Source organism: Heteronotia binoei, chromosome 6 (assembly GCF_032191835.1).
Source record: "Heteronotia binoei isolate CCM8104 ecotype False Entrance Well chromosome 6, APGP_CSIRO_Hbin_v1, whole genome shotgun sequence".
In the NCBI taxonomy this organism is placed as follows: domain Eukaryota; kingdom Metazoa; phylum Chordata; class Lepidosauria; order Squamata; family Gekkonidae; genus Heteronotia; species Heteronotia binoei.
In genome coordinates this window covers 87,734,494-87,878,672 of record NC_083228.1, presented here as the reverse complement: position 1 = coordinate 87,878,672, position 144,179 = coordinate 87,734,494, and the positions used below count along the sequence as shown (strand labels likewise).

Sequence of the window (144,179 nt, the reverse complement as noted above, 5' to 3'; positions counted from 1 at the left end):
CATCTGCTGGAGGCAAAGGGCATTGCTGTGTGGCACAATCCCAGTGGCAAGCGTCCAGTATGCAGTTCATGTTTGTATGCTTGCTAGGGCTGTCAACCAATTAAAGAATCATTAGTTGAATAACCATCTGCCTTTTTTACTGGTTAATTAAGGAACCAATTACATTTAAAAGACATTGAACTCTATAGGTATCAAAAAATGGATACTGTTCTTGAGAAGCTGAAGGAACTTGCTCTTTCTGACCATCATGTTTTTGCAATCTCAAACAGAGATGAATCTCCAGGGCAGCCTTTTAAAGGGTCAATTTTCTTTTGAATGAAAGAGCACTGGAGACTTGGCCCGATTTCCCACTCACCCTACTACAATCTGACATTCCTCTTTTCAGCACAGTGTCCTGCCGATTTTCCACTATCTGCCCCGGGCCTTCAGCTTGCATCAGCATTTTTGCACGGCAAAGAGCAACTGGATTTTAGTGGTTTCTCTTTGCTGCGCAAAAACGCCGATGCAAATTGAAGCCCCCGGGGCAGACAGTGGGAAACGGAAGGACGCGTGCTGAAAAGATGAATGTCAGAGCAGAGAAGGGTGAGTGGGAAATCAGCTTTGTTGTGCTTTTTGTAAGAAAGATACACCCAGATACACACCATTTTACCAGTCAACCTACTTTGGCAGTGCACACACTGCATTTTGGGCACCATCTTCTTCCCCAAACTAAGCTTGAAAGAAACGAGTTCTTCTAGTTTGCAGCTGTAGGGGCAGGGCATAGTGCTGACTGACTGGCCCTGGCATCAGTCATGAAGCCACTTCCTCCTTCTTAGATCTACTTTCTAACTAGACTACAATCCATGTAATGCATAAGCAGGTGAATTGTCTAGTGGGTTTGGGGTAAGTAGCTCAAAGTCAATGAAGTGCTTGAAGCATGGGGGAGGGGAGTAAAGAGGAGAAAATAATCTGCCTTTGATTTGGAAACTGTATGTATGTTGCTTGTGGAACAACAGTGAAAGAAGACAAAGCTTGGCTCAAAGCAGATCCATTCACATCCACTACAGATTATGTATGCAGTCTAAATTGTTTATTTATAGGATGAGCAGGTAGCAATCAAGCAGACACCTGGGCTGACAGTGCTCACCAAAAAAAGCATGAATCCCCAAGCTCTGATTCTGCTAAGCAGCTTCCAAATAATATAGGTCTATCTCTTCATTTGGAATGACAGATTAGCATTGATCAAATCTTTCATAATCCCTGGTTACAAAATCAGACTTTCCCATCACATCCTCATGCCTTTTCTTTGAATTTCTTTGATGAAACTTGTAGCCCATGTTAATCCATCCAGCCCTTTGAATTCTTCCTTTTGTGAATGTCAGAGGCAATAATGAAAGTACTTCGTGGAAGAACTGGGATGAATCAACACAAAACCATGAAAGGGGGTTCAAATAGGTGTGGAGAAATTAAGGCACAAAAGCTAGACTTCTTTGACAGCACAAAAATAAGGCTGAAGAACAGGGGAGGGGGGCATAAGCACATTAAAGATTGGTAGAGCCTCTGCTTCTCTCGCCATCTAACTAGCGTATATCAGGCTTCAGATCTCTGTGCAAAACCCATATTACTAAAAAATTCTTGATGGAATTCCTCAGCTCCAAGAGCAACAAACATAGGCAACAATTGCGTTGGATCTTGGCTTCTGCTTCAGATTCAAAATTCTGCTAAATACAGTTTAAATGACAACATTGAAGCTGTATTATACAGAACCAAACTATCGAACCATCAAGGTCAATATTGTGTACTTAGACCAGCAGCAGTTCTCTAGGGTCACAGGAAGAGGCCTTCCATGTTATCTACTACCTGATTCTTTTAACTGTAGATGCTGTGGATTAAAACTGGCACCTGAATGCTCTACCACAGAGCTCTTCCCCTCACAGCTGGATTCTACAGCCAAAGCATGCACAGCTGCCTTTCCCATTGTGAAGAGTGGGTCCATCACTGATAAGGCTGGATAACTGTTAGAAAGGATAATCTTCAGGCCTGAAGCCATTCTTGCTGGTTCAGCCCTGAGGGAGGCAGTAGTGAGGGCAAACCAAAACAATGTTTTCCCAGTAAGGTAAGTAGACCCTCCAGAATAAGGTAAGTAGACCCTCCAGAAGGAGAGCCACATAAACAAACAGGATTTAAAAGGGGACTATTTTTGAAAAAAGCTATCATGAAGGTAGAATGCCAGCAGGGAGGTGGAAGCTTTCCAGTGTTTTGCACTGAGTGTCACATGTATGACTATCTGCCCACAGGACAGAAGTCTTGGGTGTGTGCTCAATGCAAGGAGCTTCTGGTCCTCAGGAAATGAGCTCGTACCCTTGAGGCCGAGGTGACTGACCTGGAGAAGCAGAGACAGTCAGTTAGGCTCTCGGAGAAGACTCTCGGGGACGTATTAGATGAGCCCCACTCTGAATGTGGCAGCCCCATAGCTGCCAGGGAGCATGAGGGTCGAGAGGGAACAGAGCACCGGGCTGAGGATAAGGGGAATGCGCCTTCAGAAGGGACCTCTTCTTCAGTTGGTGAGTGGGTATCCTTTTGCGCCAAGGAACCATCCCTGGGCAAGGAGAGAGGGGTGGTGGTCTTGGTAGTTGGTGATTCGATCCTTAGGCAACTAGACAGCTGGGTGGCAAAACCATGTACTGACCGTATGGTGACTTGCCTGCCTGGTGCGAAGGTAAAGGATATTACATGTGTTGTAGATAGGTTGATAGACAGTGCTGAGGAGGAGCCAGTGGTCGTGGTAAATGTTGGCACCAACGATGTGGGAAAATGCAGTCGTGAGGTCCTGGAGGAAAAATTTAGGCTGCTAGGCAGGAGACTTAAGGCTTCTCAGAATTCTCAGAAGTGCTGCCTGTTTCATTTGCAGGGCTGGAGAGACAGGCACAAATTAGAAATCTCAATGTGTGGATGAGACGATGGTGTAGGGAGGAAGGGTTTAAGTTTGTTAGGCACTGGGATGCTTTCTGGAACAAGCAGGAGCTGTACAAAAGAGACGGTCTCCACTTGTCCCCAGATGAAACCAAGCTGCTGGCACTTAAAATCAAAAAGGTGGCAGAGCAGTTTTTAAACTAAATCTTGGGGGAAAGCCAACAGGAGATGAAATGTCTCTGGTTCGGAAGGACTCATCTCAAAGAGTTGAAGGGTTAGCTGTTACTTTTCTACCGGGTAATGGATCAGAGTTGTCCACTGAGATGGTGACAAACAGTATGGGCTGCCTGTCAAAGTCTCGAGGCAGCAGGAGGAAGGTTGCGGGCCTAACTTGCCTGGGAAATTATAGATGTTTGTATACAAATGCTAACAGTGTTCGAAGTAAAATTGGTGAGCTGGAATGTTTAGTGTTGGAGGAAAACAGACATTGTGGGAATTTCAGAAACTTGGTAGAATGAGGAGATTCAGTGGGACACGGTGATTCCTGGATATAAGTTATATCGGAAGGATAGGGAGGGAAGGGTTGGAGGTGGGGTGGCTCTGTATGTCAGAGAGGGTATACGGTCCAGTAAGACTGAGGTCAAATAATTAGATTCCCTTCTAGAAATGCTTTGGGTTGAAATAGAGGGCCCAAAAGGAAATTTAACAATGGGAGTTTGTTATTGCCCACCAAATCAAAAGATAGAGGATGATTTTAACTAACTGCAGATTGATTGGGTCAATATGTGTTCAGGTCGAGAGAAAGAGATTGAGTTTCTAGATGCTCTCAAGGACTATGCTATGGAGCAGATGGTCACAGAACCTACCAGGGGTGGGGCAATCCTGGATTTGGTCCTAAGTAATTCCCAAGACTTGGTGAGAAATGTAAAAGTGATCGCACCGCTTGGGAGCAGTGACCATAATGTTATTGATTTCACCATTTGTATAAATAGGGAGTTGCCCCAAAAGACCAGCACAACCACGTATAATTTTAAAAGGGGTAAATTCTCTGAGATGAGGAGGCATGTGAAGAGGAAACTGAAAGGAAAGGTAAATACAATCCAAACCCTTGGGGAAGCTTGGAGGCTATTTAAAACTATAATCCTAGAAGCTCAGATAAAATATATACCACAAGTTAGGAAAGGCACAAACAGGTATAAGAGAAGGCCTGCATGGTTAACAAACAAAGTAATGGAAGTTGTAAAAGGTAAGAAGGACTCCTTTAAGCGGTGGAAAGCTAGTCCAAGTGAGATTAATAAAAGGGAACACAGACTGTGGCAAATGCAAGACTATGATCAGGCAGGCAAAAAGGGACTATGAGGAGCAGATTGCAAAAAACAAAAGACCAACAATAAAAATTTCTTCAAATATATTAGAAGCAGGAAACCAGCCAGGGAGGCAGTGGGGCCCTTGGATGACTAAGGGGTCAAAGGATTACTGAAGGAGGATAGGAAAATGGCTGAGAAGCTGAATGCATTTTTTGCCTCCGTCTTCACTGTGGAAGACGAGAAGAGTTTGCCTGCTCCAGAACCACTAATTTTGGAAGGGGTGTTTAAAGACCTGAGTCAAATTGAGGTGACAAGAGAGGAGGTCCTACAACTGACTGACGAATTAAAAACTAATAAGTCACCAGGTCCAGATGGCATACATCCAAGAGTTCTAAAAGAACTCAAAGTTGAACTTGTGGATCTCCTGACAAAAATATGTAATCTTTCATTGAAATCTGCCTCCGTTCCTGAGGACTGGAAGGTAGCAAGTGTCACCCCCATCTTTAAAAAGGGTTCCAGAGGAGATCCAGGAAATTACAGGCCAGTCAGTCTGACTTCAATACCGGGAAAGTTGGTAGAAAGCATTATCAAGGACAGAATGAGTAGGCACATTGATGAACACAAGTTATTGAGGAAGACTCAGCATGGGTTCTGTAAGGGAAGATCTTGCCTCACTAACCTGTTACAGTTCTTTGAGGGGGTGAACAAGCATGTGGACAAAGATGACCCAATAGATGTTGTTTACCTTGACTTCCAGAAAGCTTTTGATAAAGTTCCTCATCAAAGGCTCCTTAGTAAGCTCGAGAGTCATGGAGTAAAAGGACAGGTTCTCTTGTGGATCAAAAACTGGCTAATTAATAGGAAGCAGAGAGTGAGTATAAATGGGCAGTCTTTGCAGTGGAAGACGGTAAGCAGTGGGGTACTGCAGGGCTCAGTACTGGGTCCCATGCTCTTTAACTTGTTCATTAATGATCTGGAGTTTGGAGTAAGCAGTGAAGTGGCCAAGTTTGCAGATAACACTAAATTGTTCAGGGTGGTGAGAACCAGAGAGGATTGTGAGGCACTCCAAAGGGATCTGTTGAGGCTGGGTGAATGGGCATTAATGTGGCAGATGAGGTTCAATGTGGCCAACTGCAAAGTAATGCACATTGGGGCCAAGAATTCCAGCTACAAATACAAGTTGATGGGTTGTGAACTGGCAGAGATGACCAAGAGAGAGATCTTGGGGTCGTGGTAGATAACTCACTGAAAATGTCAAGACAGTGTGTGATTGCAATAAAAAAGACCAACGCCATGCTGGGAATTATTAGGAAGGGAATAGAAAACAAATCAGCCAGTATCATAATGCCCCTGTATAAATCAATGGTGTGGTCTCATTTGGAGTACTGTGTGCAATTCTGGTCACCGCACCTCAAAAAGGATATTATAGCATTGGAAAAAGTGCAGAAAAGGGCAACTTGAATGATTACAGATTTGGAACACTTTCCCTATGAAGAAAGGTTAAAACGCTTGGGGCTCTTTAGCTTGGAGAAACGTCGACTGCGGGGTGACATGATAGAAGTTTACAAGATCATGCATGGGATGGAGAAAGTAGAGAAAGAAGTACTTTTCTCCCTTTCTCACAATACAAGAACTTGTGGGCATTCAATGAAATTGCTGAGCAGTCAGGTTGGAACGAATACATTCTGTGTGATACAGAATGTTGGACTGGATGGGCCATTGGCCTGATCCAACATGGCTTCTCTTATGTTCTTAATGGAGAAAAAGCCAGCTCACAATGGGGAATCATATTGTGTGGTCTCATGGTTCAGGACAGGAGTATAGCTTTTGCAGCAAGGTCATTTTTCCCTTTTTTACACCCAGTTTTAGCTCAAACCATTAATACGCCTTACTCAGCTTTCTCATCACAAAGAGAGAGAGTCAATTAAAAAGAAAGATGAGCAAACTCCATCATTTCCAAGGGGAATTGACTAAAAAGATTTCTTCCCCCTCTGCATTAATTCTGAATCCTAGGACAGTTGCCTAGGAGGTCGAGAACACCTGGGAAAAGCATATAAAGTTACAGGAATAAATAAAACCTCATCCTCCTCTGACCTCATCCTCCTCTGACCTCATCAAGACATGGATGAGAGGAATGTCCACTGGAAGAGTATCTGCATTCATTCAGATTGGACTTTTTGGCATGACCGCTCCCTCACCTGGCTCATCCTTCCAACCAGATTTGTGATGAGCTGCTGTTTTGTTCTAATGCTCTTTCCCCATGTGTGGTTTTAGGAGAGGTTAGAGATGTCTTGTTCTACCCCCCCCCTGCCCGCTTTTTAAGGCTGTCTCAACTTAAGCCACAAATCCTTTCATAGTATAATTAAGATCTCCTTATGGCTTGCTGTGAAATAGATGGTTGGTGCTGCGTTTGAGAGGCCCAGAAGGCAGAACAAGTTTAGAAGGAGGGCTCAAGCCAAAAACATTTGAGAAACACTGCTTTAGAGCAACACTATATTTACGCATCTCACCCTTTCAATGCTTCTTATCTCCTCATTTCCCCTTTTCTCTTCTGTTCTTCCTTTGATCTCTTAACAGGGTCCTAAATTGTAGCCTTCCTCTGGTATTCCCTTTCTTGTATCCTGTTCTCAACGCCTCTGCCTTATTTCACAAAGATCAATCGCTTACAATTCATTGCTTCCTTCAGTGGTGCCCATACCTTACAAGCTCCCCTCTGCCAGGCATTTAGGGATAGAGAAGAAGGAAGAGGTTGCCTCTTTATGAGAAAGTAGTGTTAACTCTCCCCCCAACCCAGCACCATTTTCTCGGTCTAAGTTGATCCCACAAAAGGTTTTGCTTCAGAAGGAAAAACAGACAGACATAATACAGACATTTGTTTTGTCCTTCCTGTAATGCTAGTAGCTGTTTCAGGGGTGTGTGTTTTAGATGTTCTCAAAATCCAACCCTCTACATTTTTAGTTTCCATTGTAAGGCTTATGACTGTAGAACATACTATTTGGAGTTCTAGGAAACACAAAATGCTCATCTTACACCCTTATGCCCAGAGTCAGAAAATTAACATTCTGACATGATTTTGAAGGTCCCTCCTTCCATCATACACACTTGTTACATAAAATTTAAATAGATAATGAGATAATCTGTCTTTCATTTCCAGTAGGTGACATCTCTTCACATTTCTTTATCCCTAAGTAGAAGAAAAGATTCAAAATGCACAAATTTAAATTAAATGTGACATATCAGCAAAATCAAACCTGAGGAGATAACTATGGGTGTTTTCGCACTCACGTTTTACTGGCGCCACGACCCTCCTGACGCCGGCGAATCTGCATGGATTTCGCAACAGAAGCGCCGGCGCTCCCAGAAGCGCCGGCGCTTTCCGTCGCTAAGCCAGCGCAAACGTTTTCCTGCATCTTTGCGATTTCCGTTTGCGCTGGCTTAGCGACGGAAGTAGCCGGCGCTTCTGGGAGCGCCGGAGCTTCTGGTGCGAAATCCATGCAGATTCGCCGGCGTCAGGATGGTCGTGGCGCCAGTAAAACGTGAGTGCGAAAACGGCCTATGTTAATGTTCCACCAAGGTCAGCAAATAAGGACTCTCTGGCAGATGTTTCCTCTGTTTCTGAATGGACTTTTATGCACAGACAGCTTACTAAGAATCCAAGCAGTCAAGCCTTTAAGCTTGACTTTGGATTTGTATGCCTCCATATGCACCATTCTTTTCTCTCCTATGTACTGTATTTATTTCACAATTGTAATAAAAAACCACAGTTTTCTTAATTGAGGTGGGAACCTCACTTGTGATATGTGGGGGGATGGCATCCAAAGTTTTTTTTATTATGCAGTAGTTCTACTGCAGCTTGCAGTAGCATCCATACAATAACGAATCACACCATGCAAAATCTGAGTACATATATTGTAGAAAATGTTCAGAATAAATGTGAAAACTACTAGAATACATACAAAATATTACAAATAAAAAATTACAATCATTACATATTACACTATTATAACACCATCTAGATATTCCACTATGTGAAAAATAAATACATACTCTTGTTCAATATTAATAGACTTGAAACAGTAAAGTGCAATGTGCTGCATCTTAAGCACCTCACTCTTAAAGGGCAATCCACTTAGCTTAAAACAAATAAGTCCATTCACTTGGCTTTTCAGCACTTCATTCTTTAAAGGGAACTCCCATTCATGATTCCGATTCAACAGATAGGTTTTATGACAATTTTGAATAATACTTTTTCAAGAATCAACCTCACTTTACTGTTTCAAGTCTATTAATAATGAATGAGAGTATTTCTTGTTTACATGGTGGAATATCTTTGCGTTCCCAGTAATATTAGTGCAGTAGCATCCACCAAGCACCTTCCTTCAAATCCTTGTGGTTCAGGTTTTGTGCGTGCCTTTTAGCATAAGTTTGTTGAATGGAAGGAAACAGAAAGGAGAAAATCTACTCTTGAAACTGATCAGACTTTTGCTGAAACTTAAAAGCAGCTGTGAAACTGAGCACAAAGGGATTCTCTACTGTGTTATCAGCCAGTGTGAACAATCAGAAAGAATCACACAATCTCATAATCTGGGGAAACAGTCTTGAGTATACAGAAGGCATGGTGGAACTCACCAAGACTGGCATTGCAAGCTGTGATGGTTTACATATGTTTGAGTGTGCATGCACATGCCTGTGCAAAGTTTGCTGTAACTCCACCATGCTTTGCACAGAGCTGCACAGTCCTTGCCTTTGCCACTGCTCTTCTCAAATGGCCTTCCTTTTTTGTTCATGTAGATGTAGAACCCTGTCTCTTCTCCCCTGATTCTCACGTGGCTCCCAAATGTATCAGTGTTGTATGTGGGGGGCTGGATTCCTCCCCTTCCTTCTCTTTATTTATGCAGAATTCCTGAGTGTGTGTGGGGAGGTGCTGCCAGTGTCCACTTTCCCTGGTGCATCTCTGCTACTCTGTAGAGTGTGGCTTGTCCTGCAACTCCTAAAGGCAGCTCCTCAGATTTAGGGTGCTCTGCTGCCTGCCATGCCCTGGAGAGCCCCATAGCCAGTCTGAGGAGGCAATGACCCATTGAGGGTGGGAGAATGAGCGAGGCTGTCCACACCAGGGGAAGACAGTGTAGAAGTGGTGTGGCTTTCAGGAAGGCTCTGGGAGGAACTGTGGGAGAAAAAAGCCAACTTGACTGCCTGGATGGGGCTGAAATCTGGTGCTGGGGAGCAGAGTGGATTGTTGGAGAGCAAAGGGAGAGGGGCATCCAAGGCATTCCCCAGTGGGCTGGGCTGTGGAGTTTTTCCCTGCAGAGTGTGGGAAGGGAAGCTGTGGCCAGTGCAGCAGATGTGTGCGCCTCTGTTTGAGTGCCCAGGGATTGATCCCAGTTGCTCTTAACTAGAATATGAGAAGCACCTTGAAGTAGTAAACTGGAGAGCTAAGACCTTAGATTTTTGTTTCAGTACAACTGGTAATTTATGGTACAGACAACATAACCCCATACATTTTTTCCAGGAAGTTCCTTAACCCTTCCTTCCAGTTCTGTGAGAGTTACTCTCAAATAAAGAAGCATTACATACAAATTAATTTTGGATTGCTATGTCACAAGTCTGAACTGCAAACTGCATAGATATTGGGGTGTATATGTTATCTACCAGTCCATCAAGATATCTGATTTATTTAAATAGATCTATCCAGGGCTTTTTTGGTAGAAAAAGCCCAGCAGGAACTCATTTGCATATCAGGCCACACACCCTGATGTCACCATTGTTTCCTATAGGGCTTTTTGTAGAAAAAGCCCAGCAAGAACACATTTACTTATTAGGCCACACCCTCTGACATCAAGCCAGCCGGAACTGTGTTGCTGTGCGCTCCTGCTCAAAAAAAGCCTTGGATCTATCTAAAGTGATACGTCCCATGGTTTGCAGAAAGTCCATGTTGCTCAGCCACCATTTTAATGTTAGGCTTCCAGAGACTGCCAAATTGATGCCCTCCAAAAAACCCTTTGTTCACTAAAGCATTAAAGGGAAAATGTTTTCAAAGCTTTAGGCTTCCCATCTCTTTACATCTCATGCCAATTTCATTCTTTGCTGACAATCCTCTCCCTCTTTATTTTGTTTGCCTGCAGCACTAAAAGAAAGACTTTCTTTCTTGGGATGTTGCCATTTTTCTCTTCTCCGATCCCACTTTCAAGTCAATACCACCAGGGAACTAAACATTACACAGCTCCTTTTAAACTCCGCCCCCCCGTTGTTTTAATTTTTTTACATGGCATGAGACTAGCATAAGTCTCATTTTGCTAGACTCATTCCACATTTTGAAAAATTAAAAATTTTAAAATGAGGGGGTTAATGGAGCTTGTACAGCAGTGAAGGGGAAGATGACAGAAGGTGCAGAGTGGGCAGAATGGGTGTGGGCGGGGAGTGACTATTAAGGGGCAGGAAGAGGATGGGGAAATCTGAGAAATTCTATTTGCTTTTTAATTACCTTTGGTTTGGAAGTGAAGCAAGGGGAAAAGCCAGCACAAAACCACTCACAGAAAACGTGGGGAAATGGTGAATAGAAAGTGAAATGAGTGCTGAAGCGAGCAAAATCAATGCTGACTAAAAAAGAAAACCCAATGGACATGAACGGTGAAAGCAAGGGAAAGACCTATGCATACAATACTAATGTGAAGAACAATTGGAAAATGTTTCTGCAGCATGAACCGGAAATATTCATAAATGAGAAAGCATCAAATACATTTTATTGCTTTAATTTGATACTGTTTTAGTGAAATACTGCATTTTCTAGTGTTTGCTTATACAAGTTGAGTCTTTGTGGTTGAATGCAGCTGCATATGTCTGGTTTTCTCTGCTACACAAGCTGATGTTCTGTTTCAGAATAAATAACAGCCCATCTAGAATTGGCCTGCATGCTGGTAAAGAATACACTTAAGGCCTTAAAGTAGAGTTAAGCTGGAAAATCTCTCATCTGGTTATCCCTTCATGGAGGCAGTTGTGGAAACATATTCTAAAGTGATGGAGGAAGAATGAACTGGGCAGGGCTTTTTTGTGGAAGAAGCCCACCAGGGACTCATTTGCATATTAGGCCACACCCCTGATGCCAAGCCAGCTGGAACTGTGTTCTTGTGTGTTCCTGCTAAAAAAAAAGCCCTGGAACTGGGGAAAGAGACTACAAACATTTGAAAAGAGAGTTACAGAATTTGTGAGCTGTTCTGTGAAATGGTGACCCATCCAAACAAAATGGAATCACTAGCATTAGAGAAATGTAGCTTATGTCCTAGAAAAGACCAGGGTTCAAGGAAATACGGTTAATATGAAATGTTAGAGAGACAGAAATAATTCAGTATCATAAAACTGCCAGTACTTTCCCCACCTTCTCTCCCCTCTGACTTTAAATATCAGATGCTCACACAGAAATTAAGCAGGCAAAACCTTCTTCTTTATTTTCTTTCATGGCCAAAAAACATTATCTACTAAGTTCCACTTGGCAAGCTTTTGGACTGGTTGTTATATCTGCACATCAGTTCCCCCTTATATTCAGGCCCCCTGCTATGAGTATTACAGGCATCTTCCCAGAGCAAGTTTCATTCTGGTATGAGATTCAGTCCTTCATTCTTAATTGGCCCCTTACAAGAAAATTTTACTAGGTGAGTAGGAAGCTCTTGTTTTTACAGGCATGTGTAAAACACACACACACAGTAGGAAATGCAAACATTCCAAACATACCAAAGGAACCATGGGATTATCATTCTCCAAACAGCCCAGAGTAAAATATTTCCTGCATATAGAAGCACTGAAAAGTCAAGAATTTAACTGTCATATTAATGGTTGGCCATAAATGCTGGTAGAGTAAGCTTGAAGCAAATGTGAAAACTCACCGGGAAAGGACAAATGAGCCACATCCTTTCAACGGCCAAAGAATTTTAGTTTTGTATCAAGGTCCTACATTCTGCTACCTAATTTGATGGGACTTTATATTGTCTCAGCATCTTAGTGACTCAGTGGGTGGTCACTGTTGTGTGAATACTAAGGCTCTTCTGAGCCTACTGATATCAGCAAAACCAGTGGGCAACAGTGCTTGCTTTGCTAAAGACATCATTTCAGTGGTATAGCTGATTTGTCATTCTTTATTTACTTTAGAAATTTCTGGCCTCCCCTTCTATTAAATGGAACTCAGGGAGGCTTACAAAGCTAAAAACAATACAAAATTGCATTATAATCTTAAAGAGAAGTGCAGTCCTAAAACAAAGTTACACCCTTCTACGTCCATTAAAGTCAATGGGCTTAGAAGGGTGTGACTCTGCCTAGGACTGAACTGCAAACAGAACAGAGTGGAGCTGTTTCTGCTGTATTTAGTGTCACCTCCAATACAGAGAATGAAACCCTGGCAGGTGTTTGTGTGCATTTGTGTCTTTGGACAACAGAGTTCCACACAGCTCCTGCAGAGTTCGCATGGCATTAACTCATTGTTTTCAGTGATAAGGGCTGCTAACTTTTAAAAAAAGTGCTACAGTTTTTGCACCTTTATCAGCTGCCTGACACACACAAGTTAAACAGGCAAATATTTCCTCTTTTCTAAATTTGCACATCATGAAAAAGACTAATGCTATTATGTCAATTGTCAAAATTAACCCTGTCCATTACGGGTGACATTTAACCTATCTGATGAATGTGCCTTTATAGCAAGCATTTTCTACTCAAAAGGCTTTAAGAATGTTCTGGATTATATTAGAGAGGGAGAGCGCACACTAGTTAGAGGGAAAATATTGTTAAGGTTCTTGAAATGGCAAGCCATTTGTGTGGTAGAGTAGATAATCTTGCATTGTATATGGATGTGTGTGTTTTAAGAGGAATGCATGAATTCTGATGCAGCTATGGGACAGCCAACTAAGTGCAAAAAACAAGAACAAAACTCACACAATATCTTTTATTAGGACCAACCATTATGGCGCAAAACAATGTGCAAGCTTTAGAGTTCACCAAAATTCTTCATCAAGCTAGCTTCATGATACTTGGTGTATCATGCCAGAACCTTCACATTTTTATGGAGCAAAATACAGGTATGTTGTTATCTTACAATAAGTATCTATTTGTATTAATAAATGGTTATCAGTGCTGAATTTGTACCTTATAGCTACGTACTTCGTATTTTGTTTAAAGGTCTGCTTGTGGCTGATCTACTGTCTTTATTGCAAGAATTATTCATCACCAGATTGTCAAAAAGATAGATACAAGTGACATCCATACATGTTATTATTGCAAATGGGCTGGGAGCTTACTTTGGCTTTTCCCAGGTACTGCCTAAAGCAAATCAGTTCGACCTTAGCTAGAGACCATGGGGAAATGTTTAAAAAAGAAACACATGCATTGTGAGCAATAACAGTTGGTTCTATGATGTCATCTTGTACAATTCCCTGTCCTGATGGACCCAGGTCTAGCAGATGCTACCCTCTTCTGCCAGGCACATACTGTTTTTGTGTCCTGGAAGAATTCATGGATTAGGTGAGTGACACAGTTTGAGTTCTTGTAATTGTTTGGCAAAGTTAGGTCTCTACCATGATCCTCTCCCATGATTTCTCACTTTTCACATTCAAATGCTTGAGGTAAGGAATAGGTATGACAAGCAGAGGACCACAAGGAAGAATCCTCTGAGATTTTCTGATGGTCTTGAGCAGGCCTGGTTTCTTCTCCCCTTTTTTTCTTTTATCTGTGTTTCACATTCCATCTCTGCAGCTCTGGAGTATTTTTAATCTTCAGCCGTGGTCACATTCACCATTAAATCCATCCCTAACCTGTCGCTATTATACCCCGCAGCTTTTTTACAACGAATTTCCTGATCAGACATCCCTCCATCCTTCAGTTCTAAGCAGCGTCGGTCCCGTCGCTGGTTGATCAGAGGTCTCAACTGGACCTCATTTTTTGAGATGGCATTCCACTCTCACGAAAGCGCAGTACGTGGGATATTGTGCTTGGCTTTTTTTTTTAAAAAGGTGCCAGAAAAGGTGGGCAATCTGCCCCCCCCATTTACACCCAAAAAGGAAGGGGAAGCCCAGGAGCTCTCTTTGCTGTCTCTCCGCCTGGCGGGGAGACAGCAAAGGTGGGAGATCTTCCTCCCCCCCATTTAAACACCCCACCATGGTGTTTAAATGGGGGGAGGGGAGCACGGCAACTCTCTTTGCTGTCTCTCCGCCTGGCGGGGAGACAGCAAAGGTGGGTGATCTTCCTCCCCCCTCCATTTAAACACCCCAACGTGGTGTTTAAATGTGGGGGGGAGCACGACAACTCTCCTTGTTGTCTCTCCGCCTGGCGAGGAGACAGCAAAGGTGGGTGATCTTCCTCCCCCCCTTTTAAACACCCCACCATGGTGTTTAAATGGGGGGGGGGAGCATGGCAACTCTCTTTGCTGTCTCTCCGCCTGGCGGGGAGACAGCAAAGGTGGGTGATCTTCCTCCCCCTTCCATTTAAACACCCCGATGTGGTGTTTAAATGGGGGGGAGCACGGCAACTCTTTTTGCTGTCTCTCTGCCTGGCGGGAAGACAGCAAAGGTGGGTGATCTCCCCCCCCCATTTAAACACTCCCCCACCCTGGCGGGGAGACAGCAAAGGTGGGTTATCTTCCTCCCCTGGCAGGGAGACAGCAAAGGTGGGCAATCTGCCTCCCCCCCCCCATTTAGGAAAGGTCCCCTGTGCAAGCACCAGTTGTTTTCAACTCTGGGGTGACGCTGCTTTCACAAAGTTTTCATGGCAGACCTTTTACGGGCTGGTTTGCCATTGCCTTCCCCAGTCATCTATACTTTCCCCCCCAGCAAGCTGGGTATATATTTTATCGACCTCAGAAGGTTGGAAGGCTGAGTCAACAATTGCTGGCGCAATGATATCATTTGGAGTGGGCTCTTGCAGGGAAGCGGATGTGCGCTTGCGACGAGTCGGCTACAATGGAGTGTTCAAACATAGAAAGTACGCGCGGGAGTCATCGGAAGCATTCTTATGCTGGATTTAATGTACTATCAAAAAACTCCACGTCTCAGTCGTGGCAGTTCGGGACACGAACGAGCCAACTACCATTGCCAGATGCTGATGTTTGGACAACTGCATAAAATCCGACATGCATCCGGCTTTCATCCATGCCCATCTCGTCAGTTTATGTGCGTCTGACCTCGGTCTTCAACAAGCTTTTTTTTGTTTTTTAAAGAAGGGGATTTCTTTTTATTAATTCACAAAATCTTATTTTCTTACATACTTGAGGACTCTCTCAAGTATGTAAAGACCTCTACTTTTTCATTATCTTTACAGGGGCCTGCCAGTTTACTATTAGATATAGTGATCATTTCTCTGCCAACAGAGATTGGTCCTCCTATTTAGGTCCAAAGTTACAAAGGGCCTAGAAAGTAGCAATATCTTTGAGGAACATTAACCAAGAGAATTATGTGAACCTAGAGTATTATGTGAAACCACACTTTTACAGGCTCCATGAATCATGTGGTATGTCCTCAGTATGGACAGCAATATACAAACTGGGAGCTCCTTGTGAGGAAGAACAACAGCAAGAACTTTTTGTCCCATTTACAGTGCTTTACAGTCCCCAGCAGTAAGTGATTTTCCTAGTAGTGCTTCTGCCCTTATGTGTTCCTTGGACAAGGTTTTATTTTTCTTGATTTTTAAATGAGAACTTTTCTTGTTCCAGTGAGGCCTGGCTGGCAATGCTGAAATTCCTTTGCCTCTGTTTGTTGCTATCCTCGTGGCCAGTTTCCATGGCGACCCAGATTCCATGCGAGCTGGCAAAGGGCCTAGCAAAACCCCATACCTCAAGGTCTCCTTGGAAAAGAGCCTCCCCTTCAGCCAAGGAAAGTGTGGGGAGCGGAGAAGAGAATATAAGCATACCCTAATACCGTCCCCCATAACATATTCACATGCTGTATCATCTTTTGTGTGCTGGGAGAAAGATACTATGTTGTGATTTTTCTGGTGTTTTAGGGCAACAAGTACCAACATCCCACTTCCCCATTCCCTGGCGTACACTCCGAAATTACCACATCATGCTAATATTTCAACATTAACTAACAATCCAGATGGTCCACATTAAAATTCCAATACTGCCTTATTTGCTGACAACAGCTTGCTCCTTAAATTATTTCCCCAAATAATAATAAAAAAACCTTTAAGCATTAAGCAATGTTTGATTTGTATGTGCTTGTGTGTGATAGTACTGGAAACCAGTGGGAGAAGAGAGGGGAACGAGAAAATGGATCCTTTCCCACTTCCTTGCTTGAAATTCTTTTTTCTGTATTTGTGCAATGGATGATATTGAAAGGCTGCCTCTTGCTAGTAGCAACTTCAGTGGGTACAATCCAGAAAACATTAGGACATCCAAGTGCCATGAATGATCATGGGCTTTCTACATGACTAATTCTCTGGAATGTCTGGTTTCTTACTACGTTGAAATGTACATTATTGGCAAATATTAAACTCTTACCCAGCATTGGAGAACAAATAAATGCATGCCAATATGTGAAAAATTGTTCCCTGATTGCAGAGGGGTGTGTAGTTGGATATGAATGTAACAAAATTTCTTCGGTGGGGCATTTTTCAACTCCCTAAGGAACTATATTGCTCATTTTGAAGATTCATTCCATACAATGAATCCCTTTTCCACCTAATGTAAAACAGGTTACCTGTTTTCTCTACTAAATGTTGGAGGTGGAAGATATGTAATATATCTCTCCACAGTATATAATTAACAAAGAACTTATCTTAGTTTCTGTTCAAATTATAGGATTTGATTATTAGGACCCTACGTGATACAACTAATATAAAATACCTACATTTCTTATTAAGCCGGAAAGTCATTTTTTTTCTATAGCTAACTGGCCTTCTGTTTTGCTGGGTGTTCTGGCAGCTGTCAGTTACAATTCCTTTGTCTCTTTATGAAGTTTTGCTGTGATGAATGATTTGGTGAATCAAGGTGATACTGAGAGGTAGTTCCGTAGCAACTGCAAATTCAAAAATCAATTAAATTATTCTAGAGTTTGTAGCAAATGTTATTCCTACTCCATGATGGTATCTTTGCTTCTCCCTTCCATCCATAATTTGACTTTGGACCTTAAAGAAGGTGAGGCAGAATCTTAAGTAAGACTCTGAACAACAGCAAAAAATAGTCTCTGTTTCTGAATAGAGGTGGCGTGCACTAGTTCACACTTGGCTTTCTCAGCTGAGAAGAGAAGCCAGTTTAATAAAGCCTGCATTTTAATAGAGGCCAATAAACTATTATTTAATTATTTTTCACTTTTTTCTTACTGGAGTGTCATGATGCACAACTTGTTGCTTGCAACACAATGAACTAGAAGTGATGTTAAAAAACATGTGTGGTCATCTTGATGGTTTCCCAAAGGAGCTGAATTCCTGCTCTTGTAACATGTTACCTTGTCTTCTGTTTTTATAGACATGGTCAAGAGCAGCCTCAAGGCATTAGAAAGTTAGCCAATAGGGCTGGGACCATTTGCCCTGATTCAACAAAGAATTTACCTCTGAAAATCTGTTTAAATGATGAGACTTTATGGTCTTAATAATGAATTTCTACACTGCTTGTTTCATTACAATGGTTTTCAGACTATTTAAAGTGGGATTTTCTTCTTCTAAATTTACAGTACTTTCTGAGACCCATTTGCAAAGGAATTGCATGTTACTGTTCCCCTCCCCAAGACTAAGCGCAGGAATCTTACATTAATTAGCATGGAACAACTTCATATTGTATTTTTAATTTTTAGTATTTATAGCTTCATGGTCATTTTCATATAACTCAAGTTTGCAATCAAGCTTCCCAGAACCTCCTCTTCCATCCCACCCTGGTGAACCACCCTTGTCCATCTCCTCTCTCATGACCACTCTGTAAAAAAGTTATGAACTCTTTTGTGGTCTTCCTGACCCACACTTTTATGAAAAATGCTTTAAAGCAGTTTTCTCAGAGTTCCACAACAGTCCTGTCTTCCTGCCCCCTTCCTCCTTTAACCGGATACCAAGGGCTCTGACATTCTGTGCTTCCTGGAACATGTTCAGTCCTCATCTGGTTGTTTGGAAGATTTTCCTTTGGTTAATTTACCAAATATATATATATGTGTGTGTGTGTGTATGTATGTATGTATTTCTGCTCACCTGGGGAATTGCTTGAGTATGCAGAAGAAACCCTTGCCTTGTGAGTAGTAGCCAGATTTAGTTGTTTGAGTGACTGACACTGGCCATCCAGTTCACTATTACACCCAAATTCTATTCAGGTGTAGTAAGTTTTACAACTTTGTTACACTGTCCAAACTGGAAAAGAACAGTGGGATCAGAGAAACATCAGGAGCTCATTAATAATAATAATACATTTATTTTTATATCCCGCCCTCCCCCGCCAAGGCAGGCTCAGGGAGGCTCACAGGACATGGTGTATACCATGAGTGTTATCAAGTACTAGCTTGCTGCAAAGTTGTTGCTTGAAATCAATGGCTAGGAGTAGGGATTGAACTATGAAGAGTCTCTCACTGTAGCCACTACAGCCCCACTTCCAAACCTCCCCCCTTTTGATATAAGAACAGACAGCTTTCACTTTTGAAATCTAGTTATGAGAGAAAATGAATAGCCTGTAAAAGGACTTTTAAGAGCTGAAACTTAGTATATCAAACACAACACCATAAATTAAACTCTGCCATTTGCACAATCAATACAGCCATGCAGTTTTCATAATTAAACATAGCAATAATAGTGATGGTTTTAAAAAAAAAGGAAGTAAAGCAGCAAAGATTAATGTTTAATGTTCTGTTAATATACGATGATTAAGTTGATAATTATACGTTCTTTTGTAAACCTGCTTCCAATAATAATAATGAAAAATACAGCCATGCAGTAAACAAAGTATGGTCCCTCTCCTGACAATAGCCTCTACTGAGCTATGTATTTCACTTTAAGGGTCCCTTTAATACTACAGCAGAGAAACCAGTATTCATTCCCTTGTATGATAGTTGGAGTAATCAACAGGCATATAAAATCTCAGGGAGGGAAGGCTGCTTGGTATAGTCTGCTCTTGTCAGATCTTGGAAGTTAAGTGGGGTTGGTTCTTGGAGCTGAATGGTGTTACCTGCTACTGCTACACTCCTGGGCTTGGAAGATACACTCCTTGGGCTGAGGGGATACTGAGCAGGCAAGGAGGTTCTTTCTTTTCCTCTCCCTCCAGTGATTAGGGTTCAGTTCTTTTAGACAACCTCCTGTGTGTGGTAGTTTTTATAGCCATTCTGGACTGAGTAAGAAAATATATCAGAATCAATCTCTTCTTTGCCCTGGGCTCAGCATATTACCCACATCACTAGATAACCACTAGGTAGTGAAGGCAAGTCAAGTTTATTACGATCTGATAGGAGAATTCAGAATCAGTTATCAGTACACATTTACATTGGTTCCATATCTTAAATACACTAGATATGCTAAACATAAAATGCAATACTAGGTTAAAATATCAAAACTTGGGTCGTACACTTCTGCCTAAACATGTTTGAACACAAAATCTGGCTACTTTAAGGGTTGTTTTGTTACAACAATCTCCAAGAAGGAGAGAAATATAAAACTGATTGGCTCTACCGTGGAAATTGGATAAAATAGGAATACTATAAATATTTAAAATCTTCTGGTAAAATCAACAGTATAATAAAACATACTCAATTGTCTCTACCATATGTGAGTGGCATTGGCAGAGACATTTCTCATACAGAACTCCAGCAAATCTCCCTTCAAGAAGGGCAGCTGGAAGGACATTCAACTAGGAAAGGGTGAAGGCCTGCATCATTAGGGATCTTAGAAGTTTGGTCAATATAAGCAAAAAGGGCTGTGAGGTCTGGGGTCCAGAAATCAACATCTGATTTGATCAATTCTGGGCAGGAGGGGGGTCAAGTCTTTTCCGGGGGCCTTCCCCAGTCTTATCTGGCCTCCAGGCCTTTTAATCACTGTGGCTGACACAGGTGGCCAAGATGGAAGATTTTCCAAATTTGGTGGTGGACAGGGCTCTCGTGAAGGCTCTGAAGCATTCAATGAGAAAAAATAGGCTTCCCAAATTTTAGCAGGGATCTTACAGGAGGGTTTCAGTCCTTCAAGTTGAAGGCCTCCAGAAACAATGTTACAAGAGAGATGCATCTTTTAAGTTTAGCAGCCTGATTAAGTTGAAGCCTGGCAATTTTAACAGCACCCCCCCCTCCATTTTGGTGTAATAGTTAAGTGTGCGGACTCTTATCTGAGACAGTGGTCCCCAACCTTTTTGGCACCAGGGACTGGTTTTGTAGAAGACCATTTTTCCATGGACCTGGGGGCGAAGAGATGGTTTCAGGATGATAAAATTGTGCACTTTATTTCTATTAGTTTGGTGTGGTGGTTAAGTGTGCAGACTCTGATCTGGGAGAACCTGGTTTGATTCCCCACTCCTCCACTTGCAGCTGCTGCAATGGCCTTGGGTCAGTCATAGCTCTCACAGAGCCGTCCTTGAAAGGGCAGCTTCTGGGAGAACTCTCTCAGCCCCATTCACCTCACAGGGTTCTGTTGTGGGAGAGGGAGGTAAAGAAGATTGTGAGCCCCTCTGAGATTCAGGGTGGAGGGCAGAATATAAATCCAATGTTGTTGTCTTATTATTATTACTACATTGTAATATATAATGAAATAATTATACAACTCCCAGCCTAGTTGCTAACAGGCCATGGACTGGTACTGGTCCACGGACCGGGGGTTGGGGACCTCTGATCTGAGAGAACTGGGTTTGATTCCCCACTCCTCCACTTGCAGCTGCTGGGATGGCCTTGGGTTAGCCATGGCTTTTGCAAGAGTTGTCCTTGAAAGGGCAGCTTCTATAAGAGCTCTCTTAGTCCCACCCACCTCACAGGGTGTCTGTTGTGGTGGAGGAAGATATAGAAGATTGTAAGCCACTCTGCATCACTTATTCAGAAAGAAGGGTGGAATATAAATCTGCAGTCATCTTTTTTAAATATTTTTTTTTGTGTTGCTCTTTTAAAGCACATAGGTCAGGGGATACTAATGGCAAGTTATGAAGCACTTGGTAATTGAACCTCAACCACAAATAAACTGGTGCTTTCAAATTCAGTGTCTTATACCCTGAACTTTTAAAAGCTTAACTTTTTAACAGTGTCTTCATATTGTCATTGTTTGACTGTGATTTGAATAGAAGCAGATTTAAAAGCCTGCATCTACACAAAGGGTGGCCAAAGTTGCTTAACATAAGAGCCACATAGAATGTCAGATGTTTGAGAGCCGCAAGACTTGAACATCAAATTTTGAGAGCAGAGGAAGGAAGGAAAAGAAGACTGCAGATGTATACCCAGCCCTTCTCTCTGAAGCAGAGATTCAGCACGGCTTACAATCTCCTTTATCTTCTCCCCCCACAACAGACACCCAGTGAGGTGGGTACGGCTGAGAGGGCTCTCACAGCAGCTGCCCTTTCAAGGACAACCTGTGCAAGAGCTATGGCTAACCCAAGGCAGCTGTAAGTGGAGGAGTGGGAAATCAGACCTGGTTCTCCCAGATAAGAGTCTGTACATTTAACCACTACACTAAACTGGCTCTCACATGGAAGGTAGGTAAAGGGGAGGGAGAGGCAGAAAGGAAACAACTTTCAATGAATTCTCCAAGCATTTGGCTGGCTTGTCTTGGAGAAGTGATTAAAAGAGAGAAATACCTTCTCTAGGCTGGCCAACAGGACGGTGAGGGCTTCAAGAGCCACAAATTATGTGTGATGGAGCCACAGTTCGGCCACCCCTGATCTACACCAACTCCAAACAATTCTTATAAACGAAAAAGATAAAAGGTAACTGACAGTTGCAACCACTGATTATTGCACTGACACAGATGATTTCCATTTTGCAGTTATTGAAATATAGTTGTTAGGCAGAAAATGGTTTGGGCCATGGGATTTTTTGGAAAGAATTTATGTAGAGGGGATACATTAAGGCAAATGCAAGAAATGTTGTAAAAGCTGAAGCTTACCAGCATGTCTTTTCAAAAGACCCATGGTAAATATCACAAAATTTGCCAATAAATGTCAGGGCCATCCAATGCCCTCAATAAATGACCAATTATTACAATGTTCTATCATTTACTGGTAAAGGATAGCATTGAGAACGTTGCAAATGTTCGTAACAATGAATAGATACTTGTGGGAGAGGTGAGCCAGCTTGCTGTTTGAAATGCTAAATTGGGTTCTTACTGGCAAGAAAATGCCTTATGGATAGGCATTCTGGTATAGTGTGTGAAATACCAGATTCTGTGTGTGTGTTATCTACCAGATGTGTGCATGGGTATGTCAGCCTGCAGCTTAAAACATCAGGCTGAAGTGCTTAGTCCTTATTATTAGATAGCTGCATGAAACATCTACTCTGACTAGAACAGGACTTCAAGAAACAGCTTTACTTTTAGCCCTCCTTAGGTCACTAGGTGGGTTCTAGATCACATCAAGCCTGAATTTTCCCTAGAAGCTAAAATGACCAAACTGAGGCTACAGTACTTGGCTGAAATTATGAGAACTGCTGGAAAAGACAATGCTCAAAAAAGTGGAAGGCAGCAGGAAAAGTGGAAGATTCAACATGAGATGGCTTGATTCAATAAAGGAAGCTAGGGCCCTCAGTTTGCAAGACCCAAATGAAGTTGTTAAAATTTGGTGGGTTTTTTTTTGTAAACTAAAATTATTTTTATTTTAACCTCTCGTGTACCACCCTAAGCTCTTTGGGGAAGAGCAGTGTATAAATTTAATAATTATGATAGGATATTTTGGAGGTTATTAATTCACAGGGTCCTCATAAGCTGGATGTGACTTGATGGACTTACACAGAACACCTTACCTGTGGGTATCTGGCACTGGTCCTTACCTTACCTTTTAAAATGTATTTTTGGTGGAGGAGTTTGTGTGTGTGCATGCGTGGAAGTCATGGCAACTTCTGGTGACTCCGACTGGAGCTGGAGGATGTTCAGAGAAGTGGCATGATACATGCCTCCTGCACCTGGTATTCCAAAGAGGTCTCCCAAGTACTTCCCAGGCTCAGTCCTGCTTAGCATTCGAGATCTAACGAGATTGGGTTTGCCTGTGCTATCCAGGTCAGGGACTTTACCTTTTAAAAAATCCTTCATAGCAGTCCCCCTGAAGGAAAAGGGCTAAAGTGAAGGAGCTGCTTTTCTTCTGCTTTTCCTACATTGTACCATCCCTGTCATTACGTACAAAGGCCGAGTGGAGAGCTTCTGTATTTTCCTGTTCTCTTCCAGGTAAATCTAGTCTCTCCAAGAAGTAATGTTGCCATTGATTGCTTTGTAAAAGGGAAGGCTACACACTATATGAAGTTATGACATACCCGGAATTTTGTAAACTTAAGGTGTGGATTTATATCACTTAAAACAGGGGCAATTCTGTGAAGGCAGTGACTTATGAAGACTGTGCCCATATTTCAGTCCAACAAAGTACACATTAAAATTCTCCCATATTATATAACGAGGAAAATATGTTGCATATTTAAAACACATAAGCCACAAATCCAGTGAGACCCATTAGGCAAGTGGAAGGCTTGTGTATGCCCAGCAGAGCTTGCAACTTTTTTCCTCAACAATGACTCCCCAGTGGTGTATTTTAAAAGTTCCTCCGTCTTGGAAAAAAACTGTGTAATATAATGTTGAAAAGCTGCTATTAGGAAGAAATTTATATATAAATCCTCTTAGCTGTATAAAATGGGCTGTGCGTTTTTACAGATGCATCCATAACTGCCAGTGTTTAGCATACTACACTGGGGACTTCTGTGGAATTGCAGTCAAAAACATGACTGATTCTGCAACCACATTGCTTTCAAAAAGTTGAATTTATGCAGTTGATGAGAAAAACAGGCTACCTGTAGAGAACAATATGCTGACCCCTTGCAGACAACTAAATTCTCCAGGAAGCTTAATGCATGAAGGCTACAAATCTATTTAAACACTGCTGTCCTGTCCTTCCATCTGGCATAAGATTCCCAGAGTGACTTATAACAAAATAATAAAGAAATAATCCAGCAAGAATTGTGGCATAAAAAACAGCCATCAGCCAAATCCAGCAACATTCATTAGTCAACACAAAATAAAACCTCTTTAGGTTCTATAATCTCTCTTTAAAAAGGTTCGTTTCAGCAGCTGCCAAAACAGTGGTAAGGAGGACTACAGGCAGACTGCCTTTGGTAGGACACTCAAAAGTTGTAGCGCTGTTGTACACACTTTCAAAATGACCAGTGGCCAAATATTCCCACAGGATACGTAAAACTTGGTGGTTTGAAAGCAAATTTACACATTACATGTCAAGACTTGTGATAAAACTCCCAAAGCTGCTTTTAAGACATTGCTGTGTTCTAGAAGGTACAACTAGCAGCAGGAGAGAGGAGGAGGAATTTAACTGAGCTCCCAAACACCACTTTCCCTCTACAGCTGCATACTTCCAAACCCGTTTATATTCCACTTACATGGCGTTCCAGATTCATCTAGTAGCTCAACTGCAGAAAAGTGGAGAGGGAGGGTTCCAAACTGCCATGGAAAAACAGCCTAGAACAGGGACATTTTGAATCTGACTAACCCCTAATGGAAGACTGTTGATCTCTGAGGCTCCAACTGCAATTATCCACACAGCAATTGTAAAAGCTGGAGAGTGTCCTCAGCACAAATTTGAAGGAAATGCTGGGTATTCAATCATTGAATTCAAGACTTTTCCTAGTGTACTGCAGCTTGAAGAAATGGATAGTTACCTAGGCAATCCATTGCTGCTGTTGCTGTAACACTGATGCTGTTGCTGTAATATCAACCTTCTATTGCAATTCTGTCATCTAGTGCTTTTTGTTAATAATACTGAGTTCAAATTGTTTCAAAATATAGAATAAGACTTGTATTAACAATTGTCACTTCGATAGTTTTCCCTTTTGTTACAATCACTTTTCTGTATGGCCATATTGTTTTCTGTATGGAAAAACAGCAGGCAGAAAAAGGGTTAAACAATCCTTCCCTTTCTTCTCTGCTGCACAGATCCTCCTTCTGAAGCTGCATTTCTCTAGAAGTACCAGCCATTAGGACATCTTCTGAGGCACACTGGGTATTTTCTGACCCGAGGAACAAAATGTGAGAGGTTTTGATGTCTTACAAGCAGAGGGGGAAGCAGGAAAGTCTTGCTTCACAAAGGATGCAAGTATTTGGATATATTCCACTGGCGTGTAATACTCCAACTGCTTACTAAGGTCTTAGTCAGGATGTCCTTCGTTGGTGACCTGTAACAGAAGAGGATTATTACAAGACACACAACCTATTCAATGCAATACCCCCAGTGGCATTGAGTCTGATAAGTTTCCAGCAACAAATGAAGAATTTGTTCACCTAGGCTTTTTGTTAAAATATTCTTGTTTTTTGTTTAGATACTTTATCACATTTTATTTTCATTGTTCTACGGTCTTATATGGATTTACTTTTATTGTGGTTTAAACTGATTTTAGTGTGCTTTTTCAATGTTGCTTTAAGATTATTTCTACTGTGCCTTCTGGGGCGGCAGTTACACTAAGAACCTTTGGGCTAACAACCAAGCTAGAAATTTCAAAATAAGTAACTTCTACTTTTTATCAGTCTTCTCACAGGATTTTACTGAAGATGAACTTTCTGAAAAATTCACAGTGAATAAGAATGCATGTTAGCATGCCCCTGCCCCACATACTGAACAATGAAATTGCACAATATTACAGTACAAATAGGTTGATTCACAGCCAAATCAACTGTTGTACTTTTGTGACCTCTACTGGATAATCTAAGGAAGCACAGCATTACTCACATATTGTATAGCAGGGGTGGCCAATGGTAGCTCTCCTGATATTTTTTTGCCTACATGTCCCATCAGCCCCAGCCATTGGCCATGTTGTAGGCAAAAAACATCTGGAGAGCTACCGTTGGCCACCCCTGTCGTATAGGATAGTTACTGAGCACCCCCTACCTCATTATAAGGGCTTTATCTGATTGAAAACATTTATTCACTATTATTCATTGCTCACAGAATAACAGGCAAGCTAACAATAACATAATTTTTTTTAAGTCTGGTGCCTTCTTGGTCATGGCACCAAAGCTCTAGAACTCTCTCTCCAGGGAGACTCGATGTCCCCTTCTGACACCAGCTTCTACCAGGGGATGAGGCCTTTTTAATTTCCTTTGGCATTCCCTCAATGATCTCTCCTTATTTCCTTTGGCATTCCCTCAATGATCTCTCCTTAACTCTTCTTTTAAAACCACCTTAAACACTGTTTTAAAGATATATGTTTGGGAGGGGAGTTGATGTTAATGGTTTTATAATGTAATTTTAGTGCATGTTTTAAATTGTTGGCCAACTCGGCAGCCTTTGCAAGAACAGAAAGGTGGGATACAAATTTTGTAAATAAACAAAACTGGCAGCAGGCTAAAGAACTGCCAACTTCAACTAAAGAACTGCCAACTTCATTTGCATAGAAGATGGACCTGCAGATTATAGGGTTTAGCTGTTAGACTGGTCCTTCTTTTCCAGGATTTATAAGGCTTTGGGCACTGCATTGCCCCCTCCCACTTTACTCTAGCTTTGATCCACTGAACATTCCTGTGGACTGAAGGGCTTCCACCCATAAAGACAATTCTGTCTCCATTCAGAGGGGAAAGAAAATCATACTACATAGACAGAAAACCTTCAATCTAAGAGATGCTCTGGTAGCTCCAGTCAACCCTCCCTTTTCACTTCAGACACCAATTACAAAATTTAGGTGAAACTGGTTGCTAAGCAAATACAGTTTTGTTGCTGTGATATTGTTCAGCTTATTTGCTTCCAGAGGAAATCTCTGAATGATAACCAGCCTTTCCAAAGAAAAGACTTACATTTCAAATGGATGCAGGTCTGCCACTGTCAGTTTCCAGCTGCAGATAGTAGATGGACTCAGCAGTGGGGAAATCAAACCAGTCTCAGTGTAAGATGTTCATGAGCATGCCAGCATGGAATTCCCACCCCCTTGGCTTTTATTTGTCCCATCATCTTCTGTGCAACTTCCTTCTGTATAGAAACCAAGAAGGGAAAAGTGAGATGATTAAAGATCCCCCTTCCCACAGATAAGAGCCTGCCTTGGTGGGATGGAAATCCCAGTAATAAAATAAAATAAAGAATCGCAGGCCCAAAACCTTGCCTTACAATATAAAAGCACTCACAACCAAGTTCCAAATTGAGACAGGCATTTACCATCTACGTTTTGCTGATGTTTATTGCTACAGTGATAAAGATTTCGTATTAATGGATCCTGCTGCATCATTAAAAACACACAAACCCTGATACCTAGAAGTATATTTCTAGGAAATGTCAACAAACTAAAAGTTGTGTGAACATGTCAAGGCCAAAAGCTTGATCACTGACTCAGAAGCAGGAACTTTCTTTCCATCTTAAGAGTGACAAAAAGCTGCTAGAAATATTTTCTATAGAAACTACAATAGGAAGTATTACTGGTAGGCTAATTTCCTGTTGGAGGAATGTTCTCATGAAGATACTGCAGTGCCAAGTCAGTCCATTTCATTTCTTGTTCTTTCACAGATTCTGTGGTGCCACCATTGTCTTGCTCTGGCTCAGGAAGCTCATTCTGTGAATGGAATACAAACACTTTAAAATATAACACACAAAGAGAAATATTTAACACAGATGAATGTGGATACGTGCCCTGGAATAATTTGTTCTTAGATGCATGGTGATCTTTCATGTATGAAAGCAGGGACCAATAGAAGTGGCTTGAAGCAGAAAGCATACAAGACAGGCTTATTGCCCCAAGGTTCCTTCACTCAGCCACTGCTGGCCAGATGATGCATGGGGGCAGGGTGTCTCCAATGCTTTCCTCCCCATGCCACTTTTTTCATTCAATGGGCTATCCTGGCTTCAGCCATCAGCCAGATGACAAGCAGCCAAGGGTAGCTAGCTTTCGGTCCTTTGGGAAAGAAGTCTGCTTAACACTAGTTGTCCTGGAACTGCAGTTGGGAGAGAAGGGACATGGCAGCCATTTCCACACAGGTGATCTGCCTTGAGTTCAGTGCTTTTGGGAAGCAGTCCTCCCTCCCCTCACAGCATTGGGGTGCATTTGTGAACCTCCCAGGATTTTGCCAGCTCTTCTCCAATCTTTCTCAAACCAGCTTTGCTGTTAAGTTTCAGTAAAACTAGCAGTAAAGTCTGAATGGTTGCCTAGTGGTTGGAAAATTTCAGATTTTCCCAGCCACATAGTAGCTATTTCCCCCAACATTGTCCCTGCAATAGCCACTATCTCAAGGCGGCCTTTGGGTCTTCTTAAAATTGGCAACTGAATATTGTTATAGCAATATGTGTAACAGGCTTTCTGAATTCCCAGCTTTCATTTTAAAAAGTATGCATTTAGCTTCTCCTTTTGGGGAGACTTAAGGGGAAAGGTATATCTCTGCAATGGAGAAGGCTAGAGACTTCCTTTTGTAAAAAATGAAAGCTGAGAACCTGATTGTTATAATGGAATATCAATGTAACAATATTCATGTCACGCCATGCCGTGGCTGCTGCTCCCCTGGTGGCCTGGCTTGGGCCTGGGCCCGGGCCCGTTTAGGCTTCCCAGAGGTCTCAGAATGTGGGAGGACAGAGCTGGGTTACTTCACTCCTCTGTGCTCGTGTCCTCCCCGGTTGTGCTTGGGCTCCTCCCTCTCTCTCTCGTTCGGCTGCCCTTCTGTTGCAGCAGCCTGCTTCCTCCCTGACCTCTCAGCCTTTTGGCCTTTTATCCTTTCCCCGGCTCCCTCCCTTCCTCCCAGGTCCCACCCCTGGTTAGCTCCGCCCCCCGCTTATAAGCAGAGATGCCGTGGAAGGGCTTCCTGGAGCGTGTTTGCCAGGTGGCGGTCAAGTGGGTTGAGATGTTGTGGCTGTGTCTGTGCTCAAGGTTCCTGCCTCCTCCGCCCTCTCTGCAGGGCGTTGTTCCTGCCTTCTCTCCTCCGTGGCTGCCGCCGTGGCTCAACCACTCCTCCCTTGCCTGGGGTTGGGCACGCCGGTTCCCTGCTCTAGTGGGTGTGTCGGGCGGATGGGCCGCGTCGGGCGGCCCCAAGGTACGGTGGGGCCCTGGGGGATGCGGGGGGGCTCCCCGCAGAGTCCCGTCTCAGCCGGGTGGTGGGGGGGGGGGCTCCCGGCTGAATCCCGTCTCAGCTGGGACGGGACAATTCAATTGCCATTTTTAAAAACAGGTCTGGGGAAGGGAGATGGCTGCTGTGGAGGACTGGAGTGAAGAAACTGAGGGAAATTTGTCACATCATATGGAAGCTCTGCTGCCACTGCACTGTATTGGCAACTGCAGCAGCAACAGAGAAGCCCCAGAAGCCTGTCCCTGTGTGGAAACTACATAGCAGAACTAGTGAATGTAGGAATATGGTTTTGGGTTCCAGTCCTTTTGCCAACATTCCTTAAGCATCGGTGAACTCCTGATCTGGCCAACCTGAGTCTCACCTAAGGCCAGAAGTTTCTTGACTTGAACATACATAAGAAGAGTCATCTGGATCAGACCAAAGGCCCAACTAGTCCAGCATTCTGTCACACAGCGGCCAACCGACTATCTCTAGGAAGTTTTCCTTGCTTATAGAAAGGGCTGACTGCCTGGATGAGGTCAGTAGAAAGCTTGAACAATTATATTTGTATATAGTTTAGAAATACATTTCTTATATATTAAAGGTAAAGGTAATCCCCTGTGCAAGCACCAATCGTTTCCAACTATGGGGTGACATTGCTTTCACAATGGTTTCATGGCAGACATTTCAATTTTAGCAAGGGGACAGGGAAAATAAAAGTGTATAAGAGAGAAGCTAATTAACTAATCTGATGCCACATCATTTGCAGTCTGCCGTCATGATCCCATTCTGGAATAAACTGCTGTGTACATATTTTGCATATCTTCTTCAATAAATCTGGAACTTTTTATTGTGGATGAGTATCAGTTTTCCTTCATAAATTATTATGGTTGCAGAGTTTGGGCTGTGGGCAACACCTGCTGAATAAAACAGAGATCCAGCCTGCAGTTTCTCCTAGTGGTCAGCAAAATGACTGTGGGGCCTCACAAACAAGGCATGAAAACAATGTCATCTCTGGCTTATCCCCTTAGTACCAACAAGTATGCTGCCTCTGTACAGGGGGGTCCAATTTTGTTATAATGGCTATCAATTATGCATAAACTTGTCATACCAGAAAATTTGGTATATAAAAATTATAAAAAACACCCAAGTGATTCCAAAGAAGAATATTTAATTCTAATCACCATCTGAATGTCAGCATTCAGGTCCAAAGATAACAAAACACAGAACTACATCAAATATGACCCCAAACCAGTAACCCTTTCTTTTGACCTTCAAAATTTATCATAGTGAACAATGACCAAAGGGGAAAAAAGGATTTAAAGGTAGTATGCATCCATCCAAGCAGCAGATTAAAAAGTACATGAAAGAGCTGAGATAAGAGAGCTGTGTGCTACACCCACAAGCTATCCATATGATTAAATGTTTTCACTGCCACAAGTCTATTGCTGTGTTATGATTAATAAGTTGGTTTTGTTTGGTTTTCAGTAAATGCACTTTTTTTTACAATGGTGAGACTTATCAATTTTACTGGCAGGATGAACATTTTTAATAAGTAAGAGAGTAAGAAGATTGACACAGCAAAACCAATCCAGATTAATACTTCACATGCTCACTTACCAGTGGTATTGCCACATCTTCATATGGTAATTTATCTTCCCTCCATGCATCATCAATCAAATCCAGTATTCTCCCATCTCTCTGTACCTCACTGTCCATCTTTGTTCACTTTAGTAAGAGCTACATTTATGATATAAAGAAAAGAATTGTTTATCTTTTGGTCTCATGCCCAGTTCTCACACACACACACTTTTGAGAAAATCCCATGGATCTACCCAGAAACCCGGTTACCTCGTGGCTCACCTTTAACCCATTAATGTATAGATAAACTTATAAAGGCAGCAGCATTGATCCTTATGCAGATGCTCGAATTACTGTACTGCTAAATTCCCTGTATTGCTAGAATGATCAGTAGTGGATTTAGAAGAGTGCAACTAGGACTGAACTGTGGTATAAGAATGTCAGTATATCCAGTCTACAGGGCACAGCTAGGTCTAGATGATCTAAATGACAGCTGAACAAGCTGGCATTGCTCCAGGTTGCATCAGCCAAGATGATGTAATGGGGTAGTGCTTAGTGACTCAGCACTAAGCTGATTGGATACTGAATTGTATAAATGTACTATATGCCTGTGCTGAGTGTGGTGTGTTTATAGTGGACGTGTTGGTGGAGCACTTTGTCGGTCTGTGTAAATATTGTAAATAAACCTTGTATATAGTTAGCTTAACAGCAACTGTGTACAGTCTTCCTTTTGCAAGTCTCGAGAAGACCCCACACTAAGCGCAAACAGCGTGATGGGCCCAGCACGCTTCCGCTGCACCAACGCACGCTGAGAAGTGGTGGTCTTCGGACGGAGACGGAGGAAAGCTTCAGCAGTGAGGGAGAAAGCAGCTTGGAGGAAGATAACAGTGAGGCTGATAACCAGGTGCATAGCAGCATGGCTCAAACAATGGCTGCGTTGCTGGTTGAGAAGCTCACTCCCGTGAACTACAATGTGTGGGCTGTGCGGATGGAGCACTACCTAAAGAGAGAAGGGCTGTGGGAGAGTATATCAGATCCTTCTGCGGCACCCACACATGCAGAGGAGGTCAGTGACCAGAAAGCCTTAGCCACCATAATCCTCAGTGTCACAGGTGACCAGCTGGTACATGTAGCAGGGAAGACGCAGGCTAAGGAAGCCTGGGAAAGTCTGAAAGCTGTGTACGTCCAACAGACTGCTGGCTCTCTGATTGCACTGTATAACAGCACCCACCTCACGGTCCCACTGGATCACTTTTATGTGTTTATGGCTACCCCAGCCCCTCTTTCTCCTCAGTTCTTCCTTTTAAAACTTTTCCCTCAGGACTATAGAACTCAAGGGGTGGGTATGATATGGATTTCACTCTTCTAGTCTCTTCGGGGGTTTTTTGCTTTCTTACAGATGTATAATACAATTCGTAGGGGACCACAGCAGCTTTGTCAGTTTTCCCAAATTATAGGCACCAGAGAACTTTAACGTAAACCACAGATATTTATTTTAACACACAGTCTTAACTGGGGATATGGGAGATATTTACATGGGCTATAAAGTATATCACACAGTTAACAAGTTGCTCAGTTGTTTCAGGCTTTCTAATATCTTTCCTTTTTCTTAAGTCTCTCAGGTTCACAGTTCCTAAATAAACACTCTCCAACACTAACAAAGGCTGGCCCCTTGGGTGTAATGTGCCAAGTCTCTCAAGTCGACTGGAGCTACTCCTAGCCCTTCAGACATTAGACCCACATATATTCCCTCAACCACCTCTCTAGCTCTTAAGAGATGTATGTGTGTCTGTGACCGTTCAGGTCTTCACGGTGACTCTTCCTTTTAGTCACACACAGCCCCTTGCTGTTTTTATAGAGCTAGCAGTCAGCTTTTCTTCTCTCCTCAGCCACTGTCTCAGCTCTCTCAAAGACCACCTCTCACAGACTCTGACAGAGACCAACTCTCTCCAGCTCTGTCAGGCACTAACTCTCTTCAGTTCTGTCAGGCACTAACTCTCTTCAGCTCTGTCAGGCACTAACTGCTTCTCCTCAGCCATTAGCTGACAATCTCTCACTGAGAGTTCTGAGCACCCTGGCCCCCACCCTCAGGTCACCTGACGCAGGCTCTGTGCGTCCTTGGTTTTCCATTTAACCCATACCTTACTGTCACACACTGACACGGAAGATGTATCACAAATGGATGCAGCCGGAGGAGTCGGTGAGAGACCACCTCAATGCCTTGTCGGTGTGTTTCCAGGAGCTGGAGCAGAGAGGGAAGGTAATTCCTGAGGAGGATAAAGTTTATATTATCCTAAGCTCCCTTCATGAGCGTTTTTCTATGCTGCTCATGGCCTTTGAAGCACAAGACACAGATAAGCTCACCCTGAGTTATGTGACTGGAAAGCTCTTGGCAAAGGACCAGCGGCAAAAGGAATGCCGAGAGCAAGCTGCCCACACGAGTCCCAGCCAGAGGCCGGAGAAAGCGAAAGAATCAGCCAGAGAAGGATTTTCGTCCAGCTCAAAGCAACTGGAGGAGAGAGCTCTATGTGTGAAGAAATTTTTTCCTGTGGGTCGGAGAAACACCTAAAGAAAAACTGCCCAGAGGTGAAGAAAGACAGGAAGAAGTCATCTTATCAGAGACAACAGGTCACGTTGGTGCGAACAGACTTGCCCTTACAGCACGCTCCATGGATTGTAGACTCTGGAGTCACGCAGATATTTTGCCAGGAGAAGGAACTACTTCGGGACATTGTGCCAGCAAGCCTGAAAGTGTCAGCCTTGCAGATGGCAGAACAGTAGAAGTATTGTGCAAGAGGAATATCTATTTCCCTGAGTTGAATACACATTTGAAGGTGTTCTGTGTGTTTCTAGCTTGGAAATGAGTCTGCTGAGTGTGTCAGTCCTGGATGAAGCAGGTTTTTCTGTTTCCTTTGCTAATAAGAGATGTAAAATCTTTAGAGGGGGCAAGTTGTTAGCCAAAGGTAATTTTGTGGATAATGTCTATGTATTAGAGAAAGGTGCAATGGGAGCAAAATGGTATTGAACAAAAAGCCTCACCACAGGTGTATCCACCTGCTACATAGGCGTTTGGGGCATGCAAGCTTTAACACCATAAGCAAAACCTTGGCTATCTTAACAGGGGAGAAGGTCATGCCCTGTGATTCATATTTAGACTGTAACATATGTAAGCAAGCTAAATCAAAAGCGTATCCAGTGGCAAAGAAAAGTAACAGGATATCCACAAGGCCACTGCAATTAATTCATGCAGATGTAATCAGCCCTTTTCCCCCTAGTGTGTCAAAGAATCGGTTTGCCCTAATTCTGGTGGATGATAAAAGCTGTTTTGCCTGGGTCTATGCAATGAAAAACAAATCAGATGTATTTAGTACATTCAAGTATTGGGCAAACAGGGTGCAAAAGCAGCTAAGTTGTAATATTGGTGCATTACATACGGACATGGGGGTGGAATTTATTGGACATCAGTTTGAGTCCTGGTTGAGAGAACAAGGGATAGAGCATAGAATAGCCAACGCGTTAGCGCTGTCTGAAAATGGAATAGCTGAAAGAAAAGGCAGCGTCTTACAAACTATGCTACATGCTATGCTCAAAGATCTGAAAATCTGAAAATTTTCAGTGATCTGAAAATCTCATGTTGGTGTGAGGCATTAAAAACCTCCTGTTTTGTAGTGAACAGACTGTGGACACAGACCATAAATGATATTCCCTACAAAGCACTGTATGACAAAAATCCCAGTCTAGAGTTCCTAAGGATTTTTGGTACAAAAACCTAGGTAAACATACCTGTAAACAAAAGGAGAAAGGGTGGAGCCAGAGCTAAAAAGTTATTGTTTCTTTGTTACCAAAATGGAGTGAAGGCTTATAGGTTTGCAGATGACCATAACATGTTACGCTTCAGTCATTCTGCAGCGCTCTGTGAGGATCAGAATTGGCAGAGAATTCATGCAAATGAAGTGCCTTCTACTGCAATGTTGCCTCTGTCTCAACAAGCAGAGGAGGGGGGTGTAACTATAAAAAGAAGAAGTGTCTTCACCAAAGGCAATTTAGAGGTCACAGACCTCTGAGGATGCACAGAGTGCAGAACAGAAAATAAGGGTGTCTGACAGATCTAATAAAGGAGTGCCTCCGGTAAGGTATGGTTTTAGTGCTGCTATAAATCATGTGTACTCAAAAGAGTTGCAGAGCTATGAAGATGTACTAACCTTGGACCGGGAGAAACGGGAGGGAGGGATGGATGCTTGCAATGCAAAAGGAATTCAACTCCCTAAAAGAAAATAGTGTTCACACCTGCAGCTCTACCAGCAGGTAAATCAGTTATTGGATGTAAATGGTTGTTCAAACTAAAACGCCTGACAGATGGGTCTTTACAGAAAAAGGCTAGGCTGGTTGCCAGGGGTTTTACACAGCTGGCGGGCAGGGACTTTGATGAGAGTTTTGCCCCCATTGTACGAATAGAAACCCTAAAAGCAACATTGTGCAAAGCAGGGGTGAGTGGCATGGCAGTCCATCACTTTGATGTCACCACTGCCTATCTAAATGCCACAAAGAGGAATTGTATTTGCAACAAATCCCTGGGTTTCCTAATGAAATTGATCTACCTGTCCTAAGGATCAACAGAGCACTGTATGGTCTTAAACAGTCAGCAAACGAATGGAATAAGTGTTTGAACAATGCACTGGAAAGTCTGGGTTTTACTCAAAGTGTGGCTGATCCTTGCTTATTGTGTCATAATGAACAGGAATGTTATATTCTGTTTCATGTTGATGATTTGTGTTTACTATGCAAAAGTACTGAGCAACTTGAGTGGTTTATTAGAGAAGCTCAAGCCCTGTTCAAAATAAAACACCTGGGAGAGATACAACACTATCTCGGTATGGAGGTCACTGAAAGTGCTGAAGGTCATTTCCAATTATGCCAGGAGGAAAAAATCCAGAATCTCTTAAAGGTATATGGGATGGCTGAGGCTAAGGTTGTACAGAGTCCTATAATAAACTGGTTTCATTAAAGAAGAGGATGTTGGTTAAGGAATCTATCTTAACCCAGCTTTGACAGCTCTGTAATGACAGCTGGTGATCTAGCCGGCATGCTAGGTCACAGTGACCTTATCAACAGGCTGGTTTGAGCCGGCTGAAGACAAGAGAAGGAACCTGCTGAGTCAGCATGATGATGCACGGCCAGGATTGGCTGACTGGACTATAAATGAACTGTGTGTGTAATGCACAGGTCTCTTTCTGAGAATTGACTTGCTGGCGGAGCATTCTGTTCCTGTGATCAATATATTGGACTGCACTAGTGAGCAAGTATTGTATATTCTGTAAATACACTACTTTGGCACTAGCTGCAGGTGTCTGGCTGATTTCTTTCCTGGAGCTCTGTGTCGGGCTCATCACATCGCTCCCTCTGCTAGCGTCCACACCGACAGAGGATGACACTGTACTAGAGAATAAAAGTATGTATCAATCCTTGGTGGGATCTCTGTTATATTTGGCATGCTGGACCAGGCCTGATATTTGCATGGCTGTACATCTACTGTGTCAAAAGTGTGCAGAGCCACAACAAAGGGACTGGGTTGCAGCCAAAGGTGTACTTAGGTACCTCAAAGGCACATCAGGGCACAAACCGGTAATGAGCACTAACAGTGAGCAGATTTTGATGGCTTACTGTGATGCTAGTTGGGGGGAAAGACAGGATGGCAGGTCTACCTCAGGGAGTGCAATATTTATGTTTGGTGCTCTGATCATCTGGAAATCTCTAAAACAAACGCACATAACTATGAGCAGTTGTGAGGCAGAATATTCCGCGATAAGCGATACTGTTATACAGATTGAATGGTTGAAACAGTTATTGAGTGATCTGGGAATAAAAAATTCAACACCTGTAAATGTGTACTGTGACAGTACGGCTGCCCAACATCTCGCCAATGACAGAGGAATAAAGAGAAGGAGCAAACATATTAACATCCGATACCAGAATGTAAGGGAAGCTGTTAATAAAGGTTTGGTAATTCTAAAGCATTGTACATCTTCTGAAAATGTTGCTGATGTATTTACAAAAAATGTAACCGTTGACAAGTTACTGATGTTAAGGGAAATGTTAATGCTGATGGTCTGAGACCTGAGGAGGGGTGTCAGTATATCCAGTCTACAGGGCACAGCTAGGTCTAGATGATCTAAATGACAGCTGAACAAGCTGGCATTGCTCCAGGTTGCATCAGCCAAGATGATGTAATGGGGTAGTGCTTAGTGACTCAGCACTAAGCTGATTGGATACTGAATTGTATAAATGTACTATATGCCTGTGCTGAGTGTGGTGTGTTTATAGTGGAGGTGTTGGTGGAGCACTTTGTCGGTCTGTATAAATATTGTAAATAAACCTTGTATATAGTTAGCTTAACAGCAACTGTGTACAGTCTTCCTTCTGCAAGTCTGGAGAAGACCCCACACTAAACGCAAACAAAGAACACCTGTTCTCTTATCCCATGGCTGCTAAACTTGCTGTGGAGCTTCAATTTTTTAAATGTTATTTATACTCCACCTTTCTCACGGGGACTCAAAGTAGATTATACAGAGTGAATCAATAAAACCAACGCAATGGGACTTTCAATAAACAATGAAATAAGATGGGTTATACATCCAACCAGAAATTTAGAAACCAGAAGTGTTAACATGACACATTAAATGATGCAAAATTACACAACAGGAGCAAATCCACAGCAAGTTATACACAATAGTCAGATCACAGTCCCCAGTAATTTATCCAAGTAACTTTGTGAAGTTTTTTGGTACAGTGCTACTGTGGAGAAAAACCCTCTTGAATAATTCAGTTTTGCATACCTTTGCAGATTAATAGTGGGATTTGTGACTAAAGCTTTGGGAAATACATAATATCTACACACCATTCATGGGAATGCTTTGGATTGTCTAGGGGTCCAGCTAAAAAATTGGGACAAGGTGCCACAGCTTCTGGACCCTCCTTTTTATTATGAATATTTTACTGGAAGTTTAAAGAATGTTTTTAAAAAGAAGAAATTATTAATAGCCACATAAATTTGTTAATATCAAGGGTGACCTTCCAAAAACTTACATTTAAATTACATTTGCTAATCTTTAACTTTTCACTTTTAGGGTAGCCAGCTTCCAAGTAGCATCTAGAGACCTCCCAAAATTACAACTGATCTCCATGCTACAGAGATTAGTTTTCCTAGAAAAATGGCTGCTTTGGAGGATTGACTCTATGGTATTATACCCTCCCTGTGCTCAGGTCCCTCCCCTCCCCAGGCCCTACCCTCCAAATCTCTAAGTATTTCATATACTTCAGCTGGCAACCCTTCTTGTATTAAGAACAGACTGTAACAGGTACCACTGTTTAACGATTTTTTTTTAATTTCTAAAACTGATGAAGACCACAAGTTTAGTTTGTTTTTTTTAAACTGAACAACATCAGATTCTTGAATTTGATTAAGGATTAATAACGTTATTACCTCCACTCTGGCCAAAAGAGGTTGGAAACGAACAGCAGATGCTAAAACACGCTTGCGCTTCACTCTTGTTTTATCAAAACCGATTTTTCTTTCATCGCCTGACTTCGCGATTGTAGTAACCAAGGTGGGACGCCTTTCTCTTTCACGCCACGTGACTGACAGCCTGCTCAAGCGCCCACTTTTCACACTCCGCCGCATCCGGCCATCAGCCGTTAGTCTTCTCCCTTCTAGCTCCTCCGGTGGCAGCCAGGGAACAGCTATTCCGCCCTCCCCACCCCCGCGCCGCCAGCGCCTCTAGTAAGCGCAGGATCTGACGTCATAATTGGCTCCGTTAAGCGACGTAAACCATAGAGATGACCCTGAAGCAGAAAAGGCGGATGTTTCAAGTCGTCTGAAAACCTTTCGGGTCCGAGGCTGTGAGCCGAGGTAATAATTTAAGTCCCGGTGAGCGCTCTGCCCCTAATCGTAGCGTTTCCGAAGGAGTCCTCAGTGGGAGTGAAAAAGAATCAGACCCTCACTTAGTCGCATTTTCCCGGCAGTGTTTCTGCGCCCCACCCGGTTAGCGCGACGGTTGTGGATTCAATTAGCTGCTGTCTGGAAGCGTCTCTCGACACGAACGTGGACGGCCCGGCGTCTTTTGTGAGAGCTCTTGCCATATAATGCCCTTGTTGCTCTCCATTCCCGCTGATCCTTCTCACGCTTTTTATTCTTTAGTTCTTGGCGCACTTGTATCGTCTTGCTAGGACTGCCAGCTCTTCAGCCGGACCCCTGCAGCTGTGCCTTTAGTTGCAGTAGGGTTGCTGATCTCCAGTTGGTGGCTGGAGGTCACCAAGCAATATCTCCAAGCAATAGAGATCAATTTACCTGGAGAAAACGGCTCCGTTGGAAGATGGACTCATTGGCATTATACCCTATTATACCTCCCCAAGCCTTGTCCTTTTCAAGCTCCACCCGCAAAATCTCCTGGCATTTCCCAACCTGGAGTTGGCAACCCTAAACTGTAGCTGGATTGAATAAAAACCAGGGGTGGCCAAACTGTGGCTCTCACACATATTGTGTGGCTCTTAAAGCCCCCACCATCCCATTGGCCAGCTTGGAGAAGGCATTTGTCTCTTTAAATCACTTCTCCAGTGGCTTGGAGAATACATTTAAAGTTGCTTCCTTCCCACTTCTCCCCCATCTATTTGCCTTCCTTTCTTCCTATCCTGTTGCTCTCAAACATCTGACATTCATGTATTGTGGCTCTATAACATCTGGCATTAATTCTATGTGGCTCTTACATTAAGCAAGTTTGGCCACCCCTGGTCAAACCATGGGTGGTGTGAATGGTTTTGCTTTCTGATCCTTGCATTTCAAGCCTATGATGAAAGCAACTGTGAGGGAAGGCTGAAAAGTTGGCGGCCATGGTCCTCCTTGCTGCAGTGTTGTGACCAACTACTGTGTTGGTTGGAAGACTTGCATGTGTATTCAAAATCTGCGTATTCAGAAGTCATTGGGTTTTATTTCTCAGTAAAGACCTTGGTGTCCCAGGACCTGCTCCAGTTCCACAAGGCCTGTAAAACAGAGTTCTTCAGCTGAGGCAGTGAGTGTCACCTGCTATTAGGCTTCCCCCCTCCTACCAGTGAGCCAGCATCTGATGGACCTGTTGAGGCAGGGTTTGTAAATTGGTTTTAAGACTAATCCATAATTTTAGCTGTATATATGGTAATTTTGTTTTAATTGTTTGACTGTATGAATTTTTTATGTAACCTGTTCTGAGCCTGTTCTGTAGGAAGGGCGGAATATAAATGGAATAAAATAGCTAACTAAATAAGTGTACTTAGGACCACAGTATTATATACTTCCTATTTGTGTTGTTTACTCTGTATGTATTTGTCAGTTAATTAAAAATAAAACAAAGACACCCCTTAATGAGGTAAAAGTGTAGCTGTGGCCAAAGGATATACTTGAAATATTTCTTTTCTTACCATCAGTGTTTCCTCTAACTGAGTTAGCGTGAGCTAGCTCACAGATTTTTAGCCTCCAGTTCACACATTTTTGTCTTTGCTCTGGAAGGATGACCCCAGAGCACACTAATTTATACAGTAGTTCACAACTTTAATGCCAATAGCTCACAAAGTAGAATTTTTGCTCACAAAAGTCTGCAGCTTAGAGGGAACATTGATTACCATAGTAAGTTTTTAATCAGAATGAGTCGGTGGTTGATATAATGAATAAGACAGCATTCTCCTGTTTTTTTGTGTTATGAGCATTTATTTAGCTATTATAACTTAATAGAAAATGCTAATAAACTGAGGTTTTTAAAAGTAGATGTAGACATAGTAGTATGCACGCCTTAGGAGGAGGAAGTGTGCCTTATTTTAAGATAAACATATTTATCATTGAGCTACAAGGTAGCAGACCTGAGTATATTTGAGAAAAAGGAAAGGTGCCCTGTGCAAGCTCCAGTCGTTTTCGACTCTGGGGTGACGTTGCTTTCACAAAGTTTTCACAGCAGACTTTTTATGGGGTGGTTTGCCATTGCCTTCCTCAGTCTTTTACACTTTCCTCCCAGCAAGCTGGGTACTCATTTTACCGACCTCGGAAGAATGGAAAGCTGAGTCAACCTCGGGCCGGCTACCTGAATCCAGCTTCCGCCAGACAGCAGTGCTGCAAAATCTCTATCCAGACAACAGTACTACAAAATAATCTACCTAGACAGCAGTACTGCAAAATGGAAGGAGTTACTATATCTTTGGAGACCCAACAGAATGAATTTGCATGGGCTGCAGTCTATGCCCAGATCTAGTCAGAGGTCTAGTATGGTCTGCTGAATGTCCTTTCTGTCAGAGTAATGACAACATATATTTGAGCATGTGATGCAATAAAAGCAACTTAGCAGGAAAGACTGACTTAGGTTGGGTGGGTAGCAAATCTTAATAAAATAGTTTTTGCTAGTAAGCGGGGTTTTGTTGGAAGCATGGGAGAAATAGCATGAACAGTAGATAAATAAAAACATTGCAATAGCTATTGAACTTTTGAAAGAAAGAGAACTTCTACCTGCTGTTTTATGCTGCTGCTGTTTTTCTACCTTATCAGAAATGAAGATCCTAGTAGCTAGTGTACCAAGACAAAATAACTGAAATGATGCATCTTTTTGGGCCATCTAAGTTTGAAAATGCTAGAAGGCTGCTTTCATTCAGCTCTTCTGTAACTGGGTTAGGGCTTTTTTTTTTTGAGTAATAACACACAGGAATGCAGTTCCTGCTGGCTAAGTTTCAGGTGTTGTGTCTTAACATGCAAATGAGTTCCTGCAGGACTTTTTCTACAAAAAAGTCATGTGTGAAACAATGGTGACATCAGGGTGTGTGGTCTAATATGCAAATGAGTTCTTGTTGGGCTTTTTCTATTAAAAAAGGCCCTGTGGGTTAGTAATCAAGAAGTAAATGTTCAGGTTTGAAAATAACTGATTATGTTCTAGTCCAAGATAGATTTGTATGCTCAGATTTAAGGCACTGAGTGAGCTGAGCAATCTTCATGTAGGCCTGGACTCAGGTGGGCTTGATTGCTCAGTTCCCCATTTACTGTGGGGTTATATGAGTTGGTTATCCATTCTTGTAGGCTTTTGTGTGGAGAAACTGGATCAAATGTTACTTTATACTTTGAGGAATGGTATGCCTTGTCCCTATAACATAAATGCCAATGCTTAACTGGATGAATGTCGAAACTGACCCCTAGACTTGTCAGTCCTACCTGTCATGCAGCAAAAATTGTTCTATCCAACTAAAGTTATGATTCTGCAAAAAGATATTTCATTAGGATGGATGCTTTTAATTAATCAAGCTATTAAGACATACACATAAAATATAAACACATATCAGAATCTCTTGTAGTAACTAGATTTATCTCTAAAATGTTTCAGAAGAGGCTGGAAGGTCACCTACAGTAGTTCTGTCTCTGAAGGTAAGCACATTTGTGTTTGGATGAGCAGCGGCTCATAACTCCGTATCTTTTGCCCTGACAAAAAGCAGGGCACAAATTCAAAATAAATGAAACAGTTCGCTTGCAACCTGTTCTATGTATTTAAACCACTGATACTGATCATCTAAAATGTTTCAGTAAAAGATTATGTCACACTGCTATTCTGTCTTTTTGGTCAGAAACCATGAAAACACTGAACTAAAAATCTTATCAGAATCTTGTGTTAAAGTGAGTGGTAACTCTGGCTTCTTTTCCTGAATTTTATTTATTATCGGTCCAGCATGTGGCCTGTAAATTTATTGAAGTGACAACTATTCCCTTCATTCTTATTGTAAATTGTGTAAATTGGTTTACACCTTTTCTTTACCTTTCCTAGTTGTCAGACACACATCAGATGTTTTGCAGTCACCTGGAGAAGGATTAGACATGGTGATGAATTGCTGTAACGTAACCTTAGCTTTATTTAATTTCTCAGCTGCCGAAAAGGATATGATGTCAGAATGGAGGCTTTGCTAGAAAGAATGCAAAGGCGAAGACAAGGCGGGTATGTGTATACTGCTTCTTGTTTTAGTACATGGATTTCATGCACCAGCTGCTTTTTTGGTGTGTTCTGATAAGTGTGTTCTTCATAAGGCATGTTGGGAAGAGGATGTGTCTCAGTGGTAGAGCAACTGTTTGGCTTGCAAATGGTCCCAGGTTCAATCCCCAGCATCTCTAAAGGGCAGGGTAGTAGTGATTTGAAAGCCCTCAACCTGAAACCATGGAGAGCTGCTACCAATCAGAGAAGGCAATACTGTCCTTGGTGGACCAGGACCAATGGACTGATTCAGTATAAAGCAGCCTCATATCTGCCTATATATGTAGAAGTGCGATGCGCTGTTTCCACATTTATTGTGTCTATAGCATCGTTTTATGCTAGCATAATGTAGATGTGTTTTCTTCATGTGAGCATCCTCTCTGATGGACATTGCCAGTCAGATGGAAAAATAAGTACTGCGATTTCCAGAGAGTGCATAGGAAGCTATTTTTACTTGAATGAAATCTGTCAGAGTTTAGATTCTTCCCTTTAATAAGGTGCTGCCAAACCACTGATTCTTTTGGTTAGGTAAGGCATAAAACTGTATGTGCCGAGTTTTTTTGGAAATCTTGCTTGCCAAGTTCTTCTAATTCTTGCATATGAAGCGTTTGTTAAAAACAATTTACAGGTGTAGTTGTCTTATTGAGTAACTGTGAAGAACTGTTTAAGATGGATTATGGATTACTTGGAATTAAATATTGTGTTCAGTGGTGCTTACCTCCAACTGTACATTTTATAAACCAGATAACTTCAATCTAAGTAAGAATGAAAAACAAAGTTATTGTTCTACAGACTTCATGAGGTTGTTTTGTCTAAGATGCATATTTGATATATTCTACTATTGTGAGAAGGAAATGGGTTATCAAACATGTCCAGTACATCCTAGAAAATATTTTGGAGCCTTGTCTATATGTTTACACCTTCTGTTCAAAAGATCAGATTGCTGAGAAGGCAAGTGATACTTTTTGTCAGCTTGAGCTAATATGCCAGTTGCAGCTTTGAGGTATCTGCCCACAGTTTCACTTAACTTAAATCAAGTTTGAACTACTATAGTACATTCTGTTTGGAGTACCCTCTGAAAAGTGTCCAGAAAATAGAGTTGGTTCAAAATATGACTCCAAGATGGGGACAGTAAGAACATACAAAGAGCCCTGCTGGATTAGACTAGTGGTCCATCTGATTTCACACAGAGTTAGTTATACAGTGGTCCATCTGTTTCACACAGAGACCATCCAGTTGCTTTGGAGGGCGGACAGACAGAGCATAGAGGCCAGGGCCTTCCCCTGATGTTGCGTCTGTTGCAGGGAATATATAAAGTCAGTGCTGTGTCGGCCTCATTGTCAGTTTGTTTCTGGCTACAATTCAAAGTAATGATGAAGATTTTTAAAACCCTAAACAGCCTATGAGTAAGGTACATGACTCTGCCCTTCAGATCTGCCTCTAGATCTCTTGTGGGACTGTGTCCATTGTGCTCCTGATGATGGAAACAAGACTGGGTAAGCAGGATAGGATTTTCTCAGACTTTCTTGGAATCCCGTTCCTAAAATTAATCTATCTAAACCAGTCAGGTATACCTGATATGACACCAAGCCTCTTGTCTTTCTCCCATTCTGTAATTTTCTAGATAAAATGAGGGAAAAAGTAGTAACTGATGCTAAGGATTGCTTCTTCATGGCCCCTGCTCTTTCTTCCTGGTTTCCAGCAGCAATAAGACAGCTATAGTTTGTTTCAGAGTTGTGCCTGGTTCCTCTGTGTTGCTCAGGAATGTGTTCCTCTACCTTGGGAGTCATTGTGTATCCCACTATCTTCCATGGTTCCCTGAGCTCTGAGCTTGTGGCATTTAAATGTCCACACACCTCACCCTTGCTCTGCTCCTGCATCAGCACAGGTGTTCATCCCAACTGGTCACACATTGCTTCTGAGGAAGCGAGCTCTGATTCACAAAAGGTCATGTTTGAATAAATATTGTCAGCCTTTAAGGTGCTATTGGACTTCCATTTTATTTAGCCGTCAACTTGAGATTTGAAGGTGAAATGTTTCTACTTTGAAAGGTATTTAAAGGAAAATTAGTTGTTGTTGAATTAGATTCTGCTATAATGCTGCTATTCCCTTGTGTGAAGAAATTCATTTTTTCCTTGGAGGTTTGAAATGGGCAAAATTTATGCACTGTATTTTAAAAGTTTTTTTTCCCTCTAGGCAGGGAACAAGCAGGAGGGGGAACTCAGTGCAATTGCTTTCCAGACATACCTCAGCCTACCTTCATACAAATGCTGATAGATCTAGCAGGAGAGATAATGGGTGGGTCAAGATCTCCCCCTTCTTTAAGTAGGGAACAGAGATTTGGAGGTGTAAAATACCAGAGAGACTTCAGGAAGAAACTCCAGGAAGAATCTTCAGGAAGAGCTTCCTCCATCTGGCCTGACAGGGTCAGTGGGAAGAGAAACCAATATGATAAAACTCCGTGGAGCAAGGAGGAAGTTCTTTTTCTTTGGATGCTGAGTCTATAAGAGCAGACAGCACTCTTAACTGAGGCTTGCAGGGGGATGGCCACTGGTCATGCGGTGGCCTGAAGAACTGGAGAGTTCTGTACAGAGCTAGAATTTCAAAGCTAAAGAGCCTGTCCTATATTTTATCATTTGATAGGGCATGTATAGAGAAAAGGACAGAGGATTTGCATTTTGCTTATTTCTTTTGGAATCCCTTGTTCAATCTGTTGCTGTGCTAAAACTATGCTTGTGAAAATTTTCTTTTTAATACTTTGTAACTTTTGATGCTGGTGGTGCTTCTCTGTACACATAGACCTCCATCATCTTGGATGCACTATTCTAAAAGGACTGCTGTGGAAAGGCAGGCGGTTGGCAAGTGGCTATTCCTCCATGGGCACACAAGGTAGTGAACTGTCCCTGTAGTGACCAGGCGCTGGGCAGCAGGAGACACAGAGGCAAGGCCCTGAGAACTTGGAAGGGAAGCTGGGAGTTCTGACCCTCCGAGTGAGCAATTCATTACAAAGGTCAGGTGGTGGTAGCAAACTACCTGAGAGAGGGGAGTAAAGCTTCTCCAGGTATGAGAAAAACCCAGGACGGGAGGGTGGAATAGAGCCTGCAGGTCAGAACAGGCCCGTTCTGCCACATCTTGTTTTATTTTTTCAATTGATTAGTGATGTTGTTGGTTTTTTAAAAATTCTTTGTTTGCTTCTTTTGGGCACCATTTATTTAGTGCAGGGGTCACCATTATGGTGCCTGCCAAAATATTTTCTGGCACCCACCAAGTGTTTTTAGGGAGTGGGTGGGGCCAGGTAGGGCTTTTGCCCAGCAAGGCTTCTTCTTGACTACTGGAGATTAGATTGGCAGTACAGATTTTTAAATATCACTTTGCCAGTACGAGGATCTACAGTGTGCTACTGAAGTTAAGCTGTGGCAATCATTTTGTGGCTGGCTCTGCCTCTTGTAGCAGCCATGTCAAAATTCCAAATGTGCCACAGGCCCAAAATGTTGCAGATCCCTGATTTAGTGTAATGGCAAGAGGACACATGCTCTAAATAAATATATGAATTTTTCTTCAACAAAATTTGTCACTCAGTTTGCATTATTGTGTGTGACCCATTCTTTTCTCATTATATGTTGGCTGTGTCTTCTGGAATACTTAGAAACAAAGCAAATCTAACAGTGTTTTTCAGAAGAACAGAACACTGCTTACCTTATTCCAGTCACTGACAATGCAAGTTCTAGAAGTATCCGCTGCTACAATCCTTGTTTTAGCCATAAACATTTGGTCCTTAATCCAAATCTTAGAATCAGATTAAAGTATCTGAAGCAGAGATGTTCAAATGACCAAGATGCCTCTTAAAATTTCACTTTATTATTTTATTGAATAATTTAAAGAAAATCAGTGAGATATGTTTCCCAGAAAAAAATAGAACTGGAAAATTTTCCAGACAGTTGCTCAATAGAGCATGATCTGATTTAGCATGTTTGTTTTGATGTATATTAGTAACAGATCTCCAAAGTCCCCTTGTGAAATATATGTTCCAGAAGCAACAAATAACATGAACAGAAATGTTTTATCAGGAAAAAAAAACAATCTAATTCGGTTTAAATGTGAAATTCAAATAAATTCAAGTTGTTTTTATTAGAATATAGTTGTAAAAGATAAACAAATATAGTTTGGGGGGTATGTGTATATATACAGACAGATAAACACATAATGCAGTATGTTGTTTAAATGTAAGAAAAAGCCCAAGGCAATAAAAACTGCTGACATGCTTTTTTTAACACAGCCAAAGAACTATGTATGATTTGTTGCGGAAGTGATCCACTCATCTGTTGTAACACAATTTAACAGTGTTCCATAGAAGTCATTGGGGAACCTCATTTCTTGCGTTACTTCATAATTCCATGTCATTTTGGTGATTACAATATCCCTTTTGTCATGTGAGAGGAGATGTAGAAATAAGAATTTTGGGTTTAGTCAATCAGATGAATTTGTAACAATTTTTTATTTGACCATGTATTTGCGTTCCATTTTCCTCCCTTCCCTTTTTATTCCTTAAAGCTCTGGAAATTTTTTCCTTCTCCCTATCTGGTGAAAGTCATTAGCATTCAGTGGAAAGTCTTTCTTAGTGAGGATAAATGCAGTTGTTCTTCCAGTGTGATCTGCAACACACGCAAAAATGCTACTCATTGTCAACTAGCTTGTTACATTTGAGATAAAAGAGTAAATCTACAGCTTTGCATTGTATGTCTACAATATATGAAAATGATAGTCGTAGTATTGGTGATCTCTGAACTTGAATGTTAATTAGGTAATCCTACTTAAGAGAATGTTGTGCTGCTCAGTGGAGCATTCTTTCTGCACCCGAGACACTTCATCTTCCCTGTTAGATTTCTCAAGCTCATCCAGTTCAAGGCTATGTAATAGCATGGCTGAGATATGCCTCTGCATGTACTTAGGAGAGTTGCTGTCAATCATGGTTGACAAACCTTGGCTAAACAGGTTTGATTAAATATAAGAATGTTAAAAGGTAATTTCCTGTATCTTAAATGGGAAAAAATGTTCTTTTTGAATATAGGCTTTATTTCAGGTCATCTGGCACAATAGAGTGAACTTTCAAACTGTGAGGTTGAGTTTTTTTTAAGAAGTATTTTTCCCCAATAGAAAAGCTGTCAAGTTGCAAAACTGTGGAGACTCGGGGAAATGAAGAATTTCAATCTCTTAACCTATTGATTTCCATTTCTTTTCAGTCTCGTATTTGACAGGCAAATTAAAAGGGTAAAAATCAGTGAGAACTTCTCTCCTGGGCTCCATCTTGAAATTCATAGTATTGTTTCTGGTCTAGCAATTTAGAGAATCCCAAAGAAGTTAGTTGAGCAAGTTTAACTGATTACTGTACAGGAATGAAATCCCAGAATCCCTAGGGAGCTGATCCTTTCTAGTAGATTGCAAATGACTTTTATCTCATTACTGTGTTGTCATCGCTACTGCTGTACTTAAGGACTTGTCAGCGTCTGCAGCATAAACCCATATTTGTAGTGCTATAATTGGGCTTTACATTATCTCTGGTGTATGGAACTTGACATAAAAACTCTTTGCTAGAGAGAGAAACTTAAATGTGAGCATAACCTGCTCTGTTCAGCATGAAAACACTCAAATAGTATTTATGGATGCATTCAAAATAAATGCTAATAGTATCTTCATTTTATAAATCAAGGTTCTCCCCTCCCCATTTTTCCCAAGGATTTTTCCCAATTTTTCTGATGAAAAAATTGAAAATTTGAGGGAGTACTGAAAAAACACCAATGAAATAACCTCCCCAAAATTTCTGTTTCTTTTTTTAATGAAAAAAAAAAACCTGTGTGTGTGTGTGCCCCCTCCCAAAATGGCTTCAAAATTTCTGGAAATTTTACAACTCTACACCCATATTTCATGGCTAGGCGAAGTTAGTTTTTTTTCTACTATCTGATCAATGTTCCCATATCACAAGCCTAGTTGCAAAGTACCTTTTGGCTGCCATAACAATCAGGGAGCAAAAGACTAGCTCCCCTTCTTGATGTTTGGTTTTTATAGCTGAAACTCCAAGTAAATTTGCTATGCTGTACTTTTTATTTCTATGCCAATAAAGGGATTTGGATTTGGCATGGCTAGGCTTTGAGGTAGGAAGGTAGGCCCCAGAAGTGCAGTCTACCAGGAATGCCACTTTTCTGGTCCAGGGGAGGGTGCTTGGTCCTTTCTGACCTCAAAGCCTCAGGCCTTGCCAGGTGTCAGGCTTCCTGACCTTCTTTCTTGCCTTTCTGTTCCCTCCCTTCTTCCTACTCTGGATTTTTATTCCCCTTTCTTCTGCCATGCCTGATTCCTGGCTGCCTTGGCCTACCTTTGAGTAGGCTTATATTCCTAAGGAGGTCTAGGCATCTAAGGAGACTAATACTGGCAGTCTTTGGCAGTGGTGACCGTTTTGATGCCCTAGTGGTCCAGTCATGCTTTCCTTCCTCCTGGTAGCTAAAATTCACCCGCTCTTGGGGCTGTACCTGGGTTTCCCTTCCACACATCCCAATCCAAGATTCTGCAGGGTGTGACAGCAGGATATTGAAAGCATGCAACTTGGGCTGTTAAGTCAACAAAAAATCTTTTGTCCACCGTGGCAATGTGTGACTTAGGTCAGTATTGTGTATGGAATTATAGTGACTTGGGGGTGTTCATTTAAATGTCAAATCCTGTATATGCATTAGTGATCCAGTGCTATTTCTAACTATATTGACTATAGCAATCATTTGTAACTGAATAGTTCCTTCTGCATAGGACAATCCAGTCATAATTATTACTGCAGAGCACAAATACAATATCCAATGATGTGGGGGTGCAGTTCTGGATGTGAAAAAGATTATGATGGACCATTGGGAACTTACTAGTAGGACATTGCATTCTGCCCTGGCATTCCTCATTCTCAAATATTTTCATTTATCTTTTTGTGGAGCAAGAGAGAATAAATACTGTTTTATTTTAAGCTTCAGTATATTTTTTACTTCTCCAGAGTAGAGACCTTATAAAGGGACCCTTAATGGTCCTTGGGGCTGTACCTGGGTTTCCCTGCCCTCAGCCTGCATGGGTTACCTTTCTTGCTTTTGCCAAGTAAACTCTCCTTCCTGTACATCTTTGTTTTAATGTTACTATATTCTTTAGAATCTTCAGTAAGTTTTCTTTAACTATGGAGAGGCTTGCATCATGACGCAATTTATCATGGAATCACTGGAATTTACTTCCATCTGATTGTGTTTAGAATTGCTGCTATTATGCTAGAGATGTTTAAGGGATCACCAGATCTTCTGATCAAAGTCTGTCAAACTAATTGGATGGAACCTTCTAGCTCATTATATATGCCTTGACCCTGGCTTCTGATCAAGTTCTCTCTGTTCTCATCTTGTGTGTTGTGAGCAATCTGCTATATACTCAAATTATGTCACACTGGTCGTTACATACAGTCTTTGAATGCCCGTATAGCTTTTGCTGAAAATTTATCTTTTGCCATTGAAATCCTGCAAACTGCAGGCTATTGGAAGCATTGGCCTTGCTGGGTATAATCATGGCATGTATCACTGGCAAATAAAGCTTTGAGTACCCTATATGGCCGAGCACCTGTCTACCTTACATGTCTCCTCACATGTGCCCCAGAGAGTACTTAGATCTGGATCGCAGAATTTATTATCAATCCCCGGGGCGAGGAAGGCGAGGCTGAAGGCTACCAGAGATAGAGCCTTCTCAATTGCTGCCCTCCACTGGTGGAACCAACGCCCAGAAGATGTAAGGGCCTTGCAGGACCTTGCCCAGTTCCGCAAGGCCTGTAAAACAGTTTTATTTTGACTTGCCTTTAGTTAACTACAATATAAGTAGATGCCAACATTGCTGAATGTAATGGTACCAACACTAGCACCAAAAATAGTTTTAAAAATTGTTTTAAATTGTCTTAAACTGTTAATTGATAATGACTGTTAATTTTAATTGTTTGCTTATTGTTCTGTTCTTTGGGTTTGATTGTTGTTAGCCACCCTGAGCCTGCTTCGGTGGGGAGGACTGGATATAAATGTGAGGAATAAATAAATAAATAAATACCTGATCTCTATTCTATCTTCTACTGTTTGGTCATCATAACAAGCTATTTTCTTGTTGGCAGTGGCTTCCTGACGTCATGTGAGGCTGAACTGCAAGAACTGATGAAGCAGATAGACATTATGGTGGCTCATAAGAGATCTGAATGGGAAAGCAAAACGCAGGCACTTGAGTCTTGCCTGGACATTCGAGAGCAAGAGCTGTCCTCTCTTCGGAATCTGGTGGACATGAAGCACAAAGAGGTATTTTCTATGGCTGTACTTTTATTCACTTGCTTCAACTATACCTTTCTCTCTAAAATGCCATGTAAAAAGTTGTATCCTAAACGGCTGTATCGGTATATTACAAGAGCTGAATCAGAGTTCCTGAATAAATATATTATAAACTAAATCCAACATTCTCACTAGTAGTTTTGCTAGTGATTCATAAATAATATAGTTAAAAAGGGAATGCAGCTTCTCTAGGATCTGTTTGAGGGCCTGAAAGGTAAGAATCAGTACTTGTGCCAGGAAACAGTTTGGCAGCTATTTATTTTCTTGAATTTATATTGTTGAACCATCAATTGAGAAGAGGAAAGGTACCTGTATCCAGCCCAGACAATTACATGAATGCCATGTAGTGAACTATTTGAAGCTTCCAGATACTCTTAAAAGGCAGCCCACTCTAAAGTGTTAGATCCAGGTGGGTAGTTGTGTTGGTTTGAAGTAGTAGAATAAAGTTAGTCCAGTGGCATCATTAACACCAGCAAAGTTTTATTTAAGGTATGAGCTTTTGTGTGCAAGCATGCTTATTCAAATAAAATGCAATGGAAGAAAACCATTCAGACTTATAGATAGGGCTGAAAAACAAATTAGGGCGAAGACATTTTGAGACAAAACAGGAACAACAAGCCAAGTGTACAGGGTCAACAGCTGTATCGATCCAATTAAGGGGAAACTGGTTGAAATAACAAATATGTCAAAATAGGAGATAAGTGTGTAAGATAATCTTTTCTAATAGCGGGAAGTTAACTGAGATTCTCTTAGACATACCCACTTATCTCCTATTTATTGCGTCAACCATTGTTCCCCCTTAATTGGATCCATTCAGCTGTTGTTCCTGTACACAACAAGCCAAGTGTACATAGTTTTGTCCCCACCTTTGTGCTAATGTGATCTGATGGATGTGATCTGATCACCTTTTAGATTGAGAGATTGCGCCAGAAACTGGAAGAGATGGAACAGCTTAGTCAGGATGTGACTATGAAATATGAACAACAGTTAAAGCTGGTTCAGGAAGAGGTGAGTCTCCAAAAATAAAACTTTGTGATATTGAGTCCTGCATGGGCTGTCATGCAATCATAGATAATAATTCGCCTGTGGTGGTGGCCAGATGGAGTGCTTCCATTGGCTGACGGGTGCACTCAACAGTCTATTGGCCCATCATGTGTAAGCCACCACTTCTGGGTTCCCACTGACTGACTCCCCTGTTCCCTGCCTACTGCAGCCCGGGAACACTGAACAAACTGCCAAAACAGTCTTACCTCAGAGACAGACATATCTCTGATGCTTCTCTGTGTCCTCTCCATCAGCCAACCTCAGGAAGGGCTACCTCTCTACTGTGGCCTCACAAAGTGTCTCCGCAGAGGCTATGGTGGCCACCTCTTTCCTGTCCTTCCCTCCCTCCTCCCCTCAACCTCGCCTCAGGACAGAAGAGGATTAGCCTACTAGGGGAAGCTTTTAGTCAGAGGCTGTTGCTAGACAGTAAAGGGAGAGCCCACAGCTGAACAGAATGCCAGAGTCCACCCTCCAAAGCAGTTATTTTCTCCGGGGGCGAGAGATCTGTTATCTGGAGTTCAGTTGTGATCCCAGGAGATCGTCAGGCTCCACCTGGAGATTGGCTGCCCTAGGCTTGGCAGCACTCTCTGGGTGACTTGATGCCACCTGACTGACATGACTTAATTAAGGCCTGGCTGCTTGCTCGTGTTCAGCAGCAGCTCCACTATGATAGCCAGTGTGTCCTAGCAGTTGCCAACTTCAGGTTGTGAAATTCCAGGATATTTGAAGGGTGGAGTTTGGAGAGGGTGGGTTTGAGGAGGGGGTGGGACCTCAAACAGGTACAATGTCTTAGACTCCACCCTCCAAAACAGCCATTTCCTCCTGGGGAGCTATTGTTGCAAATCTCCAGGTGAGGGCTAGATATCACTCAGAATTACAGTTACTCTCCAGATGGGAGAGATCAGCTTCCCTTGAGGTGTGGGGGTGGGGGTGCGAAGTGGGGGGGGCACTCACCCTGAGTCTCTTTCTAGATCTAGTTATATTTTTCTACATGACTGGCCTTATTCCTAGTTGTTTAATATTTTCACATCTATAACATGTCTTTTTTATAACACCCCACAATAATGGCAGCAATAACCTTTAGGAGACAAAACAATTCACATTTGTAACATTCATGAGTTTTCCTTAAAAATGTTTTAACTTTTCCCCAAGGTATTATAGAACTTCATGTTTAATGTTAAATAAATGTATTTGCATATTTAAGACTAGCTATTTTTGTATTTATAGCTTTCAACTAACATTTCCACTAACATCTGATGGAGTAGGTAATAGCCTATAGAAGCTCAAATCTGGTAAAAAAAATTAGTCATCGGGTGCAATTGAATTTTTATGATATTTTCTATAAAAATTAACACAGCAACATTTGAATTGAATTGCTGAGACTGCAGCCATCTTGGCAAGGGGCATGGGGGTGTGTTTTTTCCAAAAGGCAAGTGTGATAGTTAGTAAATGGTTGATGACCTGTAGCCCTTTCCTATCAAGTCTGAGGGAAATAGCTCCTAGAAGATGGGGTGATTCCTGGCCCGGTAATAAAGATGGAAACTGAAGTTGTGTGAATGTTTCTGCCTTCACCATCTTTAGTGTCTGTGAGACCAAGAAGCTTATGCTTGTTTATGTAAGCAGAGATTGCCAAGAAATCTCTCTCCTCAATTTTCATTTTATTTATTTATTTATTTTTCATCTTTATATCCTGCTCTCCCTGCCGAGGTAGGCTCAGACTTGCATGAATAACAAAAACTTGCCTGAATAACAAAACAGTTACTTGTTTGTGACAAATTATCTCATGTTTATTTTTATACAAAATTACTTCATTTCTATCGCCTGTTCATCTCATAGGTCCTAAACCTGTTTTCTATCTGACCATTTCCCTTCAGAGCAAAATAAAAGTTCATTAGTTTTGTTTAATCATCAACCTCTCATGTGCCATTATAAAACAAGGACAAAAAAAGTATTTTAGTCTCTTCACTCATTTCTTAGGCTTTGTCAGCATTCATCAATATACATTAAACGAATGGGTGGGACAGCCAGAGAAAAACAAAGAATGAAAAAGGGGCTGCTCAGCTTAGAGCAGTATAAACAAAAATCTTGTGAGAAAGAGTGAAATTGTCATAGTTGGCTTGACATATTTAATAAAGAATGCTTCTGAAACAAAATTCTGCTGAACTTGAAGTTATCAGACTTGCATGACTTGATGTATGCAATAGGAATGTTACATTAGAGCCAAGATTAGAGCCTATGGAAGTCTTCAGCTGATGAACAGCTTGAGGTATTTCTGATGCAGGTAGTCAAAATGAATAGTTCATTCTATATAGGTTGTGTATTGTTTCTCTGAACAGGATGGATGTACCTTGATTTGTTCCTTCTTTTATTGTGTTAGTGGAACAAAGGTATCACAGCATAGAACAGTTGGTTGGTTCAGCTCTGACAGAATGTCAAGTATCCAATTTAGCTCTAAAAGATAGATTGAGATTGTTCCTGTATTAGGAATTAATGAAAAAGAAACGTTCTCTGAACACTTTAATAATTTGCTTATGACCCAAACTACATACAGAACAAGAGATCTGTGATTAGATCTCCCAGTATTTCTTTCATTTAAAAACAGCCATGAGGAGTTCTGAATTGAATACAGGAAGCAATACTGTTTGAAGGTCTGGTTAACCTTTTCTCAGTTGAATCCCCCCAAGAAGTAGTATTCTTCTTAAAACAATAGAAGTTGATCCTGTGTATGTTTACTTAGAAGTAAGTCAATATGTGTCTAATAGAGCTTATTTCCAAGAAAATGTGCATATTACAGCCTAAATCTGTTTTTAAAAACTTTTGTCAGGAATTTTTTTTTTAAACTTGCTAGTCTAGTGTTGCTGTTTACTATAAGAATTTGGGTGCTGAGATTTTCTTTAGGTGGTATGACAGCAATTCATGTTCAGCCTTCACTTTTTGTCATCTTCTATCCTCACTTGTCAACTGCTTGGAGCTAACTGCCATAAGAGAATGGTATGCATTAACCTTTTCTCTCTGGAGAATTGGTTCAAGTCCTGCTTACTCTAGGACATAAATAAAATTAATTTTATGGTCTCACCTTTGCAAGGAGAAGACATCTGTCCACAATTTTAAAAATCTCTTCATTCCTAAAATAATTGCTCTTGTTTTAGGAGGAGCCCCCATGGGGATAGTAAGGATACTGTCAAGTACTGCTGAGGTGCCATGGCAGATATTTGCAAAAACTGAAGTTGAGAATGGCAGCATTATGGGGCCGAAGAATGTTAGCAATTGAAAAACATTGTAGCAGAGCGTGCTTTCCTAGTAATTTCATTAAGAAGAGCTACTTAGAGTGCAGTTCTAAGCAGACTTCAATGGGTGTAGAATAACTCTGTTTGGGATTGCACTGCTTGGATTTTCCTGCTCTATTAGGAGTCCCTTGAACAGTTTGACAGTGTTTGAAATACCTACTCTAGAGTAGCTGGTATTTATAACAAAATTTGATCACAGGTAAACATATCTATCATGGCTTTGTGTTCCTCTCTTGTGTCTCCTTCAAAGCCTAGAGACAATGTGACATGATGGATGTTGGATCTGAGTCTACCAACCTCACAATAAAAATTGTATGCTAGGGCTTATTAAGAAAGGAATTGAAAATGGAAAGGCCAGTGCTATAATTTCTTTACATATGTCTGTGGTAGAGGTGCAGTTGAAATTCTGTGTGATGTTCTTGCCATCCCATCTCAGAAAGGACCAAGAGGATGACAAAAGGTGCACAAAAGGGTGCCTGAACTCCCTAAAACTCTTGGGAACTTTTTAGTTAAAGGAAAAATGTAGTAACATAACAGAGCCCTTTAAAAGTATGCATGGTCACCCAAAATAAATTGATTGGAGGCAGATTCAAGAGAGAGAGTAGAAGAATTACTTTAATTACTTCAAACATTAATGTATAGTTATGTTTGAAATCTGCTGCTATAGTATATGGCAATGCGTGTAAAAGGGAAGTTGACAAATTCGTGGAGGTAAAGTCTCTTAAGGGCAATTACCCATTATAGCTAAATAGAACTTACATGTTCTGAAGCAGTATTTTAGTTTGCATTATTGTTATGCAAATACTTTCTACAGTAATAGCTGCAAATCCTATAAGATGATTTGTGAAATGAGAGTTCCTAAGTGAAGCTAAAAAGGGTATATGTTAAGAAATGTTATTGCTGTTACTTAGTAGAGATTTTGTTCACAACCTTAGTAAGCTAGTTTTATGTTGCTGGTCCATTAAATCTGAATCATTTACAGAATGTGAACAATTCTATGAACAATGACTTGCAAGATTTTTTTTGGATATATTTAGATTATTTAAAATATTTCTTTCCTGCCTTCTCCTCAGTCTTTCTGGTTTTTGGTACTCTGTAAATTAATGTCACTCCAGTACTGTATCAAAATTGCTTATTTTCCATGCAGCTCACGAGACTGAAAAGAAGTTATGAGAAACTGCAGAAGAAACAATTGAAAGAAGCTAGACAAGCTTCCAAAAGTCATTGTGAGGATTTCGAGAAGTCTGAAATAGCCATCCTGACCAGGAAACTAGAGGTGGGAGGATAAAATGCAACTGTGCGCAGGATAATATAAACTTAACTACTTAGTTTGGTGTCATGGTTTGGAGCACAGGTTCTAATCTGGGAGAACCATGTTTGTTTTCCCATTCCTCCACATGCAGCTACTGGTGTGATCTTGGGTTAGTCACAAGTTCTCTCAGAGCTGTTCTCTCAAGAGCAGTTCTCTCAAGAGCTCTCTCACCGCACCTACCTCACAGGGTGTTTGTTGTGGGGAGGGGAAGGGAAAGGAGGTTGTAAGCTGCTCTGAGAGGCGAAGGTGGTACTGAGTAGCATTGGTAATGGGACAGGAAGGTGGTACTGAGAAATCTGTGCATTTAGGAATCTAAAACATTTTACTAGTACTAATAGTAGGCTAGTTTCAGACATTTTCCTTACAGCTTACTAAAGCAGCTGCAAGACAACAGGTTCCCACTTCCATTTTTTTAAATTAATTGCTTCCTGAACAAAGGTGTGGAGCAACCCATTCCTAAGGCCCAAGATGGCAACACATCACCAGCAAGAACTAGTTGGTATCCTGTGCTGTCTTAGAAGAGAAATGGCAAAAAGACATCCTCAAGGAGCTGAGAGCATATTTTGTGTTGACTGCTACTGCTGGTCCAGGCAGAGCTGTGTGAGTAGCATGGGACTCATACTGGGAGGGAGATGTGGAGGCCCTCCAGTTCAGAGGTGTTGAACTCATTTGTTACTTTGGAGTCCATAGTGATGCCACCACCACTAAACAACCATGGAGCATCCTGCTGAGAATGTCCCCATGTGAGCCATATATGAAAGGAAGCAACCAACAAACGGAATACTGGTATGCCTCCATGATGTCATCCCACCTATCCATAGAATAAGTGAAGTCAAAAAGCAGCACTGCACACTCTACTGTGTAGAAGACTGTGGTATGCAAAGTAGGAATCCTTGGGTCAGTCACAGTTCTCTCAGGGCTGTTCTCTTAAGAGCAATTCTCTTAGAACTCTCTCAACACCACCTTCCTCATAGGGTGTCTACTGTGGGAAGAGGAAGGGAAGATGATAGTAAGCCACTCTGAGTGTGTGGTATAAATCCAACTCCTCCTCCTCTCTGCTGCTGCTGCCACTGCAACTGAATGTCCTGTAAGGTTAAAATGTTCCACCACTGGTTTTTGAATGTTGTGGTTTCTAATGTCAGATGTATGCGCGTATATTATTTGCATCTTCCTGGACCAAATTGAGACCTAGGTTTCCTGTCCTATTACCAATGCTACTTTCTCCACGCTGACTATCCCTCTGCATTTTACACCTAATCCAATCAAGTCTGCTATTGTTATTCACCTGCTATTGCCATTTGGCATCTGAAATCACCTATATAAAGTTTATATGTCTGGTACCTTGTGTTAAATTTCATGGCATCATGGTCTGGCCCAACAGTTCAGTTACCTTTATTGGCATTAAAAGAGAGATAAAAGAGAAAATATAAACACATATGCAAAAAAGTAAAGATAGTCACATATGCATACAAATAGATGAAACATGCCAGTAGAAGTCAAGATAAAAGAATATTCTAAAAGGGACTAAAATGCATACAAAAATAAGTCAAAATCAATCTGCCAAATACAAGTTTAAGTTACAATACATTACTGCATATAAGAAGAGCAGCTTGCAAAGACTTTGCTACAGCATTAGTTATGTTCCCATCAGAGTTGTTCAGTAGATGTAGCAGTTTATATAAATCAGGAAGCTCTAAGATACTATCAAGAATTAATCATAAAATTCTGTTGAGAACATTAGCATAATAACAGCATTCTAATAACATGAAACACTGTTTCAATGGACCCACTTGCACAAGGGCATAGCAAGAGAAAAAGTTCTACGTAGTAAGTAACAAATGAGTTCAATACTTATGAACTGGAGGACCCTGACATCTTCCTCCCAGTGTGTGTCCCATGCTACCCACACAGCTCTGCCTGGCCCAGTAGTGGCAGCCAACACAGAATTCAACCCAGTCTGCCCAGCCTGTCCTGGCCCATTGCTGGCTGCCATGCAGCCAGGTCAGATTTTTCCTGGGTAGAAGCTGTCAGGAACAGGGATGGCAAGAAAGCTGAGAACATGTAGGCAAGTAGGTTGGCTAGTGGGTGGGAAGGAAAGAAGTTAGCAGACTGGGCCCAGTGCTGGAGGCCCCTGCATCCCTGGGTGTGGCCTAGCTCTGGAGGCCACTGTGCACTTCAGCCAGACTTTTCCCAGGAAGAGGCTGTGAAGGTAGACAAGGGAAAGCTGAAGACGGAGGAAGATAAATGTAGGTTGGTTGGAGGTTGCGAAGGTGAAAAGAAAGCAGGGAAAGGGAAGGGGCTGTGATGGCTACACGGGAAGTGAAAGAGGAATGAGGGATTCAGGGGATAGTGAGATGCCCCCTGCAAGTCCTTGTGGGTTTTCCATTTGTGTTGTTTTATTAGCAAGGAGTTTTTACATGGGGGAGCATTAAAAATGTGATCCCCCTGTTCTACCGCCTCATTCTGCTGCACTATCCTGGTAAGGTTAGTACTACTTCATCTGAAGTACTAAGATTAATGACAAGTAGCCAAAAGAGCAATAGAAACCAATGCATCACTTGAGGGGAAGTGCAGTATTGTATTTATTTTTATTTATTTTCTGGGATATTTTGCTTTGAACACTTGGAAAATATTATATGCTTACAACTCAGGCACTAGCCTGGATAATGATGTGTGACCTGTGTACAGCAATTGGAAAATAAATGAGTACACATTACACAAAAAGCTGATGGTATTGAAAGGCCTTAGCAGATTCTACTGAACCTGGTAAATGTTGAAAGTAAGCAGTATGTAGTTAGTAGCTAAAAACTCAAAGCTTTGGCAAGTGGTCATGGACTTTCCTCCCATTCTTGGTGGGAGGTCTTTGGATGAGTGTTGCCTTTCTACCATGACAAATTCAAATGTGTTTCTAAGTGTTTGGTAATATCAGTAGTGTGTAGTTTCTTGATCCATTATTATTACTTGATATTCTAATCTGCTTGCAAGCTATTTGAGTTTTGTGTAGCAGCCTCCTTAGAAAATGGAACTTTTTATTCCTTGGCAGCAAATCTATCAAGGCAGTCCTGAATCTTTTAAGTGTTCAGCATCCATACAAGCAACAATTGACATCAGAATTTTAACCCTGGGGGTTGGGAACTAATATAAAAGCACAGTGATTCTTCTGAATGGTTGCATCAGATAGCTGGCTAAATAGGATTCCTGCTGTGGGTAAAAGTGTGTAAGGTTATAAAGAAGGGGAGAGGATGAGGGAGAAAATAGCATATACTACCCCTACATGGATAGTAAATTGCAATTGTTTTTACAGGAGTTCCGCCAGAAATCTCTAGATTGGGAGAAACAGCGTTTGCATTACCAGCAGCAAGTGGCATCGTTGGAAACACAGAGGAAGGCATTGGCTGAGCAGTCTGAGCTCATTCAGGTAGAGTTAATGGATGAATTGTTTGCCTTGGAAGGCAGGAGAAAGGATTTATGGCAATCTACTGAGCCTCAGTTCAGGTTGCCACTCAAATGACCTTGCATCTCATGATGGAATAACCCTGTCTTGTCCAATAGGTACTCATAGCTGGGAAATAACCTGAAATCTGTTCAGCTGTTGGAAGTCAAATGCCCCCTTCCATTGTTAAGTTCCACCACAGCAAAGGCACAGAAAGACTTTGCAGGGGGCAATTACATAGAGTGAAATTTTACACAATGTTTATGTGGCAAGATAAGCAGAGGAGTGTAAATTACTTGTTCTGCTGATTATGTCTCATGGAACAAGACTACAAAGCCTCTGCTGTTTTTGAAAAAAGCAATCTGTTCATTGAGGTTAGCACCGCCATAGCTTAGTTTAGTTTAACCGATGCAGTGCCAGCTGTGAAGAAGCTTGCTGTGACACAATCACAGCAGACACTGATAAGAAGCTCTTGCTGGGAGCTCTGCACTTAATGGACTCCAGAGTTGCTATTGAATCGAAGTTCTGCCTGGCAGAAGCTGGCAGTGATGGGATTGAAGTTGACACTGATGGTAGGTTTGTGCTGGCAGATTTGTTTGGACAAAGTGTGAGACTCTGAGAGAAATGCCTCGTTGCAGCAGGGTGGGTATATGCTTGATAGCTCAGTCTTCTGAAAGCAGACTTCCTTGGAGCCTTGGTTGGCATGTAGTTTTGATGACAGGTCAGCAGAAAAATATGAAATAGTGTTTTAATTTTCACAGTAGTCTGAATGTGCCTTGGGCTGTCATATGCACAGTTAATTGAGAATAAGCCATATTGAAATCAAATGGGTTTTTGAAAGAATACGTGTTTGTAGCATTGTTTGTAAGACTTTACATAAGTGTCTGCAGTTAAAGACAGTGTTCACTTACATTAGCCTGCAAGTCTCAGCCAGAAAAAAAGGGAAGAAGAGCCATCTGGCACAAAAGATCACATGTCTGCTTTTAATTTTCTTGTGATAGCTGATGGGGGCAAGGTCTGCAGATTCCATATATGCTTTTTTCCTATCCTATGTGTCGGTTATGGTGACCATCCCGACAGAGAAAGAGTGCCAGATTCCTTTGATAACCTTTGCTGCAATTGGAGAAGCCCTTGACACGCCTTTCCTCCAGAAGTAGTGTCATGCTCAACACGTACAAGTCAAGCAGACAAAAATAGAACTAAATACATTTCATTTATGCTCATTCATGTGCCTTCAAGAACATTTTCTTCCCTTGTTCCATCCCATAAGGTTTTCCTACACATTATTGCCAAATAGTGGAGGTTACCTTGTTGGCTGCCATAGCCACATCTGCTTTCTGCCCTGTGTCAGATTTTTGACTACTGTCTCCGAAGCACAGAAATGTTGGCAATTCAGCTTCCTTGTTAAGCTGATAGGTGAGCGGTGTGAGGAAAACTGTGAATTTAGGAGCTATGAGACAAATCAGGAACATACCATGTTCAAGTATTCAAGTATTGGTAGCTTCTCTAATAGCAGGATGTCCCTTGTGTCTATTAAATGGGTACCCTTCTATGAGAGTTATTAAAATCTGTAGCCTACAGTCAGGGGGCGCTTTATAGAAAAATAGGTGGTGGAGCTCATCCAGGGATTGTTATGCAACTGCACCTGCTATTCAATGGGCAAGGTGTGGAGGAGGAGGGGAACCCTCAGAAAGGTTCAGGAGCTGCCCCCCTATAAGCTCCTGTTGAATCCGAGGCCTGTCTACAGTATATTTGGGGACCACAGATTTTGGCTGGCCATGGTATTCATTGACATGGTATGACATTGCCTATGGTGTCATGCTGGGAGTGCCTCTGAAGCCCACCGTAACTGTGCAGTTGAGTTCTAGCTCTCTTCATGGCTTGGAGTTGGGAAGGAGGGTAAGGCCTCACCCCTGTTGCATTCATTATTGGAGGTTCTTGGAGCATCTCTAAAAATCCAGAGGGAGAAGGTGGGACTCTCCCCTTCAATTGTGATAGGCTTCAGAAGGATTCAGAACATGACTGCAGAGGCAAGATGCTGCTGCCTTGCCCTCATCCTCCAAAGTGCAGTGTTACGCCATCCCTGAACAGAAGAAGGTGGGTCTTTAGGAGGTGTGTATTTCTATCACACTCAGTTGTCATGTGGGCAGGGGGATTCTCATAATGGAAACTGTAGTGAATAAATTTTTCATCCTGTGTTTTTCTAAACCTGACACTCTCTGAAGGAGCCAAACTGTGGAGGAGAGAACATTGGAATCAGGAGTAGTAACGGTTGCCTGTCCCTCAGTAGTTAATTGTCTGTTTGGTCTATTGAAATGGGATTTAAGATTATGGATCTGAGTGTGAACAACCAAGGATTTAGCTCAACTGTAGTCATATATTAGGTGTGTTGGTAAAAGTATTATTATTATAAATTGTCACAGTGAGATATTTGACTGGTAAATGGTGTTCTACATTTTGAGATCTAGCCAAGTTCTGGGGAATTGCAAATGTATCTTCACAGGATTCTTGCTGTTCCAAGTAACACTGTCTTCTGGAGCTGAGCTGGTGTTATTTGTTCAGTGTCCAGAGTCTGGACACTGTTCTAGGGCTCCAGTGAAAACTGGCACAATGATAATCTTCTTCTTTGTAGGTCTTGCTATTTTGTGATCTTATCCTGTTCTTTTTCAATTCAGCTGTCCCTAGGGCACCACCTGGCCAACAGGGGCTCTGTTGGGTGCCCCCTGCTCTGCTGCTCCCAGCTTCCTGGGTCTGAGCAGACCTGGGAAGGCGAGAGTGGCCAGGCAGCGCATTGGCACATACTCCCCTCCAGGCAGTGCGTTGACATGTACTTGGAGGAGAGCGCGCCCTGTCTGACTGCTCTCACCTTGAAGACAGAAGTGGCCATGTGGGAAGGTGGATTTGGAGGACAGCATGCCCTGCCTTCAAGGTGAGAGCAGCTGGGCAGGGCATTGGCGTGTGTGCTCCTCTGAGCCCGCCTTCCCTTACAAGGGAAGGTGGGCTTGGAGGAGAGCATGTCCCACCTCTCTTGGCTTCAAAGCCAAGAGCAGTGAGGTAGCACAGCAGCTTGTGGGGTAGCACAACAGCCTCTGCGCTCCTTGGGCTCCAAGGCCTAGGGCATTAAGAAGTCTGGGGCCAGCCCTGGTGTCAGGGTTAAGGACAATAACAGCAGAGGGGGCAACCATAAAGCAGGAAGGTATAGGATTGTGGAAGCATGTAGAGGGGCTGGATCAGGTCAACAGGTTATTTGGTTCATTCAGTGAAGTGGAGAAAAGAGGGACGTATTGAAGGATATGCAGGAAGAAAGAGCTGAGTGAGAATTGATGAGAGGTCAGAATGAATAGTTGGGAGCAGGGTGGGTGGGTGAAACGGAGTGTTGAAATGACTGCCAACCGTTTAAACCTAACAGCAATATAAGTCCACCTGTCAGCTGTTAGGTTTAAATGACTATGAGTCATTACACCATCTGCTTTTTTCTCTCCACCCTGGGCTTTGAAGCAGGGGAAGCTAAACTGTCCAGTTCAGTTCAAGAATTTTTTTGCCTGGCTTGGTTTGGGTTCAGTTTGAAAGCCAACTGAACTCAAATTGGACTTTTTAGGTTTGTGCCCATCCCTAATACCTACTTGGTTGGAGAACTGGAGTTCCTTACTTGGCTGCTCATGTGCTGGGTTTCAACCATGACACTTCATCTCTACAGTGGGAATGAGAGGGAACCAAAAGTTACTGCTACATTGTGAAGTATACATGAATGGCTTCATATTTGAACAAAGTTTCATGTTTAATGTTTTAGTATGTTGCATAGATTTAACAACGTTCTCTGTGTTTACAGTCTCAACTCTGCAATCGGAAACAAACATTTGAATCTGAAGAGCTGGCAAGCCAGTCTGAAATCCATCATTTAATGAATAAACTGGAAAGAGCCAATGACACTATCTGTGCTAATGAATTGGAAATAGAGAGGATGAATATAAGAGTGGATGATTTGAATGATGTCAACCAGAAGATACTAGAGGAACAACAAAGACTTCAAGATGAGCTAAGACTTTCTCAGAACTCACTGGAGGTCAGTGTGTGGATTCCTTGGGAATGGTAATATACAGTCTGTAAGAAATGGTAGTATGTTGGCAAGTTGTTAACTGAATGAACTTCCTCCCATTCTTGTGTGGAAACCTTCTGTCACATTGAGAAATAGTGGTTGGTAGCAGAAGGCGAAAACAACCTAGGTCCAAAGGCAGGAGTTGGACTTGGTGCACGTACAGGCACAATACCTAGCTTAAATGTAGGCACCGTCGTCTGTCATCTTGGCCCTGTTCATTGTGTGTATGTATCAGTCATTTCCAACTTCTTTGAAGGTTTTACATGAGGAGAAGATGGAACTTAGGGCCACACTTCTGTCTCAGGAGGATTTTGTCAACACCTTAAAGATTCAGCTTGAACAGTTGCAGGAGGAGATATCCAGGCTGACTGAAACCTTGCACCACAAAGAAGCTGTTATCAGGTATGGTCCTTGACATCTAAACGTAATCAAATCGTTAGCTTTTTGCCTATAACCTGGAATAGGTTCTCTTCCCCATCTGGTTCTACACTTTTGATTCTGAATCTATTTTCTCATTCCATGTCCCAAAAAGACTGCCCATGCCTTTCTAAATGTGAAAAAACCTAGAATTAGACTTGGATCCAACAACATGCAAACAGAAACATAAGCAGACTTAGCACTGTTCTGCATATGCAGGATCTTGTGCTCCTGCTAGCACTTTCTGCTCATATATACTGTAGTGCCCAGAAACTTGTTGCACAAGATCTTCTACAAGAAGAAAGGTATGTGAGGATACAGCAAGTTTCACAGTACAGCCCTTTTTTGCCTTTCTGCTTGCTCAAGTTCTCTAGCACAGGCAGGAATTTTGTGTTGAATCCAACCCAGTAAGAAAAATAAGAGCAGAGTGTGGCCTTACAGCATAATTTAAGGTATCTGTGAAAATGCTTTTGGAATAGAATTTTTTTTTTACTTGTCCGCTGATGATCAACGTAACTGTTTCTGGTCTTATATTCAGTCCCTTTGAGAAGGTCTCAGCTTTGAACCTGACAACTTCTGTGGGAGGCCCATCTCACTCTTCTGAGATAACTGATATGCTTGCTGCATTTCATTGCACTCTATTACAGTGCTTAATGTTGGAACATGGTCTTGGCTGCAAGCCTGATTTTTGCTTGCCACTGATCTTGCCCTTCACCCCAAGCAGAAGGGGCAAAGTAATTCTGAGGTAATTCTGAGCTTCAGATTCCCAGGTTTGAAAGGAGGAAGATGAGGGATTGTTCCTATTGCTCTCAGCTTCATGCTTACCAAGATAATTACTGAGAAAATTTGCAGAGCCCTGCTTTACCATAAACACCAGCTTAATTTTTTGTAATAGTAGGCACAATAAGTAAATCCAGGTTTCTGTTCCAAGTAATTTGTATTCATTTGTTGTGTTGTTTCATCTGTTGTAAAACGCTTGCAAAACTCAAAATGGCATTATTTGCTTTGATGCCTTAGAACTGGTCAGAACATTTTGCCAGGTTTAAGATGAGGATTTCTTGTTGGGCATGAGCTGAGCACTGCCCAGGTGCAGAAATTGCATGGGAATAACACTGGGATTGAACCTTCTTCCCTCCCTCCCTCCCGTTACTTCTGCCAGCCTAGAGTTCAAGATGGGAAATGAGGTGAGCGGTGTGTCTTTTGCCTTCCTCAGTTTGCAGGGCTGATGGTGAGAGTAGTAACTTGCAACTGTAGTTTCACTGACACGTTGGATATGCAAACTACATTGCAGCATTTTTTTTCCTGCGTAAGGGGTAGTCTGCCTTTGTACTAGAAATGGATGCCAGGAGACTAAGGCTTATAGGGGCTGACCTGTGTTCCTGTACAGGTCACTGGAAGAGTGCCTGCAGAACAGTGAGGGACCACAAGAAATCAACTATGATGGGCCAGAGTTGGAGCACGTACTCCTGCAGCTAGATCATGAACATAAGAACAAAGCCATTCTACAAGCTGAGGTGACTCACCTTGAGGGCAGGTAGATGATAAACCCTCAGATTTCTCATACATAAGAAATATGTCATCGTTGGGAAGTAGAATATAGAAAATGAAGTCTGCGTCCTCATTGTCCATAGATACTTTGATCATTTAGAAATGCTCATTTAAACACTTCTTGGGCTATGTCAGCTATGAACTGTGTCCTTAAGGAAAGCTGGCTGTTAAATTTATATTAAATATAACTTAATACCATAAGATAGAAGATCCAGGCTGACTCCAGCAGAATACTTTTTTTTCTTTTTCTTCTTTTTTTTTTAGAGCTGGTATAATAGAGCTAATTTATCTGCTAACATTGTATCTGCTGTAACTGAACAGGGATGCTCTTCCAGTTAGTTAAAAAATTGATTAAAAGTCCTTCTCAGGATCCCATGGGTATCATCAGTAATCTGCTATCACTTTTTTTTGCAAAACACTTTGTGGATAAAGTATTTGCATCCTATCTGGTTTGGATGTTACTTTGGTTGTGTCTGAAATCCTTGAGGCACCCATTGATTACCATTGTATGGGTATATTTCAGCCAGTTTCACCTGAGAATGTACACTAGGTGCTTGGGGAAGTTTGTCTGTTATTTGCCCCCTCAAGCCCTGTCCTTCACTGTAATGGATGAGTCAGTTGGTCAGCCAAGTAGTGGCCACTTCTTTTGTTAGAGGGCTTTCTGCTAGCTGCATTGAAATAACAGTTGTCAGATCCTGATTTCAGTACATTTCTGAATCCAACTGACATGAATATTTATAGTCTATGGTAAAATTTACAAATTTAGGACAAGATGGTCAAATAGGTTGGACATCTCCAGACAATTCCTGGATCCATTTCACCCAGGTTTGAGGATGGCAACAACCTTGGCTCATCTTGTATTGTGGGAGGGGTGGGGTATGTGACCTTGTATTGTAAGAAAGATGGGGAATTCTTGTTAATATCTTGATGTGATGCTGTTCACTGTGATACCCTTCTGAAACACCCTGCAGAGGTAGGGATTGAGAACACTGCTTCCTAGTAATTTCATTCCTTTGAGGTTATATTTCAGAAGGTAGTTTTAGGAGATTATTTCTGTTTCCCATCAGAATTGTCCTACAGAGTTCCTCAAAGATCAGTTTTATCTTCTACCTTGTTTAACATCTGTACGCTGCTACTGAACAAAGTCACTGGAGCTATGGAGTGCAGTGCCATTAGTACAGAGATAACAACTCTAGTCCACCTTTTCATCTTCCTTATAAGAGGTGATGTCTGTTCTGTTCTGAATCTGTGTTTGAGCTTTGTGATGGACTGGATAGGCGTGAATAATCTTAAATTCAATCCTGACCAAATGGAAGTAATGATTTTGGGGGGACTTCGTAGACCAACTAGAAGGGAGTGAGACCTATCTTTCTTTGCAAAATCAGATTGAGGTACTACTGGACAGTGCCTTATTCCTGGATGCTCTTATGTCAGATGTGGTGTGGAGCCACTTTTTTGCACTTGGGCTGGTTTTTCAGCTGCATCTGTTTCTGAAAGACCCTGGTCATTGCCGTCCATGCCTTCATGACCTCTTAATTAGATTACTATAATTCACTGTGTATGGGGCTGGCCATGAAGGTGGTTTGGAAATGAAGGCATTGTTTCAGCCACAGACAGATTAATCATGAGAGCTAACAGATACCATCAAATTGTGGCTGTAATGAAGCAGTTCCATTGGCTACCGAATAATTTCTGAGCTCAATTCAGATTCTTATTCTGGGCTATAAAATTCTGTATCTCAAGAATAATCTTTTCCCATATAAACTTTCCAAAAATTTGAGATCAGTAGGCAAGATCTATGAAGAAGAGCCCTGTGGCGCAGAGTGGTAAAGCTGCAGTACTGCAGTTCGAACTCTCTGCTCATGACCTGAGTTCAATCCTGGTGGAAGCTGGGTTCAGGTAGCTGGCTCCAGGTTGACTCATCCTTCCGAGGTTGGTAAAATGAGTACCCAACTTGCTGGGGGTGGGGGGAGTGTAGATGACTGGGGAAGGCAATGGCAAACCACCCCATAAAAAGTCTGCTGTGAAAATGTCGTGATGCCACATCACCCCAGAGTCGAAAACAACTGGTGCTTGCACAGGGGACTACCTTTACCTTTTTTTAGGCAAGACTATACTTCAAATACCATATTATATGCAGGCATTGTTGACAGTCCCTCTAAACTTTAGAATTTCCTGCCTTGAACAGTTCATCTGATAAATGCTGCTGATGTTCTGAAGAATGGTTAAAAGTGATCTACTTCAGTTGGCCTTTGGCAGGTCAGATTGGTTTGCATTGCTGTTCCTAATTGTTAGTGGTTTCACACCTGTCTATCTGTTGTTTGATTTTCTCTACTGATGGGTGATTTTATATTGATAGTTAAAACTGTATTTTAAATGTTTGGTAATTTGGATGCTTTATGGTGCCATCTTGAGCAGAGTTACACTCTTTCAATTCCATTACTATCAGAGGTCTTAGAAGGGTGCCACTCCATTCAGTATGGCACTGTTAGTCATTTATACTCGCTATACTGGCCAAGAATCATGTATTCTTGCTATACTGGTCAAAAATAGTAACTGGAATTTTCTTCAGTTAAAAAGTTTGAGGCAATCATGAACTGTCAAGGAAACTTCCTGTCATTTGGCTGTGTCCAGAAGCATTCAGAGTGGGATTTGCATCAATGATTTGGGTTCCAAGTGAGGTTTCAGGAAAGCAAAATGGCTGACAAATTCCTTGGGCCTGTGTTGTGCTTCTGCAGTCGCTTATGGATGGTTTCCCTTGGCCTGTCTTTCTTGACTCTAGTCTAGGATCTGCAAATGCAAAGTGCATCCAGTTGAGTGAAGAGTTGACTGAGAAGTGCCTTGAGCTGCAGTTGACGAAAGAGTGCCTGTCCCAGGCCAGGACTGAGATTAATAAGGTAAGTTGTATTAAAATAGTTTTGAGCATTACTGGAGTGTGTGAAAGTCAAATGTAGACTGTTGGAGTCAAATATAGGCTGTTGGGTACTAGAAGATGATGACATGGGAATAAAGTATAGTATATCAATTGATACATTCTGTACCATCTAACCTTCTTGTACTCTATAGCAGGGGTCCCCAACCATCAAGCCGTGGACTAGTACTGGTCCGTGGCCTGCTAGCAACCAAGCCACTGAATGAGGCAGAGACACCGTACCACCCCTGCCTGCCCGGGACCTGAGGGACAAAAGAGGCAGCTCAGCCTCACTCCAAGACATGGAGACAGCCTCGGAGTGAGGCAGTGCAGCCCCACAGCCCCTTCTGCCCGCCTGGGTCCCAGGCCAGCGGAAGGAGCAGCGCTACTGCAACCTTAGCCTATCCTTCATTTATAGGGGTAGGTTTTTAAATGGGAGGGGGAGGCAGACTGGCCTTCTGCCGCCTAGCCACCTAGCGGGGAGGCAGCAGAAACAACCCCAGTCTCCTCCCCATCTAAAGATTCCTATGGGGGCAGGGATGGGGCACAGGCAAGGGGGCAACCTGGGCAGCAAAAACCCCAGCGCCACCCCACCACCACCGGTCCATGGAAAAACTGCCTTCCATGAAACAGGTCCCTGGTGCCAAAAAGGTTGGGAGCCATTGCTCCATAGGCATGGCCTTTTTAAAAATTGGGAATATTTAAAATATTTGGGAGGCTATCCTGTTTTCTTCTTATACTAGTGTGGGATCAGTGCTGCAAACCACAGATCCAAGTACTTCCTACAGATGGATTGTACATTGTCTCACCATCTTATTGACAGTGTGTCCAGTGGAAGCCTAGTAGGTGCAGGGTGGGGGTGAGGCAGTGACTGTTTTACAATTACCAGAACGTGAATAACACAGTTTACTGATCTATTTGTGAATAATTTGCCAGTTTTTCATGAATGAATCCTTGATTTGGCTGAGTACAACTTCTTCAGAATGTAGGAGGTGATTGTGTACGGAAAAGGGAGACAGTAAAAAGCAACGAAGCTTGGTTCTGTCAGTAAAAGGCGGAGAGAGGAGGCCCTTTCCAGACCTATTTTGGCCTTTGAGGGGAAACTCATTGGGGCCAATCCTGACTAGGGTTTACAGCTCCAGGTTGGTTGGTAATTCCTAGGGATTTTATGGTGGAGTCTAAGGAAGCCAGAGGTTGGGGAAGGGAGAGGCCTCAGCTGAATATAAAGCCATAAAGTCCACCATTCAAAACAGTTATTTTCTGCAGGGAGAGATATATCTTTTGTCTGGAGTTCAGCTGTGATACCAGATCTTCAGGCTCCATTTTCTCATGGGGAATCAATTTTGCCAATCTCCAGGTAATATCACTCAGAATTACCGAATTCTCTCCAGAATTACAGAATTCTCTCCAGATGGCAGAGATCACTTCCCTGGAGAAAATGGTGGACTCTGTGTCATTATACCTTGCTGAGATTGCTTCCCTCCTGTTTTGATCCATACTATGGAGAAAGACTGTACTTTTCCTAGGCAGAGGCTGCATGGAGTGGGGAGGAGATGGAAAGCTAAAGTCAGATAAATTCCCCTACAGAAAAGGATTGCCTTGAGGTGCATATTCTATGGTATACCATAACATAACCATGCCAGGCCAAAATAAAACAGATCATGCTACAAGCTCACGCTGATGCTAAATGCCACAAGGCTATGACAAGAAAAAGTGGCAACAGTGTACTGCAAACGAAAGGAATGCTGAGCTTCAGTGTCCGTGTGACCGTCTTCGTGTTCCACTGCACCCTCCATAATTATTCTTCTTTATTTCCATTCTGGGCCTGTTTCAGGGCTTTGAGCCACCACAGACACAGGGACACACACATATTGAGGGAGGGAAACTGGCATCTGTTTCAGCTGCAGGGTGGGTGGGAAGATAGCAAGGGTTGGGAGGTGAGTGAATGTCAAGGGTGGGGGGAGTAGTGGAGTGCCAAGGGTGTGGGGGTAGTTGAGAGGAAGAGGTGGTTGGGGGGTGGGTGATAGTTGGAGGGTGGATTGGAAGTTGGGAAGATACCAAAGGTGGAGGGAAGTGAGTACCTTCACTTGGGTGGGTGGACGGGAGAACAGCAAAGGGGGGGAGCACCCTCCCAGAACCTTTTTCTAGAGCCCATTGTGTTTTTGTCCACAATGGGCCTTCTTCCTAGTTGCACAATAAAACTGCAGTTCAGGATTCAGAACAAACTGTGAGAGGATTTGGGAATGGTGAGCTTCCAGCAAACTTAATGTTGGTTCCAGATCCATTTGTTGATCATCCCTGCAGTACATAATTGAAAATTTGTATGCATTCCTGTTTAGTTGAAGGAGCAGTTGTCCCACATGGAACAAAGTCACAGTGGTGAATTGGAAGGAATGAAGCAGGAGGTCTCCCAGCTAACGCAGCAGCTACACCATCGTGACATCACAATTGCCTCAGCAAATGGTTCTTCCTTGAACCTGAGTCAGCAGCTAAGACTGGAGATTGAAAAAGCAGAACGAAAGGCAGTGGAACACAGGGTACAATGGCTTGTCTGCATACAGATTTTCTGATTTATAATGAGAGAAACCCTGGATGCATGCTTGTTTGTGTCCCTTTGGTGCTTTTGGCTATATTTGAAAATGTAAATGTACAAAGGACTAATTTTTTCCCCAAGACAGGAGTTGGGATTTATACATCCTAATAAGTTAATGGGTTAAACAACAATTAATTATCTTAGTGGGTGGCATGTACTGACAATTGGAAAAATCAAGTGCTAATTTTAAAATCTCTTCTGAAGGCTGTCCTGTCTCAGCTGGAAGCTCTCAGACAAGAAAATCACCATCTCTCAGAAATGCTGCAGAAGGTAGGGTATGAAGTGATGAAGATGTGCCATTTCCAGTGAAGTATACTTGTCACCTCTAGATAGCACTTAGTTATTGTGTTTGTTGTGCAGAGAAGAACATCTTTCATGTATTTACACAAAGCAGAATGGTGATCTGATATTTTTCTCCTGAAGTTGGGAGACAGAGGCACAGAGTGTGTACAAGGACTCAGTGGAGCTTAAGGAAAATCAGTGGGACTGACTTCTGAGTAAACATGGTAAGGACTCGGATAAAAAAGACACAGAACTCCTGGTACATGTATTTTATTTGTTGTGACCACTAGGGGTCAGTGTTAAGTAGCCTTAAGTGAAGATTTGTGAAGAAATCTATAGTGAGAGATAGCTGTAAAAGGTGGCATTTAAAGGCTGTCCACATGATGTTTTGGTTGAACTATCATTGTATAATAACTTATTTGAAACTAGCCATATTGCCATTGGTCATAGATGTATGATCACAGTGCCACGTGTACATCACTTATAGTCTCTTCTCAATAATAATGATGCTGTGCATGATTACCCTTGGTCATGTGTTGCTGGAATGGTAGGACTTGTTTCATCTATACAGCTGCAGCAGGTTAGAATTGTTCCATAGTAGTCACAGAATCAGGTTTGCCAATGCGAAATGACTTGTCTCCTTGGATGACCTCTGGAGAAGCCCATGAATGCTGAGAACGCCACAAAAATGTGATCTTTGTTTCAACCTAACTTTGTTCTAAATTCTCACTTCTAGCTTGTCATATGAAGGTGCCAGGAAGATTTTTGTTTGCCATTCAAAATGAGCAGTCTTGTGAAAAGAGCAGTATTTATTTATCTGTCTATTTATTTATCTATTTACATTTTTTGACCATCCTTCCTGACATCTGGACTCAGGGCAGTGCACAGCAAATCATAATTCAAAACAAGATAAAACTAAATTAAATAAACGGTAAAAAAACTCCACAGTTCCCTAAAAGCAAGATGGTGTCAAGTCCAGGTGATGCTGCTATCTCATGGTGGGAGTGGAAGTGGAAGTGCCAGATGAAAACCGTAGCTGTCCTCAGCCAAATACCTGGTGGAACATCTCTGCCTTGCAGGCCCTGAGGAACAGTAGTAATTCCCACAAGGTTCGAATGACATGGAAGCTTCCTGGGAAGCTGCTGCTCTGGCATGCTTTGCCCTGTGTCATCATGGGGTGTTTCCTGCACATTAGGTGGCATTCATTAGGCAGTGGCATCTTCCCTCCTCCTTTTCTTCTTTCTTTGGTGGGTAGATCCAGGACTCTTTCCTATCCTTGATTTTTTTTAAAAAAATGCTGAGGGGTGCACATCTCCATGGGTAAAAAACCTTGACCAGTTTTATTTCAAGGCCATAGATTTGGGACTCTACTCCTCCAAATTAATAACATTAAATGCTTACCCAGTGTATCAAAAATGAAAATGTCTTTCAATGGCTTGAAGAACCTTGGTCAATTTCATTTTCAGTGCAGTGGGAGAGCCCCTCAGTGTGGTGTGTAGGGATAGGTACTAACTGGCTCAGGTACAAGTTCCTGATGAATTTTAGCCAGTTCATGGTTCACGAACTGAGGTTCGAGGCAGGTCAACCAGCATGAATTTTCTACAAACTTTCAAGCAGTTTCTGCTGGTTCCTGGATGGATACATTTCCAGACACACTGTCTCTGCTCAAACAAATTGTTTACAGATTTCAAATGGGGGGAGGAGGGGGAGAATTCTCCAGCTTTGGAAACACTATTACCAGTTTCAGACTAGTTCAATAGGGTTCCCCTCCCCTTTGTCCAAGTTCCTTTGTGTTAACTTCCCACTTTCTTGCACAGAGCTTGTAAAAGTGACTCTGCATTTTGAGATCAAATGTTTTAAACTTGCAGTGCCAGTGGCAATGGGTTCTGTTGAGCACTCTGTAACTGCACTGTTACTGCTGGGCACTCTGTACATTGTACTGGTTCTTCTGGGTTTGCAAAAAATGCCCCTCCACCATCATTTAGATTGTGATTGAGCTGGGATTGCCATATTGGCACTGGATTCTGCTAAGCACTGCTGGGCTTCCAACTCCTCCCCTGCTTGGATTGTGATTCCATGCTTGACATCAGTCTGCTGAGCTGCCATTGCCACATTGGCCCTGGGTTCTGCTGGGCACTGCTGAGCACTAGTACATTGTGTTGGTTCTGCTGGGCTTGCAAAAATACCTTCAGTTTCTACTGCACATATTCTTGTTTCATTCAGTGAACAACCCTGTGAGGACTAAATATGTGTGACTGGCCTGAGGTCACCCAGTGAACTTCATGAATGAGCAACTATTTTAACATGCCTTGCAGGGGAAGGCTATATTAAACTAGCCCCTGACATGTCAGGAGACTGGAAATTTAGTACACTTTATCCAACATTATATATTTTCAGACAAGCTACTTGTGGGGTGAGGTGTCATTTCACTGCATGAATTTATCAGCGTCTTGTCCAGTTGACCCTAGGGGGTTGGAACAATACAAGGAAAACTATGAAGTTCTGTATTTCCACTTTAATTAAAGAAGGAAAATGTCACCTGAAAAATAGGGATGAGATTTCATTTTGTCCAGAAGCATTGAAGCTGTTGCAAGTTCTTTATCGTGCTGTGTGTGTGAACTGAATTACATCATTTTACTAATTCACTTGTTAAATCTTGAGATGAAAAAATGGAAGTGACATTGTAAAAATGGACAATTTTTTTACTCCAAGCTGTGGAGCTGGTATCCTTATGTTCTGATTTGTGTTTGCAAGTGTGGTTGGTTTTGTCTGTAATAGGATCTTGGACTCATTGCTCTAGAGGAGTAAGTCCCAGCTGGTTATTTAAGCTTTTCTTTCCAGGCAGCAAATACACTAATCACATAGGAGTTTGAAACGAATGGAATGTCAGGAGGTTCAGAATACACCCAGCTCCAAGCAGGCAGTCCCATTGGCTTTAGGTGTAAAATGGTGAGCTGTACAGCTGGAACACATTTAATGTGACTGACGTTTAAGTGAGCACAAATTGGTCTTGAAGTTCACACCCAATTGAGACGAATGAGGGAAGCTGGTACCTCTGCAGGTTTGATTAGTTCAGTCTGTCTAGATATAGACTCAGTCAGACGACCTGTGATTGATTTTACTCTGAAGCGATTTTTTCCCCTAGTAAAAGGCTTGGAATTTTTACTTCTTAAAATCACATTGCTAACTTTAGGGAGACTTGGGCTTGTGGGCACCACTCGGAATTATTTTTGTCTTTGTAAGGTGAAAGTCACATCTGTGACAGAACTCCAGGAAAGTTATGCCAAGGCCCTAAATAAAGTGGAGGCTGAGAACCAGCAACTACAGAAGGAACTAGCAGAAACTCGAAACAAACTGGAAGCTTCCTCTCAGTTCTCCCAGGAGAAATATGAGAGCATTTTGCAGCATTTGCAGCATCAAGTGACTGACATCAAGAATATAGAGGCCAGGTAAGAATCTGCACAGTCTTGGGGAATCTGCAATACTGCTGGTTTTAGCCATTAGTAACTGTTGAAGCCATTCTGAAATACATTTATAGAACCTAGGCTTGCCAGTCCCTAGGTCCAGGAGGGGATCCCTCAGTTTTTCAGGCTCCTCCCTACATTCACCCAGCTGGCTGGCAAGGGGAAGCCCCGCCCTCAAAGCCATCATGTTTCTTCAAACCTCAGCAGGTTTAGAAGAGGCTTGCAACTGTTTGTGTTTCTGAATGCGTGTATGTATTTAAATCTTGGCAGGAAAGCTTCAGGGGGTGGGGCGAGCAGACAGAGCCATGTTGTTGTCAGTCCCTCTGTTTGTTTGGAGGAAAACCCCACCCCCCCTAGACCGGGGTGGCCAACGGTAGCTCTCCAGATGTTTTTTGCCTACAACTCCCATCAACCCCAGCCATTGGCCATGCTGGCTGGGGCTGATGGGAGTTGTAGGCAAAAAACATCTGGAGAGCTACCGTTGGCCACCCCTGCCCTAGACTGTTCTTTGATTTTCCTATTAGCCTGGTTATATTCAGCAACGTGATGGTTATATTCAGCTATGTGAGTAAATTGCCCCAGTGAGATTACAAAACTTGTGCTTGCTAACTATGTTACAAAAATGTGCTTGTTAACTATGCTTATTTTGGCTGCTTTGTGAGAGTGTATGTGTTCACTTTAATTTTGTGCAAGTTTAGCTGCTGGGGATGAGGAAATGAAGACTGTATTCTGGGGAACTGTACTGAAGTATATTTATATTTTAGGGAAATGAGAGTCTCCTGGCTCCACCCCCAAAGTCTCCAGATATTTTCTGAGTTGGATTTAGCAACCCTATTAGAACCTCCAGCCTGCTGTTTTATTGTGGGAGAGCTCTGATTTATGCTTTTGTTTATTGCCAGTATTATCAAAGCAGGTTTGGACATTGAAAAAAGACATGCAGATTCAACCAGTCCCTTTCTGATCTTTTGATGGATCACTGATATGGAAAATGCAGCTCTAGTATTGATCTATACATTGAGTACCACTAAGAGTTACTGTACTGTTATACTTTGAATTGTAACAGTCACTGTACTGTTACACTTTGAATCAATCAATCGATCAATATATTTATTACGATCATAGATCAGAATAAAACAAAGAGATATCAATCAAGAGAGATAATACATTTTGAATTGTCTACATGTTTCCTCTGTATCTGGGATTTTTACCTGAAGCAGTGGAAATTTGTTACATAGGAACCCTAAGCATTTTTGTTTGATATTTGTAGGCAAAAGGAGCTGTCCTGTCATGATTTTAAATTATTATTGCCAATTTATGTCCAGGAGAGTGGAGGAGCTGCAACGCAAGCATGAAGAAGAACTTAAAGCTCTTTGGGTTAGGTTTGACACAACGGTTCAACGCTATAAAGAAGAAATCCAGAAAGCAGAGTGTTCATCATCTAGAATGGTTTCAGCTGAATTATCCCCTAAGGTCAGTAGGGGCACATCAACTGAAGCCTTGTCCTATGACCCTCACCTGGGACATGATTCATTGCATCTTGGAAACAAGAAACTTACTGCGGATGTGTCAGAAAAGTGTGACATATGTTGTGAAAGGGAACATCTGTCTTTGGTAAGTAGTAGTATTATGAATGCACAGTATGACAGCAAGGTGAGAGTGCTAGGATTTGTCTCTCAGATTACCTGTTTGAAAAATTTCATTCCTAAATGACACAAAAATGTCATTCAAGTGAAGCCTATCAGGGATTCTGATGGCAGTGAATTATTCCTAAAAGCAGCATGGAAATGGATGCTCCCAAGTTTGACTGAGGCGGGAAGTGGTGTGTTTCTTGCCTATATGTATGCAGGCATGTGATGCTGTCACCTTTGTGTGCAAGGCCCAAACTCTTGCTTAATCAAATCTTGAACTTTTCACTTCAAATGTGTGAAAATATGGGAGAGCAGGGAGGGCATGTTCATTGGTCTCTCTTCAGTTCTGCCCAAATACAAGGGCTTTCTTTTGTGAAGGTCCCTCATTCATGTGGTTCCCAGGTTCAGCACTAGGAGTTAATACATGTCCCTGGTGCTCTGCAGTCACTTCCAGTCAACTGCTGTTTGTTATCCTGACTTTTTCAGAGAGGAACCATATGGACACAGGAGAGCAGAAGAAATCTGAGGTGGCTCACGTCATCTAGTAGATTATGAGAACTATAACTTGTATAAGATGATCTCTGAACATGGAAGGGAGAGGCTTTTTAAAACCACTGGAAGCTGTTTGGAATTTGCATTCTTGATTGTTCAGCAGAAACCGTTCAACCAAATAGCAGGAGTCACTCTTTCACAGAAATTAAATATACATTGGCTAACTTTGCTTTGTTTACCTGGGCTTTCAGTTTATACTTGGGCAGTGCAAGTCTTATTTATTTAAAATATTCAGGTCTGGTTATATTAACAATGTTATTTATGATACATATTTTGTGTTCTATGTTCTTGGTTCCTAACCTTTTTGGTATGGTGATCCACAAATTCAAATCTACTTGGTATAGTGACCCATTAATTTATTGTAACTTGAATTTTTGGCTAAAGGTTTTTGACAGCAATTTTTAAAATGCATTTTAACTGCAAGTTTACCTATTTTATAACTGTTACTTAATTTACCCAAGCAAAAATTTACTTAAGGTAGAATTTGTTGACATATTTATTACACTTACAGAGTTATTCACAGGAGTTGTTTTTATACAACTGTAAGAACACAACTGTCTGATTACAGGTTATATAGCTTCATGAACTATAAAAAATAGACATAGCAAAAGGGTCTTATTGAACCTTGAAGGCTACTTGATCTATTTATTTTTTGGGTGCTTAAAATCTAATTAAAAAACACAAACAGTACTAAGAATTAATGTATCTCTTTCAAGCTTGTCAGAATGCACAATCTTATTTATGTCTACTCAGAAAAAACAAAAAAGTTTGAGTTCAGTGGCACCTTTAAGACCAAAAAAGTTTTATTTTGTGTGCATGCACCGTCTTGTGAATAACACTTCTTAGAGATGCCACTGGACTCAAACTTTATTCTGCAACAGACCAGATTCACTTGAATCTACAGAGAAGAAAGTAATTGTATCCAACAGAGCTTAATACCAGGTAAATGGGCATAGGATTGACTTCTAAATGAGACCCATTGAATTAAATAGGATTTATTTCAGAGAAAAAATACAGAAGCAGTTCCTCACCAGGAAATACAGAACCAGGTCCCAGTCCTTGCCACCCCCCATTCATTTCTTCTGTAAAACAGAGATTGAGAAAGCAATGCATGGAAAAGAGGTTTGGGTTCACTTGGGTTGTTTTCTGATTAGTTCAAAGCTTCAGTTTCTAAACCTGAAGCTCCTCTCTCTTACAATACTGTTTAAGAATTGAAGGATCTGTTCTCTGATATTGTTTTTTAACTAAATTGGAACATTTTTCCTTTTACATCTGTTTCTAAAAAGTAAGCACCTTCTGTTTCTTAAAAGTAAGCACCTTCTATTTTCTTCTGATCATCAGCTCTGACCATAACATCCTGTCCAGAGTCCCAGGCACATTCTGTCTCTGTCAGGGGCTAGTGTGAGGGAGGGAATGAAGATGGGATTTTAAGCCTGTGAGATATAGGTTTGGAGAACACATCCCAGAGATCAAAAAATAATATATAATGTGTGAGGAAGGTACAAGAAAATTATTCTGTACTTCGGTCAGTGCAACTATACTAATCACAAACCTCACCCAGTGAAATGGCAACTTTAAAAAGTTAGTGTTGCTAGTCAGTAGCTCATGAATAAACAGAGCAGACATATTCCAGTAGGCAGCCGTGTTGGTCTGAAGCAACAGAACAAAGCAGTAGACAAGTGCACCTTTAAGACCAACTAAATTTTATTTTATTTTATTTACATTCTGAATAAAACTTAGTTGGCCTTAAAGGTGCACTTGTCTACTGTTTTGTTCTAGAGCAAAATTAGTTATCTGTAAAAATGAGATAAAATGTTAGAATCATGCCCAAAGCTGCTCATAATCAATCAACAACATTGTGGCAAAGCAGTTTCCCTGTCGCATTGGATATAATGTGAGCCAGGAATGCCAATTGACTTTCCTGGGCTCTATTAAAATATATTGGAGCAAACAAAAGTTGCAACAAAAATGCTGAATAGATTGAGAGAGAGACCTGCCCTGGGCCTATAATGGCAGCCCTCAGGATGGAATGATAGCCCCTGGAATCAGATGAACTCTTATTGGCCTAGGATGATAGCCCTGAGTGAAATGACAGCCCCTGGGACTGGAATCATTATTCTGGTACTGGAATGGCCACCCCCAGAGTGGAATGACTGCCCCTAGGCATAGCAAAAATGTTCTGTCATTCCAGTCCCAAAACACTTCTGCTGTCCCAGGGACCATCATTCCACTCTGGGGATTGCCATTCTAGTCCTAGAGCACTCATGCTATCCCCAGGGGCAGTCATTCCACTCTGAGAGCTGTCATTACCATGTTAGAACACTTTTATTCTACTCCCAGGACCATCATTCCACTCTGGGAACATTCATTTTAAGCCCAAAGCAGTCTGTCTGGGCCCAGGGACTGTAATTTCACTATGGGGGCTGTGATTCCAGGCCTATGGATGGCTAGGTTCTTGAAAACCGTTCTACATTTTTGTTACAACTTTTGTGTGCTGTAGGTATTCTAATAGAGTCTGTGTAAGTCAACTGGAATTCCTGGCTTCCATTATATATGATGGGCTTTCAGATTTCTCCCATTGTTGCCAAAGGACATTCCTGTCATTTGTTTCAGTATTTCCTCAAGCAGCTCACTATTGCCCATTCCTTCCCTCCCCCATTGCAGCCTCTGTTCCCTCTCTTCCTCTTTCTATCAATTAGCAATTGAAGGGGGGAGGTAGCAAACAGTTTTGCTGTGGCAGAACTGATGCTTAATGTGTCTGCACTCACCCTGAAGTTCACCTCAACTACCTACTGAGAAAGAAAAGTAGGACTACAATGGAGCTAGCTGCTGCTGAATTGGGCAAGGAAGTAAGCATCCCGGCACACAGCTGCAGCCTCACTTGCTGGAGACAGCTGGTTGGCTGGCTGGCTCTGCCCCACCTTCTCCACTTCAGAGATTCAGTATGAGTTTAGCTGGGCTCTAGGCAAGGAGGGGAAAGACTGCCATAAGTTTACAGAAGTCTGTGACCCATTTCCACAGGCTGGGAAATACTGTTCTCTGTGATTGACAGTAACAGCCTTTGGTCGTATATGATCAATGCAATCTAAAATGTGTATACTATTAGTGACCTGTGAACCCCCCCCCCCGGCAGATACTTAAATCCGTGGATTGGAGCCACACAGATGCTTAACAGATGTTTCTGCAAACTCAGGAGACTCCCTAGGTTTGCAGAAAAATCTAACTTTTAAAAAATAAACAATGTGGAGTTTAAAATTTTCTCCAAACAATAATTAAGGCATGGCAGCCTGGGAACTGAGCTGGGCCTGGCAGCACAGGCATGGCAGCCTGGTTTTTGTGCTGGGCTCAGTGGCAGAGGCCTTGCAACCTGCAAGGGAAGACTCTGTTGGCCTCAAAGTTGTGCGAATACACACCCCTAGTCCCTAATCCCCACATATTTCTCTACTGCCTCCTGGTGGTTCTAGGGGCAGTTTACAGTGTAGTTAGAAGCAAAATTAACAATTTAAAAAGTAAGAACATAAGAATATTATAATCTTGAAATGTCTAGCAGTAAAGTTTGAAGAGAACAGTTCAGACATAGCCAACAAAACCCCTTTCTGATTGCAAAATGTCTAGGGAGAACAAGCACATCTTTACCTAGCATTTAACGCTCAAACAGTGGACACTTGGCAAATAGCAGTAGGGAGGGCATTCTGTGGGCAAGGTGCCAATACCAAATGACCTTGTCTCCTGTACACACCTACCTCACAGCTGAGAACAGGAGTTCATGTAGCAGAACCTGCAATAATATTTTCAACATTTGGGTAGATTCATTCTTGAGGAAGGAATGCGATCTTTAAAGTACCCTGATCCCAGCCTGCTTAGGACTTCAAGCACTCACAATTTGAATCATGCTTGGAGTGAAGAAGATAATACTGGATTTATATCCCGCCCTCCGCTCCGAAGAGTCTCAGAGCGGCTCACAATCTCCTTTATCTTCCTCCCCCACAACAGACACCCTGTGAGGTGGGTGGTGCTGGAGAGGGCTCACACAGCAGCTGCCCTTTCAAGGACAATCTCTTCCAGGGCTATGGCTGACCTAAGGCCATGCTAGCAGGTGCAAGTGGAGGAGTGGGGAATCAAACCCGGTTCTCCCAGATAAGAGTCCACACACTTAACCACTACACCAAACTGGCTTAAGTGGACCTTAAGTATCTTCTGAGGAGGCAGTGTTGGGTGCCAAATGACCCTTACACAACCCGTGCAAATTCCAACAGGGTACATGACTTTTCATAAGATTTTGAAATGTTTGGACTTGATTTTTAACAAGTGTACTTGCTAAACTACATGGCTGCTGAGGCAGGCTTTTAAATGGTGGTGGTAGTGTGAAGAAGCTGTATCCCAGTCCTTAGATGCTTACTCAGAAGTAAGTTCCTTTTAGTTCAATCGGGCTTGCAACCCTTGCAACACTGAAACAAACCTGAAACCGAATCAAATTGAAAACCAAACTGAAAACTAATACAATTAATCCCAAGATTTGCTTCCTGACTTCAAAGAAGATGAACTATGATTTTAGGTGTTTGAGGCGGTTGTTACTCTATTACTGGAAGACTTAGTTAGCTACAGAAATACATTCACTTTGGATTGGATTGTGTTTAAAGATGGACTTTCTTTGTAACATTAATCCCACCACCCCTTCTATCTGTTGGTTGTGTATTTAAACTGCCTAATGGGTGTACACCTCATACATCTGATGAAATGGATTCTGACTCATGAAAGCTTTTGTAGGAATCAACATTGTTAGTCTTTACAGTACCTTTCGCTTATACTTTCACCAACTCCATTCAAATTACTGTTGTGATTTGCAGATTGGTAGCCTAATGAAACATTTACAAAGTGATCCCTTTTGGACATGTCATCTGTCTCCAGGTCATAACTTGTGTAAAGCTAGATAGTATCACATAAAGCAAGAGTGCTGGCTCACTTCAGAAAAATAAAATATGTTAGACCAGCCCAGATATCATTAGTGAAAACTGAGGGCTTTGTGTCCCTTAGGAAATTTCAGATTCTTCAGCACTTTAAAGGCATCAGCTGTATGAAAAACAAAATTGAAATGTACTTTAAAGTCATTTACAAGCTGCAAATGTTGTTCTTAAAATGACTTGAGAGTGTTTTAATCAGTGCAGCTACATTTCTGGTTACCTTGGTAATAAGGATTTCATTTGTATTTAAGATGAAGGAATGAAGCTTGTGGATTTCTATCAATACATTGCAAACTGATGTTTGTAGTGCTGTGCTTTCTCCATCAGTTTCATGGCAAAACTTAGCATGTAGGTCAGAAGACAACTCCTTTTCCAAAGTTCAACACTTGCATTTTCTTTTTAGAGCCCTCTACCTACTGCAGACATTGGTGTGATTGCTACCAAGTTCCTAGAAGAAGAGGAAGGACGATCTCAGCATATCGTGGAATGCTTAGATGCACATATTGAGGAGTTGAAAAGGGACAGTGAAAAGACAGTGCAACAGTACACACACCAGCAGTGACATTGCTTCACGGGGTATGAGCCAACTTAATGTGAGACACATCCAGCAGTGGATAGAAGTGTCTGTGGTCCATGCATCTGTTATTGGGCTGTTCAGCTGTGAGTTCTATCTGAAGCAAAACTCCTTATCTGATCATAGTAGCTGAACTATTGCAAAAAACTTTCTAGCTGCCGTATTGTATCCTGTTGCCCTGCAGTACACAGTGACACAAAACCAATATATGGCTCCCTGAAGGAGGGAGTTGTGTAGCAAATTCTGTGGAAAGAACTTAACGTAATTGTATGTATATATGTGAAGAAATATCGGGGTGTTTCTCATTTTTTATTATAAAAATAAAGGCTATCACAATGGCTGCTTAGAGTGTCAGGTAACAATTTGTTTTCATGTTCATCCACTACATGTTATGAAACTGAGAAACTATGTAAAGGATCTGCAGTTTTGGTTCTTGTTCTCTAGTGGTATTAGTAATAATAATAATAATAATAATCTTTAATTTATATCCCGCCCTCCCCGCCGGAGCAGGTTCAAACATTTCCTGTGTCTGGTTGCTCTCATTCAAGCTTGCATACCAAATATTGAATTAATGATCAGCTGGTTCTGCTGAAATGTTCTTTAAAAAGGGAAGGTGTTATACTGCATAAGGTAAGTTAGTTCAGAACATGAAATTCTGTGTAAGCAATAAACTCCGATAAATGAGATCAATTTTACTTATACAACAGCTGCCTTATGGAGTGCAAAGCAGCTGTTCACAGCCATAAGAGCAAATTTAGAAGCCTGGTCAGTGTGCCAGACAGCTTTTAAGAAGTGGTTTAGTTTCCAGCAAGAAATGGAGCTTGTCCTTGAGAAAACAAATTACCCTTTCTTACCTCAAAATCATCTGTATGCCAGTTTCTCTGGGTAATTTTGGCTGAATTTCTAGTAAGATTTCAAGCCTCTGAATTACCAAACTCAAAATTTCATTTGCAGTAAAATTTCAAATTAAATTCAGACATTCCCTGTCCAAATCCTTGGAAAGTAAAAAAAAAAAACAAAAAGGGCCAAGGCTGATGGTACAAAATCAGGTTAAAATGTGTTTTTATTACTCAATTTTTAAAAAAGAATTCCCTATGCATTTTGCCAACAGGCTTTGTCAGGGGAATCTGTAATATATAATAACACTGAATATACATAGGTATAGTTGAAATTATATAAATAAGATATTTTATTAAAGGTTAAAATCCAGGTCCTAAAATATCAGTCACATACAAAACTACTTGAGCAGTGGTGACAAAGTCATTTGTTACAAGAGCTGGATATGACATAAATGTCATTTTTTTGTGCCATGAAATGTAATGCCAGTATGGGATATATAAACTTTATAAAGGCAAACCCAGTTAAATATTTTTTGCTCAAAATACAGACATGCTGAAAACATTAACACACTTATAGTATTTCCTTGATGCCCACCCTCCCACTTCCTCCACCATTATGCATTAGCATTGGGACAGTATACAGGGACATAATGCACAGCATCTGTCATTCTAGCAGTCAAGGTAATGACCAGCTGTTTGCTGGTCAGACAAGAGCCCTGGATGGACCAGTTCTAGCCCATGCACCATATGTTTGACAACCCTGCACTAGAGTTTATTCTGTGCTTGAGATTGCAGAAGAAGAGAAACTCCTTGTAAAAAGCAGAGAGAAGGCTATCTAGCACCCAACAGGTTTGGGCTTAAATTAAAGAAACCTTTTTTTCTGTGCCTAAATAAATGTCCCCATCACACCTTGGCAAATAAAAGGGGAAGACATGGAAGTCGTGACAGACTTCACATTTCTGGGATCCAAGATCACTGCAGATGGTGACTGTAGCCATGAAATTAAAAGACGTTTGCTCCTTGGGAGGACAGCTATGGCGAACCTGGGCAGTATAATAAAAAGTAGAGACATCACCCTGCCATACTTTTATCAACCCTTTTGATAAGAAAAAAGATATATACTAAAGTACTTTTAAAGTACTTCACAGTCAAAGCGATGGTATTCCCAGTAATGTATGGCTGTGAGAGTTGGACCATAAGGAAGGCTGATGCAGAAGAATAGATGCTTTTGGGCTGTGGTGCTGGAGAAGACTTGAGAGTCCCTTGGACTGCAAGAAGATCAAATCAGTCAGTTCTAAGGGAAATCAACCCTGACTGTTCCCTGGAAGGTCAGATGCTGAAGCTGAAGCTCAAATACTTTGGCCACCAAATGAGAAGGGAGCACTCACTGGAGAAGATCCTGATGCTGGGAAAGACAGAAGGCAAAAGAAGAAGGGGACAGCAAAAGATGAGATGGCTGGACAGCGTTACTGATGTAACTAACACAAATTTGAGCAGACTTCGGAGGATGTTAGAAGACAGGAGGGCCTGGAGTGACTTTGTCCATGGGGTCGCACAGAGTCGGACTCGACTGTGCGACTGAACAACAGCAAAATAAATGTTACTAACATGTTTATCTTTTAGTAGTTCTTCAGAAAGAGTAAAAAGAGTAGGTTATTGTCTCTGGAAAAAAATTACTATATTCTGGCATGCAGTTGAGGTAATCTCTTTTGCCCCCAGAAGCTGATGCAATTCTAAAGACACATTTAACCCTTTTAGGTGTCAGTATCTGGAGTTTTAACAATCCAGTCTGCTTCCCCCCCCCCCCCCAGTAGCAGCCTTTCATTTTTACAGGTTAATTTCTGCTCAGTCCAAAAAATCGAATCAGATGGACCATGATTATTTTCAATAAAGTATTTAGCTAATGGTCACTTTATTCTTTTCAATTATATATTACTTTTGTGTTCTGCTATTTGTGTTCTTAAATTTCTAGTTGCTTTTCCAACATAAAGGGTTTTTTTACAGGGGGATTATGTTTATAATCTGTGTAGAGTTACATGTTGTAAAGTACTTTAGTATATATATTTTTTCTTATCTAAAGGGTTGATAAAAGTATACCATATTCCATATTAATTTACAATAATTATAATTTCCAGAGGCGAAATGTCCCTGAGGAGGATTAGTGCCAGCTAGAACGGTTTGTTGACTAACACATTTATGGATGTTACTGTGAATTAGATGTTTCTTCAGATTCTTGGTTCTTCAAAAAGCAATCATAGCAGGGGGTTTTGATCACATAAAAAAAAATTCTCTAGCAAATACCAGTTTTACAGATAACTCTTTTTTTAGACCCACACGTATTATTATTATAGGAAAGTCTGCATATAATCTGATCACAAGCAGTTTTCTCCTTGTTCATGAGTAATTTCTTTCTATCTGATTCAGTGGCTTTTGATAAGTAAACTGGAGTGTGCGATTTGGATAACTACTACTAGCTAAATTATGTTTAAGAATGGAAGCTTCCCTTTTGAAGTCATATATGTGAGCAATTTCTTCTAATTCATAAGAACTGGTTGAATGGTAAACTATTTCTCATATATTTTGGGTGGTGATTATCATATCTCAAAAGGGAGTTTATCTGTTTTATAAAATATTTGCACCCTTCTTAAATCTTCGTTCGCGAAGCCAAGCCGAGAGAGAGAAAATATTTGTATAAATTGCATCTTTTTTCCTTATGACCATGATATCTAAAAAGTTGATTTTCTTGTCATCCACATGAAGATCAAATTTAATAATATTTTCATCCTGTGCATCCAGCCAAACATGAAATTCCAATAAACTTCTGTGGTCACCTTTCCATAATAAAAATACATCATTTAGATGTTGCCACCATTTAATGATACAACTGTGGAAAGGATTATGGTAAGGAAAATGTCCATCCATGAGGTCATTAGATCATAGCATGGAGCTGGAACATAGGACAAGCCTTTATGTAGTTCTTTATGTAGTTCTTGTTCCGTAAGTGTTTGGACAGATAAGCCCCCCCCCCCAATAGTTTTAGTAGTAAATTAACATCTGTCTGAATGTCAGTAATGTGTCTTCCTTTGATGCTGTTTTTCTTTTTGGTTGATAGTACATTTCGTATGGTCTGGGGTCGTGCATCCAAATCCTTGAAACAGTTTTCAGCTGAGCAATAAATCTCTTTAACCTTTTCCATTCAAAATTTTTGTTGGTTTTTTTATTTAACCTGCCTTTATTTCTACAAGTCAGAGAAGCCAATGAATGTGACAGAAGATTATTATTCCTTTTAATAAATTTTAGATAGTTATACCCTGCTGTTGTCCCTAATGGGGAGTCGGAAGCCACATATTGTGCAGCTCTCAGAGGTCAAGGAGAAACTTAATGCAGGTTTACTTTCGAGCATGTTTAGCATCAGGACCTCAGTCAGCCTCTGAGCACAGACCGATAGGCAGGCAACTATTTCTATCGTGTGAAGTGGCGAAGGAGAGGTAAATAGGCAGGCTTGTAAGCTCTTCTCCACCACAGAGGTTGCCCAATGACCTAGAGTGGGAAAGCAAGTGCAGGAGCCAAGGGACCAAATGAAAGTAGGAATGGAATTAAAGAGGATGGCGCAGGATTTCCCCTTAGTTCCATAGCTCTTGTAGGAGCTGTATTTACTAATTTAATTTAATTAACTTTGGTGTCAAGGCAAAGAGAGATGCATAATGATAGCCAGTGATTGATATGGTATATATGTGATTCCTTCTCCCACTGGTGCCCAAAAAATAATTCCCTAATCTTTCCCTATACTGGTCTTATAGGGACTGTTATTCCCCACTTTGTTTTTTAAAAAGTCTCCTTCGATCATTGTCGTGCTGTAAAGTACACATGTATGTATTTTATCTTTCTGTGCAAAGAAACTATTAAGAGTTTTATTAAAAATATGTGTGTAATATTTATTCATGTCTTGTGACTCTCAAAACATCTGACATTTATTCTATATGGCTTTTACTTTAAGGAAGTTTGGCCATCCCTGCCATATATGTATTTTGCCTGCAAGCGTAGTTGTCTTTCCAGCTTGCTAACATGGTATGCTTGCTGGGTTTTTCTTTTTATGGCTTTACACCACTCTTGCAGCACCTACACCCACAGTAGTTTGACACTGATGGATGACATAGAATCACACCCAACATGAAGACATGCCAAAACAATAACATGAGTTTTGATTTACTCAGTTCTGTAGGGTGGTAAATAATGCCTGTCAAAATGCACAAAAAGCATTTCCTGTAGTTGAAAACTGGTTATTCTGTTCCAACAAAATGAATGTGCTCTGTACTCGTGTATGAGCCCTGTTTTCCTTTAAAGGGGATGGAAACACAAGAAACATGCCTCTTCCCTCTAGCAGTTATCAGTGTAGATTTACTCTGGATGGCTGGATATTTATAAGGAACTCTACATCTTTTCTTGCACATGGAAATAAATTCCATGGGAATGGAGTTTCCCTAACATGTAAGTACTTATGGATTCTTCCCTACGCAATTTCAGATAAAATATATTAGGGCAGTGTGGTGATTTGTTATTCATTTAGTTAGATTCAATGTTAAAAATGGAGCAGAAAATGGAGAATGGTGATAAGTGAGAAATACAGAAGAAGCCCATGCTTTTCCTTCCTGGATCTGAGAAAACAGCTGTGACTTTTAAGCTAAACTTGTTTCTGCCTTAGGGCTAGAAAGGTGGGAGTGGGGAGGTAGCCTATCTTCCAGGATATCATTTCCACTCAAATTGTACAATATAGCAAGATAGAGTGAGTTTATTATTATTGATCTGAAGTGTGACTGAAATTTCCACTGTAGCCCTACCAACCTTTGGCTGCAAACTCTACAAACTGTGAAGTCTTTGAGGCTTTCAAGCAAGGCTATACCACTGGGGATGAATGGCAGGAAATGCATCACTGAATTTCCGGCACATTGCATAAGACAGTTGCATTGGTTGGAGCAGCAGGTAATAGCCTTGATGCCACAGCTATATATCTTCCCCCCAGGAGGGGCTCCATTTGATGCCTAACTATATAACTTTGCAAAGGTCCTGGAGTGTCATGTGTAAAATTCTTTTGATACCACTGGGTACTCTCATTGTGCAATGGCAACTGCTGTCATCTGCAGTGGATGGGGCAAGGAAAAATAATGAAGGATATTATTGTGGGGTTGGGGAAGTAAACAGGGCAACCACATGGACAAAAGCAGTGGGTGAAGTGCTTGTGAAAAGGGCTTGGTTTGCATGTGCAGGAGAATGGTGACCCAATGGGGTGCACCAATTCAGACTGTAGAAAAGGAGTCTCAGCTGTGCAGTGATGCTCTGTATTCTTGGTGCTTGGCAGGCAACAGTGGGAGATAGCGATGCTAGGAATTGGGATCCCCTGGAATTACAGCTCATCTGCAGATCACAGATCTGTTCCCCTGTAGAAAATGGATGTTTTGAAGGGTGGACTTTGTGGCATTTTACCCCACGGAAGCCCTATCCTTCCCAGGCTCCATCCCCAAATGTCCAGGAGTTTCCCAACCTGGATATGGCAACCCTACCCCAGCATCTCCCACCAGTGGCTGGGGGGACAAGGCAACCCTAGTGGGAGGATTTCTGGAATTCTGACTGCACTGGTGGATCTCTTGATGGTACCTGGGTGTGACACAGTGTTGGACTGGATGGGCCATTGGCCTGATCCAACATGGTTTCTCATGTTCTTATAAAGAGAGATTTGATTTGAAGTAGATTGAAATGTAAGCTTCAACTGTATGAGTGAATATATTTCAGGCATAAAAACACATGTGAACACAGTCTTAAATTTTCTCCTCCAATTAAATCTATAGAGAAAGCGATATATGCAACAGTATAGTTCCACAAAGCTTTCTGTGGGGTTTCATAGGTCAGATGGTAGTGCCTAACTTTCCCTCTTGCCAATTAATATTGAAAAGCGTCTTACAATTGGAAAATCCTAACTTAGTTTTAACCAGCTAAAGTGCATCTGAGGAAGTTTACTTTAGATCAGTCCATCTCCCCTGCCGTGAGCCGCCCAAATCTAGACTTTAATGTTCTGAGTTAATTTTTTAAAAAAACATACAAATTAGGTAATCTCTGACCCACAAAGGCTATGAACTATCAGAATTTCCTCCCATGCCTTATGCCGCTTAATATATTGTCCTACAGCAATAGAGGTAGGTTTGTTGGTTAATTCTAGGAAAACATAGATTTGTTCTTGGCAAGAGAACTAGAATAACACAGGTGCCAAGAACCTGAGACAGCTCTGAACTTTGGCAGAGCAATCTGTTAGTCCCAAAATGGACACGTAATTTGAGATGAGCCAATTGCACAAGGAGGTTAGCATTCCTGGTCCTTCCCTGCATATACAGGGTTAGAAAAATACTAGAGGGCGTGTGATAGTTCTGGATAAGTAAAAAAGTTGGGGTATATGTGTAGCTCATGAGCAGTATCAAAATGTCTCGAGTGGGCTTAATGTGTGTTGAGACTGTAAATATGCATGTTTTGGAGGAAGAGGAGGAAGTTTGTTTATCCTGGAGGGTGATGACAAAGCTACTGCAGACTTCTGAGGCGCTTTTATCCGTGGCTGCAGGGTTTCCATGCCTTCTGAATGTTGAACATCCCTTAAGAATAATCAGTTAGCTTTAACGGTTTTATAATTAATGAAGCTGGAGGGGAGTTTTGTCTTTGAACTGAGACTTTTAAGAACACCAAAGACTTTCCTTTTAGTTTGTGAGGCTGAGCCAGATGTGTGCCTTCTACTTTATGTATTTTAAAATCTTTTGGAAATCAACTTGTACAGTTGTGCATTTAATTAGTAATCTGTATTGTAGGAGTTCAAAGGGTATTTAAAGATTCTGCTTTGGCTAATATTTAGTATTTATTAGACACAGAAGATAGCAACCAACAGTTAGCTTGTCTGTCCATTAAGATCTTTAGAGGTGATCAGGAACAATCTTTGTGCACATGATTTATTTACTTTACTTCTTCCTTTCTTGCTGAGATTCATGGGGAATTAACACTTTTTAAAAAATACAATAAGAACAGCATTATAGACATAACAGTGCAAGGAAATGGAATTACAAAATTAGATAGCATTGCACTAAAACCAGTTTAGTGCATACAATAAATAGGGATTATGGTTTTTTTAAAGGATGGGGCAGGTAATCTACTGCCAGCACAGTGAACTAGGATTAAGGCCTGGTTTAGAATAATGGTTCATAGGAAGGAAAAACTCCAATCTGCCTGATTGCCTATGCTTGAGACAATGGAATTCACAAACCAAATGCTTTCAATCATGCTGTTTGCAAGCAGAAAAGCAGACTAAGTTTGTGCCTTTTGCAAAAACAGAAATAGGTTTATTGTGACATATGAATGCAGCCATATTACCATTATAGTATGATAGATGTCATATTTTGCCAACCTATATTGAAGAATGTTATAACAATAGTTTAAAATTGTCCCCATCCTGAGGATTTTTTCTCTCCATTTGAATTACTCAGAGGTGAGCAGGAGCCAAAACCTTACCTATCACTTTAGCTACTGGTTTTAGAAGGCTCCACAGGGAGCATAAATTGCTTTGTGTCTACTTCTATTCAGTCCATCTTGCCCAGTTTTCTTATGAAAATAACTCACACTAAGCTTAGAGGATCCCCCACCTTCTGACCTGTAGGTAATAAAAAAAAGGACTTGGAGCATCTTCAAATATTTATGAAGGGGGTATTGTTTGGCTCAGAATGGGATTAGTGTGGTTCCAAGTGTACTTCTCTACTGGTTGTTTATTGGGCTGTACTGCACATACCTAGGCATGTTTTCCAGGTAAACATTCCTTTAACTTCTGTGCCTTACCTGTGAGTTGAACTTTGAATCAGCTCATCTCCTTGTTTGCTGCCTGACTCAACCAATAAGTTTCACAGCTTTGTGCAGCAGCATTGGTTTAGATTTCATTTCTTTATACCTTGTGGCTGGGTCTACTCCTCCACGTTAGGGGAAATCAACCCCTCCCCGGTTATGATCTGGACAGGTCATTAAACTACACACATCACTCAGTTTGCCCCCTCTTTGTGCACAACAAACTGCTTTGCATCCAGACAGATCTGTAGCCATTCATGTAGGTATGACTACAGATGATGTTTCCCTTGTGCAAACTGGTTTATCTCTATGTGCACCATACATTTTCCCCAAATTTAATTAATTTATTCTATTAGATTTATAGCTCACCTTCCACTGCACAGCAGGGCTCAGGGTGGGCAACAACAATTTTTTAAAAAATAATTATAAATGAACCCTTTAAAACAATTTCTGTCACAATTATTGACATCAACCATGGCATGTAGAGCACAAGGTGGTACATCTTATCCAAGAGCAACTATCCCTCCTGTGTGTCTGTAGATAGTAAACTGATGTTAAAGCTGGTGTTAAAGACAAGGTAAGTAGCCAGAGGGAGATGAGAGGAAGCAGGTCCAAGTGCACCCATCATTGCTTCAGTCATAGGCCTATAAATTCTGAAAAAGCGCTGTAGTGTTGGAATATAAACAAAAAAATTAACTGATAATTACAAAGAACCTTGCTATTATTAATTGTTCTTAAAGGATGCAGTACAAGCATATATAACATTGAACCACAAAACTTAAACATGCAGCAGTAACCATGGCAATGGATGTCCCAGGTAAATCTCCATTTCGACCCTCCATCAGGCCGTAATTCTACAGTAAAGCAATAAAAATTATAAGCATTTTCTACACATATGATAAGTACACATAATCAGAATTGGAGTTATTTTCATGAAGATGAGACTGAATAAAATAGAGTGCATATGAATGCTTCACTCCAGTCCAACCAGCACCTTACCAACCTATGTTTTGGAGCTGCAACTGTTTGTTTGAACAAAAAGAATTATCTATATGCAACCCTAAAATAGATATATCAAAAGCAATTTATATTCTAACCTGGAAAGAATTGAGGAAATTGATGCCAGATAAGCATCAATACTTCACTTCTGTTCCCAACTCCAGTCCACTGTTCAGGTGTTGGAACAAATATAAAAAGGAACAAGTGCAATGATTGCTGGTGTATCTTTTACAAGGCTACACTACTTATATACAGGAAATAAGGATTCCCATAAGCCAAATATCTAATACATACTAGTCATAGGGCTGGCAAAATATACCAGTTTTACAGGCCTTGTGAAACTGCACGAAATCTCACAGAGCCCAGATCTCATTTGGAAGAGCATTCCACTTAGTTGGTGGATTCTGTGCCCTTATATCCTGCTCTTCCTCCAGGGATCTCAGGACAGTGTGCATGACAGCTTTCTGCTTCTCATATCAAAAGGAAAGAAGGAACATCTGCCAAAGACTCTACCCAAGAATGTAAAATGGGTGTCATACATCAAGATTGTTTCATCATCTTATGTGATTTGTGCCACCAGCATTCCACCTCTGACTTTTGGGTGCAGCCTGTTGTCCCACAGTAGCAACTGCAGACAAACACAGAGTACAGCTCCAATACTGAATCTTATGGGCAAGCAGCCTAATTCTATGCAGGATGCAGAACTTCCAGGGAATATGCTCATCAAATGTTAGTCTAGGAAAACTAGTAGAGTATGCTTGCAATCCTGTGCACAAAAGTGGAGACTACACCATTAGGGCAAATTGGGTAGTGCCCCACCAGTTCAGTGCTCGCCTGCCTATTGCCCTCACCAGACAGTTCAGGGTGTAGTTGCCTGCCAGCTAAGTCTGTCTTGTCTTTAACTCAGCACAGCAGTCAAGTTACTCTCTCCTCACAAATTCAGAGCCCATCCATACCTGTATGCTAGCTGGCAGTAGGGTTGTTAGCTGATGAGAGATGGAGGTGGGTGCGCCAGTGTCATGCATGGTGAGATGTCACTTCCAGGGAAATAGGAAGTAGTGTCACACTGTTCTAGAAATTGCTGGGAAATTTATAGTAAAACCATAGCATTTCCAATGATTCCTAGAATGATGTGATATCACTTCCTGGTTTTCCTTGGAAGTGATGTCACACTACATATGCAGCGTTGGGTACCTAATAATTTTTTCCCCACTACCAGAAGGAGTGGCAATGGGAAAAAAGGGTAGCCAGGATGATATCTCCTGCCATAGTAGGAGACCTGACAGTCTTTTATGGCAAGGAGCCATCCTTATGTCTTACTCTGAGTATCTGACTGGGCAATGGATCCATAAGAATTCATTGAGCAGAGATCCATCAGTGGTAGGGTTGCCAAGTCCCCAACGTTGCCTGGTGGGGGACTTTCGTGCATGCGCGATGCAATTACATCACCCGGAAGTGACATCATTGCACTGGCAATGTTGTTCGTGGCTGCTCTAGGCATTTCTGGGAAAACTCTATGGTTTTCCCGGATGCTCTAGCCATTTGGGAGGGGACAACTCTATCGTACCTATTTTTTTTGGGGGGGGGGACCATAGAGTTTTCCTGGAAACTCCTAGAGTGAACGCTGTGCACTGTTGCCGGTGTGGTGACGTCACTTCCAGATGACGCCATCATGTCAACGATGTTGGGGGAGGTTTTCCCCACTGGCCTAATGTGGGCTGGCAGGTTGGGAACCTCCCAGGCAGGAGAACCCCTGCCTGAACAGGGGGCTTGGCAGCCCTAATCAGTGGCTATTAGCCAAAGTGTATTGTTGGAACTCTCTGTCTGGGGCAGTGATGCTCTGTATTCTTGGTGCTTGGGGGGGGGGGCAACAGTGGTAGGGCTTCTAGTCTCCTGGCCCCACTGATGGCACCTGGTTTTTTTGGCCACTGTGTGACACAGAGTGTTGGACTGAATGGGCCATTGGCCTGATCGAACATGGCTTCTTATGTTCTTATTGTCCAGGCGCATCAGTCTTTCTTCTTTGGGGGGATAGAGGGAGGGGGAGAAAAATCCCATGTATGTCACCCTGAACACATTTGATTACTAGCCTTTTATTCTAAATTGAATTTCTCAACTGAAATCCCTGCAAGTTGTGTAAAAGATTTAAAGCACATTATTTTATTAATTTATTTATTTATACATTACCTTTCTCTCCAGTAGGGACCGAATACAGCTTACATTATTCTCCTCTCCTCTGTTTTATCCCTTCAACAGTCCTGTGTTGGTAGGTTAGGCTGAGAGTGTCTGACTATCTCAAAGTTGCCCAGCAAGCTTTCATGGCAGAATGGGGGTTTGAACTTGGGTCCAATACTCTTAACCACATTGGCTTTTCTTCTAATCTTCCAGTTTGGGTCATTGGCTATGATAAGGTAGTGCATAGCAGGTGTTGTCTATCTTTTTTTAAATCTCTCTTTTCCCCCTAAAGAGTTTGGAGAAGTGTACATAGTTCCTCTCTCCTATTTCATGTAATTTTTAATGTGTAACATGCAGGCATATAGAGTTCCAACAACAGAGAAGTCTCCCTCTTAGAAAAAGGGGTACAGCCTATGGGTAGAGTTTTCCCTTGGCCCCTCAGATGAGGAAAAAGCAGCCATGTTACCTTGGCTTTTAAAAACTGAGCAGGATTGCCCATAGTCCAGGGGTTCTTTTTTGTATTAAAGATTTGGGCATTTGTTCCCAACTTTGTATGCCATTCCTTTGAGAAGCATTAGTTGGGGTCAGAGGTGACCTGTGTAAATATTCACATGTCATAAAAATAATTGGAAAAAGTTGGTTATTTAGAATTTGAATGGTGAGAGCGATCTGACCATCAGAAATGGCATCCAGCCGCTATGCAGCTCCTGCCACCTTTGAATCTTTGTTATGTCAAAGACATCTGTGTTAATGATTTCTCTAGCCAATGTCAACATCTAACAAACAGCAGAGAGAGAAAAAACTGACCAGAGAACTTATATTGTGCCTGAGTGTTGCAGAATGAAAAGAGATGCTTCTCTATAGGGTGAGGGAAAAGATTTTTGTTCTTCAGCCTTTTCTCTGGCTGGGTACACATGGGCAGCTTGGTCCCAGCACAGGAAAAAAAGCTGGCACAATCTTGAGGTACCCTGGGGTGGTCAGAAAGTGTGCGTCCTGCTGCAGAAAGAGGGACAAAGCTGCACACTCTCTGGAGGAGCAGTCAGATTGCTTAAGCATATGGAAGGTGCTTCCCTGGTGCTCCTCAGCTGTTCGGCTGGCAAGGAAAGGCAACAGGGAAGCATTTGGGAGATTTGCTATCACTTAGTAGCTTTTTAAGGCAGCAGAGAGGCAGGACTCAGATGTGCACGTTTGACTGCACAATTTAAATCTGGCTGTGGGGAGTTTCTGTGTTCGCCCAAATAGGCTGTCTGAATTCAGCCCCTGGCCTGCAAAGTTGAAGAAGAAGGGTTATGGAACAACACTTCTATTTAGTTGTTGAATTTATGTACTTAAGGAAAAGGCTGGACCTTCCTCCCACCTTGCAACATAAGCTTCCTTACCCAACTCGCTTTCAGGCTGCAATTCTACACACGCTTGATGGGAATGAATTCTCTTGAATATAGAACAGTTTTACTTCTGACTAACCTTGCTTGCGGTGGCACCATTAGTGATCATTAAAAGGCACTGTCTGCACATGTTCTCCAATCACTTTGTTATCAGAGCTTCTAAAAAATGTTTTCTATGAAAAGAAAGTGTTGCCCACTGCACACATTTTTATTTAAGAAAACCTTCCTTCCCTGTTACTTACGCTTTAAAAAAATTTCTTTGCTGAATAAATGCCACCATGCTTTACAGCTCTGTCTACTCAGCTGTGGCATCTCTGCAGGACCAGGCAGATTAGTGCAGCAGTTGTTACTCAAGTTTCTTCCAGCAATATGCACCCAGCATTGCATTTTACAGGAAGGAAGGAAGGAGATTTGTGTGAATTGAGGCAAGAAAGTCTTGTGATGGGGGAAACAATTCCCCCCCTCCATGTCTACAACACAGAGCCTGCATATGTTGCTATTATTATAGCCAAGCAACTTGCTATGTGTTTGAGTTATGGGTCGCTTGATCCTCTGAATAAATTCTGAGCTGGTACCTGTTACTTTTATCCTAGCAATAGAGCAGAAATAATGGCCAGTTTGATAAGGACTTCTCACAAAGTATGTACATTGCCAAGAAATCAGATAAAACATACTATGTTAATGGCATTCAGGGAAATTAATTACTGGGGTTTTTTTTGGCTGATGCAATGTATCCATCCTATTCAATGAATGTATGAAGTGTGTAATCAAAAATTAATGTTGGAGCACTGGAAAACCTCCAGGGCCAGAAAGCGCTTGCATGCTTAATTAGATCTAAGAAGTTCTTTAAAAAAAAAGTCTGAATCAGTACATGAGTTTTTAAAAAAGAAATTCGCCCATTTTTAACTTATAAATTCAAATGTCTTTTTCTAATTGGAGTTATGTTTTGAGGTTGCATATTCCCTTCTGAACAAGGGTTGTCCTTGGTTACCCCACTGTGCTCTACAGAGAAGCCATGGTTTAGCAAAGTGATAGTAACCTGAAATTGTGTCTTGGATCCAATGGCTCTCTTCCACTGTGAGGAGTCCTATTTGGAGGAGGGACCTTTCCTCTAATGAAGGATTCTTCACTTAGTATAAAGGAACCACTGGACCCAACCCAGGAATTTTTTATGTGGATTCAGTGACAAAATGGGTAAATGAAAGCTCTACATGGGATTATCCTCCACTTTCTGGAGCTCCTCCTGCTTTGCCCCATTGTTTCTCAAACCTGCTTAACTATGACCTAGTCAAAGAAGGTTTTGTTGTTGTTATTGGGATGGGAAAGTTCAGATTTTTGAGTTTCCCTGCCCACATCAGAGACATTTCAAGGTCCCTGTCTCCTTATGGCTATCATTCACCTCCCCTCCATTACAAGGCTTGTTGTTGTTGTTGTTGTTTACAGTAAGGGTGCACAGAGCTGGATTGGAAGCCAAGCAAGGCTAGAAAAGGATCTTCTCTTTCCCTTCTCACTGCAGGCTATGATGTAATCAGCACCTGCAGGGTGAGAATTGTCTTTTTCTCTCCTCTCCCTGGAACTCCTGCTGAGAATGCTTCTCCATTAGGCTCCTGTCCTTCCTCTGCTTCTGCCCACCCACTTAACCACTTTCCCCTCCAGGCCCTAAGCAATGAGAACCCAAGGGAGAAATGCTCCCAAAAGTAGCTCCAAGGAGAAGGGAGAAAAGAGGGCATTCCTAGCCTACAAATCTCAGTGTATCTTGTGGGGAGGGGGAAGTATTGTCATGGAGAAGCAGCCATGATTACTCTTTCATTCAAGAACATTCCTTAGGCACTGGCTGATTAAAAAGCAACACAACCTAATGAGATCAAAACTAATGTTTTTAATTGCATTTAAGAAATGGTGTAAAAACATGTTTATTTCGCAGTGTCATTTATATTTGTAAGACAATGAAGTGCACCAGAAAACCTTCGCTTAGATGATGGATCATCTTGTAAGAGCATGTCTTGTTTGGACTCTATAGCCACTCACAGATGTCACAAAGTTTATGTTCCTCCTCTATCCTAAGCCTAAAATAAGTTGTAAAATTCCACCATCTTATTCACAATAATGTATCTGTTGTACAGTCCCATTCATAAACCAGTATTTATGTCTCGTGGTGGTGTAGGGGAGAACTGCCTCTGTAATACAGTATCATCATAGAACGCTGAACACTATATTGAAATTCTCTATCTGGAAAGCCTTTTCTGAGTTCTCAAGGATGAGAAATATACATTTCCTACAAACTTACCAACAGAAGATCAAAACTCTCTGGTGACCTATTATATTATTTTGCTGTTGCTTCACCAGCACTAGCAATGCCTCGCAATTTCTGAAGAAGGGTATGGATTCTTGGTAAGTCCGAAATCGCTGCTCAGTGGGCTGATCGGGATGGCCTCTTATTGGGGCACCACTTCATATTTCAAGATGTGAGAGTAAAACTTGTGGTTGGCATTTTCCAGCACCATCACAAATACCTCTGTGCACCCAGAAGTGCTGCATAATCCCTCCCAGTAACCTTCCTTACTTAGAGAGAGGGGGCAAGTTTTTTCACATTGAACAAAAGCCTTGGCAATGCTATGAAGCTTGAGTTTGAACTTGATACTGTGGTTGGCTGTCAGAAGTCCAGTTAGCGGCTCCACGAGTTCAAAGCCTTCTGCCCACTTGCTGTAAGTCTGGGGAAACACTGGCCATTTGACATCAGCATTTGGGCAGGAAATGAGGTAGTTGAAGATGTAGTTATAATTGCCGGGATCTGACTTTTTCTTTGCAAAAATTTTAAGAGCAAAATTCCCTGCATGGGGGAGATGAATCTTAAAATCAACCTTGTTTCCTTGGCAGACTTGCAAGATATGTCGTCTGTTTGTGTCCTCTGTGAGGCTTTTGTTGTCAGAATGCAATGAGGCTAAAACATTCAAGTCTTTACTAAGGATGAAGCTGAGGTCACAGCGCCCATCATTGGTGTTAATAGTTGGGCCTCGGTGTGAAGGCTTGAGGAACCCCTGCCTTTCGGTGAACCAACTGTATCCAACAGGTTGATGGAGTTCATTTGGAAAGCAAACATTCCTGTCTATGGAGTTGCATTCTACAATGTATTCTAGGACACAGCTGTAGAGTTCCTCCGAGCCTTTGGACGACTTGGCATAGATCTGTAATTTATGGCTCCCTATCTTCTGTGGATAGAGCTCCAGATTCATACCACTCTTCTTCAGAGTCATCAAGCTATATTCCTTTGCCCCTTTCAACTCGAACATAAACAGCATCGGTGAGCGGCTCTCCACTGCTATTGCTACTTTCCCATTTACTGTGACATGCAAATAAAAAAGCTGGTTAGGAAAGAGGCTGGCTAGGATGTTTCCTTCTATTTACTCAAAAAACACAAATCAATCAAAAGCACTGGGAGAAAATGACCTGGAGAATAGAATATCCCAAGTATTGTCAATCATTTTGGCAGTGAAAAGGGAGAATATTATGGTTGGCTGGTTAGAATTTGTCAAGCTTCTGTCAAATCCAAATTCAGAATAAATAACAAGAGGGTTGATTGGGAGGGAGTTTTGGTTTGGGGTACTTGTTTTCACTCTATTTTATTATAAATGCAACACAAATGCTCATCATTCTGGAAGAAAAAGATGAAAGGGTCTGTGGCTTTCAGTTACAGCTCAAGCTGCCTGCAGTTTTGACTGCAACTCTTCAGAAGCTGTCAGTGTTCAGAGAAAGCTGAGAGAGTTCAAAAGACAAGATTCCAAAATGAGGTTCTTCATCCTGCAGTTAGGTTCTGAATTACACAAAAGGGAACAGCTGAGCACTTGATGCTTTTGAAACTCAGTGCTCTTACACATACAACCTAATAAAATGCTAAACTTCAGATGCTCATTTTCCTGAAACTTTCCTCCTTAATTTTGAGCTAGAATACTGAAATAATGATTGGGACCTATGCAATCTGATCTGCAACATCATTTTGGGTTTTGTAGAGATTGTAATCCTAAAGTTGATGGTGATTATGGCCAAGAATGGCTGCAGAATGCCAGAGCCCCAGGGTTTAGCCCCATAGAGCTAATCTTACAAAGTAATAAAGTGCCAGCCTAGACCCTAATCTTTGCTACTTATCTTTTCCCCCCAGCTACAAGCTGGAACTGTTCAGCATGTGGCAAGAATTTGTGTGACTGTACCTGTTTGAATAATTGGTGTTTCTGGGTGGGCTGCCAACAATCCCATCTTGTAAAAGTCACTCTTGTATAACATGTTGCTCTCAAACTGTTTCAGTGTCACAGTTGGTTTGAGTAGCTGCCAGTTGCTGTTGTCTGGGAAATGATTATTAACAAATAGGGCAGGGTGGGTAAGGAAATAAAATTCATTGTATCTGGAAGAAGAGAGAGGAAAGTGCAGTATTGGCAAAATGGCAATGTGAACATTTTTTCTCTGCGTTTAGACTTACACAAAAATTAACCAAGGCTGCAATAATAAGCATATTTTTCTTAAAGTAACTCTAGCTGAAATCGGTGGGATTTACTTCTGAATACATGTGACAGGAGGACTGGACTAGAAAGAAAACAACAGAATTCTTGACTATGAAAGCAGAATTTGGCTCAATTGACTTGGCTTGGGGGTCAAAAGCAGAGTGCTGAGAGATTCAAGATCCAAGCCTCCCAAGGCTTGAAATGCTGATAGAAGCTCTGTGTGTGTGTGTGTGGGTGTGTGTGTGTGAGAGAGAGAGAGAATTTAAAATTCTTATTCTCATGTGGTTTCATCAAGGAAAAAAATACCCCCTGCTGGTGGTACTGGACCTCAATGGGAAAATTATGGCACCTTAGAAGTGCAGGTGCAGCCACTCTGAGGCTGCTTTCACATGGGTAGTTTGACCCAGACTCGATGTCTTTGGAAGTGTTTTCCCCCTGTTGCTTCCCCACAGCATCATTTGTGCACCTCCTGGTGTTTCCCCAAGTCTTTCCCAAAGCTGCTTTGCTGCAACGTTTAGGAAAAGATGGCTGTCATGGGGGTAGGAAAGTTCAGATTTTCCTGTACACAGATAGTGACATTTGTTTCAGAAGTCTGGGATTCAAGTCAGAAAGTCACTGCTCGTTGCTGGTGCATTCTCCTTACTGTTTCTGGGGAAAGCCCCAAATGTAAATGGCATGGTCTCTGAATTAGTTTCCAGTTGGATCAACAGAAGACAAGATTTTGAATCCTTTAATTGTTTCATTCTGAAAAGAGCTACTGGAAGCGTGTTAAATATCTGCCAACAGGAAAGAAATCTATATAGATCCATCTCTTCTCTGAAAAGAGATTGTTGCCTTTTTGTGTTGTAATCTTGAGGATGCAGTAGTGAGGTAAATGGAATGATGGGCTGGATCCAGCCAATTTTTAAATTCAATCTTGCCCAATTTCTTTCCTTATTGTAGTTCTGTCTCGTGTCACTGTTATACATGCCTGTCCCATAATTCCCAGCATAGATTTTTTTTGGTCAAAAGGGAAATTGTCTTTTCCCTTTTTAACCAGTGGAAAAGTTGGTTAGATCCAATCCACGAGGACTTCATTGCACCTTAGCAGCGCAATCCTTAACCACAATTACACCCTTCTAACTGGTTTAGAAGGAGGTAACATTATTTTTAAATCAGTATCTGTCATGAAGTAAAAACAGATATAAGTTTGTGAAACAATTGCATCAATATTGCATGTTGTAAAACCAGAATTAAAAATAGGCATATGTATGTGAATGACTGCATCTACATTGTATGTTGTGAAGCCTGTTAAAGAAACAAAGAGACTCGCCACCTTTTCATTCCCCAACCCCACATTCAGAGAAGGAGGAGAGCTGTACCTGAAGGTGAACTTGCTGAAGCAGTCATCTATAGAGCCACTCCCCCAGGTGCTGTCCATCAAATGCCACCTTCCATCAAGGTAAACAGCATTCCAGGCATGGTCATATTCTCCTGTAAAGGTCTGCCCAGTCCTGTAGCCATGACCTTTAGAATGGCCAGATAAGTTCACACACTGCACTCCTGCAATGCTGAGGGGAAGAAAGAAAAGATTGGACTTATGAAGCAAAGGAACCATTCTTAAAGCATGGCCTTTCTTTGTTTGGGGTCATCCATAACTGCTAGTATCGTATGTGCTTGTCACAAATTTCCATAATTCTGAAGCTATTTCGCAACATTGCCAATTTTATCTGTGATGCTGCTACTACTACTACTACTACTTCTACTACTACTACCACTGCCACCACCACCACTACCAAGAAGTAAGGTCAGATTTTACTTAATATCCTTTCTGTCATGTCTTGTTTGGTGTTGAATGTGAATAAATGCTTTCCTCTCACCAAAACAGATTATGAAATATTTTTGCAATTTGGAGATAAGAGAAATAAAATGTTAGCAACCTAAGAAAATACTGCTAAAACAGAAGTCTCAGTTTCCTTAAGAACAGGGGCACTCCATGACATGTTTGGAGGTTCAGGCAGAACAGAGAAAAGGGCCTGCATTGCATTGTGGTGGTGGCAACTAGCATGTCCTGGGTTAATGGCAGCTCTTTCCTCCATCGGTTTGCTTCCTTGTGTAACTCCCACACATTAGAAAACTGGTTGATCAAAATTTGCCTGTTCGTACTCTCAAACTGAGGCCAGGTTGTAATCTAGGCTGGACAGAGTGAGAAACTTGGCCCTGCAGAGTCTCAAACAGGTAATCCCAGGCAGATCAATGGTATGGTACCCCTTAGTGGATGCAGGCTGTGGCCAGTGAGCAAAGACAAGCAGGCTTAAAAGTCTTGTGTGTGGCACAGCAGTGGCCTAACCAGATCGTTGCTTCTTATGGTTAACAACTCATCAATTAGAAGTCAGTGAATAGCAATGGGATGCGAAGAGCTCCCTCGACACTTAACAAAGCCTGCAGCTTGAGCTGCTTGATGGTAGATGGAATTAAATTTGTGGTAACGTGGATTGAAAGAAACAATTGGAATTGATTGCAGACACTGATACAATCATTGCAGACAGTTCAGCGAAGGCATCTGCTCAGTACATGGAGATGATTAAAAGCAAATAAGATGTTAGCCTGTGTTTCAGAAGGGAATAGAAAATAATCTAGAAAATGTTACAATGGTGTTATGCAAATAGCATGACCTTCCCTTCAGTACTACAGACAGGCTTGGTCACTTCAGTAAGAAGAAACATAGTTTGGAGAAAGATAACAAAAATACCACTTGTCTAAGGAAAGTATATGAGAGAAGAATAGTTATTTCTACTCAGAAGGCAAAGAAATGAGATAACTGCTTCCAATACTGTATGATTGGGAATGTGGCCACAGTCTATATAATTAACGAATGGTGCAAATGGTCAGTTGGTTGTTTGTTGTTTCCCATAATAGCCATAGCTGAGCCAGCACTAGAGGCAGCAGTGATTTCTGATTTAAACCTCTGAAATATAAACCTATCTGCATGCTGCTGTTTCTCTCTGCCAAGCTGATGTTTTGTTCACTCAGTTAGAGCTGCCCTTAGTCAATTAACTTTGCTGTTGTAAACTGTGGGCTGCCAACTCAACCAGCTGCCCAAGTCAGCAAGGCTCTGAAATTTGGGGCAGGTTCTAATTCAGTATGCCAAACTAGCAGCCAAGAATTATTTTTCTAAAAAAATGTGTTTGTAGCTAATATGATTTATATCCATGGCTGGTAGATTGCTGAAGCCATTTGCTTTGGAGGCTGTTTTTTTTCTGTTAGAAATTAGTGTTGCAAAGTGAGATTTTCTCACATAAAGTTCCTTCAGAGTTTATCAGGCTCCGTGAATGCACTTCTCCTCCTCACTGGTAGCAGAGCCACTGAAGACTTGCCAAGATAAGCAGCTGTCAGTGTAGAGACCCTCCTCAGCTGTCTCCGTGATCTTGGACTCTACTCAAACATGGTTGATTTGAAAATCAGAACATGCTACAGAGTGCCAGAATGCTGGGTATGAGAGGTCTCAGTCATGGCCCAGTGTTGAAAATGCTTTCCATTAAAACATGCTAAATTAGAAATGTGATGCCCTCCACCCATGATGATGGAAAAGCTAGAAGAACTGTTATAGTTGCCTGAATGTAAGCTGAGAGGGGACTGTTTTGCTGCATCAAAATTTTCTCCCTCATCACAGAGAAAATGAATTAGAACACCTACTTTAAGCCATTATTATGATTTGCTTGGTCTTGGCAGGCCACAGGGAGTTCTTGTTCTATAACCGCTGTAGGAAAGAGCTCTTGAAAAGCTTTTATGAAACTGCCTTCTACTGAGTCAGACCATGGATCTATTAAGGTCAGCATCATCTGCTCTGATTGGCATCAGTCTTTCGTAGCACCTATTACCTGACCCTTTTAATTAGAAATGTTGGGGACTGCACTTGGGACCTTCTGTGTGCAAAGCAGATGCTCTGTGTCATAGCACCACTTCATGCTGCTGACCCTACTCAGTATTGTCCTGATTGACAAATGTCACAGCCTCCACAAACCATGAACTAACTTAGGAAAGCTTCACCTTTTCCTTCACCTAATTCTTTGGATTGGAGCAGACAGTACATCTGCACTGAACTGTGGAAAGACTTGTTTTAATTCAGCCATTGGTGTTTGCTATGACAAAAAAAAAAAAAAAACCCAAACAAGGAAAATTGTGGTGCTTTGCTTAACATTTTTTTGGAAGCTGAGATCAGACAACTACATGAAAGAGAATTTAGTCTGTCTCATTCTAGGGAGAGGAGCTAAGTTAAGTTACTTATCAATACACCTACCAACATTTTGATCTCATGAAAATGCAATTAGTGCTGGGCTGAATTTTTGCACTGGAACGTATTTGAGGTAAGAAGTGGGCTTTTGTGGGCTGCAAAAATCCCTTTGAAACACTTACTTTTTTGTTGAATTTGTTCACAGCACTGATATGCTATTGCTTTTTCACCATTTCGGAGCCAACTTTCTTAGTGTGATACCAACCATTCCAGGATCATGTTGTGAAAGTCACATTTGGGTGATCATCAAAATGTGATAGCATTAAGTGAGGGTTAATGAAGCCCTCCCATTGCCTTCTCTCTGAAGGGGGTAGTACTGGGGGGGGGAGGGGAGATAGAGCCTGGCATGTGATTAGCTGTGGCAGTTTAAATGGGGATGTACACTTAGATATGCACCTGAATTCACATCTAATTGAAAGTACAGATAGCACCAAGTGCATCCAAATGCTGATGTGTGGATGGTGGACATTGGCATCTGGATGTGCATCTGGATATGGATGCCATCAGCATTACTTCCAGTGACAAATATATTTCAACACATGTTCCCATTCACTTTCTGCTACAACTTGTCAAGCACACAGAGCTGGGGTAGGTGAGGAAATGTTGGCAGAGTTAATCAGAATCATTTATAAAATCATCACTGATAATTCTAATGTTTCATAAGGTTGATATTTCCTTTTCCTGAATCCAACAGGGTTGGCCTGGAAGAATTCCAAGCTGTAATTAAAACAACAACAACCAGCTTCCCTTCTCCTAGTGTTAAATGTCACTTACCAAGGATAGGCACATTTCCAAAGGATCAGGGATGGAGATAGTTTTGGAAGGAAGTCTAATTATTGATTCAACTAAGGGTTGTATGTGATGAAGGGGATGGTGCTGGAAATCAACACTGCCAAAAAGTTCTTAAATACAAAAATTGCCAGGTCAAACTAAACAGAGAGCAAAGTCCTACTTTGAAGAAGTCAGTGGGATCTCTCCCTGCCATTAGACAGAAGTGAATAATGGTAGTTGTACATCCATTCTTCTTCTAATTTCCTTTTACTTATGGAAGAGAATGCTGTAGCTTTGTGTGTGTGTAAGTGTTGGCAGAGAGCGTGCTCAAGCTCAGTGTGTGATGTTGTTCACCATGTCTTACATACAAAGAACTACATAGAGTATTCTGTAGTCCACAGACCTCTTCTTTTAACCTTCAGATACTCAAAGAAAAAACATACAGCTTCTCCTAACTAAATTATCTCAGTGTACTCATCTGCCATTATGTTAATGCAATGTGAGCCTCAGCAGATGGCACAAAGTAAATTATACTGGGGGAGGGGAGGAGCAAAATTGACCTTTCTAGTTGCTGCTATTCAACAGTCCAAGTTCAACATTATGTTTCAAGTTGTGGTTTATGTCAGTGGGGGTAAGACTCATACAGGTGGCAGTGAAACTGAAACATTTGTACCAAACATTCTGATCCTAATGTACCTGCACATGTGTTCAAAGAGGCCAGCATATCCCTCACAAATGCTCTTTCCATTCTGAATGACATCCTTGGGCTTGAAAGACAGCTGATCTTTGTTATAGAAGCCCACAACATCATATCCTGGTGGAACAAAGAAGAAATTTCAACCAAATAGGTAAAGCAAAACAAGCAATGGGAAATTACAAAATTTGTTGTGCTCCAGTTATCCAGATCCATCACAGGTCACACAGATCTGCACTAAGTAACAAGGAACTTATTCATTTACAAACAGGTCTAAGAGATCTTTTTTCTTTACATGTCTGGTTTCAGGCATTATATGCAACTCCGGAACAGATCTACAAAGCTTCAAATTCATATTTGCATGCACAATTCTCATGTTTATTGGCAGGGTTTTGTGAGTAGAAATTATCCTTAAAGTTTTTCCAGTCAGAATTTGCAAATGTTGGTTTAGTGTGCAATCAGATCCTGCTAAGTCAGTGACCCTCAAAGACAGAGCAGGATTTCAGTTGAATTTTTCAGGAGTAACATGGCAAGGTTTACTATCAGAGGGAAATGTGATACGAATGTGGTGGTGATAGTAGGGGGATGGCCATCACACCAAAATGCCATACAGGGCTGGCCAAGGAGTTGGGCATATTTTTGACCCATCTAGCTTATTGCTCCTGGATACACCCTTGCAAGCACATCTTCAAGCTCTGCTTTGCAACCATGAAGACTAGAATGCCTGTTGCTGTGACACTGCTCCCACTATCCTTGTACATTCACAGTAAGCTATTTTTAAACATAACCTGGGATTTTCATGTCCGCTGCAGATTATATTATTTTTTGCTTTACACAGAACTGAATCTGTCATTCTCAGTGGAGAGGAAGCCCCAGAAACTGAATTCTTGAGAGCATTTAGGGCTGCATTGGGAGAGGAGAGCAAAAAAAAAAAGTTGTGCTCTAGAACCTATAGAAATAATTTGTTAGATCCAACTCAGAGTCTTGAAATTTATTGTATACATCCTGCCTCCCTTTATCCATGGAGCTTAAAGCAGCTTCAGAGAATTCCTGGGAAATCACCCATCTGGACTGTGATCAGATCAGACATTGATCTTCAGCAGGGTTGCAATATGATGTGCCTTCTAACCATGCCCTGAGACCAGATTTAAAGGCAAGGGCTGTAGCCACATAGAGCTGAAATGAAATGTGATAGGCAGTTGCATTTATCTATCTCCCAAGAATTATTTTACCCAACAACAGTATCAGGAGGCTACAAGTCTGAGGGGAGAAGGATTTTGCCATTTGGTCAGTTTCCTGTTCAAAGTTACACCCTCCCCAATTGTTTTCTTTCCACAAGGGAAAAGATAGCAGTACCAATGCCAGCACAAGAACCTGAGCAGGTTATACAGTTTGAACAATTTACTGTTGACCATTTTTGAACAGTACTAACAAGCTTTCTGCAATGTCACAGAATGCTTCAAATAAAGATAATAATTTAGATACATCTTTTCAGGGAACAGACAAATCTAAGAGAAGGTTTTCTGGTACGACAGCTTTCCATCTTTTCTTTTGAGGGTTTTTTTTGCTGGTAAAAATAGTAGAATCTCTTCATATGCTTTCAATCTATACTCCACTCACTGGAATTTTAAGAACCACAGAGGAAGGCAAATAATAGTTGAGCATTATCCATAGCTTCAAAATTAAGTGGCAGAGTTCTCTGCTTACCTATGTGGTGGCATATCCATGTCCAGATAGCCCTGACTTTTTCGAGGTCAGTATGTGCAACACGGAGCAAGGTTTTTACCAGATCCTCCACACTACCCTTGGCAGTCACCTGTATGGCAAGGGCCAAGCAGATTGTCAGTTTCTGTCTCCTTGCTAAATCCAATGAATCAATAGTGTGCATCTGATTTAGTTTTCCATTACCTGCCAGAATCACCAGGTTGGTCAGTAATGTTCTTATTGTATTTCATAGAAAGCATAGTAGCTTACAGTTTGGCTCAGGACAGTTTTATGAGCCGCTTTTAGTCTCAGAGCTTAACTTTCAAGCACTTGTTATTTATTAGTCTCCAGAAGCGAAGAGATACTGTGAATAGGGTTTTCATCCATGCTTCTTTTGGAGGCCATCTGTGGTTTCAGAAGCAAGTCTTTTGCAATGGTGTCAGATAAGGTTACTTTCTCTTACTCTGTTTATCCCCTTAGGGTATGTTCACTGGCATAACTAGATCCTATTTAAACTGTTTCACATTATATGATTGTTGTCATCCAGGCATCCTCAACCCTCAGGCCAAAGATGAGATTTTATTACCATATAATTTCCTCTGCAAGGCATTAAAAGTATGTTGTAGCTATTCTAAAGATCTGGGAACAACATACTCGAAGATGTGTCATCTTGGACTGCTAATGAGAAATGCACAGCAAGTTATGAGGTTAAAATTAGATGTGCCACTAAAATTGTGCCTAACTTTAAATTTGATGCAAATTTTGGAGCTTTGGAGAGAGCTATTTCACTTTAGGAATTCTTCCAATTTTCATTAAGTCTGGTGAAGTTTTTCAGGTGGATTCAGCACACTTCTAGTTTGTCATCAAATTTTACCTAAAATGACATTCAAAGCGAATTTGTAAAATCCTCCTCAGGCAAACTGGAGAAATTTCAGGGAAAACCAACAGCTTCCATATGATTGGGTGTGTGTGTGAAATTCTTGGAGGAAATAGTCACAAAATTAAGATATTCACTGAGCAGGCTCCTCTCTGTGGAAATCCAGATTGATTTATAATTCACATCTTCTACATAGCATGTTCTGACAGCCACTAGCTTAGACAGATTTAAAGAGACTAGACACTTCATGGAGGAGAGGTACATCAACGGCTATTAAATTGAACCTCCATTTTTAGAGACAGTGTACTACTGATTGTGGGGAGGGACAATAACAGGTCAATTGGCCTCTAAGCCCCTTCTGATGGGCCTTCTAGGACATCAAGTTGTCCATTGTGGGAAACAGGCTTCTGGACTAGACCATCCATTAGTTTGATCTGGCAGGGTTCTTTGTATGTTTTTGTATGTCTTTGGACCTTTGGATTGCCCAAAACTATTTCTCCACTAAGATGATTTAGGGAGAATATGTTCAATACAGAATCTAAGAAAAAACCCAGTAGCACCTAATAATGCTTAAAGTAAAGATGAATTGTTTGTGTCATGTAGAATGGGGTTGTCCAAAGGACTCAAATGAGCAATACAATTTTGGCCACCCTCAGACTTCACAAATGATATTTTATAACTTGTCCAAAAAGCTGCAGAATCCATTTCACTGTTAATTATCAATCAATAACCCAATTCCCCAGGAAACCCATCACATGATGAATTTAATAAAGGCAAATTCATGCTATTTGGGGAAAAAAACTAACATGGTTTAAAGAAACATGCCAACAAGTTGATTCACTGCACACTTGAATTGCCACTAACAGCTAAAATTTTTCCACATATCGCTGTTGGGCATTCTAGCAATTTGGGAACATGGTAAAACCATACACAGAATGTAGAAAAGTTCATAGTATAGAACAAGCATAACACCAGATATTACTGTTCATCCCTCAATAACCCAGATTCACCATGATTCCACGTTCACACACACTAAATACTGCACTTTCAATTCACTTTCAATGCACTTTGCAACTTGATTTTGATGTGTGAAATGGCAAAATCCACTTGCAAACAGTCACTGAAGTGGATTGAAACTGCATTATTTAGCATATATGGAAATGCATTATAGTAATGAAATAGTCATTAGAATCCATAAAACTGGAGTAGATTGTGTATGGCTGGGGCAAAAGTTACAGAAGAAGCAGGAGCTCAGTTTGAGCTCACAATAGGATGATCTTTATAGTGTTTTACCTTTGTTGCATATGCATCCAATTTCTCAAATTGCTTCAGGTCTAAAGGCATGGATTTCAAGCAGGACTTGTCCCATGGGTAAACTGGAAACAAACATGCAATCAGGAACAATCATTCTAGAAAGGAAGAGAAACTGCCGCTTGACATCTAAGCAAGGGCCTAGCCAAATGTTACACTTTCTGCTACATAGGGTTGACAGTTCTGGGTTGGGACGTTCCTGGCAATCTGGGGATGGAGCCTGGAGTGTGGGAAGGGAGAGAAAACAGCAGGGTTTTTGATGCTATTTGAGCCAAAAGTTGTCATTTTCTTCAGAGGAAGTGATCTCCATAATTTGCAGATTGTTTGTGATTCTGGGAGAATTCCACCCCTCACCTGGAGGTTAGCAACTCCATTTCTGCAAGTAAAGTTATGGGTTTATTATGTTCTCAAGGTAGAAGGGGTATATGTGTCAAATGCTTGTATTCAAATGCTAAAATACAATTCTAAGGCTACTGATTTAGGAGAAGGTAACAAGCATGCTCTAAATTGAAAGGAATCCTAGGACAGCATCATAGTGATGCCAATAGGATTGCCAACTCTGGGTTGGGTGATTCCTGGAGATTTGGGGCCTGATGATGACATGGTTTGGAAAGGGAGGGAACCCAGAGGAGTATGCCATAGAGTGTCATAGAATACACCCTCCAAAGTAGCATTCCCCTCTCCTCCCCAGGGTAATTGATCTCTATACTCTGGAGATCAGTTGTAATCCTAGAAGATTTTCATGTCCCACCTGGAGGTTGACATCTCTAGATGCTCACTGGACCTCTACTGCAGTTATGCATTGGGGCAGATATAAGGAGAATGAAAGGTGTGCAATTTGGGATACACATTATTGGGGCAAACATGGGTGGCAGAGTAGAGAAAATGTAACATCTGGTCAGGACTTAACTCAGAGGTACCCTAACAGCATCTTGACATGAGATGCAGAAATTGGATTGAGTTTCTATTGGTTGAAAATATTAATACAACAAAAAGTTTTGTGGCATCCTGAAGACTGAGAAATATATTGTTAAGCAATCAGCTTTGTTAAGCCTGAGCCCGCTTCACTGGATGCATGAAGTGGGCTCCTAGGCATGTAAGTAGGTACAGAGAAAAAAATGTTTACAAAGTAGCACTAAGTGGCCAAGCAATGCAAGAAATAGCAGCAGCTGTGTCACATGCAGACTAGATATTCTCACAAGATCCAATCAGATATTGCAAACTTGGAAAACTTTTTTTCTCTTTTTCTGAAGTGACATATATGTATATTCCTGGCTATCTTGGAGACCTCTTCACTTGATCAACCTAAGGATGAACCATAGAGGTTCAAATCTGCAATTGCACTGGTTGCTTATGGTTTACAAACCCACACATACCACCTATGCTGTGTTGTGAGTTATCTGTACATCAGCTGGCACCAGGGCTTTTTTGTAGCAGGAACTCCTTTGCATATTAAGCCGCACACCTCTGATGTAGCCAATCTTCCAAAAGATTACAGTAGGCCCTGTAAGAAGAGCCTTGTAAGCTCTTGGAGGACTGGCTACATCAGGGGTGTATGGCCTAATATGCAAAGGAGTTCCTGCTACAAAAAAAGCTCTGGCTGACACATATCTGAACTGAACCAGAGGCAATATGCATCCAGATGCGGTCTTACTGCATCACACCTTTCCTGATATTTAAAGCCAGGCACTTCTTTCCCCACTTTATGCTATGACAGAGCTTCAGTAAGAAAACTGAAGTAGCCTCTGAGCTAAAAGCGCATGTCACAATAAGGTTTGATTCAGCCTTATTGCCAGGTTGTGACTAGTGAAGGAGCAACCAAAGACAATGGTGGAGGCGTGTGTGTCACTGTTAGTTAAAGTGCTGCTCAATAGTCATCCGTCTGTCTCAAACTAGCACTCAAGCACAAGGCATCTGTCTCTTTAACAGGCTTGTTTGTTTATCTGGCCTTCCACTGAAGAGGGTTATTACAGTGACCTAAAGAGAGCTAAAGCAGATTTACGCACTTAAAAGGCTCCTGCTCTATACAGCTCAGAAAATTACTTTTTGCCATTTGGGAGCTGGGTAGTTTCTTCAAATTGGCGATCAGTTTTAGTCTTTGTCAGGCTATAACTGAAAAGGCTCCCTCAGCTGCAAAATTCATAATAACTCATACAGTCATATGCTGTTACCTTGTAGAAGTTAGAATTGCATACCAAGCCTCTGGCATGTTGTGAACACTGAAAGCAGGCCATATTTAAGCACTTGTAACATTGGGCAGGCATTGACTGCCCTGCTCTTAGATGCTCAATCTAAGATGTACCTTAAAAGGGGCATGTGTCTGAAACACTTTTCCATTTCAAAAGGAATGTGATTTTCTAGACAATGCACGCCACCCACCCAGTCAAAGAATAGTAGGTTGCACCATAGCACTGCTGTGTTTTATATTTTCATTTATTTATAAATGACAGTGTCTATGATGCAGAATATTTGCAGCCAAGAAGAGTGTGGCAGTGTATTCTAAGAGCAGTTTTTCTTTACACCCTAAATGGACTACAACTTGACTACTTGAGATGGCAGAGCGGCAGCTTGAAGGAGAGTAAAGACTATGTTTTGGTCTGCCTCACCTGCATTCCAAGAAAAGCTGATTTTCTGAAAGAAATTTACAACTCAACTACTTTACAGCATTGTTGAGGGCTGCTGAAGTAGGTTTGCCAATCTCCAGATGGGGTCTAGAAACCTCCCTAAATCACAATTGATCTCTAGACTTCAAAGTGAGAAAATTGCTAGCTTGGAGCACGGACTGTATGACATTATACCCTGCTGTAGTCCCTCCCCAGGCTCCACTGCAGAAATTTCCCAGCCTGGAGTTGGCAACCCTATGCTGAAGAATGATGCCTGGCAGCTGCTTGGTCACTTGCAGGGATTTGGATTTAATCCACAACTTTAATCTGAAGGGTAAACACAGGACTAGTGGGAAGAGGCAAGTGGTTTATTGCACTTGACTACCCTGCTCCTGAACTTTGGAGGATCTTGGAGACACACCCAGCCTTCTAGGAATCTTTTTTACAGTTTACCAGTTCTCACTTCTTTTAGTGACAGTATGAGAACAATAAGAAGTACTATCAGAGATGAAAACTGGGGCAAAATCTGTCTATCTTCTTTCTGGGGCATCTACCAAACCTGGTATTTATCTCCTCATTTGCCATTGCTATTGGTGGACCTTGGAGGACTGTGAAAGTTGTGTCTTCTAATCTGCCAATAACCTAATGATATATTCAAGCTACATGTGGCCTCCTAGAATTTGTAATTGATACCTAAATTAAATAATCAAACAAACAAAAGTTCAAGGCGTTGAGAGTCATTACATGGTCTCTGACTCTGAGCCAAACATCTTGGTGTATAGTCATGAGTGGCATAGTTGCTTTTACTGCATGTGAGGATCTTCTCAATACATAAATAATAAGTAGTAAGTAAGTAATCAGTAAGTGCTGTCAGTACACAGTAAGTGCAGAGGGAAGGGCAAAGGGGACACATTCAGTTTCCCAGACATCCAGATGATCTGAGCTGGCAACACTAGTCATCTGTTCAGCAGTAAACATGTAGTAGGAAGCTTCATGCACTGTGCCTTTTGAGGTGGATGTGGGGAAGTCTTTCCCCAGAACCCCATTTGTGTGTGTGCACTGCCTAACAGGGACAGGTGATCAGCGTATAAGAGGCCATCTCCATATATATAGATCTGTTTGTGCCCTAATTTTTGACATTTAGAAATGGAATGGGAAAGGTTCCTTGGACAGCAAGCCATCCTTCCTTTCTATAGTGGTTTCTTGGCTGCCTCTGATGTTATCTGAATGAGACCCTTATAGTAACAGAATTCATTAGAGTTAGTGCAGTTGTTATTTTACTGTTAAACATAAATGTACATTTGTAACACAAAAGTTTTTTTTAAAAAAAATAATACTTCCTGTTCAGAATATTTCAGAATATTTTGTTGTTTCTGCGAAAACAGCAGTGTATATGTGGGACAAAAGGCATAGAATAGCTCTGTAGTTACCATGCTGGTCTTTCCAACCAGGAGGGCGGAGTCTGCGTTTTCCATTCTCTTGAAAACCTACAAAATTGTGAAAAGAATGTGAGAAAGATGGAATAGGCTTGTGGACAGACAGGTGTGGACAGAAAGTGAAAAAAGTAGATAGGAGAGAAGAAGAAAGTAAGTCTGGAACAGTCTCTAATTTTATTATTAAGAATCTGTTCATGAGGTAATCAGCTTAACTTTCCCCTCAGAGAGAGAATCTCTGCAGAAAGGGGGAGGGTTGCTGTTCTGCCTCAGTGCAGTGCAAGTATTTGCTAAGTATTTTGTCATTAGTACATTTGTGGACCAGTTATGTCCCAATCAAGATTTTTACGTCACTTACGGATACCTCAAACTTTCCCCTCACAAGTAAGGGGCACTGGGTTATTTTCTTCCTTTTTTCTATTTAAAAAAAATTAATGTGATAATAGAGAAAGACTGAGAACCTGGCTCCACAAAAGTAGGACAATTCCCCAATAATAAAATTGCCAAAGTGGTAGAAGATGAAATTTAAATGTTACTGAAAACAGAGGTGTTTCTGTGTGTCTCTGGTACATTAGAAGTGGGGGGGGGGGGGCGGCAATTGGCTAACATGGAGACTTGACAGTCAAACTTCTGACAGTTTTTGTATCCCTCTGAAGGGCACATTTGAGAGAGCTCTGAGAGAGAGCAGATAAGAAGTGCTATAAGAGTGAGGTTTGGCTTTCTAAACAGCTGGGGGAGTTGCTGAGAATTTCTGCGTTTGTGTGACTGTGTGATTGCTGAAAATTCTGAGTTTGTGGTTGCTGTGGAATTGTTGTTTGTTTGGTTTGAGTGGGCTGAAGGTGATTGTTGCTGATAGATTAGGAGTGGCTGTGTTCCTGGGGCAGACTGAGGCCCCACCCTATTTGCATTATTAAGCTTTGCCTTGCCAGAGGCACGAGAGATCCCTGATTTCCTTGTTCTCCCAATAAGGTAAGTTGACCTTCCAGAAGGAAAGCCACATAAACAAACAGGATTTAAAAGGGGACTGTATATTTTAAAAAAGCTATCATGAAGGTAGAATGCCAGCAGGGGGGTGGGGGCTTTCCAGTGTTTTGCACTGAATGTCACATGTATGACTATCTGCCCACAGGACAGAAGTCTTGCATGTGTGCTCGATGCAAGGAGCTCCTGGTAATCAGGGAATGAGTTCATACCCTTGAGGCCGAGGTGACTGACCTGGAGAAGCAGAGACAGTCAGTTAGGCACTCGGAGAAGAATCTCGGGGACGTATTGGATGAGCCCCACTCTGAACGTGGCAGCCCCGTTGCTGCCAGGGAGCATGAGGGTCGAGAGGGAACAGGGCACCATGCTGAGGATAAGGGGAATGTGCCCTCAGAAGGGACCTCTTCTTCAGTTGGTGAGCGGGTATCCTTTCGCACCAAGGAGCAATCCCTGGGAAGGGAGAGGGGGGAGGTCTTGGTAGTTGGTGATATGGGGAAATGCAGTTGTGAGGTCCTGGAGGAAAAATTTAGGCTGCTAGGCAGGATACTTAAGGCCAGGACCTCAAAGGCAGCCTTCTCTGAAATGCTACCTGTTCCACATGCAGGGCTGGAGAGACAGGCACAAATTAGATGTCTCAATGTGTGGATGAGACGATGGTGTAGGGAGGAAGGGTTTAAGTTTGTTAGGCACTGGGATACTTTCTGGAACAAGCGGGAGCTGTACAAAAGAGACGGTCTCCACTTGTCCCCAGATGGAACCAAGCTGCTGGCGCTTAAAATCAAAAAGGTGGCAGAGCAGCTTTTAAACTAAATCTTGGGGGAAAGCCAACAGGAGATGAAATGTCTCTGGTTCGGAAGGACTCATCTCAAAGAGATGAAGGGTTAGCTGTTACTTTTCTACTGGATAATGGATCAGAGTTGTCCACTGAGATGGTGACACAGTATGGAGTGTCTGCCAAAGTCTCGAGGCAGCAGGAGGAAGGTGGCTGGCCTAAATTGCCTGGGAAATTATAGATGTTTGTATACAAATGCTAGAAGTGTTCGAAGTAAAATTGGTGAGTTGCAATGTTTAGTGTTAGGGGGAAACATAGACATTGTGGGAATTTCAGAAACTTGGTAGAATGAGGAGAATCAGTGGGACACGGTGATTCCTGGATATAAGTTATATCGGAAGGATAGGAAGGGAAGGGCTGGAGGTGGGGTGGCTCCGTATGTCAGAGAGGGTATACAGTCCAGTAAGACTGAGGTCAAATAATTAGATTCCCTTCTAGAAATGCTTTGGGTTGAAATAGAGGGCCCAAAAGGAAATTTAACTATGGGAGTTTGTTATTGCCCACCAAATCAAAAGATAGAGGATGATTATAATATGATGGAAGGATTAAAGATAGTGGCTAAACATAAAAACTGTGTCGTAATAGGTGATTTTAACTAACCGCAGGTTGATTGGGTCAATATGTGTTCTGGTTGAGAGAAAGAGATTGAGTTTCTATTTGCTCTCAATGACTGTGCTATGGAGCAGATGGTCACAGAACCTACCAGGGGTGCGGTGATCCTGGATTTGGTCCTAAGTAATGCCCAAGACTTGGTGAGAGATATAAAAGTGATCGCACCGCTTGGGAGTAGTGACCATAACATTATTGATTTCACCATTTGTATAAATAGGGAGTTGCCCCAAAAGACCAGCACAACCACGTTTAATTTTAAAAGGCGTAAATTCTCTGAGATGAGGAGGCATGTGAAGAGGAAACTGAAAGGAAAGGTAAATACAGTCAAAACCCTTGGGGAAGCTTGGAGGGTATTTAAAACTACAATCCTAGAAGCTCAGATAAAAGCTGTAAAAGGTAAGGAGGACTCCTTTAAGCAATGGAAAGCTAGTCCAAGTGAGATTAATAAAAGGAAACACAGGCTGTGGCAAATCAAATGCAAGACTGATCAGACAGGCAAAAAGGGACTATGAGGAGCATATTGCAAAAAACATAAAGACCAACAATAAAAATTTCTTCAAATATATTAGAAGCAGGAAACCAGCCAGGGAGGCAGTGGGGCCCTTGGATGACCAAGGGGTAAAAGGATTACTGAAGGAGGATAGGGAAATGGGTAAGAAGCTGAACGCATTTTTTGTCTCAGTCTTCACTGTGGAAGATGAGAAGTGTTTGCCCACTCCAGAACCACTAATTTTGGAAGGGGTATTGAAAAACCTGAGTCAAATTGAGGTGACAAGAGAGGAGGTCCTACAACAGATTGACGAATTAAAAACTAATAAGTCACCAGGTCCGGATGGCATACATCCAAGAGTTCTGAAAGAACTAAAAGTTGAACTTGTGGTTCTCCTGACAAAAATATGTAATCTTTCATTGAAATCTGCCTCTGTTCCTGAGGACTGGAAGGTAGCAAATGTCACCCCCATCTTTTAAAAGGGTTCCAGAGGAGATCCGGGAAATTACAGGCCAGTCAGTCTGACTTCAATACCGGGAAAGTTGGTAGAAAGCATTATCAAGGACAGAATGAGTAGGCACATTGATGAACACAAATTATTGAGGAAGACTAAGCATGGGTTCTGTAAGGGAAGATCTTGCCTCACTGACCTGTTACAATTCTTTGAGGGGGTGAACAAACATGTGGACAAAGGGGACCCAATAGATGTAGTTTACCTTGACTTCCAGAAAGCTTTTGATAAAGTTTCTCATCAAAGGCTCCTTAGTAAGCTCGAGAATCATGGAGTAAAAGGACAAGTCCTCTTGTGGATAAAAAACTGGCTAATTAATAGGAAGCAGAGAGTGAGTATAAATGGGCAGTCTTTGCAGTGGAGTACGGTAAGCAGTGGGGTGCCGCAGGGCTCGGTACTGGGTCCCATGCTCTTTAACTTGTTCGTTAATGATCTGGAGTGAAGTGAAGTGGCCAAGTTTGCAGATGACCCTAAATTGTTTAGGGTGGTGAGAACCAGAGAGGATTGTGAGGCACTCCAAAGGGATCTGTTGAGGCTGGGTGAGTGGGAGTCCATGTGGCAGATGAGGTTCAATGTGGCCTAGTGCAAAGTAATGCACATTGGGGCTAAAAATCCCAGCTACAAATACAAGTTGATGGGTTGTGAACTGGCAGACTGACCAAGAGAGAGATCTTGGGGTCGTGGTAGATAACTCACTGAAAATGTCAAGACAGTGTGCGATTGCAATAAAAAAGGCCAACGCCATGCTGGGAATTATTAGGAAGGGAATTGAAAACAAATCAGCCAGTATCATAATGCCCCTGTATAAATTGATGGTGCGGTCTCATTTGGAATACTGTGTACCATTCTGGTCACTGCACCTCAAAAAAGATATTATAGCATTGGAAAAAGTGCAGAAAAAGGCAACTAGAATGATTAAAGGTTTGGAACACTTTCCCTATGAAGAAAGGTTAAAACGCTTGGGGCTCTTTAGCTTGGAGAAACATAGACTGCGGGGTGACATGATAGAGGTTTACAAGATTATGCATGGGATGGAGAAAATAGAGAAAGAAGTATTTTTCTCCCTTTCTCACAATACAAGAACTCATGGGCATTCAATGAAATTGCTGAGCAGTCAGGTTAAAATGGATAAAAGGAAGTACTTCTTCACCCAAAGGGTGATTAACATGTGGAATTCACTGCCACAGGGGGTGGTGGCGGCTACAGGCATAGCCAGCTTTAAGAGGGGATTGGATAAAAATATGGAGCAGAGGTCCATCAGTGGCTATTAGCCACAGTATAATAATAATAATAATAAATTTTTATTTGTACCCCGCCCTCCCCTGCCGAAGCAGGCTCAGGGCGGCTAACAATACGGTGCCCCATGGTGCACCAACAATAAAACAGTTACATTAAAAACATTAAATTAAACATTAAATTAACCTTAAAAGCCTGAATTAAAACAATTAACTAAAACATAATTAAACGCTATCCTTGACACTCTTCTAGTTGATGCTGATGGCGGATTTCCAGTTATTCATAAGCTAATTTAAAAAGGGTGGTCTTGCAGGCCCTGCGGAACTGATCAAGGTTCCGCAGGGCCCGCACCTCCTCTGGGAGTTGGTTCCAGAGATGTGGGGCTGCGGCCGAAAAGGCCCGAGAGCGAGTGTTCTGTAGTTTAATTTGTCTTGGCCCAGGGGTAGTCAGTCTGTTCTTTCCTACTGACCTCAGTGCTCTCTGGGGTTCATACGGGGAGAGACGGTCCTTCAGGTAGGCTGGTCCTCGGCCATATAGGGCTTTAAATATATATATGTGTGTGTGTGTGTGTGTGTGTATGTTTGTATACACACACACACACACATATTGGCCACTGTGTGACACAGAGTGTTGGACTGGATGGGCCATTGGCCTGATCCAACATGGCTTCTCTTATGTTCTTATGACCTTGACATTATTGGATATACAATTTACTGTCTGATGGCAGTAATCAGCCCTCCCCCCATGTGTTTGAAATATAGGAAATCATATTCTGATAAATGGCATCATGTCCATTGACCCACATATTGGATGTGGATTTTTCTTCTATGAAGTACCATTTGCTGGACAAAAGATCCTTGTGTATCACCAAACACATGGTCAAGTCTGGTAGAACGAACTGACTGGGGAGGGGAAACTCTGATTACCTGCTATAGAAGTGGGGGTTGACCAAGACACCATTTCTGATAAGTGATTAATTAGGCTATCAAGTTGACATGATACATCAGCTTCCTCAGTTTAATGGAGATATAATTGATAATGGGGATTCATGATTTTGAAACATGAAGATTCAGTTATTCAGTTTTGGTTTAAAAATCACATATATGTTTCACAAAAAAACCTTCAAAATGGGTTTTGTGTAGCTGGACGCTTCATGACAGGATCCTTTGATCAGGTAGCAGTCTATAAACAATGTTCAGGCTGTTGTGTTCTAATCTGATATTATAATATCTGAGATAACCTATTGTTACAAACAATTCAAGTGAATTGAACTGAATTGCTATTAATTACAAAAAAGTTAGTTTTTTTCAAAAACAGAATACCTTTCCCAAAGGAGAGTTTCTTGAACAACTGTGGGGTGGAATTTCTAGCATGTACCTCTACGGTTACTTGAGTACCTAAAACCAACAAAAATTTTGGAAATGATCAAAAATGGGCACAGAAATTCAATTTATTAATATATGCCCAAGACAAAAGAACAGAAAAAAACTATTCCTTAAGTCACAGCACACAACATCACTTCATAATACCACATGCTTTTTGTTAATCAGCTCAGAATTTCAGATTCTCTATTTCCTTTTGTGTCACCCTCCATCCTCACTGTTTATTCTTTTGCTCATCTCATTTGTACTGTATTTAACAAAACTATAGTTGCCCTTCACGAACTGATTCCACATATATCTAGCCTATTGCCATGCATGTTTTCCGTATTCGCTGTTTAATTAATCTGTTGTCTATTTTATGATAGTTCACCATAATTTGAGAAACATATTTAAAAAAAAAAAACATGAGGGACTAGGTGACTTCCAAAAGTCAAGATGTATTTTGACAACTGTGTTCCATTTGCACTCAATGTTACCTCATCAAACACGGTAATTGGCTGGGAGCCTCTGGGTATTTACAAATGTATGTTAAAATTTTGTGTGGCAGTAACTTTCCAGACAATGAAGACAAGCAATTGGTCTGTCATCCCTTGATTCTTACAGCTTCCCGAAAGATGTTCTTTGTTTTGTATGTTTTTTTTAAGGTTCAGTCTTTTATGGGATTCTTTCTAATCTTCCTCTGCCAGGTATGATTTACCATTGCCCTTCCAATACAACTTGTTTGAGAAAAAGATTTACAGCATAAAGCCATGGGATGGGGGAAGGCTTGGAGTTTTGCAGATTCATCAAGAAATGGAAACAACAAAGGCTGACACATTTGGTTAGTATGATTTTAAGAACCTACTAAAGAAGACTAGAAAACAATCTCCATCTTGGTTTGCTTTATAGGTGACAGAGGGTGTGGTGGCTGCCTTTGGAAACAGAATGCTGAGCTAAATGAATTGTCACTCTGGTTCGTTAAGGCAAATCTTACATTCTCATCCAGGTGTAAAGGGGATACAGAAGTCATCAGAGACCAAATAATGCCTATTTATTTATTTAGTTTACAAAATTTCTACCCTGTCTTTCTGCCCTCAGAAGAGTCACTAAGGCAACTAACATCAAACACACAAAGTAAGATCACGCTTTAAAACCATTAAAACCAGTCTACCCCAACACATCATTAAAACAATTAAAACCAGAGTTAAAATACACACAAAAACATAAAAACAAATGAAATTTTGAGCAGTAAAGAGGGATCACTAAGTGAACACCAAATGCAAAACAAAAAACAAAAAAGCTCTCTTCATCAACTGGTGGAAGGTGGCAACAGGAGATGGATAAGTTTCCCTGAGGAAGATAGCAACAAAAGGAGATAGACAAGTCCCTGAAGAGAGAGTCCAGAATTTTGGTGCCGTTACTGAGAAGGCCCTCTCCTGTATTGACGTCTGCTCAACCACAGAAGTTGGAGGCACCTGAAGTAGGGCCTCTGAAGGTGATCATATTGGCCAGGCAGGTTCATAAGGGAGTAGGCAGTCTTTCAGGTGTGTTGATCCCAAACCATACAAATGTTTAAAGGTCAGCACCAACAACCTGAATTATGCTTGGAAACAGATTGGAAAAATGGTATAGATGGACCAAACTGGAATATGTTCCCTACAACTAATTCCAGCCAACATCCTGGCAGCAACATTCTGCACCCAACTAGGGTTGCCAGGTCTGACTCAGGAAATATCTGAGGACTTTGTGGTTGGAACCAGGAGCAAGGTTGTGACAAGTACAATGGAACTCTGGCTATCACACTTAAAGGGACCGTGCTTTTTAAAAGTGCCTTCCCTTCACTGAAAATAATGAAGCACCCTCTTTTTGGGTTCACGGAATTGGGTTCACAGAATTGTTTTTTCTTTTTTTTTTGAGGAGAGGTACCAGATGCTATGCTGAAAATTTAGAGCCTCTACCTTAAAAAATAAAACAGCCAGCCTCCCTCCCATGCTCCAGATACCCATGGATTGATTTCTACTCCTTTATACCCTATGGGAACCAGTCTCTGTAGGGTATAGTGGAGTGCCCAGCAGATATTCACCCCCCACCGCTTTCTGATAACCCTGAAGTGGGGGGGGGGCTTCAAACCAAGGGATTTCTTGCCCTCAACTGGGGATTGTGCAAACCAAACAGAAAATCATGGCAGAAAACCCAAAGGTACCGTGATAACCACACAAAGCCTCACAAAGAAGAAAACAAATAAACAAAAATAGAAAATAATTATTAACACTTCATGACACTCTCATAACAAATATTTCTACTATCATACCCTGATGTACAAAGGAAAGGAAAGGTCCCCTGTGCAAGCACCAGTTGTTTCTGTCTCTGGGATGAAATGAGTGCAATGGTGCAATAGTTTGAACATTCTTTCACATTACCCTTCTTTGGGATTGGAATATAAACTGATCTTTTCCAATTCTGTGGCCACTGTTGTGTTTTCCAAATTTGTTCACCTGATGTGTGCATCACTTTAACAGCATCATCTTTAGGACTTTGAATAGCTCAACTGGGATACTGTCATCTCCGCTCGCTTTGTTAGTAATGCTTTCTAAGGCTCATTTGACTTCACACTCCAGGATGTCTGGCTCAAGGTCAGCGATTTCACTGTCATGTTTGTCCTGAACATTGAGATCCTTCTTGTATAATTCTTCTGTGTATTCTTGCCACCTCTTCCTGATCTCTTCTGCTTCTGCTACATCCCTACTGTTTTTGTCCTTTATCATGGCCATCTTTGCACGAAACGTTCCCTTGATTTCTCCACTTTTCTTGAAGAGATCTCTTGTCCTTCCCATTCTATTATTTTCCTCTATTGCTTTGCATTGTTCCTTCAGGAAAGCTTCCTTATCTCTCCTTGCTGTTCTCTGAAAATCTGCATTCAGTTGGGTGAATTTTTCTTTTTCACCTTTGCCTTTCACTTTCCTTCTTTCCTCAGCTATTTGTAAAGCCTCATCAGACAGCCACTTTGCTTTCTTGCATTTCTTTTTCTTTGGGATGGTGCTGATTGCTGCCTTCTGTACAATGTCACGAACCTCCATCCATAGTTCTTCAGGCACTCTGTCTATCAGCTCTAGTTTCTTTGACTAGCTTTTAACAATATATCAGAGCATGGCAAGATTCCACTATTTTTGGCACACAATTAAGTTACAATCTCCAAGGTCGACATCATTGTTATGAGAGTGTCATTAAGTGTTAATTATTTTCTATTTTTTGTTTATTTGTTTCCTCCTTTGTGAGGCTGGTTATCATGGAACCTTTGGGTTTTCTCCAATCACTCAACTGGGGATTGGCAACATCAAATTCAACTGAAGTTTCTGAACACTTCTCAAGGGCAACTCTATAACTGAAGGGAGGTTCTAGCAGTATTTGCCTTAGGACTAAACCACACATTACATTTTTGTGTGAGTTTGGTCTATGTTCCCTTGATCTGGCTCACTTTCTTTGCAATCACGAAACAACTATGAGGAATGTCATTTTAAGAATCAGAGGGAGTTCTTTTTGGCTTTACATTGCAGTGGGGGGAAGGGGCACTTGCCTCCCCCTATGCCATTCTTAGAAGCTGGAATGCTCCCACCCAACAGGGAGTTATTTACATAACTTTGGAGCCCTATGTGCTTGAAATACTTATAAATTACATTCCCTCCAACAACTGTGAAATTGCAAGGAACACAAGTTGGGCTGGGACAACCTAGACTCAACTTGTCAAAATATTTAACATGAACTTTGGGCATAAGGTGCTGCAATAACCCATCTGTGTCTTTGAGATACCTTCATGTATATATGACAATTTTATCCATGAATGCAATGCTGTGGCTGATAACAGACGGACACTTTGAGGCAACTCAGAGACGCCTCAGAAACTGACATGAAAAACCCTTCCAAACCCTTCCAAACCTTCGCCCTGTCCCCATACCGTACTCATCCTGTCCTCCAGCGTCCTCAGAGCAGCTCAGAAAGCTACCACTGTTTCTTTTTGAGCAGTCCCAAATTTCTTTTTGAGCCGGCCCAATTTGGGATGCCTCCAATCCTTCCCAAAATGCCCATCTGTTATCAGCCTGTTTGTTTAGATTTTTATATCCCCCCTTTCTCCCCAATGGAGACCAAGAAGGTTTACAACATTGTTCTCTCCTCCATTCTATCTTCACAGCAACCATTTGAAGTGGGTTAAGATGAGAGTGTGTGACTAGCCTAAAGTCACCCAGTGAGTTTTCACAATAAAGTGGTACTTCAGACTTCCATTTCCAACATACTAACCACTGTTTTACACTAATACAACCAGCCAACTAACTTTACAGTTATCAGAAAAAGCTAACAATGATCATATCATGAGTCATCACTGTGGAAACCACTATGGGAGGACTTCTAATGTTAAGGCCAGTTCATGTGTTATAACTGTTACAAAGGCCCTTTGATACAGCCTCTGTGTTCAGGCTCTTCCATATTTATTTATTTAGGTAAATTTATATTCCGCCCTTTCCCAAGCGGGCTCAAGTGTAAAGTACCTTGCTCAGATATAGCAAGTGTAAAGTACCTTGCCTCCATTATTCCCATTACTGCCATGGAATTTTTTTTAACAATGACCATTGTTGAAATATGTTCCAGATTTTTCTCTGTCTGTCTTTATAAACTGAATGGTTTCATCTAAGAATTTAAATTCTATATTTTAAAATGTTAAATCTTAAATATATATTATATTGTTGTAAAATTAAGTTTTAAAATATTCCTGAGACTGTATGAAAATAAATATGAACACTTGAGGAGCAAATATATTTCTGCTCCTATACACTTTGACATCCCATTGGCCAACATCACGGTACCTATGCAGATTTCCAGCTACACTCCTTCCTACCCCCACACTGCAGTACATTGAGTCTGCACAAACTTGCCTTGTCTATATAAGTCTGAAAACAATGACAGAGAAAAGAATTATTCTACCCAATGGAAGCTGAATTCCAAACTTGGATTTTTCTGAACTTCTGGGACTTTTTAGTTTAATGATGTCATAGTTACTTTTCAAAATAACTTTTCTAAGTTCTTTATGAGTTTTATAATAACCTAGGAGACAGTTTCTCACAGAATTTGCAACTTGGGCATAAGAAACTGTCATGTCATTTATTAGTTTACCACATACCTTCATCTGAGCAGGATGTAATGATTTGCTGCATCTGAACGTCATGGCCTGGTGACAGAAAGGAAGTATTACAAACACAAGAACAGGGCTTTGGTCATGGTATAGAAACTGCAGTGATGATTCCTGTCATCACAAAAGGAGATTATATATTGATAATGTTTTTATGTTGCCTTTTTCCCCAATTTAGGGCCCTCAAGGTAGTGAACAAGAAAAACATTAAAATCAGCTTTAAAAATACACATATATTAACAGCAATGAAACTAAGCTCCTAAACAGGAAAGAAGGAAGGCAAGGGGATGCCAAACAGGACAGAAATTAATTTGGAATACAGACAGCAAATCTACAAAACATTAATTAAAAACAGACAATTCAATTTATAAATTTTAAATTTCAGTGCAAACATTGAGTTGTTGGAATTTGTGTCTCTCTTCTAAAAAGAAAACTCCAACTTCTTAGCTTTTCCTCATAGTGAAGATGTTCCAGTTCCTTGATCATTTTGGTTTCCCTTTTCTGCATTATTTACACATCCTTGATATCATTTTTGAGATGGGGAAGCCAGATTTGTATGCTGCATTACAAATGTGGCTGTGCCATAGGACTAGTCTACACATGAAGCAGAATAAGTTGGCAGAATGTTGAGATGAGAGAAGAGATTGTACTATTTCAGGCTGAGGTGGGAGTATGCCATTTTTGAATACTCTTCTGGATTAATAGATTAAAGGAAATTCCCACAAGCTGCTGGGCTAGAACTTTTCTCACTCATGTACAAGTGCCTATTAGCAGACAGGTGATTACATAGGGGAACATTTTAAAAAATGATAACCCCTCCCAATTTTGTGCTTTATCACCTCCATAACCTATGACTTTACAAGTCTAGAATTGCCAGAAATATCTTTACTGCCAAAGAGTTAAATAATGCTCAAGGCATACCTGATTATGACCTGCGCAAGCAAACGATCCATTTCCCACCAGTTGCTTTGCAGGTACATTTTGATGTGGGGCTCCTTCCAATTCCCCACACAGCATCATAATCCTTAAAAGACAGCATCGTAAAACTGCGTGGGGAACTGGATGGAGCCCCATGTCAAAATGCGCCCATGGAGCAACTGGTGGGAAATCAATCTGTGCCAGGGAAAACAGAAGCCTGGGGGGTGGAGCAATGCTAGTGAGAAATCAGTCTGCCTTTTTTGGGGACAAATTTCCAGTTTAATTCTAAAAGGTAGTGTCTCTAGCATTGGGGATACACACTCATTGGCTCAGGTATGTAATTAATTTATCTCAGGTCAGATAGACACAATCCAGTCAATGACAATCTGTCATGTTTTCCACTTCCTTCTTTTGTCATGCTTATTAAGGCTGTTTAAAAAAAAACTTAGAGCCACTTCTTGTGACATCAATGTGTGATTACTGGTCATGAAGGCCTGGTTTAGATGGTTTTAAAAGGATTGCAACTAGTCATGATACCAGAATGGAAGTTCCAGTTCAGAGGGAAAAAAGGGAATAAATGCTAATTACTGGGCAGTTTGGGGGATAATTAGGGTTGACAATTCTGGGTTGGGAAATACCTGGCGATTTGGGGAGTGGATGGAGGATTAGGGCAGGATTGGGGGGGGGGTGCCTCAGTGAGATATAACGCCATAAAGTTCACCTTCCAAAGTGGCCATTTTCTCTAGCTGAACTGATCTATGATGCCAGGAGATCAGCTGCAATAGTGGGAGGTCTCCAGCCACCACTTGGAGGCTGTGCAAACCAAATAGAGAAACACGGCAAAGAATGACAGGAGAAAACCCCAAAGGGTTCTGTGCTAACCAGCCTCTACAAAAATTCACAATACCAATTATTAGAAAAAAATATAATTACTAAATAACACTCTTGCATATGAAATATTCAAACAAACATACCCTGATGCAAACACCCCAAAACAAGTGCTTAATGAAGAACTCTTAAAATACAACAGTTCACGTATAGTTTCATGTAAGGTCCTTCCCTTTCCAACAGGATCTCTGGTCTTGCTTCTGAAGAGACGCAAAGTAAGTATAAACAGTAGTTTTCAGAAATTCTTGAGAATCAGTAAATCTTGAAGCACAGCATCCACAGTGACAAGGTAGTACTTTTCCTTCCCCCATTTCGATAAAAGCTTTAACCAGCTTTCTTCAACAATCATCAGAGCATGGCAAGGTTCCATAAGCTTCACACACAGTTAAGCTTACATTTTCAAGGTCTTGCAACTTTACCAGATCCACAAGGCTGTCCACTATCGGAAACAGTGTGCTAGACTACATGCACCATGGTCTGATATAGCAGGACTCTATGAATCTGTTATTTGGCTAATACCCTTTCTTTCAGATTCATTTCCTGAAATGATAATCTATAGCTTCATAATCTTCAAATTCTTTCATTCTGTACAAGAGCTCAGATTGCCAAGAAGTTTCCTCTAATCCTAGATGGGGGGATGGCTAGATGTGGTTATACACTGATGAGAGAAAGGCATTAGGCACATGTATAAATTTCAGAACTGAGCTCTGATTCAAATTAAGCCTGACTTGAAGCTAGACTACTGTGACACAATGTGGGCTCCCCCTGATGAATGTTCAGAGGTTGATGTTTGCAAAATACATTGGCAGGAGCAAACTGGAGGTGCTAGCTTTTACCATTTAAAGCCAGCTTTGGCAGCCTTCAGGCCCTTTCGTCTACTTTTCCTTTCTCCCACCACAGACCTCAAGATCCAATGAGACAGCCTGGTTAGCTATAAATTATTGCCAAGGAAAGGCCACATATGTGAGGCATTTTTGAGGAAAGTTCTAAAGCCAGGGAACTGCTTCTGGCTGGAAACATGCCAGCATCAAAACATAAAATTTTCATTGGATTACCAAGTGCTGAGAAGAAGCAACAGGCGCTGGTGGTTTCCTGCTTGGCAGCCCAGTGACTGACCTAGCCATTGTTGTAGAATACAGAGCAAAACCGATATGTTGTCTAAACCTGCAAGGCAATGCTTACCTTTCAGAAACTGGTTTTCAAAGGACAATGGCTTGGGCTATATCATGTTATTTTAGCCTTGCAGTTTGATATTGATTTATTACAGTTGCTACTCACTCCAAGTCCTCATGATGGATCAGGCTCTGTAAAGGAGAGTTAGGCTGCATCCTTATTCTTCCAAAGATCTGTATCTTGACAGTACTCAGAGAGAAGCAATAGCATTTCAAATATGCATTTGCCATTCTGGGTACCACATATCTTATGCCTGTCATGGCTCAGGCCCATGAATGATGAGATATTGCTGCAATGTGGGAGATGGCCATGTGTTTGTTTTAATATGGCTCAATCTGCAGTTACATCATAGCATTCAAAAATACTGTAGGAGCACCGGCTGCTTCATAGTGTCAGACTTCACAAGTACAGTAATCCAACCACAGTGCCTGAAATTGATTTGTTGACACCTCCATGCTGGTACAAGGAGATTTTCTGACTATTCATTATATGACAAGATATCCTCAATAGATATCCAGAGATGGTGGTCATTGCTACAAATTATTAGATTCAGTGAATCGTTAATTTCCCTTTGGTGCCCAGATTTCTGGTGATGATGGCGCTGGAGGACAAAATTGGGGGGGGGGGGAGTGGTTATCCTGGGGCTCAATAAGCATGTAAGTGTTGGTGGTATACAGCTAGAAATTCTGCAACTAGGGTTGCCAACAGCCCTGGAGAAAATATGTCTTGTTCTGATCATGTAACAGAGGATTGATAGAATGATTTACCAAGTGATATTATTTATGCCCTTGCCATGAAAATCTTCAGCTGCCCATTTCAACATGGTAAAAACGGTCTCCTATGGAAGCACCAAGTCATTATTAATCCATGGGGTGATGTCACAAACATGGCAGACTTTTTGTTATGGGGTGGTTTGCCATTGCCTTCCCCAGACATCTACACTTTAACCCGAGCAAGCTGGGTACTCATTTTACCAGCCTCAACCCTGAGCTGGCTACTTGAACCTGGCTTCCACTGGCAATGAACTCAGGTCATGAGCAGAGCTTGGACTGCAGTACTGCAGCTTACCACTCTGTGCCATGGGGCTCTGTTTCCACATACTGATCCTCTATTAAAAGGCCTGTTGGCAGCTCTGTATGCATCCTTTCAAATGAGGGAGGAGATGGAAGAAGTGTTATCTTGGGCCAGTCATAGGGTTGCCAGTCTGTGTTGGAAAATACCTGGAGACTTTGGGGGTGGATCTGGGAGAGGGCAGGGTTTGGGGAGGGGAGGGGGGGAGGGACCTCAGCATGGTACAATGCCATTGAGTCCACCCTTCAAAGCAAATTTTCCCCCGGAGAAGCTGATCTCTGCGAGCTGGAGATCAGTTATAAAAGTGGGAGATCTCCAGGCCCCACCTGGAGGCTAGCAACCCTAGGCACTCTCTCACACCCTTACAGAATTGTTGTGCTTATAAAACCAGCAGCTAGAAGGAAGGACAGGTATAAATGTGAGGACAGGGATGGGGGAAAATGTATATTGCACATTGTGAGATCCAATTAACATATTCCTGCCAACAGGATTTGTTTGCATATGATTTAGGGATTTGGGTAGTATGAGGACCCCTGAGGAAATTCCTGGCTTGGGGCTAGCCCAGGCTAGCTGTTACTGGCCTTGCAGTTTTTTTTGGTAAAAAAAAGAATTACTGCATTGGGATACTAGCTCTGTGATAGCTGGCATTGCATAAGAGGCGGCATGACTGTGCTTTATTGGGGTTTATCATTACCACAACAGGAGTGTTTGCATGAGTAGTTGTACAAGGCCTAATGTTTGTCTGTGAAAATCAAGTTGCTACTAATAACAATGCATTATGTTTGTCATTTTAAGTAGAATAATAGAATCATAGAGTTGGAAGGGATCTCTAGGGTCATCTAGTCCACCCCCCTGCACAATGCAGGAAACTCATAAACACCTCCCCCTAAATTCACAGGATCTTCATTGCTGTCTTCATTGCTGTCAGATGGCTATCTAGCCTCTGTTTAAAAACCTCCAAGGAAGGAGAGCCCACCACCTCCCGAGGAAGCCTGTTCCACCAAAGAATCGCTTTAACGGTCAGGAAGTTCTTCCTGATGTTGAGTCGGAAACTCTTTTGATTTAATTTCAACCCACTGGTTCTGGTCCTACCTTCCAAGGCTACAGAAAATAATTCCACACCATCCTCTATATGACAGCCCTTCAAGTACTTGAAGATGGTGATCATTTCACCTCTCAGCCATCTCCTCTCCAGGCTAAACATGCCCAGCTCTTTCAACCTTTCCTCATAGGACTTGGTCTCCAGACCCCTCACCATCTTCGTTGCCCTCCTCTGGACTTGTTCTAGCTTGTCTATATCCTTCTTAAAATGTGGTGTCCAAAATTGAACACAATACTCCAGGTGAGGTCTTATCAGAGCAGAGTAAAGTGATACCATCACATCACATGATCTGGACACTATACTTCTGTTGATACAGCCCAAAATTGTATTTTCCTTTTTAGCCACCACATCACACTGTTGACTCATGTTCAGCATATGATCCACTAAGACCCCTAGATCCTTTTTGCACATACTACTGCTAAGACAAGTCTCCCCCATCCTATAACCATGCATTGGATTTTTCTTACTTAAATGCAGAATTTTACATTTATCTTCGTTAAAATACATTTTATTGATTTTAGCCTGTCAAGGTCATCCTGTATCCTGTTTCTGTCTTCTTCTGTGTTTTCAGCCCCTCCCAATTTAGTATCATCTGCAAATTTAATAAGTATTCTCTCTATTCCTTCATCCAAATCATTGATAAAGATGTTGAACAAAACAGGTCCCAGGACAGATCCTTGAGGCACTCCACTTGTTACTCCTCTCCAAGAGGATGAGGAACCATTAACAAGCACTCTTTGGGTGTGATCTGTCAACCAGTTACAGATTCACCTTACGGTAACAGGATCCAAACCACATTTTACCAACTTGTCAACAAGGATAGTATGGGGAACCTTATCAAAAGCCTTACTGAAATCAAGATAAACGATGTCTACAGCATTCCCCTGATCCAGCAAGGTAGTCACTTTCTCAAAAAGAGATCAGGTTAGTCTGACATGACTTGTTCTTGAGAAACCCATGCTGGCTCTTAGTAATCACATCCATTCTTTCTAAATATTCCAGGACCAACTGTTTGATGATTTGTTCTAAAACTTTTCCAGGTATAAATGTCAAGCTGACGGGTTGGTAGTTACCCGGATTGTCTTTTTTCCCCTTCTTGAAGATGGGGACAACAATCTTCTGGCACCTTTCCTGTTCTCCAAGAATTTTCAAAAATAATAGCCAGAGGCTCAGAAATTACATCCAGGTAGTTATATTCAGGGTGTTGAGTGTCAGCGCTCTCTTCCAACCTCACTGTCCAATCCAAAAAAGGTTATTACACCTACACCTTTTCCTGTCATTCCTACAAAATACCATTGCTGCCTGCCCTCTGCCAAAAAATTTTGGGGGGGAATTATAAAGGTGACCAAAAGTGCCAGTAATGTTGATGCTGGAATCAGGGCTGCATCACTATCCAGGGTGAACACAGATGTTGGAGTACTGATAAAGGGCAGTGAATTGTCAATTATTTAAATTAGTATTACATTTTTACCACCTCGTAAGAGTACAGGCATCATTTGGACCTTCAGATACAAGTAGAGGATAGTTAAACTTCCAAGAGCCTCTCTCCTAGTAGAATAAAGTTGCTTCTAATGAGTATTAGCATGCAACATGACAGAATATATTTCTCACATGGATGAACATACGGTGAGAGGAAGTGACATACCTTGAAGGTCATTTTCTTGATATTGCTGTTGCTTGTTTTTTCTGTTCCCATCCCTTAGAAAGCCTACAGAATGGAAAGTTATAGCATGAGATTCTAAGAGCCCATTTGAGTGTGCAAAACCCACGTTTTGGCTTTATTTGAGATTGCTGGAACCCACTGGATATTAGAATGCTTCCTAGGGTTGCCAATCTTCAGGTTAGATTACGCGCCATCTCCAGACTACAGAGTCGTTTCCCTTGAGAAAATGACTACTTTTTAATTTCTTGTCTTGGAGATGACAACTCTAATGCTTTCCCATGTAAATCTTTTCATCCTTCACAATGTATGTGAAAGGGCAGCCTACCAGAGAGATTTTAGCTTAGCCTTCAGTAAAATGTTCATTTCAAAAGAAATTTTTGAGATAGGTTTCTACATTGGGCCAAATTTTAGGATATAGTGTTATCTTTATTAAGGTAAATCAGGGCTACTCAGTATTTTATTTATGTGGAAAATATTGCCAAATCCTCAGTATATTTCCTGTGCATATTGAGAAAGCACTGATGTATATAAAAGTCTTGTTTCCTTTTGGTCCCACAATTAAATTCTTGCTACAGTTAGAATACCCTGCACCCCAACTATGGAAAGAGAAGTGTTGAAGTAACATATATTATGCTTTTGTAATTAACCCCTCTCCAAGGTGGGACTTTCCTGCTTCAGCTCACTGACACCCCCTCCCCCCATGTACTCCTAGGAATCAGTAGAGCCCATAAAGGGAAAAATGGGAGCCTGCAATGGGAAAGGGGAATCAGCAGAAATTACCTCTTCTGAAAACGGAAATGCCATCCCACCTGCCAGGTTTTATTAACCACAACATTCTGAATATTTTGACAAAAAGAGAGGTGTTAGGAAGCAGAGGAAGAGCAATTAAGAAACAGAAGTGGACTAGGGAACAGGGATTTCTCAGAGATCTGTTGGGCTTTGCAACCATCTGCCAGTAATGCATGCTAGTTTTCAGACTTTCTCCCATAACCAGGAGAGCTATGAACCTGCTTTAAAAAACAAAATCTAAGCAACCTGAAATTATGCCACTTACTCATTACATATGCTTTGCAATATGAACAATTCTGCTATTATGTTGCACTACCAGGATATTTATTTATTTGAGATGCAATTGGTATGGTGGATAAAATATTTATTGCACTAGAGACCTCAGTTTTTAGACCTCAGTTCATAGGTGGGTTAGGGGACTTGGTATCTCATAGCCTCATCCTGAAAAGGGAAACTCGAAGGACCTGCCTCACTAGGTTGTTGTTAGGAAGAGTGAGCTGAACATTTTTAAAAGCACTTTGTAGCCTAAAGTGATTAAAGGAAATAATTTGGATCAATCATTTAATTAACCAACCTATCCAACAACTTAGAAATCCACTATAGCTATGCTCAGTGGTGTACCTAGCCTATTTGGTGCCCAGGGTGGATAATTTTTAACACCCTCCTCTATTTTTTTTGAGGGGGGGCATCAAGTCACAGCTGACTTATGGCAACTGCATAGGGTTTTCAAGGCAAGAGATGCTCAGAGGTGGTTTGTCATTGCTGGCCTCCACATTGGCCCTGCTTAACTTTTGAGATTTGACAAGATCAGGCTAGGCTGGGGCCATCCAGGCCCCTCCTCTATATAACAAAATTATTTTAATTAAAAATCATGAAATAAAATGAATAATAATAATGTCCAGACAATAGATTCAGGTGGGTAGCTGTGTTGGTCTAAAGCAGCTGAACAAAGTTTGGTCTTAATGGTGCCATTTTTATATTCAGTGGCCGGAAAAGAAACACAGTGAAAAGTTTCTTTTATTTAACTTTGTATATATAATCATGCAAGGGAAAAAAAATCAAATTTCAACATACTATTCCATCACAAGAGTCATCATGCAGTAGTGCTTAAAGTATTGGACTAGGATCTGGGAAATTCAGGTTCAAATCCCTACTCATGCCATGGAAGCTTGTTGGGTGACCTTTGGCCAGTCACATTACTCTTGGCCTAGGCCTGACCTGGATAACCCCAGGATAATCTGATTTTGTCAACTAAACTAAGCTAAGCAGGGCTGAAGTGGAGGCAGAAAATAGCAAATCACCTCCAAATGTCTCTTGCCTTGAAAACCCTACAGGGGCACCATAAATTGGCAGTGACTTGATGGCCAAAAAAAAAAAAAAAATCCATCATACCACTCATGTTCTGAACAGGCACTCAGGAGAGCTTCCGTTCTCCACTTTGAAGCCCAAAAAATGACCTTCCCAAACATCAACAAGGTATTTTTGAGAGCTAGGAGTCTGCCTTTGTACTAACTTTTGCTAACTAACACTAGCCAAAGCATCACAAAATAGTGATTGCAAGCTTCTTTAGATTAAATGTTAAGGAACACACTACCTCCAAAGAAAGTACTCAGATTCTCCATTATTTCCAAAGGACTAAAGTCAAACCAGAGAAACTCTGCAGTAGAAACTGAAGGGGGGGCCTTCCCCCCGCAACAAAACCAGAGCAATGTACAGAGTACCCAGAATAATATTGACAGAGGTTTGCTTAAATACATTCTGTCACCAAGCAGGACAGGGATAAGAAGATCTTGAGACCACAAAGGGAAAATAAAAAGGGTGCACAGAAAAATAGGTGAAGGGAGTAGAGTCCACAGTTGGGGGCAGGGGATGCCCCGGTTTGGAGGCCCTTCCCTGCTTCAGGGTAATCAGAAAATGGGGGGGGGAGGGAAATGTCTGTTGGGCACTCCATTATATGCTATGGAGACTGATTCCTGTAGAGTATAATGGAGAATTTATTTGTGGCTATCTAGGGCTCTGGGGGAGCTATGTTTTGAGATAGAGGCACCATATTTTAAGCAGAGCACCTCTCCTCAAGCCCCGGCCCCCAAGTTTCAAAAAGATTGGATCAGGGGTCCAATTCTAGGAGCTCCAAAAGAAGGTGCCCCTATCCTTCATTATTTCCAAATGGAGGGGAGGCATTTAAAAGGTGTGCGGACACTTTAAATGGGATTGCCAGAACTCCCTCGAGTTCAATCGTGCTTGTCACACCTTTGCTCCTGGCTCCACCCCTAATGTCTCCTGTCTCCACCCCCAAAGTCCACAGATATTTCTTGAGTCAGACCTGGAAACCCTAGAAGGGAGAAAGAAATGTGTGGAAAAGAGGGAGAGAAATTAAGAGAAGGAAAAGTTGTTTTATTGTGCTGCCAACACCCTAACTACTGCTTTGCAAGATCTGGCTGAACTGGGTGCAAGGAAAGTGAGAGAGAAAGGCTAGACTACTGAAGAAAATGACCGGCAGGCTAGCGATTACTGTAGCAGCTGTCAGCAAGATCTGTTAAAGAAGTTTGCTTGAGTCTTGGAGAAAAGGGAAGCTTAGCCAACTTCTTGCTATGCTCAGACTTCCCTGCATCCCTGGTGGCTACAGCCAGAACTGCATTTTAAAAATAAAAGGGAAGAGGATGAACTGGAGGTAGCAAGACAGTGCTGGCTTTGAGAGCCCCTTCAAAAGCCTTTCTTAAGCTACACACAGGGCAGACCCCACCCCCCCCCTTGGTAAGCCACAGGCTATGCTTCCTGTTCACTATCAATTTAGCCGGACTCTCCTTTTCAGTTCTGAAATTTCCCCCCTTTGAATTGAAAGCCTGTTTTTGCAGCATTAAAGGCCCAATTCTGGCACTGTGTTTGCTAGGCAATATTTATGTGGCTAGGACTTAAAACCTTCCACATGAATGAATGAATCAAGGGGCTTGCCAGAAACAAACAAACAAAAATCTCCCAGAGTAACTCCTGGTTGGCTCAGAGTCAAGGAACAGTTTCCTTCCCTGTTTGGTTCCTGACTCTGTCCGCTTTACTCTTCCTTGTTTGGCAACAAACATCCAGCCTGGATGCTTTGTTCAATCCACTCCACTGCAGTAGATCAAGGAGCAATGAGTGGCCGGGCTGCTGAAGGGAAATGAGAATAGCTTGATATTGCAAAGGAACCATTATAAATATACTATACCATGATCCAACACAGAATTGGGTGTATCAGTTTGATAAAGATGATGCTCACTGATTTCAGTGGGTTTAAAAAGACCCGTTTCTGGATTGTAGACATAGTATTCGCTTTGATTTTTGAAAATGTTTTTTAAAAACCAAAACCCTGCAGTTTCCAAATCTGTCCCAGTCACTGTGAGGTGGCAGAGGCACAAGGATCTAATGAAAAGAGCAAAAGAACTATACAATAGGGGTTCCAATTTTGCATTGGGGATTTCCTAGAGATTTGGGGGTCATGCCTGGGGACAGTAGAGTTTGGGGGAGAGAAGGGAGCTTAGTGGGGAGTCAGATGCCACAGAGTTTGTGCAAAAGTACCATTTTCTTCAGGGAAGCCGATCTCTGTAGTCTGGAGATCAGTTGTAATTTCAGAAGAATTCTCGGCCTCGTAGGGAGGCTTACAACTCTAGTTGGAAGGTTGAAAAGGGGAAATGAGCACACCTCACTTAACTCTGTTGTTCAGCAGAGTGTTGCTGGGAGACAGAATATAAGGGAATATTGTGGGTGGGAAGATGATTCCGTCATTGTTCTGTGCATATTCCTTTTTTCATTTAAATCCAATCTCTACTTCCCACACTTTCTACTTTATTAGGGTTGATCTTGGTTTAAGCATGCTAAGCTACTGCTGTCATGTGGAGTGACTTGGGAGTTCATGGTATAGCATCTTAAGTGTTTATGCTAGAGCTGCTCTGGAATAAATATCTCCTAGATTTCATTAGTGCCTGCTAGTCCTGTGCATGTGCATTCAGAAGAAAATATTACACAGATCAAAGAGGTTTGCTCTAAAATAAGTCATCCTAGAACTGCAAATTGAAAGGAGTCTACTGCAGGAACTGTTCAGCAACTTTTTGTCCTACATTACTGCTGAAAAAGCCAAGAAGCTATTTAAATCTAAGCAAATTAAGAACAGAAATTTAACTGGCGTTCAGATCATATTATTGTTTTAAATTTTAAAATATGGAAACTTTTGTCTGCTTTTATTTCATTACAGGCCCTCCAATTAGTTTTCTGAAGTTTAGTGTGCTGTGATTATAGAACAGATAATAGAAATGAACAGGAAAAATTTAATGAGTACTAGAAGCACTGAAATGTATTGAAATTAAGAATCCCACTTTACTTAGGCATAGCTCTACATTGGCATCAGCCAGATATCACCAGAGTTAGCTAGAACTGATTTATTTTAAATCAAGCATTAGGATAGTTGTTGAGATAATGTATGTGGAGCTATACTGCTATAAACAAATGCTGAGATATATCTGCAGTGTTTCCTTATCTGTGTTACTATAAATACTCACTGAAAATTGCAGGGGGGGGATTTAACATCCGAAGAAAAGTTTAGAAAGAGTCCACTGCTACCTCCTGCACAAAAGTTTATGCCACAATAATACTGCAGTCCTCAGCAAAGGACTTTATCCTTGTAGGTCTGCTGAAATCCCCACCAAGGGGGTAACTTTTCCCCTGACCTGGATAGTCCAGGAAAGTTCAGTCTCATCAGATCTTCAAAGTTAAGCAGGGTTGAATGTGGTTAGTAGTTGGATGGGAGACGTCCTTCAAATACCCAGTCAGAAGGATAGAGGCAGGCTTTATTCAGCCACTTTTCTGAATACCCTCCAGGCAACCAGTAGGAGTCAGTCACCAGAGGTCACCATGACTTCCAGGTGCAGACCCCTCCCCCCTAAAATATACAAAAATAAAAAGGTGTAACTTTCCTTAGCATTGTACTGTAAATTTTTGGGATGCATTAGACTAGTTGTTTGCTTCAGCAAGTTTATCCAATTACCACTCAGGAAGGTGATAAAAAGCAGACCATCTCCTTTTTTGTAATGTTGTAAACAACTAACTGAGGCTGTTGTACTTTGGTCACATTATGAGAACATTAATTCATAGGGTCACAATAAGTTCGAAGCAACTTGTCAGCACTTCATGCACACACATTCACAATAATGCACCTTAATAAATGATGTTTTGTTTCTTAATATATTGTTCAATGCTAACCGCTAAGTGAATTGGGTGTGTAGTACATGTTTACACTGTATAGGCCCTTCTTCCTCTCAGAACAACTGGATCTCTACAGTATGGATTAAGTTGTGCAAAATGTCTCTTTCTGCTTACTGCTGATATGATCACACAATGGCCACTTTAACAGGATCTTCCACATGCAGATGAAATTTGGTACTAAAGTATTGATAACTATGGCAGATGAGTTGGCTGATCCCATTGCCATGAGGAGGAACTAGAATTTTGTACCAGAGAGCTAGTTGCTAAGAGTGTAAACTGTGAGCCAGGTGGTCCCTCATTCAACTTCCTCCTCCATCAGTAAGTTGATGTGTTACACCCTTCTATGTCAATTGAAGTCAATGGGCTTAGAAGGTTACAGGATGACACTAGCAGTGGCTTTACGCAAGCCACTATTATCTCATCCCCTAATCTGCTTTAGGGCTGCCAAGAGCTATCACAGTCCCCCAAAGAAAGATTCCCTCTTGGGAGTTTCACCACCAGCATGGCCGAGCTCATGGATATAATATACATGACTTGTCTGGTTTCAGAGACTCCCAGGGGACCAAGTCCCCCAGAATTTGCCTACCCCATTCCCCACCCTTTCAGCAGTTCTGAATATTGGTGACCTTACTGAGATTCAGAGTATAGGGTGGGATATAAATCCAATATCATAATTGCTAGAATACTTTTTGAGACAATACAGGTGAAGTTTTTTTTAATATTGTGTACTATACCAAAACACTGCAGAGCACTTTGCATACATACTCTTAGAAATCTGCGTAGAAGTCCGGTAAACTAGGCCATTGTTATATTGCAGATGGACTGAGAAAATCATTACCTAAGTCCACTAGTGTGCCACCTGGACATGCTGTTATGATTAATTCATATTGCGTAGGATAGAGGTGGCATGCAAACCTTCCAGTGCACTTCAATGTGAATGAAAACCTGTTTGTCATGAACAGAGAGAGCCATTACTGGCAGCAATCAAATGCAGCTTCTTCCAGAAGGACAGTCTCATACTCTACCTTCCCCATCCTCCTTGCCTTGTATCCTTCAATCACTTTTCTGGTGGCAAATGGAAATGCTTGTTTCATCAATTTCCAGGATCCAGTGTCCTAACTTCTTGTCAACTGGGGTCACTTCCCTCTCCCAGGTCACTCATTTTACTGTACTTTCAGTACAGTAAAAAGAGGGTACTTAGATTACCATTAAATTATGGCCCATGAAAAATTATGATTTGGATTTTTTATACAACTGTAGCTATAAGTGGAGCATTCTAGTATTTAATCACGCACACATGCACACAAACATATAAACACACATACTGCTCAAGCATTTGTTCCCTTTGTTTATGATGGCAACAGACTGGAGATTGAATTACATGTGCCTCAGCCCACTCTGTGGCTTTGTCTGCAGACTGAGGGCATTTTCTGAAGAACACGTTGTAGGTTTCTTGAGCAGTAAAATAAACACATGGAGGACAGTGTTCATATATTACCCTCGTAACAACCATATGAGATGTGGTGATTCCTTTCCACATTCCTTTGCATGGGCTGCCCCCCATGTATGCCACAGAAATACCTTGTGTTGCTTTGTATACATGTATAAGATTCTCACCCCATGCAAACTGTTTTCTCTTGAAGGTTGGTAAGAAGTAAGTTGAAGGTCTGTAAACAGAGCTAAGACAAAAGGATTTTTCCATATTTTGTTAAGAGTGTGGTAGGGGTAGGGAGGTAAGTTGTCTCTTTTCATTTCATCCAGCTTTTAGTTAATGCTTCTAGGATTGCATGCACTGCCCACCCCTGCAAGATGCCATATCAATACGGATTTCTTTACCTTGGCTTTGGTGTGAAGCATGGCTCTCCGTCTGTTTGTCTAACTGCAGCCTCTGCACGGTCTTTCTCTTTTCAGGCTGGACTATGAGAAGCATTTCTAGAGCTACTGCACTGAGGTCTTTTTGAAACTCCATAGTACCCATTGTGCCTCTCCTCCCTTCCTTGCAGAGTTGCTACTATTGCTGCTGCTGCGGCTGTCAGAGGCAGTGGATATTTTCCACCCTTTGAGAAGTGCTCCCCCTCACCCAAATTGCACACACATATACACACGCACACAACCACACACACAGCTTTTGGCTGACCCTGGCAAAGACACTGTTAGTGAGTGCCCTGCAGAAATCTACCCTAATGAGTAGGTTACAAGTCACCTTTGAAAGGAAATCCCAGCAGGGATCCATTTCCTAAACCTGAGGAAGGAGACACATTTCAGGGAGAGAGAGGGAGAGAGAGTTCTAGTTTCAGAACATGTTCTCTTCAAACCCCCTCCCTTTCTGGCTGCCCTTTCAGCTTTAAGCCCTTGCCCACATGTAAATCCTGCTAACACCACTGTTGCTCTCGGAGAATTTGCTTTGTGAAGCTTGTACAACCCCTAAAAGGACTTCTCCTGGGTTCTTCTCTTCGCCAAACCCAATGTGGAAACCTAAAACAAAACTGAACAGGAGTATATAAAAACAGCAAAAAAAGCACAGCAGTCATATTTATTTATTGCCTCCCCTCAACTTACAAAAATTGCCCGGGATAGCATTTATTGCTTCCTCCTTCATCTTCACAACCCTGTGAGGAAGTCTAATCTGTGATATAATGGCTAGCCCAAGGTCACCCACTAACCTTTGCAGTTGAGCAGGGATTTGAAGTAGGCCTCTCAGTCTCTCTAGTCACACACTTCATCGACTTTCACCATACCACACCCTGACAGGGATACTGTTTGTGAATGAAATCTTTCAATATTAAGTCCTTGTGTATTGGCTTTGAAGTAAAAGGGCAATCCCAGTTATTTTCTGAAAAAATACAATTTCTTAAACATGTTTAATAACAGAAATACTAAGAGAGATTTTTGCAGCACTTCAGAAACTACACAGTTATTTTATGGCAAGATGAATTTCTCTAACCATTGCTCATTTCTTGTGTCAGAAACAAAGAACATGGAAATAATGCAGATGTCTCAAATACTTAGAGTTTCCCAGTCCAAAAATGAAAGTCCAAGGAGCCCAAGAGACGTGATTTAGTAATTATGAGCGACCTAGTTTAGTCTGCCACTGTAATGGGGAGTGAGTGCTGGCTTCAGAATCCTTTCTAAATATATCCTGGGCCTCCATCCTGTCATAGTCCAAGCTGGCAGTTGAGTGATATTTGGTTTGTGGTCTCAGAGGAACTGAAACACCTGTGCGTTGAAGGACTTGGCTACAGGAGAGCTACACAGATCCATACATTTGCTTTTGCAGCACTTGCTGATCTCCTGAATGCCAACCCCAGGCTCCAGTTCATAAGCTGTAACTGGGTTTAATGAGAGCAACTTCCTCAAGGCATCAAGTGTTGCTGGCATTTGGGGAAGTAATTGTACCCAAGCATATCAATACGCAGGATAGTTTTGAGATAAATATGTTATTCTGGAAAACCATTATTTTGTATTTCCTTCATTGATATTTCTGTACCATAATAATTTTTTTTTTTAGAAACATGCCTGGAAGAGGGACCTGCTTCCTTTGCTTCTCAGGCACAACACTAGTTGCTCCTAGCTTCTGTTGAAATTACTCAGTTGGCATGGAAACAGCTATCCCAAGATTCCAAATCTACTTCCTTATATGGTACAACTTCCTTCTTTCCCTGAAAGGAAAGGAAAGGTCCCCTGTGCAAGCACCAGTCGTTTCCGACTCTGGGGTGACGTTGCTTTCACAACGTTTTCACGGCAGACTTTTTACGGGGTGGTTTGCCATTGCCTTCCCCAGTCTTTTACACTTTCCCCCCAACAAGCTGGGTACTCATTTTAGTGACCTCGGAAGGATGGAAGGCTGAGTCAACCTTGGGACGGCTACCTGAATCCAGCTTCCGCCGGAATCGAACTCAGGTCGTGAGCAGAGAGTTCAGATCACAGTACTGCAGATGCACTAATAGGATCTTTATATCAAATAAAGCCCCCTTATTGTTGCATTATGGGATAGTTTGGCTGCCAACCTCCAGGTGAGGCATGGACATCTCTTGGAATTATAATTGCTCTGCAGGCTACAGTGATCAATTTCTCTAGAGGAAGTGGAAGTTTTGGAAGGCAAATTCTGTGGCATCACCTCTTCACTGAGCTCCGTCCCTTCACTAAAATCCATTCTCCAAAGGCACCACCCTCAAATCTCCAGGAATTTACATAACTAAAGTTGGCAACTCTGTGGGTGTGGGATATTCCCTAGAGGATTGATTGATTGAGAGCATTTTAATATCACCTTTCTGTCTCAAAGATGAACAAATAATAAAAATGTGTAAGATCACATAACACATCTGTGATACAGATGCCTTACAAATAAAGGATGGTTTCACCTCTTTAGGAAGGGTTAGTAGCACTTATACTTCATGGAGAGGGAGTTCCATAATCCAAAGGTGGTAGCTAAAAAAACCCTACCATTACAGTAGTTTTTGTCAATTGAATTCAGCATTGGCTGGTTGCTGCAGGAAAACAGTTCAGCACAAGTCAGCTGGAGGGCCCCTGGAGCCACTGATATGCTGTAGTCATGGAATGCATTTATTTTATTTTAACAGTTCTGGACCACAGCCACTAGGGGCACAGGGAAGGCAGAGTATGGTAACAGGAGTTGTGACTGTTCTGTCGATTCTGCATTGTATATACTAGGAGTCTGAGACAAACCCTTGCTTCTCAGATCCTGCTAAACCTTAAGCCAGCAGTGGAGCAAGGCAAGAGCAGCCAGGAAAAGCTACAGTCATTTCCAGGATGCAGCCTTCTAATAAGGTCAATAACCTCCTCAGTCTATGGTGTCCTTCTTCCTTTAGTTCCACTCAGCTCCATAGTTTTATAAGCAGGCCCAGATCTTAGAAAGAAGCCGTCCTCTTAGTATGTCCCTGTGATAACAACCTACCTTCCATTATCTTTATTTAATTTATCTAACTCTTTCCCACACTTTTTTCCTCCTTTGTTTTGCTCTCTGCCTTTCATGATCTGCTTTACCTCTCTCCCCACTTGTAATTTGTCTCATTCCCCCATTTTTCAGAATTGATGTCAACTCCTTCACATCCTTCCTGGTTGGCAACTTATACAGTTAATAGTAGTATAGCAGCAAACCTTTGATAATATTATGAACAGAAAGGGGGGGGGGAGTGATATTTCTCAGTGATCTATCCAACTAGTAAAGGGATACTCCTCCCCCTTTATATGCATGATAGTAGAATGTTAATCTGCCTTGGTGGTAATAAATGAAGTTAGAACTTAGTTTAGCTTTCACTGCAAATAGCATTGGGGGGAGGTTTGGAGATAATCTGGGCCAGGATATTCTGA

The 144,179-nt window shown here is 41.5% G+C and overlaps 4 protein-coding genes across 10 annotated transcripts; 1 reads left to right on the top strand and 3 right to left on the bottom strand.

Moving 5' to 3' along the window:
• Positions 1–27,429: 27,429 nt before the first annotated feature.
• Positions 27,430–31,111, bottom strand: ANAPC13 (anaphase promoting complex subunit 13). The gene is made up of 2 exons (XM_060242076.1): positions 30,942–31,111; positions 27,430–27,844 (listed from the first exon to the last, which is right to left on the bottom strand). The coding sequence occupies exons 1-2, from the start codon at positions 31,038–31,040 to the stop codon at positions 27,719–27,721; spliced, it is 225 nt and encodes a 74-aa protein (XP_060098059.1). The 5' UTR covers positions 31,041–31,111; the 3' UTR covers positions 27,430–27,718.
• Positions 31,112–31,599: 488 nt separating this feature from the next.
• Positions 31,600–38,720, bottom strand: LOC132574326 (uncharacterized). Its single transcript, XM_060242688.1, has 4 exons — positions 38,383–38,720; positions 33,267–33,448; positions 33,049–33,169; positions 31,600–31,902 (listed from the first exon to the last, which is right to left on the bottom strand). Exons 1-4 carry the CDS (start codon positions 38,578–38,580, stop codon positions 31,600–31,602), a joined length of 804 nt encoding a protein of 267 aa, XP_060098671.1. The 5' UTR covers positions 38,581–38,720.
• Positions 38,630–83,730, top strand: CEP63 (centrosomal protein 63). Of its 6 annotated transcripts, XM_060242069.1 has the most exons (16): positions 38,630–38,808; positions 42,284–42,324; positions 42,818–42,886; positions 51,081–51,258; positions 52,201–52,296; positions 56,767–56,895; positions 60,236–60,349; positions 64,194–64,427; positions 64,717–64,862; positions 66,265–66,411; positions 69,208–69,322; positions 71,676–71,873; positions 72,134–72,199; positions 75,455–75,660; positions 76,998–77,286; positions 83,220–83,730. In XM_060242069.1, the coding sequence occupies exons 3-16, from the start codon at positions 42,843–42,845 to the stop codon at positions 83,376–83,378; spliced, it is 2,121 nt and encodes a 706-aa protein (XP_060098052.1). In that variant the 5' UTR covers positions 38,630–38,808; positions 42,284–42,324; positions 42,818–42,842; the 3' UTR covers positions 83,379–83,730. The 6 variants fall into 6 exon arrangements, with proteins under 6 accessions (XP_060098052.1, XP_060098055.1, XP_060098058.1 ...); XM_060242072.1 differs by lacking the exon at positions 66,265–66,411 and having other exon boundaries at positions 38,701–38,808; XM_060242071.1 differs by lacking the exon at positions 38,630–38,808 and having other exon boundaries at positions 42,302–42,324; positions 76,998–77,145.
• Positions 83,731–98,540: 14,810 nt separating this feature from the next.
• KY (kyphoscoliosis peptidase) lies at positions 98,541–141,000 on the bottom strand. 2 transcript variants are annotated; one of them, XM_060242067.1, is made up of 11 exons: positions 140,685–140,999; positions 132,810–132,872; positions 126,004–126,051; positions 120,795–120,869; positions 114,808–114,864; positions 110,757–110,839; positions 108,590–108,698; positions 106,885–107,002; positions 102,506–102,694; positions 100,857–101,047; positions 98,541–99,991 (listed from the first exon to the last, which is right to left on the bottom strand). In XM_060242067.1, exons 1-11 carry the CDS (start codon positions 140,824–140,826, stop codon positions 99,087–99,089), a joined length of 1,980 nt encoding a protein of 659 aa, XP_060098050.1. In that variant the 5' UTR covers positions 140,827–140,999; the 3' UTR covers positions 98,541–99,086. The 2 variants fall into 2 exon arrangements, with proteins under 2 accessions (XP_060098050.1, XP_060098051.1); XM_060242068.1 differs by lacking the exon at positions 114,808–114,864 and having other exon boundaries at positions 140,685–141,000.
• Positions 141,001–144,179: the final 3,179 nt, after the last annotated feature.

Coding starts and splice junctions, on each gene's coding strand:
- ANAPC13 (XM_060242076.1), bottom strand. CDS start 31,040: ATGGACAGTGAGGTACAGAGAGATGGGAGAATACTGGATTTGATTGAT. Junction 27,845..30,941: donor AAGATGTGGCAATACCACTG/GTAAGTGAGCAT, acceptor TTCCATTCACAG/AATGAGCTTCCTGAGCCAGA.
- LOC132574326 (XM_060242688.1), bottom strand. CDS start 38,580: ATGCGGCGGAGTGTGAAAAGTGGGCGCTTGAGCAGGCTGTCAGTCACG. Junction 33,449..38,382: donor CTCTTTTGGCCAGAGTGGAG/GTAATAACGTTA, acceptor TCCGACCCACAG/GAAAAAATTTCTTCACACAT. Junction 33,170..33,266: donor TTCCAGTCACATAACTCAGG/GTGAGCTTATCT, acceptor TATCCTCCTCAG/GAATTACCTTCCCTCTCTGC.
- CEP63 (XM_060242069.1), top strand. CDS start 42,843: ATGGAGGCTTTGCTAGAAAGAATGCAAAGGCGAAGACAAGGCGG. Junction 64,428..64,716: donor TTTCTCAGAACTCACTGGAG/GTCAGTGTGTGG, acceptor ACTTCTTTGAAG/GTTTTACATGAGGAGAAGAT. Junction 66,412..69,207: donor GTGACTCACCTTGAGGGCAG/GTAGATGATAAA, acceptor TCTTGACTCTAG/TCTAGGATCTGCAAATGCAA.
- KY (XM_060242067.1), bottom strand. CDS start 140,826: ATGGGTACTATGGAGTTTCAAAAAGACCTCAGTGCAGTAGCTCTAGAA. Junction 126,052..132,809: donor TCAAGAAAATGACCTTCAAG/GTATGTCACTTC, acceptor TTCTGTCACCAG/GCCATGACGTTCAGATGCAG. Junction 114,865..120,794: donor GAAACTCTCCTTTGGGAAAG/GTATTCTGTTTT, acceptor ACAATTTTGTAG/GTTTTCAAGAGAATGGAAAA.